General features: G+C 44.1%; 2 protein-coding genes across 5 annotated transcripts in view; one reads left to right on the top strand and one right to left on the bottom strand.

Annotated features, from left to right (window-relative positions):
* Window positions 1-3,231: 3,231 nt before the first annotated feature.
* Window positions 3,232-62,626, bottom strand: TFCP2 (transcription factor CP2). Of its 4 annotated transcripts, none has more exons than XM_075265670.1 (16): window positions 62,450-62,625; window positions 61,961-62,111; window positions 40,672-40,823; window positions 37,984-38,060; window positions 34,198-34,303; window positions 32,214-32,320; window positions 30,673-30,825; window positions 26,393-26,503; window positions 24,605-24,693; window positions 23,066-23,141; window positions 21,187-21,280; window positions 18,008-18,098; window positions 16,286-16,395; window positions 16,031-16,173; window positions 9,772-9,823; window positions 3,232-4,805 (listed from the first exon to the last, which is right to left on the bottom strand). In XM_075265670.1, the coding sequence occupies exons 2-16, from the start codon at window positions 62,080-62,082 to the stop codon at window positions 4,768-4,770; spliced, it is 1,521 nt and encodes a 506-aa protein (XP_075121771.1). In that variant the 5' UTR covers window positions 62,083-62,111; window positions 62,450-62,625; the 3' UTR covers window positions 3,232-4,767. The 4 variants fall into 4 exon arrangements, with proteins under 4 accessions (XP_075121771.1, XP_075121770.1, XP_075121772.1 ...); XM_075265669.1 differs by having other exon boundaries at window positions 61,961-62,107; XM_075265671.1 differs by having other exon boundaries at window positions 23,093-23,141; window positions 61,961-62,626.
* Window positions 62,627-105,303: 42,677 nt separating this feature from the next.
* The window catches only part of LOC142193852 (retinol dehydrogenase 7-like), a 7,869-nt gene continuing 5,100 nt past the window's right edge, over window positions 105,304-108,072 (top strand). The window contains exons 1-2 of the mRNA XM_075262864.1: window positions 105,304-105,627; window positions 107,383-107,641. Coding sequence (XP_075118965.1) covers window positions 105,315-105,627; window positions 107,383-107,641 — 572 coding nt within the window. The 5' untranslated portion in view covers window positions 105,304-105,314. The remainder of the gene's footprint in view (window positions 105,628-107,382; window positions 107,642-108,072) is intronic.

Here is a 108,072-nt window from a genome sequence, read left to right as displayed (position 1 = left end):
GACACAAGGAGAACGAAAAGCTGTTGGCTCCGCTTCATAGTCTATACCCGTGACGGTGAACCTATGGCATAGGTGCCGGAGGGAGCACTCGGAGCCCTCTCTGTGGGCACCCATCTGTGGAGCAAATTGTACTGTGTAGTAGCCACTATGGAGCAGATTGGACAAAGTGGGGGCCCCTTCACTATTTATATCACAAAGTATCTGTTTTATAGCAGAAGTGATATTATCACGATCATAACAACATTGCACAGTCACTATAAAACAGATCTGTGCAATCAGTGGCGTAACTAGGAATGGCGGGCCCCGTGGTGAACTTTTGACATGGGGCCCCCCCCGACACCGAAGATCTCGACCGAGTCCCTCCTACACATTCCTGCGCGCTCTATTATGTCCCATAGTGGCCCCTGCACACAGTATTATGTCCCTTAGTGGCCCCTACAGGACTAAATACTGTCACGTCACCGCTGACCGCTATACTAGGACAAATTGTGGATAAAAAATCTGGTCATGTGCATTACAATTTAGTAACTCCGTGTGCCTCATATTAATAGCAGTTAACCCCATCATCTCCCTCACATTAACCCCTGTGTGCCTCACCATAAGAGTTACTGATATGTGAGAGACATGGAGGTAATAATAAAGTATCTTCATTACTATTACCCCCAAATGTCTCACATATCAGTAACTCTTATGGTGAGGCACACAGGGGTTAATGTGAGGGAGATGATGGGGTTAACTGCTATTAATATGAGGCACATGGAGTTACTAAAACACAAGTAATCCCCCCAAATGCCTGATATTAATAAGTAACCCCTGTATGTACCTGTGTATCTTCAGTTTCATTTTCCTGGAGCAGCTTCTTCCTCTTCTTCTCTTGCAGGAGCTCGGCAGGGATAAGCCCCGCCTCCTCCTCTCATTGGTGGGCAGAGGACAGGCAGAGAAAGGGAGGGGGGAGAGAGGGGGAACGTCCTGCAGCGCTGAGAGGAGCCAGACCTGCAACTCCTGTGTCTCAGCCGTTGCTGCAGCTTCGGGGCCCCCTGTTGGTGGAAAGTATTCCACCAACAGGGGGCCCCGATCATTATACTCGGGGGTCCGAAAAGACCACTGAGAATAATGATAGCAGCGGTAGCAGCTGTCACCGGGCCCCTAATGTCCCGGGCCCTGTGGCAGCTGCTACCGCTGCTATGGTGGTAGTTACACCACTGTGTGCAATGTAAATGGAGTACAAAGTTATTTGTATAATTGAAAGCTCGGTAAAGCCCCATTGTCTGCAATTGTGGATCTACACAGTATTATGGTTACGTTGCCGTGTTGGCACTTTGTGATAAATTAGTTAGGTTTTGGGTCTATACCCTCTCACAGACAGTGTACTAAGATAGTTTATAGAGAAGAAAAAAAGAAAAAAAAAGTAAAACCCAAACAAGACACAAATAAATATAAGGGTAAGCTCTGTATCCACCAGTGAATACAACGAGAAAAGGATTTTATAGCAAGTACAAAAAAATAAATCCAATTTTCTCGCTTATTTCACTGGAGTACATAGAACCATGGGATGTCCTAAAGCACTCCCAGAGGGTGGGAAAACAGAATGCCAGGTGAGCACACTAGCACACAGCCACTTGCAGAACCTTTCATGTCCTCAGGCGCACAGTTTTATATACCGCTAGAAAGCAGACGGTACACTAAATTTAGTGCACTATCCGCTTTCCCATTATGTTTCCCTGATGAAGAGCTATCGGTGCCGTTACTGATAGCTCTTCAGTGTCAGAAGGATGTTCCTGACAGTCTAACTGGGAACGCCCCTCCTGACAGTACTGTGTGTAGTGCTATACTGTGGCGGGGCATATCTTACCGCCCAGTGATGACGCTGAGCGGTTAGGAACACCCCCTCCCCCTCCTGACCATTCTCGTCCATAGATCAGACAAAGTTCCGCCTGTAACAGGAGCTGCGAGCTGAGGCCCTATCTGGGGATTGCCCAGGAGAAAGGGTGGTAGACCATAACCTGTAGGACAACTTTCTAGTCCTCTTGTGGGGACGGCTGCTGAAACGGAATGGGAGGGGTGCCTGGAGGGTTCCCTACCAACCGAGTGACTATCTGGGAAAGTAGCTATCCCATGGTCTCCACCACAGACTGATTAAGACTGGCGAGCTTACCTATGGCCTGGGTAAGGGAGACCGCCCAATCTGAAAAAGGAAAAACCGGAGAAGGGCCAGGTGGCTCCTGGGCTGGCCAATAGGAGTTGACATTCAGGTCTCAATTTGCATTAGTTCCATTGAAGTGCAAAGAAGCGATTTTACATTTCACATATTATAAAAATCTGTGGTGTGCAAATAATTTTGTGCAGATGTTTCCTGTAACAAGTGTATTCACCCCCATTGGCATACATTGGCAGCATAATTATTGGATTAGATGCAGATTTAGGTGTGGAATCAGAAATTTTTTTTTTTTTTTTGCATTTTGATACATGGGTGCCTTAGACTCTCTCCTTAGCGAGTGGCCTGTTTTAGGCCTTGATGACCAAAGAATTTCCTGCTATCACATACATGTTTTTGTATTCCAGTGGAACATTCACAGGAACTATTTGTACCTGTGTGTACGTTCGAGTTGGGCCCAGTTATGGTGTAGCCTTATAGCACAGATTTAAAAATACTGAGCAAATGGCTCTAGACTGTTTTGATGGTGGCCATTCATACTATAGTGGCAGGGGTGCAACTGAAAACTGCCCACATGGAGATCAGCACAGGTTTCAAATGAACTAAACTGTACCCACTTTAAGGCAACAGTGTCTTCTTTGAAAGGTGTTGTACAGGATTAAAAAAACTTGGTTGCTTTCTTCTCAGTAAGTGATCTCACATCACATGGCAATGCTACAACTCTGTCCTGTTAAAATGAATTGTATTGAACTGTAGCATGGTCATGTGATCAATGGATGCGACGTCACTTCCTGAGCATAAGAAAGACCAAATGGGATTTTTGAACTCACCGTAAAATCCCATCGGGGACACAGCACCATAGACCTGGCCACTAGGAGAGACACTAGGGAAAAGAAAGCTGTTGGCTCCAGCTCCGGACTATACCCTGCCACAGCACTGTGCATGAATCAGTATGTACCGTAGCAGTAAGAGTTACTGAAGGGGGTAACACCAAGATAAGGAAAGACACTGAAGTGACAACTATTACAATAATCAGACAATTCTAAACCTTTACATTCCAACAAAATAATCATTGCTTTTAAGACCAGGAAAAGTTTATCGATTTATTATGAAATACAATATATTGTACTTAAAAGGTTAGAAATAAAAGGGCTTTGTTTCCTTCTTGGATATAGATCTGCTGACAGGTGACGGTTCTTTAAATGGACTCGTCAAACCATACACACTGTATTTCCATGCTCGTGGCCAGGATGAGCAAACATTGGACATAACTCACACACACAAAATACAAAGTGGCTTAAAAACTGTTTGAAATAAATGAACACATCGTATCGCTACGCTTTCATTCACACTCAACACCATACTCTCATGGTTTTAGTCCTGATTAAGCTTAGGAGAAAGAAATGACACCTTTTATAACAGCGGGATCCGGGGATTCTTGAAATGCCAGCAGTTTTTTTTATTATTGGAGGTATTCACTGTCCCACAAAACTTGCAGAATGCCACAGATGCCTCCAGAAACAGAGGAGCCAATCTCTTAGAAATTATATGCAATAATGGCAGAAAAAAAAACAACAAAAATAAAAGTTAAAAAAACAAAACAAAACACACAAAGCCCAGAGATCCAATATTAAGAGAAAAGAAGAAACAAGGGGTAAAACATTACACTGACTCTTAGTTCCATTGATTTGTATTGTTTTCCACTTTGCATTGGATTGGTCATTGACCCTCTGCAAGTCTCAGCAATCCCTGCCCTATAAGCCGTAACTAGTACAGGTGGGTAGCATATATATATATATATATATATATATATATATATATATATATATATATATATATATATATATATATATATGAGAAACTGAAAATAAATCATCTGATCAATAACAGGCACAGCACCTGTCCTGCAGTCATTTAACATACTCTCTTGTGGCACACCATAGTGGAAAAGGAGTAAAAATAATAATTAAAAAAAAAAATTATATAAAGACAAGTAAAAATCTGAGGGCCCGACAAGAACAGGGAGAGCTGGCGAAGATGGCTGGTGTTACAAAAAGCATCATACAAAAAGACACATGCTACATAAAAAAATACTAACCCCCTTACCATCCATGTCAGACAGTAGAGTTTGATGGGGTAACCAATAACATACACCAATATGCTTCAAGAATATTATATCTGCCTCTTCCAGCAGCCCATGAGATCAGCTTAAAATGATTTTTTTTTTTTTACCTTTTCTATTTCTTAAATATAAAAATGATGCCAGCCAATACAGTGCTATGGCCGGTGTATACATTATCCAGGTTCATATCATTAAGTAAAGCTGCTCATCCTTGTGCAGACCAAACCGGATCCATAAGAGATGTAAGCAGTTACACCCTCCATCGCTACAATAATCGAATGGATGCGATTCAAGATGGCACAAGCAGGAGCAGTGTGGCTGTCTCGATATGGAAGAAGCGAGGGTCACGTGGTCTGCCAGTAATGGAGCGACACGCTGAAGATTCATTTGTCTCTAGTGCATTCAAGTCTTGTGAGTCTATAGGAGGATGCCGGGAGCCCAGTTCTGTGTCTTCAGTGAGGAGGGGACAAGGTGGATCTCGTGCAGCACCCTATTTCAATATGATGTGGTAGCTATCGTTGGTTTCAGCTGTAACAAGAAAAAAGGAATGATTAATATACCTGATAATGATATATTTTGGCGCACCTCCTGTCATATTCCCTTCCTACCAAGTCACTCCCTCCAGTTAAAGGCACTATGCTACAAAAATAATTTATTTTCTATCCATAGTATGGAGGATTGTGGAGGTTCAACAGCCAAGACCTCCATTGATCCTGGGGGTGTTTTACTCCTACAGAGAACGGATCTCCAAGTGCGTCTCCTCAGTAGCCAAGTGCTGTACACCTCTGACACTTCCACAGAAAGGGTGAATCTGCAGCTACATACCTAATGTGAATAAAATACCTCACATTCTCAGGATCGGTGGGGTGGGGGACAGCAGTCAGACCCCCACAATCAGCAAATTACAGTTCAAGGCACGTGGATTACATTTTACACATCTCATCCACATACTGTCCACTGACACCGCACCAGAGGCCTCTAAACATACTTGTTACACCACCATATGGGAATGTTATACTTGTGTTTTTGTTGACTGTGCGATTTATACTGTTTATTTGCCAGTATGGCTATAATGCTTATAGGTAACTTTGTATAGACCAGTGGCATAACTAACGGGGTCCCATGGTGAACTTTTGACATGGGCCCCCCTTCCCACCCAAGAGGGGTACGTGGGCGTGTAGGCTGTATGTGAACAAGAGGGTAACGTGGGGTGCAGGGTGTGTATGAGCAAGAGGGGAAATGGGGGTGCAAGCTTTGTGTGACAAGAGGGTGATGTACACCACATTCTTTGCTCACCCACAGCCTGCACCACCCATTTCCCCTTCTCACACAGCCTGTGCCACCACGTCACCCTCTTTTCTCACAAACAGCCTGCATGCCCATGTACCCCTCTTGCTCACAGTCTGCACCCCCCATTCTCTCCTCTTGCTCACAGGCAGCCTGCAATCCTTTCCCCCATTGTACGCTGACCTGTACAATCCGGATAGCTCCACCCACACAAGATTGATTCTATCTTAGTAGGTTAAAGGACCTTTGATGACGTCACGACACAGGTCCTGTAACCTACTAGGAAAGGTGCCGGCACAAGGTATCAGGGCTTGGGGACAGTGGGCAGGAGAAATTTCTCCTGCTCGCTGTCACCATACAAGTGCTGGAGACGGGGGGCCCGGACAGTAGGCGCTCCTGCTTGGGTATAGTAGTAAAGCCAGCAATTGCTGGCTTCACTACTGTTAAAAGATGGAGGAGGCAGCTCCTCTCCCCTCCATCTTCAGGCAGCACCTGGTGCTGTACTAAATAGGGCCAGTTACCAGTGGTACTACTAGTGCTAGAGTACTAGCACTATTACAGTGGCAGCGTTGAGAGGAAGGTAAAAACTACAGCAGTCTGACAACGAATTAGTCTTTTTTCCTATACCTTACTACACTCCTATACATTCTAATTTACCTATATTAGCGAGATTGTTCCTGAGATACAAATATACACATGATATGTACATGATATGTATTAAATGGTAAGTTTTATGTACTTGTTTAGTAAAACCTGCTTATTGAAGATCGAGTTGAAAAAATAAGTCACTATAGATAGAGTACTGCTTTAGGTCCGCAGTGCAGTACTGACCCTTAGTAGTTACATTTATGTTATAACTGGTATTAATCTGGAAGGTAGCAATAATACGTATACAACTATGATATAACTGTGTTTCTAATATAAACATTTATATCTAGGTGATGTTTGATTTAGTAGCAGAATGTCCTAGAATGACTCTCAGAATGACATCCCAGTGCCTTCCGTGATGTACTCCACCCCATGGGGGCTTCGGTCCTGTTCCGATGACATTGAGTAGGCTAGGACCTACTCTATATTCATCGGAACGAAGCATCAGATGCCCCCTCGGGAAGAGTCTCTGTCTGCACATAAGGCGTAAAGATGTCTCACATTTATGAATGGTTGTATTTGTTATTTATAATGATGCTATATTAAAATATGCTATAAATTAAAACAAAAAAAAAAAAAAAAAGCGTGAAAAGAATCTTCTACCCGAACTAAGCTGTATTGGTATAAAGCATGAACTGGTAAAATTACAGTAATACAGGGACTGAGGCACAAACCAGAGCAGCATACTAATAAACCACAACAGCATAAGATACAGCACCATGGAGGACTGCTGATGTTCCCAGAATGGCCACTAGAGGTCTATTACTAGAATGACAGTGTCATGCCCAGGCTGCTGCAGCTACTGTATTATACTCAGAATCAATACACGCAGGCTGCAAATGCCAACGCACAAAGGGCATCCATTTGCTGGATAACCTTCTCCTCTTACAATGCTTAAAAGAGTTTTCCTAGGAACTCAACCTATTCCCTAAGCCCTGGGTTCCTAACCTTTATCTCACTGTGAACTACATTAATCTTTGACGGTGGTTGAGGGCCACATTAAAGGAAATGTGCACATTAAAGGAAAAATGAAGCTGAGGCAAGGCAGAGAGGAAAAGCAGACCCAGAGACAGAAGGTCAACCTGCAGAGGGAGAGGTGAAGGAGCACTCCAGAGGCACCAGGGTGGCTGGAACCCCCCAAAAGGCAGAACTCTAAAAACCCGATGAAAAAGAGGAGGGAGGGAAAGGAACACAAGAGCGGCCCGAGGGCCCTGGCCACGAGGCAGGGGACCTGTGACTCAGGAAGGGACAAGAGGACGACATGCTACACCAGGAGCACAGCTGGGGGATGACCAACTTATGAAGTGATTACTTGCCCGGGAAAACTTTCTTCAGCTAGGTTGAGAGAGGCTCCTTGTGTCTCATCGGAGAGAGCGGGAGACAAAGAAAAGCCGCACAGCAACCGGGACACCCTGGAAAGTTCAAGAAAGCTGAGCTCTGACTGGACGCCCTAGGAAGAGAGGGATCCAATGAGATAGGGCTGGGAAGATGGCCCCCAGAGGCACAATTGGAGAAGGCCTCAGCTTCAGACCACAGGCCCTGAGCTGCCAAGGCTCGAAGGACTGCTTCCCCAGAGCAGTCCCCAGAAGACTGGCGATCGAAGGACAATTTGTGAAAGGAGGAGGGAGAAAATGAGCTAAAGAGAGCCTCTAAGGACAAACCCAACATGCCCTGGACTGGCAGGTGGAAGAGAGCGCAAAGGGAACCTCCAAGGGCAAGACACACTGGAACGGGGGACCAGAAACTCTGTTTCCGGGAGGAAAAAAACTTGATGAGGAGTGTATCGGGCATCAATCCCCAGAAGAGCCAGGCGCTGAGAAGCCCTGAGGCAGAACCCTTACCCACTGAAGAGCCAGTGGAAACAGCAAAGGGGCCCAAGGTGATTTGCAAGCTGGTCAGAACGTCCATCTTGGAGGAGGCTAAACCCTGAAAACATCCGGGTACATAATTACATCTCCTCCTCTGCCATGGAGGAAGGTCGGAAGGGACCTTGTCACCTGGAAAAAAAACTGAGGGAGGAGAGCATTGCGGAACACGATACGCAACAGGGAGCCGCCATAATCAAAGGATGTCCCCACCGATTGCAGGTTTGTCCGTTTGTACAGGTTCCACATGTGGCCATGCAGAGTCTCTACAGGTCCAGGGAGAGAAGGAGCTGTCCTTCTTGAAGCAGGAACAATAACGCCTGCCACAGCAGAGTGGAGACGGCCTGAAGAAAAGAATACAAAAAAAACCACCTTTGTTTAGAATGGAGGAAAAATTTGAAAAAGAGTATACCACCTCTCAGACCAGGAGAGGCAAGCGCTGGACTCCATGAAGGAGAGCAACCATGCCCCCACTCAAGAGGGGAAAAAAAGATTGCTCACCATGGTGCTGTGTCCCCCAGTGATATAAGCGAGAAAAATGAAATGGCAAACATTTATACTAGTGGTATTCTATTATCCCATCTAAACTGGCACTACTAAGAGGTTTAGATACATATTCAATATTGCCAGCATCTTTATCACACTGTATCCAGTGCTTATGGCCATAACTGAGGGTTTGTATGGGGAACCACACAGACTGGGCAGGACTATGACAAGAGGTACTGGTTGTGGGACTACAGTGGTAAAAGAAGAAGTGTGTGATTGCTATTAATCCATCCCACACAGGGCATGGGAGCCAAGCTAGGAATGGGCTGTATCTGTGTAGGGAGCCATAAACTACTAAGACAGGGCATCAATATCTGACCTTGAAGAATACCTTTACGATGCAAGAGCAAGTTCTGTCTGTCTCTATTCTACATCCTCTGTACAGTTCAGTGTCATCATAGCGGCACGCACAGACACATGCTAATGTGTGGCATGCGGTGGTTATTAATTCAACCGACCTTATTATAACATAAGCTAATAATCTTACCTAGGGCAACATAGCAGCAATTTGTCACAGCATCGCAACAACTTTTTTTTTTTTTTTTTTTTTTTTTAATGTAGATTGTGAGCCCCATATAGGGCTCACAATGTACATTTTTTCCCTATCAGTATATCTTTGGAGTATGGAGGAAGTTCAAGCAAGCACGGGGAGAACATACAAACTCCTTGCAGATGTTTTGTCCTTGGCAGGATTCAAACCCAGGACCCCAGTGCTGCAAGGGTGCAGTGCAGGCCACTGTGTTACCCTGTCACAACAACTTCTGAACCTACCCAATATATAGTGTGTATTACACACACACACACACACACACAATATCTATAGCCGGAGACTAAACAAAAAACACCCCATGACATAATCGGAAATAACACTGACTACTGTAGAGTCATGCTGAACTACCTGTCCAGTCTTATAATATTACAGTCAGTGTAGTATAGCTACTGCTGGTTAATCTGCTTTCTGGTCATGTGTTCATGGCGGATTAATGCTGGAATTCATAATTAAACAACTGCATAAACCTAAAGAGAGGCCTAGAAGACGAGCTACAATATGGAAGAGTCAGGTAAGTTCCAGCCATAATGCCTAACTCGTATCAAGCCAAACTCAAATACTTGGGTATGCAGAGCTCTCACAGAGAATGGGGTCCTACCTTTCAGTGTATCCAACACAAAGCATGCTTCGTCCTGAAAATTTTGGATCATCTAGAAAAAACAAAAAAAACAAGGTGTTAAATAAAACAACAGGAGCGCCCCCTCCTGGAGGAGGTAGAGATTGTCCATGTACGTATATATAAAGGTTGGCTATGAATACCTCTCTCGTGGCATTTATGTTTAGGGTCTCAGTTACTGATTTTCACTGAGGAGACTCACTAAGTGCATGAGGACCTATAGTCAGACAATACTCCATGGAAAAAGTTTATGCAATTAGTTCATGCCATCCCAACCAGGGACAAATAACTAGCATAGTGGTATCTAGAAAACCTCCTAAATATACTATTAACAAATCGTTTTTTTTTTTTTTTTTTATTCTCCAAGTTCATAGTGGCTAACCAGCTCTTATTTAAACAGATGTCTTAGTGCTACAAATTACAAGAAAAAAAAACAAAAACCATCTCTAGCGCTGTGCTCCAGCCCTCCGTCCCTGTACCGTGTTTACATGGTACAATGATGATGTATGACTGCAATGACGATATTGTGTATACTATCATTGGCCTCAGCACTAAGGCTAGGTTCCCCATCTGCATTGGAGTCTCAGTTTGGAGACTACGTCGCAGGGTCCTGCACAAAGGATTTTTTTTTCTCCGCCACTATCAGTTTAATTTTGATTTGATTGTATGCATGGATTGTAATGCATGCAGTGATATTAACCCCTTCCCGCCGATGGCATTTTTTGATTTTCGTTTTTGACTCCCCTCCTTCTAAACCCCATAACTTTTTTGTTTCTCTGCTCTCAGAGCCATATGAGGTCTTAATCTTTGCGAGACAAATAGTTCTTCATGATGCCACCATACTGTATAATGTACTGGGAAGCTGGAAAAAAATTCAGAATGGGGTGAATTTGAAGAAAAAATGCATTTCTGCGAATTTTTTACGGGCTTCAGTTTTACGGCGTTCACTGTGCAGCCAAAATGACATGTCCCCTGTATTCTGTGTTTCGGTACGATTCCGGGGATACCAAATTTATATGGTTTTATTTACATTTTAACCCCTTTAAAAAAAAAAAAATCCAAAACTGTTAAATTTTTTTTTCTAAAAGTCGCCATATTCTGACAGCCGTAACTTTTTTATACTTCCGTGTACGGGGATGCATAGGGCGTCTTTTTTTGCGGGGCCGGGTGTACTTTTTAGTTCTACCATTTTCGAGAAATGCTATTGCTTTGATTACTTTTTATCCAAATTTTTATCAGAATCAAAACAGTGAAAAAACGGTGGTTTGGCACTTTTCACCATTTTTCCCACTACGGCGTTTACCGTACAGGAAAAATATTTTTATAGATTTGTAAAGCGTGCGATTTTGGATACTGGGATACCTACCGTACATACTCGAGTATAAGCCGAATTTTTAAGCACTGTTTTTGTGCTGAAAAATGCCCCCTCGGCTTATACTCCAGTCAAGCAAAAAAAAATAAAAAATTCGAAGACCAGCCGCAATAGTAATGTATAGAATCTCCCATAAAACAGTGGGGGGGGGGGGGGGGGGGGGGGGAGCTTTAAAAAAAATAAATCTAAATAAATAAACGTTCTAAATCCCTCCTTTCCCTAGAATACACATAAAAGTAGAAAATGACTGTGAAACACATACACATTAGGTATCCTGTGTCTGACAGTGCCCGGTCTACTGAATATAGGGTATCTGCAGTGCTTCTATTCCGTCGGAAAGGGGTTAATAGGAGCACTGCAGATACCCTATATTCAGCCAGACTGAATTCCATGTGGGGGTGGGGAGACAAAAAAAAAAAAAAGTCCTCAAGCTCAGGGAAGGGGCAGACAGACAACCAAAACACCCCCTCCCCTTTCCTAGCACCCAGCAACTACTGCACCCAACAATTTTAATTTTTGAAATCTTCCAGGAGCTGCTACATTTCCCCCCCTAGGCTTATACTCCAGTCAATAAGTTTTCCCACTTTTTTGTGGCAAAATTAGGGGGTCGGCTTATACTCTAGTATATACGGTAACATGTATGTGTTTCACAGTATTTAACTACTTTTATGTGTGTTCTAGGGAAAGGGGGGCGATTTGCATTTTTAATACTTTTTAATAACATTTCATTTTAATTTTTTTTTATTTGCATTTATTAGACCCCCTAGGGGTCTTGAACCCCAGGGGGTCTGATCACTAATGCAATGCATTACAATGCTAATGCATTGTAAAATACCAGCACTTCTATTTCAGAAGCATAGCCTGCAATAGAAGCAATGTAATCACAAGCAGGGGAGCCTTCACAAGGCTCCCAGCTGTCATAGTAATGTGACGTCGGTCCTGGAGCTTACTCTGGGTGTCGGCAATCACCAGGAAAATGGCACCATTGACCGAGGTGTCGGAAGAGTTAATGCCTCCGATCTGAGACATTAGCGCCGGTTGTCTACTGCGTAAAGCAGTAGACACCCGGCGGCTACCCGGCTCCCAGGCAGTCGCCATAATTACACACCCGGCATGCACCGTACTAGTACGGCGGATGTCGGGAAAGGGTTAATATGGAAAAAGTTCATGATCCTGACCAGTGTTATCATTGACCACAGTTTCTGCATGGCTGTCAGTTATAGCTGGACCCACCTGCAGTGATCACATGGGCACAGCTTCTGTGACTTGTGTACCTACAGAGTCTGGCATCAATTGAACAGTACAAAAGTGTAGAGACACACTGACAATGCAGAGAAAATTATGAGGAAAAAATGGTCCAAATACTGGTACTAAAAAAGGTTTTGTTTTTTTTTGTTTTTGTTTTTCTTTAGGAGAGATGATCTGCCTTCTTATAATGCAACACTGGAAGCACTAAAATATGTCTTACCACCTGCTTAAAGGGATTCTATCATTAGAAACCCTTTTTAAACTAAAATACACGTAGGAATAGCATTATTATTATTTATTTATATAGCACCATTAATTCCATGGTGCTTTACATTTGGGGGTTACATACAGTACACAAAATATACAGGTAGATATAATACTAACAGTGACCGACTGGCACAGTGGGGTAGAGGGCCCTGCCCGCGAGGGCTTACAATCTATGGGGGAAGGGGGTAGAGACAGAAGAAGAGGGGGAGACTGTACAGATGGTGGTGTGGTGATAGTGTTATTGGAGGTTGTAGGCCTTCCTGAATAGGTGAGTCTTCAGGGCCTTCTTGAAGCCTGTGATTGTGGGGGTCAGTCTTATGTGTCGTGGTAAGGAGTTCCAGAGTATGGGGGATGCACGGGAGAAATCTTGGAGATGGTTGTGTGAGGAGCGGATGAGAGCAGAGCGGAGTAGGAGGTCATTGGAGGATCTAAGGTTACGTGCGGGCAGGTAGCGGGAGATTAGTTCAGAGATGTATGGAGGGGACAGGTTGTGGATGGCTTTGTATGTTAGCGTTAGTAGCTTGAACTCAATTCGCTGGGCTATGGGTAACCAGTGAAGGGACTGGCAGCGGGGAGCAGCTGATGAAGATCGGGGGGTGAGGTGGATTAAGCGAGCAGTGCAGTTTAAGGTGGAATGGAGGGGGGCGAGGGTGTTAGCTGGGAGCCCATGGAGAAGGGTGTTGCAGTAGTCTAAGCGGGAGATTATGAGGGCCTGGACGAGCATCTTGGTAGTTTCCTGGGTGAGGAAGGGGCGAATTCGGTGGATGTTCTTGAGCTGGAGGCGGCAGGAGGTGTTGAGGGCTTGAATATGTGGCTTGAAGGATAGGTCAGAGTCCAGGGTTACCCCAAGGCATCGGGCCTGTGGGACAGGGGTAATTGTGGTTCCATTAACTTTGATAGATGGATCGGGTGGAGGGGCCATACAGGATGGGCTGAAGATGATAAACTCTGTTTTCTCCATGTTGAGTTTGAGAAAGCGGGAGGAGAGGAAGGAGGCTACGGCCGCTAAACAATCTGGAGCTCTGGCCAGCAGGGAGGTAAATGTCTGGTCCAGAGATGTAGATTTCAGTGTCATCGGCATAGCAGTGGTACTGAAAGCCATGAGATTCAATGAGTTGGCCCAGGCCAAGGGTGTAGATGGAGAACAGGAGGGGTCCTAGGACGGAGCCCTGGGGGACACCTACAGAGAGAGGGCGAGGTGAGGAGGTGGTGTGTGAGTGGGAGACGCTGAATGTGCGGTCAGTGAGGTATGAGCCTTAACAAAGACTTATTTATCTCTTAACCTTATCATTCTGATCCGCACCACCGTTCCTTAGAAATAGCTTTTCTTCTTTATGTAAATGAGTTTTTTCGCAGCACTGGGGTCATCCTCAGTGCTGCTTGAAAACTCTCCAGTGATAGCCTCTGTCTTCACCACCTCCCCCTTCTCCTCTCAATAGCCATCTTCTCTGTGTCCGACTGCGGCTGTCCATTGGCCATTTGCCTGTGACCTCTATTGTTTGGCCACCAAGAAAATGGCCGACTGACATGCAGAGGCAGTGAAGATAGGCCGTCGCTGGAGAATTTTCAAGAAACACTGGGGACGCCCCCAGTGCTGCGAGAAAACTCATTTACATAAAGAAGAAAGGAGATATTTCTAAGGAACGGCGGCGCGGATTAGAATAAGGGTAAGAGAAGAATAACCTTTATTAAGGCTATTCCTACGTGTATTTAGTGTAAAAAGGGTTTCTAATGATAGAATCCCTTTAACATGGAACAGTAACTTTTTTTCTTCAATATAGGTTGTAAAAATCTTTTGCTGCATAAAATACACCTTTAGAACACAAAAAAAAAACCACTAAAAAAAAACAAAAAAAAAAACCACGACTAAAACAAGCCTAGGAAGTGCATTAAATTTTACGGAAACCACTGAGGGATGAACAAGTAGCCTATATATTTCATTGTTCTCATGTACTAAGCTAATAAATCAGAGACATCACAAGGATTTACAGCCATGCCCAGTGACCTTCAGACTAGTTGCTTATTGTATTCTGTCACATCAGCCTCTCGCAGGCTCTAAAGGCATACATGTAATGCTTTATACGCAAGGCTCTAAGTGAGGTTCATGGTCAAGAAGTGTTTACTTTAAAGAGTGCAGGGAAACCGTATAAATTTCTATTTGTTTTGTCTTCTTGTAAATGTGCAAAGATAAGACAACAGCTCAGCTTTATATAAATTGCCTTAGACTAGAAAAGGGGAAAGAACTAATTTGTGGGAAACTGATACATTTATTTACTTCAGGGACACAAAAACGAACAGTGTGTAGGAGCTAAGCAACCAGTGCTTGTGTTCTCTGCAGAGCCACAACAGCGCTTTGATAGGTCAGGAAAGGTTTATTTTTGGAATGCACTGGGATATTATAGTATGTCAGCATACAGTACCTTCATTTGCAATGTGTCTGCCCAGACACTGAACCAAGGAAAATTTCACACAGTTGAGCTTGGGCTGCGAGACTTGGCCCGTGTTTCAATTGGACATGGTGTCCTAAGCACTGCTTAGTTTAGCTGAAATAGTCTAGATACATGGACACAATTTCTCACGCCAAACTCCACCTCAACATAGGCAACATGACAGTATTTTATATTCAGTATTTTAAACTGCGTATTTTAAACTGCGTTCTCAGTTTAGAATACTGAATATAAAATACTGTCGTGTTGCCTATGTAGAGGTATATATCAGGTACCATAATGATTACCTGACAGACCTCTTTACAGCCAGTGGGGTCAGTTATTTAATAGAACTGTTTAAGTCAGAATTTCAACTTTTCTGCTGGAGAACCGCAGCGCAGATGTGAATTTACTCTAAGGCTTATAGCTAAAAGGATTACATCAGGGGTGCTCACACTTTTTCAACATGTGAGCTACTTTATAAACTGACCAAGGCAAAAGATCTACTACCCACTTCTTGTGGGCGGGGCCAGGCAGAGACAGTGGCGTTCTGTGGCCAGCCAGGGATCCCCGGTGTCTGCTTGTTCACAGCGCAGGCTTAGTTATCTCTGGCAGGTAGAGATGACTCAGCCTGCGCTGTGAGCAAGCAGCACCCCAGCTCCCTCCAACCCTAAGAGCAGGGAGCGCGTCATCCCCTGGAGCTGCTGCCGCCCGGCCTGCAAGTGTCCGGAGTGCTTGTTCACAGCGCAGGCTTAGAGTCGACTCTCAGCCTGCTCTGTGAACAAGCAGACACCGGGGATCCCTGGCTACATCCCGCGATCGACCGGTAGATCGCGATCGACGTATTGGGCACCCCTGGATTACATGAACTGCACAAAAGTGATATAAAGTTACTTACAAGCCCCCTATCTCTCGGTCAGTGACTTACCTCATCACTTATAAGAACATGAATGCCTGTGGGCCCCTGCTTGTAAATCTGGTTAATTTGATGAGGAGAAATGTTGAAGAGTTGGGCAAGCTTTTCAGTTAATTCCATAGACGTCAGGCCCTCCAGGTAGATGGCATGATACACTGTTGAGGAGAGGTCAGAAGATAATGTAACTCACATGTACCAAAATGCATTATAAAAATAAGTTACAAATAAGAACAGTCATTGGGTCAGTGCTGCAGAATCATATGTTACCATAAAAAGCGCCATTTCCTTGCTCGCCATTTTCATGTTTCTGCTGCTGATGTTCCCTTAGCTGCTGTGACTCTTGGCAGACATAAATCGTGAGCCTGGGCCGTACCACCCTAGGGAGTAGAAAGAGGACAGGATTTCATGTGCGACAAACCTTAACCTTTACCTGGAAATTAGCCAAATGATTATCCCCCTGAGAAAACAAGCGGCTTCTGCTAATTTAAAGAGGACCTTTCACCACTTGGAGCACATGCGATTTTATATACGGCTAGAAAGCCGACAGTGCGCTGAATTGAGCGCACCATCGGCTTTCATGTTCTGTGCCTCCGGGTGAAGAGCTGTCAGTGCCGGTACCATAGCTCTTCACCATCAGAAGGGAGTGTCTGGCAGTCAGTCAGGAATGCTCCACCTCACAGCAGTGCCTATAGCGCTGTACTGTGAGAGCAGTGAGGAACGACCCCCTCCCCTCCTGCACTGTCGGCTTTCTAACGGTATATAAAACCGCATGTGCCCCAAGTGGTGAAAGGTATAAGGCATTTAGGACTTGGCATTTGATATCTTATTCCTTTATGTTATTGTTGCTATTCCCAAAGATACCCTTTAAAGGAGTAGCTGTCACTTTAGCCAAATTCTTACATATTAGAACTTTCGATTGGGAAACTCCACTTAAGATTTTGAAGAAACAACCCCTTTTAAATATTTAAAATATTGTTTGTGAGGCCTTAAAGGGATTGTACTATTAAAAATCTTTTTTTCTGTGGCTAACACGTCAGAATAGCCTTCAGAAAGGCTATTCGTCTCTTACCTTCAGATGGGATCACCGCCGCGCCATTCCTTAGTAATACCGGTTTTTACTGGTATGTAAATTAGTTCTCTGGCAGCGATGGCGGGCGAGCCCCAGCGCTGAAAATGCGATGAGGACGTCCCCACCGCTGCCTGAGAACAGGATCCTGCGCCGCGCGGCCATAGAAGTGGAACAGGATCCTGTTCTCGGGCAGCGGTGGGGACACCCTCATCGCATTTTCAGTGCTGGGGCCCGCCCCCATCGCTGCCAGAGAACTAATCTACATACCGGTAAAAACCGGTATTACTAAGGAACGGCGCGGCAGAGATCCCATCTAAAGGTAAGAGACGAATAGCCTTTCTAAAGGCTATTCCGACGTGTTAGCCACAGAAAAAAGGTTTTTAATGGTAGAATCCCTTTAAACAAACCATTACCAGTTTCTCCTTGGGCCTTCATTTCCTGTGACGGAAACTGTCTGTATCCACTTCATTGATATCAGTTTTGTGTTCGTGGACCACTGCAGTCAATCACGGGCATCAGCACAGAAATGGCACTTGCTGCTTGTGAAGAGGTCACAGCTTAAGTGACTGCTGAGAACTGTGATTTACCGCAGTGGTCACCTGGCTCAAAGACAAAATGAACGGCCAGCAGCACTATTAAAATGCTTACATTATCAGAGACAGACAGACAATCCCTTTTAACAAGAGGGGCAGAATCCCTTAACCCAGCACTGCCATTTTGGCAGCAGTCAAAGACGTCCTCAATCACTTCTTTAGGCCCATCGTAAACTGCCAAGTAAAGACAATTGGAGCTGAATGGGTCGCAGTTTGAGACATCAGCTGAACAACCACCCTACTGAGGGAGGATAAGCCATTTGTACAAGAGTGATATACAATGGTCAGGTAAAACACGTGACGCTAAAGCCAAGGACATCAGCTCACCTTTCTTTCAGTGCATTGAAGAGCCGGATACCATCAGCAGGGCCACAGATCTGAATGACATCATCCCTAGTTAGCTTTAATAAATCTGCCCCTGAAACAAATGGAAAATGTTACATTGGCTTTGCATCTTTAGCCACTAAATCTAATCCTACCACCTGCTAAAGGTATTGGATCCAGCATCTAAAAAACCTGTATCTATACAAAATGGACTAAATAAAGCTAGAAATAAACTAAGCCAAGCCTGCTGGTCGTTTAAATCATGGACAAACGTGAAACACACTGTCAGCTTAATCAGGGGGCGTTCACACTACCGTCGGTGTCCGACAGCTAGTGTCCGATGCTAACGTCCGTGCAAAATCTTGCACGGACATTAGCATCGGAAACTAGCTGTCGGACAACGACGGTAGTGTGAACGCCCCCTAAGGAGACTGGGAAACAAATGCATATTTTAGGCCATTTTTTATTTTTTTTAATAAGTGTCTTGTTTTACTTCTATGGCTTGTCAATTATAATCAATGCAAACTGCAGCATTGGGAAACAGATGAATGCAAGCGCTGACTGCAGAGCTCCTATTCATACAGTGGATGTGACTGTCCAACTGAGGACTCAAAGCCTGAAAAGCTGAACCCCATCTACCACACGGTTTATAGCTGGTCTAATTGTTACCCCCAGAGGGCCACGGGAGACTCGACGGGACCATCGTTAGATCTAATCTTCACATTTTTTTTTATTACAAGTTTTGGGAGTATGGTAGAAATGTAGCAGCAGGGGGTCCACCGAAAGCAGTAAAATTTTGAAAGTGGTCTACGAGAAAAAAAAAAGTTTGGGAACCTCTGTTTTAAAAGGTACATCCACACAAGACCATGTAGTTAATTTTTAGTCACAGTAAATAAGTATTTCTTGTGGAGAGTCGTTTTTTTGCAGCACCATCCCCTTTACTCTACAAAAGGAAAAAAAATGTGTGACTTAAACCCTCAAAATCAATCGACATGCTATGGGTTGAAAACCTGCAGTACAGGTCAGAGAGCAGGTTTTAGTCGCAGCATGAGGGTGAGATTAGGTAAACTAATCCACTGTACTATGCCAGTACGGTACAAAGCTTAGGGTTAGTCGCTGTGACACTACTGGTGGGTAGCCTGCTGTGTGTAAGTCTTGTGTGGATGGAGCCTGAAAAAATTTGAGAAAAATAATTTCCCATACTGACAATTGAATTTATTTTGTATAGTTTGGCATTGTGAAGCTCTGTCCTGTTTCCTTGTCACCCACTGAGGAAAAAAAAAGAAATCCAAGCACAGATATTTCTCCACTGTTAGGGTGCATGCACACTACGTAAAGCCGGGCGTGTATGAGAGCCGTACACGCCGGCATTACGGCAGACTGCCGAACACTTCCCATTCACTTCAATGGGAGCGCTCGTAACAGCGGCGTTTACGAGCGCTCCCATTGAAGTGAATGGGAAGTGTTCGGCAGCCCTGCTGTAACGCCGGCGTGTACGGCTCTCATACACGCTCCGGCGTTACGTAGTGTGCATGCACCCTTAGAAGGGTGGGCCTTAGAGTCATTGCTGGGCTTTGAGGAACGCTCCCCACATAGTAGAAAGGCTATTGAAGAGTACGGTTACAGGGGGCTTTCCTCACAGCCCGGCAATGGAAACTAGGCTGCAAGGCTCGCCCTTATGACAGTGAAGAGAGAACGGTGCAAAAACTAACACGCAAATATCTCCGGCACTGGGATGTATACCGGCAAAGCTGGTATCTAGTGGTATATAATACCGACCCATCTGTGAGGACAAGAAAGGTCCTCTAACTACTATTATCCCTACAGACAGAACTACAAAGACATGTAGGACACTTCTCCTGGAACCCAAGTAGATGACAATTGCGATATCCCAGTAGCACAAGTAATATTAATTCATCAACTTGTCCAATGAGGGGTTTGCACAAAAATCTAATAAAATTCAAGTGTGGAAGATTGTGAAACTTAACACAGAAATAAAACAAGAGAATATAAAGGCAAGAAGTGGAGAAAGATTTGTTGGATCTGACAAGCAAATGTGTGTTCCACAGCTGGATAGCTCTGTGATTCTGTATACTTCTGAGTAAAAAAAAAGCTGAGCATAAAAAAAAAAAATCAGCCGTCTGGATATTCTTTCGCAGAGGATTTGTCATTGCAGAAGTAATCAAATCGGTATCTACTGGAAGCAGCTCTTCAAGCAGAACTCCAAATAATTTACAAAGGGGATTCTCAAATCTGCTGGATACATACAATGAGCTTATATAAGATCAAAGAGGACATGGACACTCTGCATGTAGTTCAGTGACCACTAGTGTTACTTGTACTAAATACACTTCAAGGGTCCATCTAGACATACACCCCAATAACCAATCTAACTACCCGTACAGAGATGCAATTCTAAAGTTTTATACAGGGGCTCTATTATAATTATTAGGAACTGGCACAATACTCAGAGCATCATACAGTTGCATGGTGAGCTGTACAGCCCAATGTGCAACAGCATCTCTCCATGCCGGATATCAGGTTGGATGAGAAAGCATTGCTAGAGGGACACTTTAAAATGTATTCTTAAAGGAGTTGTCCCATAAGCAACAGGGTTCTCCTTTGCCACAACTGAATAGAGCTACAAATGCAAAAGTCCGCTACTTCTCCATTCAACTATGTATTTTGCTGGGTTTTGGCAGCCACATAGAAAAGTAAGGGGCAGAATCACACGACTGCTGCTCCATACAAACTGGAGGACTTGGGACCCCCACTATTGCTGTCAGTAGGGACCCTCAGTGGTCAGATACCCATGCCTACATCATGCAAGAAATACACCATGACATGCTATTTGAGGAGAGTTCAATTCAGACTGTGGAAATAAATGAGGAGTTCTCATAAAAGCCAGTCAGCGTATTTATAGCAATCCTGACAAGGTCTGGCACAGTGACCAACGACTTGCTAGGATTAACAGGAGCTGCTTCTGCTTTCAGTAAAGAGTTTCTAGAGCATTTGCCTTTCCACCCAGGGTGCAGCATTTTATTTTATGCTCAGACATTTTTCACCCAAGTGGGAGAGAAGTATACACAAGTGTATGGAGCCGGGGAGGGAAAGAGAGCAGGTTGCAGGTTGAGGGAACGTGAAACAGCACTGCATTAACACTTTTCCTCCTAAGGAGTTACCTGAGAAATTTGTGAATAGCCGCGAGAATGCAGCAAATCTATTTCTATGTAGCCACTGTTGTGCCTCCTGAGGGGTTGATGTAGGCAAGAGGTTCTACAAGAGAAATGCATAAAGAGAGCTCCACCAAACTCCATTCTGTACATTATGTAACAAACCAGTGTCTCACTGAGATCGGCATTTCCTCTTTTAGAAGACTTTGTTCAACCTGCAATAAGGTTCAACTCTAAGGCAAAGATTATTTTGTAAAACGTATCTTAAACCAAAGGGGCTTTAAACGGGTTGCACAAGTATAATCTTCTGCCCAACCTGACTTTGGGAGTAGAGAAAGCTGCATACTAGGCAGGTTATCAGACTAGAATGTGTGCAAAATACTAGCTGGGTGTCAGATCATTGAACAATCCTTTTCACGTGATATATCAGGTTTGTAATTCTGCAATAGACAGTACCTATAATGGTATATAGGTGGACAAGCAGGACTGTAATCTCACTCCCATAATATATTAGTCTCCCCGCCATAGGAATGTTAGTGGATGGAGACTACTAAAAACATATCTGAAATTAAAAATCTGTACAAAGATGTTAAAAACAAAGCAAGGGAAGAAAAAAAAAAAAACACGAGTCCCTCCTGCCTGTTATGGTAAAAGCTTGCATTGTCTCTTGTCTTATGAAACAGTAATTCTGGGGCATCATCTCTCCTAACACACATTGTGCTATTTCTGTTATTCCTCCAAGAAATTTATGAATAAGGCTTGGTCTATGTGCCAACATGTGTTTAACAAAAAGTCACACAGATATCACAAGAAGGACTTGACTGTAAAAACACTGTCAAGTCGCAGTCGCATGCAACTTCCAAGTCTATGGCAACAGAAAAAAAAAAAAAAAAAGTTTCAAGTGACTGGCGACCAAAATCAAAACACATTCTGATTTGCTAAGATTGTCACACAGAATGTTACAACGCTGTTATGCAGTCCTGGGCTAGACCGACAGCTTGGGGGGTGTCCCTGTCATCTGACACTACCCAGTCAGACCTTATAGCCCCTTGGCAGGGTGAACAATAACATCCAGTAGTCAGTTTATTCATAGATTTCTAGGAGGAAGAACAAAAACAGTACAACATTGTTATGAGCAAATTGTAAGTTGGTTTCAATCAAAAAGATCCTACTCTCCGCTGAATCCTGGCCAGAGAGGCGAGCAAGCTTCCCAGGGGTTAAATTTTTTTTTTAGCTGTTAGTAATAATGGACATCCATTATGCAAGTTGTAGTATTGTTAAATTTTCTCTCAGACTCCATATAACTACAGAAAGGAAGTCCATCTCTTTGCCAAATCTATGAAACTCACAAGGCCCTAATAGACTTGTATAGAGATGACGGACTTCCCCATGCTCCAAGAACATGTATGAATGGTCAGGCCAGACCTGTACAAAGCACTAGGTAAGCCAAGTAACAGTACTACACTTACATAATGCCCAAGCACATTAATGAAAAAAAAAACACAAAAAAAAACAAAAAAAAGCAGGAGGAGGAGACTGAGGTTTGTGCACCGATCTGACAATGCTTTATGTATTAAAAACATCTTTGCTCGTCTTGTATCTGCTCCAGCCTTCTTTGCAGAAAACTGGGAAACCAAACTTTTGAATGCAACTTTTAGCCTGATTGTAATGGACTCTTCCTCACCATCTAACATTACATGACAATGTCATTTAAAGACTACAAGACCTACACAGCAGTGCTGCTAGATAGTATATACCCCTGTTCTTTAGGCAAAAACATGGCATTATAGGCTTCATATAAAAAAAGTGACTTGCGCCATAAATGCAGTGTAATAGGGTGGCCATGTCCACCATCCACGTCCAAATTATACAGTAATGATATAAGTACCTGAACGGAGGTCATTGCTGAACTTACATCAACGATAGGTGCGGGTGGCTCAGGTTGATGATTCGGAGAACCATTACTGCAAAACAAGAAGGAATTGAACTTATATACCATGTTACATACAGGATCATCATACTGGGTATATAAGTGACACTAGGAATGGGGGAAAAAAAAGGGATGAACATAAAACCTTTTAGCTTACATAGCATGAAATAACGCTAGCCTAATGCTGGGTCCGATTTAATATATCTACTGGATGAGGAGACCCCCCCCCCCAAAAAAAAAAAAAAAAAAAAAAAAAAACAAAAAAAAAACAAACCACGAGAGGGCGAGAGAGAGATATTTTGATTCTAAAAAGTGCCTTCTTATAATTCAAGGTGAGGGGACTCCTGCAATGCCAGACTACTCCGACTTCTCCCACAATGATCAGAAATCGTGCTGATCGTTTTAGCTGATCAGAGCTGTGCGGCTGCCAACAGCAATCGTTCAGATCAGTGCAGGAGAGGAAGCTGCATATTCCATTCAGCATGGAGAACCGTATGAGGACCAAGCCATCCCCAAAATGCCAGGTCCTGCCACCACACAAGAAGCAGCAACAGTAAAATGAGGTGGAAGATCTGAAGAAAATTTGTTAATGTCATTAGCATGTGACAGATCACATGCTTATTACATCATGATAGGCCCTTTAGGCCTTCCATCTTGTTTTGCTGCTTCTTCTGAGGACTTGCATGTTGAAGGGGCTGTTGGAGTAGTTCTAGTTAAAAAAAAAAAAAAAAAACAACCTCTATTATATGTAGCAGGGCATTATATAATGTGTGTACTACAGAGCAGTGTATGCGCCTAATGTCAGAGGAAAAAATATTTAATTATAAATAAATAAATTTAATTTGGTTGAAAGTCAAGTTAACTTTCTGGTAGTGATCGCCTCACCTACCCTAGAATACCAAGAAGGAAGGAAATAGACCAAAGATCATTACATTGATCCCTCCACTTGCTTTGACCACCAAAGAAGTTTTGGTGGTGGGGAGGGGGGTTCTGATGAAGTGACAACCACAGGTCATGTAATCTGAAACAGCATTCCACCCCTTTTCCCCACACGGGTTGCTTCATCCCCTACCTCCTTTTCATATCTATAGTAATGCCAGCCCCATAGTACAGGAATTAACTGAAAATTTGGGGAGGAAGGGGTAGAGCTCTGCTTCAGATTACAGGACCCAGGGATCGTGACCTTGTCAGAACCCCTGGTTCAATAACCAGCAATCCTTGGACCAGCTTGAGAAAGGTCCTGCACTTCTGGGACCGAAACGGTGCTATGGAATAGGTCATCACGGGTTTTTTTTTTGTTTTTTTTTTTTTATTTTTGGAGTGCTGTTCATTTGCTGCATTATCTACATGTGGTCATATAGCTGATCACTTGGAACCTGCACCCACTGACCAGGTCAGGTCTTTTTCTGGTGCTGCTCTGTACAACTATTTTTGAAACAGTTTGAACATTGCTATAATATCTATTTGTAGGGCTCCTGCATAAAAAACACAACTTACCCTTCGCCAATTGTAAAACTATTGTGTGAACTATTAAATCCGGGTGAGGGAGCATTTGGGACATACGTGATCTCTGGCCATGGTGAGCACTGCAAACACAGAATTAATAAAATATATAAGAATATTGTATACCTTCTCATTATAAAAAAGGAAGACATTCTTTGCTAAAACTGTAATAACCCATCATCTCCAGGTCTGCACCTAGTCTTTCTGTTGCCTGAGGCAAAAGGTGAAACGGCACCCCCTCCAATAAAATATTCCCCCTCCCTCGAATAATAGCACATACTGAGAGTTACATCCAACATAGAGAACTAGGGAAGTGGTAATACACATTGTCCATAAACACAAAGTAATAGATACTGCGAATTACATCAAGCATATAACATAAGAGAAGTGGTACAGTGGAGTGTCCATGTATGCAGAATAAGACCAGATACTGGGAATTAAATCCCTCATAGAGAATGAGAAGAGTGGTACTGTGCAATGCCTTTACAAGGCAAGAGAAGTAGTACTGTGCAGTGCCCAGACAGGGCAAGAGAAGTTGTATTGTGTACCATACACAAAATAAGAGCAGAAACAGATCTACCCTCGCAGCATACAGGACTGGTGGTAGTAGTATTGTACAGAGTCTCTATATCCAGGGCACTACAAGTACTACTGCACTGTGCATTGGCTGGAAATACAGAGCAACTGAAAAAGTACTGTGCATTGTACACACATACACTCACTTAGTACACACTTACACCTCTTTCTGTTCAAAGTCCTCTACCTTTGACTCAAGGCCCTTTTTGGTCATGTGACACTATCACATGATGTACACCTCAAAGTGACTACCGGACAGGTGGCTCCTGCACACCACAGTGCACGTGGGGATTTCTATAGATTATAGTTATGTACCGTTTTCCCCACATACACAGATGTGTGCAGGGCAGCAAGCTTAACTTCAGTCCCCTCAGTCCTGGAAAAGTAACGCTTGAGACCAGAGGTTTACAATGTATCAGCAGAGTTCGAGAATAAGCTCACCCTCACCATTAGTAAGTCTGCAGGATTTACCACATCATCCAGTCAAACTCAGGCAGAACTCTTGCAAACAAAGAGGTAATTTCTGTCAGATTTCAACCATTTTCAGTTGTTGGATTTCTTGGGGTATATCCTTAATTCGTTCTATGTTTTTGTTACAACATGAGACAATTATTTCTCCATTTTGTATATTTTCAGGGATCCTTCTTTTAGGCGGTGCTGAGCGGTTGGCCACCACCTTGCACCATTAAGTGACAAAGGCGATCGGATACCCTTCCATGTCAGCAGCTTGCTTTCTATACTTTGCTGAACTTCACGGATATCCCACACTTCAGGATCCTAAATCAAATTCCTCCCTGTGAATGTGACATAACTATTGGAGACATTTCTGTGGAGGATTCTGAAATCTGTGTCTATCAGCACAGAGTCCTGCTTGATCTTGACAAGGTTTCCATGGCTGAATCTTCACAGAAACCATGGCAAAAGGCTTTAATTAGTCCCAATGTATATGACGCTGATCAGCATGGAAGTCTGCAACAGAAAGCTGATTCTAGGCTTCAGATATCCACCATGGGACTGTTTTTGTCGAGGAATTTGAGGTGAAAGACCACCTCAAACTCTTCTACAAATACCTGTTGAAATTGCCCCTAGGAGCTTTGTACTTATAACATATGAGATATATTTGTCAGTTTTACATTTATTGTCCCATGGCAGCTATAAACTGGATAGGTGTAGTATTACTACTGTATGCAGCATGCAACCATTCACCTCTGTTAAAATTGTGGTTTCATAAGAAGGCTGATATTTCTCCTTCTCTTGTGGCGTTCGCTTTTCCATCTTTTCTCGGTCCGTTTTCTGTTTTCGGTCTGCTCCTTTAGGCTGCAAGAGTAATTAAAGAAAAAGAACAGCAATAAAACAAATGTGTTGAATCAGACAAGACAAGGTGGTCACACTGATAGTGGTACAGAAATTAAGATGGTCAATGAAGTTCTGAAGGAATAGAGCCCAACACTTACGATCAACATGGGCATTACAGAAACAGATGAGATACCATGAATTACCTGGGACAGTCACAGCTTTTTAGATGCTTAAAAAGGGTTTTTCAAAGGAAGTAAGCTATCTACAATGCAAAGGATAGAGAATAACTTGTAGATCAGTGGACGCTCGACCACTCTCATCCCCACTGATCAGGAGAATGGAGTGGTGGTCAGGCACTCCCAATGAAATGAATGGAGCGGGGCACGAACTACCTGTTCACACAGCTCCAATCACAAAGGAGATGAAAGCTCATGGTTAGTGGGAATCTGAAGATTTGGACCCTCAATGAATTGTAAATTATCCCCCATCGAATCTATCACATTTGTGCGTGTGTTTGGGGGGGAATCCATTCCTTACACCATAAAAAATAAATAAATATATATATATATATATATATATATATATATATATATATATATATATATATATAATGGATGTTTCAGCAAGAAAGGCCATGTGTTGGATGTACTGAACAGCTCGCTTGGAAATGGACTAAAAATTATTTTTTCTGGGCAGCAAGGCTGCGCTTACACACAAACAGGTATCACTATGCCACTATATAAGTGTTTAGAAAAGATTCTGTAGTGACAGACTCCATTTAAAGGGGTTGTCCCATCACAAGGATCCTATCTATACTGCTTGTTAATGTGGATTTAAGACTTTTCCTAAATACATTGCTTCAGCAAAACTGCTTTGTTTCTCCACTATCTTCCTTTATTCAATTCATTGTTGACACAGCCCTTGACTTATCTGCTCAAAAGTCAAGTGATGTATCTGCTGCTCTCAGGGGGGAGGGAGGAGGGGCTAAGTGCAGGGAGCGAGCCTGTGTTTGTTGCTATTCCTGTGTCTACACCACGTGACCTTCCTGCTATCAGATAGAGGAGAGGAGCTGCTTTCATTTCTTCTGTTCTCCCAGTTATCAGGCTAGCCAATTCATTTGTGTTCATTATGGCAGAGACAGGCAGTCTCTGTATGTAACACAGAATGGAGTTGCTGCTGCCTGTACTTCATAGTCCAATATGGGTTGGAGGCGCTACACGTGAATTTGGGGCGGAGCTAAACTGCAGGTTGCATGTGAAACCCCGCCCACCAAATGATGCACGAAACCAGGAAGAAAGAAGATTTTACAGCAGTGAATACTGGTGAGTATGTGACGTGGGAATACCCCTTTAAGATAGACCTAAGACATCCACAGATTCCATATCGCCTTAAACCTAACTTGAGAATTGGTCAGAATATTGGTTAACCTGCTATTAAATGTAAACCAGCTCAATGGTTAAAACCATTTCCAAAGCGGGTTCACGGTTCAATACAATGTTATGGTTTCTAAAGCAACTAAATTAACACACTCGCTTTACATTAATAACTTCAGGCATGCTTAATGAATTCCTCAAGGAACTGCTAACATTGTCCTTGACCCAAGGTCGCTCAAGCCCTCAGGAACAGAAATATCTAGTTTTTAAGACACACATGAAAGTTCTTAAAGCAACAAGCATTAATGTAAACACTTGGCCTGTCTGGGATGTGGCTATAGGACAACTACCGTTTCATATATCACAATGTAAGTCTGAGTGTGCACAGAGACTAAAAGTGGAGGTTTTTTTGGTTTGTTTTTTTTATGCTCTCTCTTGATGTAGTCATTTGGACTTTAGCCCAGATCTATTCTTTACGCAGAATTGTCTGTCTTGGAGTCTGGCTTTTGTATCAGTTTCCAATCTGTGCTGCATTGGGCGGACCTCGTCTGTTTAGGGCCTTGCAAGGCCTTCTATATCCTTTCTTTGATAGTTTAATAAAGTTTTGTTGATTAAAAAAAAAAAAAAAAAAAAAAGTGGAGTCTCCATGATGTGACAGTCCAGAGACTTCAGTTATTTCCCATACAGAATAAAGCTGCAGGTCTGTACCACCATATGTTGGGTTTGTGATAAGACTGGGGCTCTACGTGACAGTGGCAGAGATGCAACTAAAAAAGGATGCCACCATGGAGAAAAGAATGAAAACCTTCCAGTTTCCATGCTTGATCACTACAGATTTTGAAACTCAGTGTGAATGTGAACCTATCCTTGCCAATAACGGTGTAACAAACCTAAGAGGCCACTGCCACTAATGCAACAGCGTAAAATGAAAGGACGACATGACGAGCTCTTGTTCCAGAACCCTGTACAGCGCCTTTGTTCCTCATAGAAGGTGCATAAGAGTCAGGTTACTACAGCCTAGAGTAGATAAAGGTTCACCAGTGGAGAAATGCCATTTATATTAAAATGAAGAAAATGCACCTGAGGCATAAAAAGCTCAAGTCTGGCATAAAAAGAGTCTGTGTAGCAGAATAGCAGTCAAACCAGTTGTGGCTGTGTGGATGACAAATTCCTAGAATGAGCCATTGTGCGCTTCTGGAATGAACACAGTAACTGAGCCAATAAACGTGATCAGAGATTAAAGGGGCATGCGACTAAGGAAATATCACAGCTTTTCTCTGACTATAGAAGCCCATTGGGAACCTGCTGGGAGCCTACCCTTTATACAGAAGGATGACAAGTCATAGTGGTAAAGGAACTTTCCTGGCCTTCTAATGTTGAGAGAATGTACGGCACAAGAGCTGAACGCAACTCTATACATGACGTGTCTTAGGGCCCTTTCACACGGAGTATATGCTCGCCGATTCTGAACGTGTAATATGTTCCGTATCAGCGGCGTTAAAACAGATCCCATTGCTTTCTATATGAGCCGGCATACGTGCGCTCCCCATAGAAATGAATGGGCTGCTTTTATCTGTATAGCTTTCAATGCGATATGCACGTATCACTTTGAAAGCAATAGGGAAAAGTGGAGAAGTAGAGATAGGTGGACACTGGTGTGAATCTTAAAACTTTTAACTTAAAATAATGGGATTACAATAGAAGATCAGGCCTTGATAGATAAACCCATTACCACCCTCACTACTGACAATACATGAGGTCACAGCATATCTACTCCCCTCTCCTTGTACAGAACGTATCTAGAGCGCTCTCTCATAAACCTCAATGAGTTGGCACCAGTCTACTGGTGCCTATGGCCACGATTAAGCTATAAAACATTTTACTAAATGCTGTTAAAGCAGAAGACAAGCTCAGGCAAGATGGCCGGCTACATAAACATGTACAGAAAATAGAAAAAAAAACAAAAACACTGACTTCAAGATTAATGACTCAAGCCTCTTAAAATTTATCAAATAAGTAATAAGACCTCTTCCTGAGCACAGCATGCCCTAGATAGTTGATATTTCTCATAGATTGTAAGCTCTTGCGAGCAGGGCCCTCAGTCCCATTGTGTGAAATTACTTTCTTTGTTATGTATCTGTATTTGTCTGTATTTGAACCCTACAAATTGTACAGCGCTGCGGAATATGTTGGCGCTATATAAATAAAATGTATTATTATATTTCCATTGGATTTGCTGTAGAACTGTTATAAAAAAATAAAAAAAAACAACTTGAAAACACGTTAATATATTTTTTCAAGGGTATGGGGCTTTTATTAAAAGTCACTTGCCATACATCCAAACCTCACCATCAAGGCCAGTGTTTGGTAGTAACAATTCCAAGAATGATGTACAGGATGTCACTACTGTGGGACCACCGAAGTGGTTTGGGGTATTTAATGGATAAGCCATGGCAATGTATATACACTTCCCATGAGTGTATCTAACCCATCACATAGGATACTCGAGAACTGAGAACTCAAAAAGGAAAAAAAAAAAAGATTATAAAAAGATTTCTGACTTTTCTAGAGGTTTAAAGGTTTACCTGACTTGAATAGCTGAAATATCTACCAAGTATTCTGGACACCCTTACAGACCATCAGCTTTAAGAATGAAGTCCTTAAACACAACAGTGACTCATGACAATGCAAATTACTAGTAAAATGGATACATACAGATGTCACGGTCATTTAAATGTCCTTAAAGCAGCAAACAGGAATTACACCAAAGATGTAAATGTTCTCTCCAGTTGCTGCAGGCTACAAAAACCAACATACCTTGAACACTTTGATCTGACAGCTGGCTGAGTGCAGGTGCTCCGTATACTCGCCATTCTCATTCTCTTTGAAAGTATCAATTTGGATTCGGAAAGGTACACCTTTCTCACCCCCGTGCTTCCTCATTGTAAATTCTGTACTAATGCAATGAACCTAACAATAAAAAATACAGAAGATCTCATATAATGCTACAATTCTCATTAAACTTTTGAATGCATTTTGATTTTCTGGCAGTATGTGTGTCAGTAACAAATTTTGTAATACACCTCTAACAGATTTTGGGTCCTTTCCATATATCCGCTTTGTCCCTTATGCAATCTTTCTCCAGGTTCTCTGACTGCTTCTCATTGGTGTACAGCTCTGGTATAACACAGGGAAGCAGAGTCTGGGGATCATGGCAAACATTTATATCTCAGGCAACATAAAAACATAGAAATGTGGTTACTGTGTCATATTAAAGAGGAGATAATCATCTTTCATATGACAAACAGCACAGATTTCCCTTTAATTCCAGAGATATCATCATTTGGAAACACATTTGGGATTGACATTTCTATGCAGCTGCTCCCAATCGAGGCTGTACGATCAACTGGCGATAACTCCAGAAATAATAAGGGTTAAACTGTGATCTGTGAGTCCTATGACTGAAGAGAATCTCATTTATCATTTACTAGAAGCACAGTTCTAGGTTTTATAACACCTGTATTAAACAGGTTTCAGTGCAGGATATCACAGAAAGGAGCCAAAATGTACCAAAAAAAAAAAAAAAAAAAAAAAAATTAGGGGCAACACGGTGGCTCAGTGGTTAGCACTGAAGCCTTGCAGTGCTGGAGTCCTGAGTTCGAATCCTGCCAGGAACAACATCTGCAAGGAGTTTGTATGTTCTCCCCATGTTTGCATGAATTTCCTCCTATTCTACAAAAAAATATATATATTATTTACGACACGAATATGCACTAAGTTGAATGAAAGTTTAGGTCCACTTACATACAGTAAGTAGTTCTGGGAGGAAAAAAAAAAAAAAAAAAAAGAAGTCAGTAAATTAACGTTACACTTAGCAACAAGCCAAATTGAGAAGCAAGAGGATGTAAAAATTGACATCACAGATGTGACTATTTCACCAGGACTCTTTATGATGTCAAAACTGAACTGCTGGAGTTTTTCGGGACAAATTATCCAAAAACCTCACCTCTGCTCTTGGTTGGCATCTCCTGGGGACCTGTACACTATAGCAGTTGTGTCAGGAAGGTGCAGTATTATTACTATTCAGTTTAATAGAAGAATTGTTTCTGTCCCAGTATACTATATACACCTGGCAACAGCTGATTGACACAGGTCTTGGGGAGGATGTCGTGTGGCACAAGAGATGTCAACCAAGTCCAGAGAGGTTGCTGCCAAGAACTCAAGGAACTTCCTGGATGAAGGAAAACATCTGCATATGGCGCAAATGATTAAAAAGTCACTATCATAATGCTACTAAATTGCCACATCATATGTTATGCATAGTGTTACACATGTGTTATATACTAAAAAACCCTTACCTGTATAAAGACAGATGTCCTCTTGGCAGGGTCCCAGAGAAATTCAACAGTGTTGAGCTGAGTTGGATTCGCTCTTGGGTCAATAATACCCACAGACATGGGAACATCTAAAAACAATAGGTGGAAGATGGAAAAAAAAAGATATATATAAAAGGCTACCTTTAAAAACAGGGATAAAGGAATAGCGGACATGAGGGATACTATACAGGACCTCCCGCATAACTCCTCACAATGAAGGGACTGCGTTGTGATTTCTTATGAATGGATGAATGGAATGCACGGCAAAGATGTGAACAAAGATGTGTTTTGTCTTAGACACTATTTATATTGCGGAATAAATTTCTTGTTATGCTATTTAAGATCTTTTATTAATACCAATAGTCCTCATATTATTGAAAACAATCTTTCTTTCATCACAAGGGTTTTTTTTTTAGTGAAAGATGTGAACAAAGCCTTATGTTAAAGGGGTTTTCTGAGCAAAATTATTAAAAAAAAAAAAAAAAAAAAAAAAAAGGCAGTCAGCACAACCAAATACTCACAGGAGTAGCTTCCAGTTCTTTTATCCAACTACCATGCTAGCTCCCCCTCCCTCTCACACCTCTCCCTGTTTCCCTAACTAGCCTGCCCACTACTAGCCCTTCCCAACTACTAACCCACCCCATCATACTTAAAGGGATTCTACCACTAAATAAGTATTTTTTGTGCTTTAGACGTCGGAATAGCCTTTAGAAAGGCTATTCATCTCTTACCTTTAGACGTGGTTTCCGCGCTGCTGTTCCTTAGAAATACCGGTTTTTACTGGTATGCAAATGAGTTCTCACAGCAATGGGGGCGGGCCCCAGCGCTTAAACGGCGATGGGGGCGTCCCCACTGCTGCCAGAGAACTCTCTCCAGCGACGCCTCCTTCTTCAGCTGCATCCTCCCTGCACATGCCGTTTTTTTTCGAGGCCGCAATTGTGCGCACGCACAGCACGCTCCTCTAAGTCTGTGCCGAACAAAATATGGCCGCCGGCATGCGCAGTCGGCTCTACTAGTGTCTCGCTGGCAGAGCCGACTGCGCAGGCGTCAGAGCTGATGCAGAAGGAAGACGACGAGAGAAGGGGAGAATGCAGCTGAAGAAGGAGGTGTCGCTGGAGGGAGTTCTTGGGCAGCAGTGAGGACGCCCAAGGATCGCCGGTTGAGCGCTGGGGCCTGCCCCCATTGCTGCGAGAGACCATTAGCATACCAATAAAAGCTGGGATTTCTAAGGAACGGCACCGCGGAGACCACGTCTAAAGGTAAGAGATGAATGGCCTTTCTAAAGGCTATTCCGATGTCTAAAGCAGAAAAAAAATAGCTATTTTGTGGTAGAATCCCTTTAACTGTCTTCCTGTCCAGATATTCTGCTCATGGCAAATCACTTCCTTCTGCCTGCACTCCAGCTTTATTGCGCAGGCGTGGGAGGTCAGCAAACGTCAGGAAGGACGAGGAGTCAGCCCCCTCAGAAGGAAGTGATGTTCCGTGCCCAGAAGATCCAGACAGGAAAACAGGTAAGCATGGTGGGGTGGGGTTAGTATTGGTGACGTTTGTCTGAAAAGGTGCCTGGGTGCCTTGTAAACTAAGTTAAAAGTTAGGCGTGAGCAGGTGTTTAGCTCAGTGTAGAAAGATTTTACCCCGGACAACCCTGGAGCAGATTTGCAGTGGAAATTCTGCACCACAAGACCACAGCAATACAATAGAAGCAGCAGAATACATGTGACTGTGGAATAATAAAAACGCTACCCACATGTAGCAGAAATTTTCCTCAGGGAAATATTTTACCCCTTTGATATACAGGTAAAACTCAGCGCAATCCGTATGCAACGCAGAAACTTTGCTGTGGAATAGTCACAGATTTGATGAGTTCTACCACTTGTGGTCTTACTCTTATGAAATTCATCAAAAAAAGTTGGAAGTGTTGCCCATATGAACACCAGGTATTAAGCAGTGTCATTTGTATCATTACCAATATCAAGTATTCTGTCTCCAGGCCTGTTCCACCTCCAGCCTTCCAGTTGCTGGTGCTCCGTGTACTGCAGACGCCGGTCATGAAACACCACTCTAAAGATACTCTGAAAGGGGAGAAACAAGGAAACTATTTGATGTCTACACAATAATAAAGCTGGGTTCATACACACAGATTTCTGACCAACTCCACTGATCTAACAGATACTGAAATGAGTGTGACGTGATCAGTTTGTAAGGATGAGATAGATTCTCTTCTTCCTAATCTGTTAAGACTAGAGATGAGCGAACACTAAAATGTTCGAGGTTCGAAATTCGATTCGAACAGCCGCTCACTGTTCGAGTGTTCGAATGGGTTTCGAACCCCATTATAGTCTATGGGGAACATAAACTCGTTAAGGGGAAACCCAAATTCGTGTCTGGAGGGTCACCAAGTCCACTATGACACCCCAGGAAATGATACCAACACCCTGGAATGACACTGGAACAGCAGGGGAAGCATGTCTGGGGGCATAAAAGTCACTTTATTTCATGGAAATCCCTGTCAGTTTGCGATTTTTGCAAACTAACTTTTCCCCATAGAAATGCATTGGCCAGTGCTGATTGGCCAGAGTACGGAACTCGACCAATCAGCGCTGGCTCTGCTGGAGGAGGCGGAGTCTAAGATCGCTCCACACCAGTCTCCAGTCAGGTCTGACCTTAGACTCCGCCTCCTCCGGCAGAGCCAGCGCTGATTGGCCGAAGGCTGGCCAATGCATTCCTATGCGAATGCAGAGACTTAGCAGTGCTGAGTCAGTTTTGCTCAACTACACATCTGATGCACACTCGGCACTGCTACATCAGATGTAGCAATCTGATGTAGCAGAGCCGAGGGTGCACTAGAACCCCTGTGCAAACTCAGTTCACGCTAATAGAATGCATTGGCCAGCGCTGATTGGCCAATGCATTCTATTAGCCCGATGAAGTAGAGCTGAATGTGTGTGTTAAGCACACTCATTCAGCACTGCTTCATCACGCCAATACAATGCATTAGCCAGTGCTGATTGGCCAGAGTACGGAATTCGGCCAATCAGCGCTGGCTCTGCTGGAGGAGGCGGAGTCTAAGGTCGGACCTGAATGGAGACTGGTGTGGAGCAATCTTAGACTCCGCCTCCTCCAGCAGAGCCAGCGCTGATTGGCCGAATTCCGTACTCTGGCCAATCAGCGCTGGCCAATGCATTCTATTAGCCCGATGAAGTAGAGCTGAATGTGTGTGCTTAGCACACACATTCAGCTCTACTTCATCGGGCTAATAAAATGCATTGGCCAATCAGCGCTGGCCAACGCATTCTATTAGCTTGATGAAGCAGAGTGTGCACAAGGGTTCAAGCGCACCCTCGGCTCTGATGTAGCAGAGCCGAGGGTGCACAAGGGTTCAAGTGCACCCTCGGCTCTCCTACATCAGAGCCGAGGGTGCGCTTGAACCCTTGTGCAGCCTCAGCTCTGCTACATCAGAGCCGAGGGTGCGCTTGAACCCTTGTGCACACTCTGCTTCATCAAGCTAATAGAATGCATTGGCCAGCACTGATTGGCCAGAGTACGGAATTCGGCCAATCAGCGCTGGCCAATGCATCCCTATGGGAAAAAGTTTATCTCACAAAAATCACAATTACACACCCGATAGAGCCCCAAAAAGTTATTTTTAATAACATTCCCCCCTAAATAAAGGTTATCCCTAGCTATCCCTGCCTGTACAGCTATCCCTGTCTCATAGTCACAAAGTTCACATTCTCATATGACCCGGATTTGAAATCCACTATTCGTCTAAAATGGAGGTCACCTGATTTCGGCAGCCAATGACTTTTTCCAATTTTTTTCAATGCCCCCAGTGTCGTAGTTCCTGTCCCACCTCCCCTGCGCTGTTATTGGTGCAAAAAAGGCGCCAGGGAAGGTGGGAGGGGAATCGAATTTTGGCGCACTTTACCACGCGGTGTTCGATTCGATTCGAACATGGCGAACACCCTGATATCCGATCGAACATGTGTTCGATAGAACACTGTTCGCTCATCTCTAGTTAAGACCTTTCTGAGATAAAAGCTTTCCATTCGCTATAACAAAGTTTTCTTTCAGATTGCAATTCCATTCGCATGAACGTAGTCAATCCAGAAAATATAACCCATACACATATGGAGTTTCATGGAAAGAACCAAGGTCATGGGAATGAACCCTTAGGCAAGACAGACCAGTTTTCTGAAAGATTACCCGTCACACAAGTCCATTGTTGGGAATAAGAACATCTCAACAGATGAGCACGATGAGAGTTGTTGTATCCCAGTATACCAATTATCTATAGGATCGGTGTGATTGATCTGAAATCTTGTGTATAAACCCAGATGAACACATTTTTCTTAGACACTCAAGATCCCTCAGTATGTCTACACCTTTCTCATTCTGTCACATGTATAATTCAGTCTAGCATAATACTACAAAAATATAGTCTGCCTTTTGAAAGAATGGCTTTTTTTCTGTTTGTTTTTTAATTTCCCTATGTTTCTATTAACATTAGCAATACAACATCCACTATTATGGAATGTGTTTTAAAAAATGACCTTCCCATGGTGAAAATAAGGCAGTCTACTAGTAATGTGCCCATAATAAGTCTGGGCATCAACATAACCTGCCTTAAAGAGGCTGTTCAAGACCCTGATCTGATCGGTGGAGATCCGACAAACAGCCTTGCATCACTCAGCTGATCCCAGGTGTATATAGTGTACTTAGACAGAAGAAAGTCTTCTCCTATTAAACTGAATGGAGTAGAACTGCAGTCCCCTGACACGACTGCTACAGTGTACAGATCTGTAGCGGCCACGTAAGTGAACTGCAATTGTGTTTCTTTTGACCTGTGAAGGAACAGAACTGCTTCTGTCCAAATACACTGGACAAGCTTCAGGAATCTTAGATCAACTGATCAGAGCGGGATCCAGAAGTCAGACCACCACTGATCAGGTACTGATGACTTATTCTGTGGATAGGTCATCAGTATCCAAAACACATGGGGTCATGGACAACCCCTTTAAAGAGGACCTTTCATTAAATCGGGCCCATGCAGTTGTATATACTGCTGGAAAGCTGACAGTGCGCTGAATTCAGCGCACTGTCGGCTTTCCCGATCCGTGCCCGGTGTAAAGCGCTATCGGTCCCGGTACCGTATCGCTTTAGTGTCAGAAGGGCGTTTCTGACTGTTAGCCAGGAACGTCCTTCTGCCTCGCGGCACCTATCGCGCTGTGCTGTGGAGCGGTGAGGAACTTCCCCCTCCCTCTCCTGATCATACTCGTCTATGGACGAGCTGTGTGAGCAGAGGGAGGGGACGTTCCTCCCCGCTCCACAGTACAGTGCGATAGGTGCCGCGAGGCAGAAGGACGTTCCTGGCTAACAGTCAGAAACGCCCTTCTGACACTAAAGCGCTACGGTCCCGGGACCGATAGCGCTTTACACCGGGCACGGATCGGGAAAGCCGACAGTGCGCTGAATTCAGCGCACTGTCAGCTTTCCAGCAGTATATAACACTGCATGGGCCCGATTTGATGAAAGGTCCTCTTTAAGCTGGCCATACACAGTAGGTTTATATTTGCCAATGATCTGCAGATTAATATCTTGTGTGTGAATAACTATAGTACGCGGCTATATTCCAATTGGAAGCGGAAGAGAACCAAATATACATGTGGAATACAACGCCTTGGGCTAAACTGTGTGTTGCTATTAGTAACTAACTAAGCCTTAACTAGCATTATGCATTTAACACACTTACCTTAACTAGTTTTCCATTTAACTCGGGCAATTCTCCTAGTTTTCTATTGTCTAACATCCTGATTTCATAGGACTGGCCTGTAGGTAGTAAATGGTTTAGGATTAAGTTTTAGCCATACGGTAAAAGGTTTACTGGAAACATTCCCTAAAAGGCTTTAGGCAAAAACAAGAAAGTAAACACCAAGAAAGAGAGGATATTCCAGTTATAGATGTTTATGGCATTGGTAAGGTTCAGGTCCTACCCATCTACTGAACAGCTTTCCTGATCTTTATTCCAACTACAGCAATCTCCATTAATTTCTATGGAGTTATGGAAACAGTAAAGTGTGCTTAAGATATGTTATAAATAGTGTTTTTTTCCCCCATGATGTCAACATACTTCATTTGTTCAGCAGATAGAAGGTCTAACAGGTCTTTTTGTTCTCTGGGAATTAAAGGAGTTTTCCAGTAACCAGAAGTTGTTTACACTGTTGCCTGATGACCTGTCCCCACACAAATCCATTAGAATCTGATCAGTGAGGGTGCAACAATCTGATCTTGCTGCCTTCTGGCGCTGGAAGCTACTGCAGCAAATGGAGCCGGGAGCAGCAATACTGCTATTTAAGCAATAGAAACAGAGCTACAGTACTCCGCCACAACCACATACACTGGATAGCCCAGCAGCAGTGGCCCTATTACTGAATAAGGAACAAAGATGCCTCCAGGGCCTAAAATAAGACGGATCAGCCGATTGGTATGAGGCTCAAAGGTCAAACCCCCATTGATCAGCTCTAGTAGATAGGCCATCAGTATGAAAACATTTGTGGACCCAGATACCCTGAAAGAAATAGAAGGGGATCCATTGTGATTTTGGATTAAACAACATAATGACCCTCTGTTTTGCTTGGAGTAAGAGTGTAATATTTACTTGGATTAGGTGGTATATTTGCTGAAAATCAATCAGGTTTGCACAAGGCTTTGGGCTCAAATATTTACTACAGGCCTGTCTGTAATGATAGAGCACAGGCAACACTACATAGAAGTATGTCAACACTTTAGCCCCACTTCAGATGACTGACAGTGATAACTATGTGCAGAGAAGCAGAGGAGGATGTCTCTGTACTAGGTGAAGGGGAGAAGTAATAATTCATACACAAGAATTCGCATTTACCCATAATGGCTTACAGGCCGCGATCCCCTGGTAGGAAAGAATGTGACAGATCCTGCAACATGACACATGTGCACACAAGGCAGCCCCTGCTTGTCAGTAACTCATTCACCAAGTCATGAGCAACCCAGGGTAAAGGAATCCCTTTAGCGATACATTTAGTTTCTAGACTCCGTCGCTAGAATTGAGGAAAAACTTTAGAGCCCCCAATCCTAATGGGATTCAACCGCCCGTAACAGCTTTCACTAACTCCCCCATAAATATACATACCTATGTCAGGCAAGCACAAATGTATAACATCACAAAAATATATAATAGCAACCCAAACAAGAATGTAACCCCCTCCGACACAGAAGTGCAAGCACACGACCGAGCAATTCAGTCATCAAACCAAACTTTACAGCAGCACATCATACTGACCTCGGACGTGGGAGCGATTTATTACCTGGTCAGTCTTATAGTATGAGTAACATATGGTTGAATACTAAAATTTTTACTTTTCCAGGCCCCCACACATATAACACTAAAGTCTACCGAACCTAATGAGTGCTGCAAAACGTCTCACTGTCTTATGTGCATGGAGCTGTACCGACTCAACACATCAAGCTGTGTCAAAAGAAGGATCAGGCATATGGCTGGGTGATTTTTGCCTTAAACTAAAAATCTAAATTTTTTCAAGATTTTAGGGACAATTCTCAATTTTAATGCTTTTAGAGAATCTGTCACCAAAATAGAAAATGCTATTGAAATACAACAATTCATTCTTGCCGTGCCATCAACATTTTTACAATTGTGGTGAAAATCAGAAACACTAAATTTTTAAATGCCGAATTAGTCAAATTCATTCAATTATTTACACCGGTCTACTCAGGCATATTGAATTTCATCATGCCTGATCCTTTCCAGTAGATAAGCCACTGCCAGAGATGTCTGGAGGAAATGCTTAACTCTCCATTGAGAACACATTTTGTCTTATCAAGCTTATGTGCATGGGGAAGGGGAGGGGAATAGCTGTGGGACAAGCAAGGCTTCGCCAATACACGTTTCAGGTATGTGGGCACCTTTAGGAGAATAGGAGAGCACTTCCTAGTCACATTGTGGTGCAGAAGAAAGACGACAAAAGTGACATCACTGCAAGTAGTACAGTTCATTACTAGAGATGAGCGAACACTGTTTGGAACAGCCGTTCCGAACAGCACGCTCCCATAGAAATGAATGGACGTAGCCGGCACGCGAGGGGTTAAGCAACCGGCCGCCGGCAAAGTGTCCGTGCCAGCTGCTTCCATTCATTTCTATGGGAGCGTGCTGTTCGCAACGGCTGATCCGAACAGTGTTCACTCATCTCTATTCATTACTATATCGTACAAAAAGAAATAGGAGTGTATCAAGCATAACCCAGACTTATTCTCAATAAGGTTGTATCACAGTAGTGGAAATAGGACAACATGCTACAGTGTGACTGAATCCAAAAATAAACCGTAGGCCAACAAGTTCTTCTACGTGCACAGAAAGTGTACAGGCAGGTTAGTCCTGGAAGGTCACCTTGATTGAGATAGGTAAGGGTCTCTTCGTGAAGCTTCACAGCGGGGGAGGTAGCTGTACACAGAACATACTGGAAAGGTAGGATTTTGTCTTCATTTTCTGAAGGCAGACTTGACTCTTCTTGTTTGAAGATAGGCAGGGCAAGCACATCACTAGAACAATACAAACAAGGTTTATTTAGCAAGACAAGCAATGGCACACAAGTCAGGGTAAGGTTTGTAGGGGGTGTGGAGCCGGCGATAGGAACAGTTTTAGGTGGAGTCAAAAAAGGTTAGACTCAAATAAAACGATTCTTAATTACATACAATTATTAATTTGTATAATTCGATGTGTATGGTGTGCTACATATTTCCTTTCATAGGAATAGGTCACTAACTTTTTCATGATTTAGATGATCTTTACTGTTTCTGAACAAACGTGTCAGACACATATGAAGGGGTCGGCGCGTAGACTACACTGCCCTTCTTTCTGTGCCCATCACTAGGGATCCAATCCTATGGTTCAACAGAACTGAAGTTATATCACCATAGGCTAACCCTAGGAGAGGGGGGGAAAACAAAGCACCCATACTACCGCCAGTCAGAAAGTGACCTTCGACACAATACTATAATCTTTGGAAGCCAGGAGCAAATACCATTATTTTTTTTTTTTTTTTTTTTTTTTTTTTTTTTTTTTTTTTAGTATGGCTAAAGACTTCTCTAGATATCAGTATAAGGATCGGCAGCAGTTGTTTTTGTTTTTTTAGGGAAAAAAAAAAGGCCATGTGACTGGAAGGAGAACCTTGTAATGATGCACACAAAACTAAATTATAAAATATCTCTCTCGCTCTCTAAATGTCTGAGTTACAAGACAGAGTCAGCGTTAAAGCTAATAAAATGAAGGCTATTGAAGGCAGATTGAACACCTTCCGTCTACATCAGACATCACCTCTATTTTATATTGTTCCATAATGGATGTTTATTCAACAGAAGATTAAAAGGCATTCTATCATTAAAAAAAACACGTTTTAAACTAAAAACACCCAGGAATAGCCTTCTTCTGCTTCGTCAGCTATTCACCTCCACTTCTTACAGGAGACCACTGCAAAATGCCTGATGAAACCGACAACTGCACGTGCTTGTCAGCCATTTTGTGGTGGTCTTCTGTAAGAAGAGGAGGATAAAGCAGTGCTAGAATGGATAACAACGCTGTGCTCAGAGCAGAGGAAACAAGCCCCCTGTACTTTCTGAGCACAATGAAGAATAATGCAAAACAGCTTCGCAGACTTTTAAGATAAAGGTAAGAGATGAATAGTCTTTTTATAAAGGCTATTCCTATGGGCTTTTATTCCTATGTGTTTTTTAATGATAGAATGCCTTCGAGTCCTACTCTAGGAGTTTATTTCCCCATTAAAAAAAAAAAAAACAGGACGAAGCTTCTGGATACAGACAAAATGCTCTGTCTGTACCTTTCATTCTATTAGTTTTTCAGTGTGAAAGTAGCCCAAGGCTAGGGTCACATCTGCATTGGGCTTCCCGTTGTTCTGGTCCACAGATAGGTGGCAACTATCAGTTTACCTCCCAGCAAGACTCTGATGCACAATGTTTCACCAGCTCTGCCAGACTGTGGCATGTCCAGCTCTTTACATCATATGGTCCTATGCCACTGATTCCAGAACCGTTTTTACTCTAGCCTCAACCATTCCCAGGCAAAGAATCTGATCTCCGTATTATCAGATGGATGATGTCAGGCATGAGGGCAATTCTGAGCTCAGTCATATGATGGCGCGTCCGTCACCAGACTTTGGACTGATTTTCAACCAAAGAAAGTAAACAATGACTCACAGCAATCAAAAATCATAAAGGGATGGTTGCAGAAAGTATATTGGAAAACTGTATAGAAAAAAAATGATATGAACAGCATTTGTGCAATCTGGACAGTCCCTATAAATGGAATATCACCAGAATCTAGCCCTGCAAATTATTTCTGGTGAGCCTAACTTCACAGTATTTTCCCCTTGTACACAGGTGTCCCCTGTTGCAGAGATATCAGTTTGCCACTAGACAAATGAGCTTTCTGGAGCAAGGAAGTATTGCCACTTATGTCTTTGGAGCCCTCACTGCACCACCATAGAGTTCATTTGCACATCGATAAAACCCAGCAATATCCCAGCAACTGAGGCAGCGATCCACTGAAGTAGAACACTATTAGGATAGGTTCACCTGAATCGTCCTGTGGTGCTGGGCTCTGGTGACAGAATCCCTTTAATTCAACTGTATTGTAATTGTTTGACAACTGCCCGCAAACAGGCAATGTGCTATGTCACAGTATGGGAAAAATGACAATATCATGATACCAACTCCATGCAGAGACCGTCACATCACGAGACCCCAGGAGGTGGGAAGCAAAGACCTGATTTGAGATGACAAATTATCAAAGTACATGGCATAAAATCAGAAATGTCATGCTACTCATACTTTGCCCTAGCAAACTGTGCCACTAAAGCTAAACAAAGCATCAATCAGAACAAGCCATGTGTGACTGGCAGCCTACTAATAAAACAGCCCCCTCCAAGATGCAGATCTGCATGCCATCAGCTTGGCGCTTTGAAGATGTAGCTGCAGGCGGATGACAAATGGGCATGGACCAGAAACAAATTGTCCATCTCTAGCACAAAAACACAAATATCCAGCAAAACATCAGAGAAGCAGCTTCACATTGCAGTCATCAGCCAGACTATAGAACCAGTCTCAGGAGGTGTAGAAGGGGGTGCAGTTTATGGAAGCCATTTAGCTGATAAAGCACGCTGGTTCACCTCAGGGACCTTTGCTCTTCAGTCTGTTTTTGCAAGACAGTCTGGACTAAAGCTACTATGGATCAGAGAAAAAAAGCCTTGCATTCCTCAATCTCATGTAGCTTCTCATGAACATCATGTAGTTCAGTTAATTCCTATTGAGAAGAACTCAAGCAAATCAATATGGAATAAGAACCACGTCAGACAGCCAGAGACATCATCCCACCAAATAAAGATGAACCTACACTAGACATGAATGGCCAAACCCCAGCAATGATGTGGCATGCACCTTTTATAGCCTTCAACCAAAATCTCACTCAGCTGACATCTATTCCTCCTGACCGCTCACTTGTGAGCACTTAAGAACATATAGAAGGGAAGGAAGGAACTACTGGACATATCTGCCAGTGCCTTACCTCCAAAGGTAACATAGGTCCAGGCACATAAAAAGGTCTGTTCTATTACAGAGGAGTAGGAGCTATCTAGTCACATTAGATTGTCCTCTGGTAATTGGCTCAACCTTATAAGGTTTTTTTTTTCCAGGATCAAACTTTTGATAGCCTTTTGCTATGATCGACCCATTCAAGAAGACATGAGCAAGCCGTAAAACCCTGTGGAGCTGTTGCTAGACACCTGGAGGTGTAGAGAGCGAGTAAATGGAGGCGACACCTTAATACGACTGACTGGTTGGTGCGCCAAGAGATGGATCACCAAAGTGATATTGATGGCCCATTCCAATTATAGCCCATCAATATGCTGATCTCAGAAAGCCGCTCAGTGAAACGCTGCTTTGGTCCATTTTACTTTTATTGGAAGCATTGTTGCCATCTGTGGACCAAAAATAACTCCATACACATCTCTGTGTAGTGAATGGATTCAATATGCTGAGTGGACTAGCCATATAGCCAAAGCCAAAAAGGTATACCAACTTATTGAAAACTAAGGCCCCATACACACCTGCGTTCGGGAAGTCCGCTTGAGGGCCCCCCAAACGGAAACCTATACACATTAAAAAGCGTTTATGCTAACATCAAAATCCCCCCTCCCGGTCTCTGGGAGTACCCACCTGTGATACATCCTCTGTGTCATATAGTTCTTTCTTTTGCATGTTCATTCATTGCCATTTGCTTCCCGTTTATCTTTAGATTACTGTCTGAATATTAATGATGTGAGATTGTCCCAGTGTTTTTGGTGGTATTCGGTACTGCACTCCACATTTTCTGATGACTACCCATCCCTCATAGCCAACCGGATTGGTATTCGTGGGATTTAAGGTATTATTTTAAATGTTACAGGCCTAAACTCTCCATATAAAAGAGCATTGCTGTGTAAGGAGGCGAGGAATTCCAACTCTGACATTATTTGTCTCCAGGAGACACATATGAACCGGGAGGACGCTCCTCGACTCCACAAGAGTTATCCAGCTCAGGTTTTCTCCCATGCGCTGCATAAGAAATGTGAAGTAGCAATACTTGTTAGAGACACCTTAGCCTTTTCTACTGATCAGAAGATTACAGATGGTGAGGGGAGAAGTCATCTTGGTGTGTCACATTAATAATGTCCAAGTTACACTAGTTTCAGTGTATACCCCTAACAAGAGGCAATTGCAATTTCCCCGCCTTGTTCTGTCTAAGAGGGAAGAGGTGGCCATAGCTCATGTAACGATACGGGGAGATTTTAATAAAATACTATTGCCCTTGATGGATTCCACTGTTCCTCAGACTGTGGCGGAACCTACCCCTATAGTCAATATTCTACAGTCCCACCAACTCTTTGATGTGGGAGATGGAATCAAGGTGCAAGCAGCAGTTTTCTCTCGTTTTGTGTGGAAATCGGGCAGAAACTACGACCCCGTTACAGTCTACGGGGGCCACGTGTTTTCCCAGGTAACCACTTTTTAATGCATATAAGTTTCCGTTTAGGGGTCCCTAAGCGACTCCATAAACACAGATGTAAACCAGGCTTAAAGAATAAGCAGTGGGTTAGAACTTCTACAGACATGACAAAGACTGTGTTCTGACTCAGATCCTTGTATCTCACATCCACCATGATGAGACTGTATGTCCACTACCATATGCTAGGTAAATTCTTATGAAAAGAAAACAGCTAAATCCTACATAATGATCCAGCACCATCTTGATAAGATTAGGAGGTATAGTGAATGAAGGGATTCAATGCTGAAAGGACCAAATACCTCTTGTAAAGGAATATTGCTTGCCCTAGTGTATAGTGTATTGGAGGGAGCTGCTGACTGGGCAAGCACACAGTATTAGAGGGCTAGTGTCTTCTGTACCTGCATCTAATACAACAGGGTGAAATACTGAAGTGGGATAACAACTAAAGTCAAGTTCAGCATACACCCTCCATAACTCCCGGGAACATTACAGAGTGTGAGTGTGTATTTTCTTTGGAGGCATGACATTAGTGTTGTGGTGTGTTGAGTGATCACGGAAATGTTGTGAGTCATTTACTAGTCTTATACTAAATATCAGATTTCAACAGGCTTTTTGCCATCAGATGATCCTTTCACATCAGACACGGTTGATGTGGATTTAATCATTGTACGATGCAATTCTTAGAAATGATAGGAAAATTGTTTTCACCAGATGAGAGATAACTACTCCAACCCCAGGAAAAGAAGCCCACATCACAGATTAAGGCTGCACTCACAAGAACCTCCTGTTCTAAGGGCTAAACAAGGGGGGGGGTGGGCTGAAACCACCACACACCTCTTTCACAACTAACGCTGGGTTCACACCAGCGTCTGGACTCAGTTATCAGGTTTCTGTCTTCTGCATGCGGAAGACGGAAACCTGTCATTCATGCCGAGTCTGGCTGTGAGTGCCGGTCAGCGTTTTATGCTCTCCGCGGCGAAACATTTAAAAAAAAAAAAAAAAAAAAAATTATAATATATATATATATATACACACACACATATATATATATATATATATATATATATATATATACACACACATATACTGTGTTTCCCCGAAAATAAGACAGTGTCTTATATTAAATTGTCACTCTAAGGCACCGGGGGGTGCCTTATTACAGCAGTCATGCCGGCACTTTCTTAGTGGAGCGTCAGCATGACTGCCGGTGGTAGGTAGTGTAGTGTAGTGTGGGGGGGGGGGGGGGGGTTGAGTTATCATACTTATCTTTCCCTTCTTCCTAGCAGCGCTGGTGCTGTTGTTCGTCCTGGAAGTGGTGAGCGGGGCTTAGCGAGGCTTCGGGGGGCGGGGCTTAGCGGAGCTTTGCAAGCTCCACTTCACTGACACAGCAGCCGTGCTCTGTGCGCACAGGAAAGTCGGCTGCTGCCTCTTCTGTATGGCAGCTGCTGCCGCTGCCTCTGGGATGAGCTGGGAGAGCTCATCCTACAACAGCAGAGGCAGCAGCCGGCTTTACTGTGCACACGGAGCTCAGAGCATGGCTGCTGTGTCAGTGAAGTGGAGCTCACTAAGCCTCACCCACGAAAACTCCGCTAAGCCCCATCCCTCGAAACCCCGCACACCACTGCCAGGCATGCCTTTTTTTCGGGGGAAGCCTTATATTAGGCAATTCAACAGAAACCCCCGCATGCCTTACTTTCAGGGGGTGTCATACTTTCGGGGATATATTTATTATATATGGTTTTGCCGTGGAGAGCATAAAACGCTCACCGGCGCTCACGGCTGGACACTTTTCAAACCCATTCAAATGAATGGGTTTGAAAGATGTCGGCAGGTTTCCGTCTCCTGCCCTGTTTTGTGCAGGAAACGGAAACCTGCATAACGAAGTGCCAGGCGCAGATGTGAACAAGCCCTTAGCCTTCAAAAGTAATTAAGAAAATAGCCATCAGTAATTTCATGTGGATGGTGAGCTTAGGGTTAATTCACACAGCAGAAACCTTTTTCGCGGTGTGACTTTTTTACACGGCATCCCACTCCTGATTAGGACTGGATCAATGGGCCGAATCAGGAGGGAATTTTGAGTCACGGAATCTGCAAAAAACTGTGTGAACATACCCTTGTTATTTTCAGACCAAATTTTGAGAGATAAATATTACGAGGTTTTTGCTAGGTGTTTTGGGTGTATTAAAAGTAGCAAGTTTTGTTGCAGTAAAATTTGAGACTTCTTTCAACAGTTTTGGAAGTTTGCATGAAAACTGGGAATGGCTAGGTACAGATTTATATAATGAAAAGTTTTATAATTTTCCAATATACTTTCTGTATCAGTTCCTCACGGTTTTCTAGATCTCTGCTTGCTGTTATTCATTGTGATTACTGCCAGTGGATAAAAAGCACGCCATGGTCATGTGATGGGCACGCCATGGTCATGTGATGGGCACGCCATGGTCATGTGATGGGCACGCCATGGTCATGTGATGGGCACGCCATGGTCATGTGATGGGCACGCCATGGTCATGTGATGGGCACGCCATGGTCATGTGATGGGCACGCCATGGTCATGTGATGGGCACGCCATGGTCATGTGATGGGCACGCCATGGTCATGTGATGGGCACGCCATGGTCATGTGATGGGCACTCAGGTGCACAGCTAGTTATAGTCACAGCACAGTAATCAGACATCTGTACCTCTGAGTCCATCACATGACCATGGCCTGATTTTTATCCACTGGAAGTAAGCGAAGTGAATGAGATTTTACAATCTCAAGTCATTTTATGCTGCCAGTTTCCCCAGTGACCGCCACAAAACTATCTCCATCCTGGCTGGTTTTTACAACTGAGACTTTCAGGAAAACATTTTCCCATTTCAGTCACAGAAATTTTGCAGTGTTCCCAACCCATGTGACTCCAAGCCTTAAAAGACTATCCAAGAGTTTATATTGATGGCCTCTCACATGCCAGACAACTCACATTTTACTCCAGTGTAACTTGGTTAACTATAGTAACCCTTCTGCCTGTACCTAGGCATTCCCAGTTTTCATGCAAAGTTTCAAAACTGTTGAAAGAAGTCTCAAATTTTACTGCAACAAAACTTGCTACTTTAATACACCCAAAAAACCTAGCAAAAACCTTTTAATAAATTGCTGTGATAATTTTTTTGTAATGTAGGAATCTGCCGGCACATGAAGAACTCCCCCCGTTCCCCCTCCTGTTTACAACCTACATTCTGCAGAGGCTGCTGGCATGTGCGTTTGGTTACCTGGCTGATGACATAAAATAGAGACAAATACATTACTGAAGACTTTATGTTAAGTTAGTTAAGCCTCGACTACTTCATTGACATATGTCGGGACACATTAATGAATGAAAGTTCCTTTCTTTGATAAATCTGTCCCAACATACATCACATCTTAGCAATGACTACATGACACCGCTGTTCGAGTTACGCCTATTCCCTTGGTTTTTGTAAATGTTAGCAATATTTCAGGCTAGGTTCCCATCTGCATTGGAGTTTGAAACTTCACAGAACTTTACAAAAATTGGTAGATAGAAAAGCCCTGCATGGAGGACCACGATTTATAATAGGAGTCATGTTTGCCCCATATAAAAATGGAGGCAGGTGACGTGTTCTCTCTGTTCTATATAGTTCCATAGGACTGCCTGGGATAGCCAAACAGTCCAGAAGACGCACACTGAGTGGCAGCGAACAAGTTCTGCTCCATTAATACAGTGTAAACGTCCTCCCTTCTCATGATCGGATCAGGGATAACTTATAGCAACCAAGTAACCCTTTAATAAATTCATCTCACAGTAAAGACACGCATGGTTTTGTTTTTATGTTGTATGCTGTATTTATCTTGTGTCATCTCCACATGGGAGAGTTTCCTACATCTGAGTTATACCCGTTACAGTAAATGGTCAATTACCCTTTATATTAGTGAGGCATCTACAGTCTATTATGCTGTGGTTAGACAAGTTACTCAAGTGCATTCTTGGAAGTGCTTTGTGTTGTTGATAATAGATCCCTGAGGAACTTTGAGGAGGAAACAAGGAGGGCTGGGAGTATTGTTCAGATGGGCAGCGAATAGAACTAATATTCCATTTGATAAATAATTCTGAAATAACACGAATCTGACCACAGTTTGGTCAGATCCGTAAAGATTGATGCTGGCCAGCAAAACCTCTTCGAGACAACCACCCAAAATTGCATGAAAAAGTGGTCTAAAAGAAGGAGGTAGTATGGAAAAATGAAAATCCATCATACAAGCAGTGAGCAAAATTCATCGCTGTAGTCAATAGCTGGGTGGTAGGACGAGAACATTTCATTAATGAAGCTAGGATGGACAAATTGGACACAAACAGGACCTGGCTCAGGTTTTGCACTAGCTCACAGACCTGTGATAATTATATTAATACTTAGTTGGGTGTATGGGGCCACAAGAAAAGAATGGGTGGTCAGTGTGCTAGATGTAAATAGAACACACAGCATACTTGAACTTTGAACTGATGCTGGCATCTTGTAATCTATTGTTGCCTGGAGAGATAATAGTCCCACTACAGCTGATTTGAGCCATCTCCTTTTGGCTGGACACAATGGACACATAGGTGTTGGTGCCAAAGTGGTTAAACATTTCAAAAGAGCTAATACAATAGACCAGGTAATAGACAATTCAAGAGGACATCTCTAAGCAATGGTGGAAAAACCAGCTAGGCTGTCACAAAGCATGAACAGATAAAATTCAATTAACCCCGAGCCCTTCACACACCTAGGGGCTGGGGGTGGATGGAGTTCAGAGCTAAGCCAAAGATTATGCCCATATGTATATACTGTAATACACGCATGGGATTATGAAGATTGAAACTACAAAAACATTCCTGTGAAAAGCAATGTCTGACTAATTTTTTCATTTTTCATAGAATTTTTATTATTACTTTTGTCAGATTCAAGTTATTTCTGTGACTATTGTGGATTTTTCTTTCATTAAACGAGGGGGACCAACAATTTTGTCCACTTCTGTATATCTTTACTGTGTTAGTCAATGTATTCCTATGGAACTCAGAAAATGATATTCAGGAATATATTGATAAAGACTAAGTTCCCCTTCTGTGAGTAACATAGTGACCTATGGCAGGTTAGGGCAGGGGGGTGGGGGTCACTATATCTACAGAAATGCACAAGTAGCAAGTGTAACCCTTAGACCACCAGACTGAAATGCAATATAGAAAAGAGTGTGCCTGGATGGGGTTTCTAAGGCCCTGGGCTGGCTGAACACACAATAGGCAGGTAGGTATAGTGTAGGAGATCGAGGATTTTTCGGACACACCCCTACTCTGGGCATGAATCAGCAAAAAAAATACACAGGCAAAATACTCGGCAGATTTTTATGTTGAGTATTTTAGCTATAAAAAAAAAAAAATTCAGTGTGAAAATAGCTTTAAAGCATTACATATTTAGGAGGTACAGTGATGTTGCAGTTTTTATCGCTACTACCACAAAGATGCTTGAATTTAGAATGCCATGGCATTATTGTTTTGACACATAATTGCGCCACTTCCCATGAAAATGTATATCCATTACAGATGGCCATGTGCTGTGTTTTTCTAGATAGCACACTGACCCATTCCTTTCCTATGGGCCCGAGTACAGTACAGTGTATTCCACGAATCCGTGTGTGGGCTGAGAGCCCACGTCTCAAAACTAAGAGCAGGTCCTATTCTGCTTGGTGTTTGTGGCACAGACTCGCCCATAGAAGCCTACAGGAGAGTAAGGACCATGGATGGCACATGGATTTATTCGGTGTCTCATCCGTATTTGCGGAACTACACACAGAGGTTTAATTTTTTTTATGCATCAGTGTGCCATCCATTTTGCAGATCTGCAAATACAGATGACACACTGAAGCAATATTGTCTGTTTCGCTGGATATATGGCACTGATGCTAAACACAGTCTGCAAAAGCGGAACTCTGAACAGTATTTTGTGGACTATAAAATACACGTGGTTGTCTGTAAGGGTCATAAGATATTTTGCATGGTTTCCTGTATAAATAGCTCCCTCTTAACATTAACTATACCTACATATTTATTTGCATTACTGCAAGTTTTATACTTCTCAGCTTACTTGTATGAATAGCATCATTTCACTTGCTGGGGGTCAATTCACCAGTGCTAGTGAATTTTGTTCATGTATAACTGCAGGACATAATTCACAAACAGAATAAAAGATGACCCGACATACTGATTTATGACAACAGGTAAGAGGTCCCATGAAGTGGTAATGGAACGAAAAGCATTCCTCGCACCAAATCTACCTGTCACCCAAAGGTGCAACCGGAGTAACTACTCTCAGTGTTCTACATGGAAGACACGACATGGAGGGAATATCTGTAGTGTAAACATGAAATTCACATCACGAACCAAAACGACTTCTGATTTCATCATGTTTGTTATGGAAACAACCTATAAAGATATTGGGTAACTACGCAATCCTGAAGACCACAGCCATAGAGTCATAGGACAAAATATAGTTCACGTGCATATTCAGCTCAGACAAATATTCACATGTAACAGAAAAGTCTATCTAATAACACAAGCAAGTACAAAATTAGGCTGGGTTCACACTAGAACTTACTCTCTGATCAGGGTTTCCGTGCCCAAACCCGGTTTTCTTTCTGCATTTTTTTATCACTTTTCAGGTGGAAACTCAGCAGACCCCATTACACTCTATGAGGTCTGCAGGTAAACGAGGTTTCCGTTCATGGGATCCCTAAGTGGACCTCACTAACGGAAACAAAGTGTCAACCTAGTGATATATAAACAAAGCAACAAATAAAGAAAATTTTTAATTTTTTTTTTTTTTTTTTTTTTTTTTTTTTTTTTTTTACACACTACAATTTTCTGTTTAAAGGGATTCTATCATTGAAATCCCTTTTTGAACAAAGAACACATCGCAGGCGTAGGAGATAATCTTTTGCCAGATACTAGTAGGACAATCCAGCCCCTATACAGGGAAAGCTATCTACACTAGTTAAAGAAAACCCATTTACTATCCATGGTCATCTCAAATTTATACACACACAAATAAAATCTTGCTTAATTCCACTGATAGGATAAATGGTCTTGAAAGGATGGGGAACGATTTGCTTTATATTCATATCACAAAACGCAGATCACCAAGCTCCTGGAATTCAGAGATGAGACCCACCCTTATGTAGGACTAGGCGTATACTATACACATACTGGTATGGCAGCCATGATCCTAAATCATTCCAGTTATACCTTCTACAAATAGATCTTTACTATAGCTCACTGCAAAACTGTATAATACTCCCTGCTTTTCAGCATTTCTACTGTCATATACTGTATATAGTTTGGGACAGAAGAGCCACAGAGGCGCAAGGACAGCTAGCATCATAGATCTCTATGATCACATCACATTCAGCCCTGGGAATGCAAACAATATACAGTCTAGAGCAGGGGTCTCAAACTCGCGGCGTGGAATGAAGGGGCTCATGACACTGGGGGCAGACGAAGGGGGGGGGGGGGAGAACGGCATGACACTGGGGCAGAGATGGAGGGACATGAATCTGGGGGCAGAGATGGGGGGGGGGACATGAAACTGGGGGCAGAGATGGGGGGACATGAATCTGGGGGCAGATGAAGGGTGTATATGTAACTGGGGGAAAGATGGAGGGGGGACATATAGTTTACGGGTGACTGTAGGAGGATTATACAGTGTGGGGGCACATGAAAAATGAATGGGCGGAGTCAACATAAAAATGGGTGGAGCTAAATTTGCCACGGTGCGGCCCACCGACTGGCTGGGATCTTGCTCTGCAGCCCACATGCTGAGTTGAGTTTGAGACCCCTGATCTAGAGCCATAGGAGCCCTGTTTTAAAGACAAGTCATGGTCTATGTGATAGGACCAGCCAACATCTACCAGGCATTAAAAGAGTTTTACCCACTGCGCCAAACCACAGCAAAGATGGGTATTACTTCTCATAAGGAGCGGCCAACAGGGTTGGACTTGAGACAGTAAAACAGTGTTGTTCTACGCAGTTTCCGGTAGTCAGGATTTATAAGCAGTTGTTCCTATCTTAGCAGATAATTGCCAAGATGGGAATATCTTGTTAACTGAAACGCTAGATTATTTTTGGCACCAGAAAATCTTATCCACTTGGCTGTTGAAGAAAATATGCTGTATTTACAGCAAGGAAATTCCACACAAATTCTGAAGTATTTTAGTTCTGAGGGAAGATTTGTATATATAGAGAGTATATCAGCTCACAGTTCACCACACAAGCAAAACAGCAGCGGTTTGGCAATGTATAAACTTTCCAGACGTACCTTCTTTTCTCCCAAAGATATGTCATTTTAGTGAAATTTGTGGTTTTATCATTAAGCAAATGGTTTTATTTCTCTACACCACCACATGTCGCCCAGTAACAACCACCACCACCCTCTCTAAAATGAGAAGTCGCTGGGAAAAAAGTAAGGTGTGACTGAAAAGCTTATACAGTGCCCTACACAATGCCATTTTTTCCATATGCTGCACCTTGGAATATGATGGACCCCCTTTATAGTCCATTAAACACACTGTAGTGCCAGCACTGGCATCTTTCTCTGCTTACATCAGAGGTAACAGGATGCAACCTAGTACTGTACATAGACTGACATAGCATCCCATATACACAAAGAGAGCAATAAGCTAGATACAATTTACAAGCAAGCTGAAACAGGGGCATGTCAACTTGTCAATGGCACCAAATCCAAAGCAACAATGACATTCTGCCATTTATATAGGCTTTGATTGATGGTTAGGAACCGGGTAGCTAAACAGTCAGATCTTCTGCACGCTGTCGAAATATAGAAATTTACCTTGCCCACTAATGAATGTCAAGACAAGGGTTGCAAATATTCAAGAGGTTTTCCAGGCTTAATAATTATTGACATATATCCTTAGGATAAGTAACCAACTAAAGATTGGGAGGTCAAACATTTGTTTAGTAACTGTACTTGGTATCACAGCTTGGCCCATTCACTTGATTGGGACTGAGATATAGACATGTTGTGTGACTGATGAACATGACATGTGAAATGGGAGTACAGCTGGTGCTTCAAACAATTAGCCCATGGGGTGCTGGACTCCCCACCCTTCCCCCAGTGTTCTTCAACTAATCCTAAGGATAAGTCAAACGAAAAAAGGCAGCTCCTGCCAGACACCACTGTTGGTAGCTTATAGCTATGAAAGTAAAAGGAGAGACAACTAAGATCCATCCACTTGTTATCTTCCCCGGGAAAAAGTCCGGAGGCCCCCCAATACACACTAGATGGTCAGTTACCGCAAATTCAGCCAGCAATCCTCTAGTGTAGGGATTCTCAAACTGTGAGGCAGGCTCCATGGTGAGGAAGGACGGCTCACTGACAGGTGAAGAATAGGTCCCTGTCAGTGTCAGCTCTGGCACAAAGCAGGAACTGCAACCATGATAATGCAAGTTTTGCATTATCATCGTAAGATTCCAAAAGTTCTTCACCCAGTATCAGTTCAGCCAGAGTCTGCATGCTGAATGCTCTGATCTGGAGGCTGAGGCACTATAGACTGGTACTGGAGGTCAGTACTCTTACCTACTCTTTTGGGTGTGTGCAATGCTCCTGACAGTGTTGAACTGAGGAAATATTTCATGTAAACTTGGAAAACTTTATTTTGGGAGAATAACATTGCCAATGAGCTTGTTTGACTCTCCATGGGAGACTTTATTTTCCCCCCATTGGCCAGGTACTGACATCATAACAGATTGCATATGGCTCACACAAGTACACTAAAGCACCTGGTAAAGATAAGTGAACTTTATGGTGGTCAAGATAAGTTGTCACGCCAAAAATCTGTTAACTTCAACTAAAACCAATTCTGAAAATGATGAATCTACAGAAGACTTTGAGCTGTGTTACACAAGCTGTCAAGATAAGATAATCCTTTAATAGTACCACCATGGGAAAATTCAGTGTGAGAACTACAATTCTCAGCATGCCACAAAAGCCTGCTATAGACAGACACGTACAGCTGACCTAAAATGGTCTTTAGAATGCGGGTCTCCAAAGCAGGAAATCTATATTCTTATTGTCTGCTTCTTAAATAAACTCGAACATATATTCTTGAAGAATGAGCTTTTTTTGCCCATGGCTTTTGAGTTTTATGGTGCTCTTGAAAAATAAAAGCTCTGTGACTGCGTGTTACGGGGGAAAAGACAGTTTTCTTGATGGTCAGTTTCCAAGAATCTCACATTGCTATATCAATGTGGTATTTTTTCAAGATGGCAGATATTCTCCTATATGTGGCAGACAACCTGTTTTAAGATCAAGACTGTAAAGGGCCCCTTCACACGGAGTTTACGCTCCGCTCAGAAACGTATACATGAGCGCTTCAAAAACACATCCCATTCACTTCAATGGGAGCGCGTGTAAAGCCGGCTTTACACATGCTCTCATTGAAGTGAATGGGATGTGTTTTGAAGCACTCGTGTACACATGTCTGAATGAGTGGAGCGTAAACTCTGTGTGAAGGGGCCCTAATGGCTAGTTCACACGGGGCACGTTTAGGCGTATTTTGGTCCTGATTTTGACACAGAAAGCTGCGTCAGAATAGGGCCAAAATGCGCCTGCCACGACTGTAGCGGCTTCCCGCTCTGGAGTAGGCCCAAATTAATGGGCCTAGTCTGGAGGATGCAGCCGTGAGGCGGACGCCGGGGCGGAATCAGCCTGAAGAAAGAGCAGCTCGCTTCTTTTTTCCGTGAGCGTGAACATGCCGCTCATGGAAAAGAGTAAGCTAGCGGTCTACATAGGCCTCTATTGTGAGGGGACGGATTCTGACATGGATTGAGCACCAAAATCCACCCCCTCTTGCCCCGTGTGAATGAGCCCTTAAAACCGTCTGGTTTTGAACTGTAGTAGATACAGCACTGAACAAGCAGGCACACATGATATGTTTACTAAGAAAAAACACAAAATCATGGCACAAAACACAATATGAACATATGAATTTTTAGGAATGTGTGTAACAGCTCTATAAGCATTATTTAAACATGAGTGTGACAAGGTAGGGTGCGCAGGCCACTTCAAAACAGATGACTGGAAATATTTTTCTAGGGCATGAGCGAGCACAGTCATTAATTACAGTCTGATGAGCGCTGCACAGACAGGGGACCGCGGGCAGAATAATGATCATAACCTCCCATAGTAACCAGGACCAAGGTTCAACGTATGGCATGCATATAGGGCCGTGTTCACATACAGTCACATCATTCATTTTGTGCCCCCCACGCAAACATACTGCTGTAGAAAGTGACAAGCACTTCATATTATTGCTTTAACCAAGAAAATGCTGCTAGAAGTCTAAGTTCCCATGGATTAAAACAATCCTGGTCCAGACTGTCAAAGGTTCACAACAGCTAAAGTCTTTACTGTAGGCTTTACTTTACATCGCAGTAAAGAAAACCGATCAGAGTTTGTTTTCATCCTATACATTTCAAAACAATATTTGTTATAGATGACATTAAATATCTGCCAAGTCCCCAGAAAGACTACACCAACATCTTGGCCGGAGTCTCCGCCGCAGTGGCTGCCTGAAGATTAACATTAGGAAAAGTCCTGCACAGAAAACTTATTCCACCCTCGGTTTCAGGTTTGAAATGATGGACCCCTTTATAGTCAATGTGGCCCATCATAATCTATGTGGAACGGTTTTTTCTATTTGAGGTTTGCCTGTGGTTCTAGTCCTGCACGGTTAAGCAATGCAAGTGTGAACCCAGCGTAAGCCACCCTCTTCATTTTCCTGGGTCCTTAAAGGGATTCTACCATTAAAAAACTATTTTTTCTAGGTAACACGTCAGAATAGCCTTTAGAAAGGCTATTCGTCTCCTACCTTTGGAAGTGATCTCCACCGCGCTGTTCGTTCGAAATACCGGTTTGTACCAGTATGCTAATTAGTTCTCTCGCAGCAATGGGGGTGTCCCAATTGCTGCTCGAAAATTGACTGCAGCGCCGCCTCTATGTTCTTCTGTATCCTCCCCTTCCTTCTTCAGCTTGATGTCGGACGCCTGCGCAGTACGCTTTGTTCGGCGAAGACTTCGAGGAACGTACTTCGCATGCACAAAATTGCGGTGTCAGCACTATGGCCACAGGCATGCGCAGTACGTTCGGCAAAGTTCGCCGAACAGAGCGTACTGCGCAGGCGTCCGACATCAAGCTGAAGAAGGAAGGGGAGGATACAGAAGAACAGAGGCGGCGCTGCAGTCGGTTTTTGAGCAGCAATGGGGACGCCCCCATCGCATCTCCTGCGCTTGTGGATGCCCCCATCGCTGCAGAGAACTAATTAGCATACCGGTACAAATCGGTATTTTGAACGAACGGCGTGGTGGAGAGCACTTCCAAAGGTAGGAGACTATTCCGACGTGTTACCTAGAAAAAAATAGTTTAAGAAAAACTAGTTGATGCCAGTGTTTGACCGCAGCAGTGCCCTAAACAGCTTCACCTCACTGGAACAAGGCCTACCAGACACCGTAAAAAAGGACGGGAGCAAGGTTTTCTTTTTTTTTCCCCTTTGTACCCTACTTTCCTGCAAGGATTTTCCAGTTTGCCTGGAACACTCCTTTAAGGAAACACCCTTTTCTACTTCAAACCAGTATAAATATAGTAAAGAATCATGCCAATATCTGCAGCAAACAATTAGCACACGTGTATATAGATGGCAAAATATGCCAGAATACACAATGCCTGAATGTTTCCTCAGTTAACCTTGCAATAAGCACATAAGCTCAAACAAGGAGAGGGCAGCAGGAGCTAATAGAACTAAAACGCATGCACGCATATTGGTGTAAGAGGGAGTAAAATGTTAGGGCTCATTTCAGTGTAATATGGCTTATATACACATAGGATATTAAGTTTTATACATGTTATCAAGTACATATACATACTACCCATGGATCTTTGGCTTAAAGGGATTCTACCATTAAAAATCTTTTTTTTCTAGTTAATACATCGGAATAGCCTTTAGAAAGGCTATTCGTCTCTTACCTTTAGAAGTCGTCTCTGGCCCGCCGTTCGGTAGAAATACCGGTTTTCACCAGTATGCAAACGAGTTCTCTCACAGCACCGGGGGCGGGCCCCAGCACTCAAACAGCATTGGGGGCGTCCCAAATGCTGCCAGAGAACTCTCCAGCGACGCCTCCATCTTCAACAGCAACCGCGTTTTCTTCCGGCTGGGGTCACACGCCGCTCTTGCGCGCTTGCACAGCACGCTCCTGTAGTTCTACGTAGAACTACAGGAGCGTACTGCGCATGTGCCCAAAAGCGGAGTGTGACCCCAGCCGGAAGAAAACGCGGTTGCTGTTGAAGATGGAGGCGTCACTGAGAGAGTTCTCTGGCAGCACTGGGGACGCCTCCAGTGCTGGTTGAGCGTTGGGGTCCGCCCCCAGTGCTGCAAAAGAACTCGTTTACATACCAGTGAAAACCAGTATTTCTACCGAAAGGTGGGTCGGAGACGACTTCTAAAGGTACGAGACAAATAGATTTTTAATGGTAGAATCCCTTTAAACTCCCTTTGACCTATGGGGGTTGTGGGTATTTGATTTGCTGACTTTGTATGCTAATGTTTGATGCTTCTTTTGTTTGGGGATGTTCTTATCCATGTATCTATTTACCATCCTTGGGCTATTGAAGTGTATATTTTTTGGCCCATTAAGGTGCATTTACCTTCATTTGGTACAGTAGACTTGTTTATTAATCTTTGAAGTGTCCCATTGAAATGTCAAGTGAGGTGTTGATTAACCTTCCTTGGGACAATTGGAGTGTATAGTCACCTTTCTTGGCACCAGTGCCTGTTGTCCATTGTGTAGTGAAGGGAGATGACTGGCTCAAACTATTTTTTTTAATATAACTCAATGCAAACTTCTGTGCCTCCATTGACAACTGTCTATAGCAGGTCCATGAAATGAACTTGTTCAACAGATTTATTGTGATGTGAATGCCCCCATAGGCTACGTCTGCTGTCAGGATTAGCGTGAGAATAAGAAAGGTTTCATAATTTTAAGTACATTATGCAAATGACTCTTCTGGGTATTGTGAATTTTTTTCTCTACATCTATTGCACAATGTATAACAAAGCTGGAACATGCTAATGCTTAGGTGCCAATACGCCCTGAAATCTGAGACAGTCTATAACGTTTTGAACTATTTTAGTTTCTTGGCATTGGTACACTAAGGTAGTTTTTCCTGTGACCTACATTGTTTAATTTATTTAGATCCGATACCTCTTTCAGAATATTATTTATTACATGGATACCAGCAGAACCAACAATATATGGATTGGTATTAGGAGCTAAAAGCTGTAGATAGCAGGGAATGAGAGGGCCTGAGGAAGACTATGCAATACAATACACTGCAAAATTAAATGCATGGTTATAAAGTTATTTGATTGTCTGTGCAGTTTACACACACAAATGCAGTACAGACTGCAGACTTCTCCCTATAACCTTTATTCAGTGCATGCTTCCTTTTCTCCATATACCCAGGGAGTTGTGGGAAAGGAGCACCACCTTGACATGATAAACAACTCAACCAAAGGTCAAAGGTTCTGAGCAGAGGTTGTCAGCACATGAAGAAACATAATTAAACAAACAGTGAGGGTTGGTTCACATTAGCGTATGTATTCTGTCCGGGGAGAGTCCACATTGAGACCCCCTGGACGGAATACAATTGTAAGCACTCTGCTGTCGAAGCGCACGGACCCCATAGACTATAATGGGGTCCGTGTGCACGCCGCACACTGCCCGTACGAATTATTCCGTCCGGGGGGGTCTCCATGTGAACTCTAACCAGACGGAACACATACGCTAATGTGAACCAGGGGTAAGCCATCTTATGAATGTCTGGCTATGAGAAACTGACAACTTATACACAGAATAGGTGATATGTGACTGACAGATGGATGTACATATGTTGGGAATCCCCTAATCATGAGAAGTGGGATTCCTTATACCCCCATCTGTATGAAGCAGCAGGCACACAGCAGCTCCACTTATTTCTATGGGACTCGGCCCTGCTTCTCTTCAAACGTCCCAGAGAAGAACAGAGCGGCAGTGCACTTGCATGGCTACTGCTCCATTCACACATGGGTACAAAATCTTTTGATTAGTGGGGGTCCCAGCAGACACATCCAATGACACAATCCAATCCTCTGTCCATAGGTGTCAATAACCCTTCTTTAGCATATCCCACAGGTAGGTTAAAACCACATGGATCAAACAGTGTTTTCCCCTCTGTTGCTGAGTTATGTATCGTGCAAATTAGATCTGTGGAGCAATGAGAGCATTGCCGCTTAAGTTTGCAGCAATAATAATGCCCTCATTGCTACAAAGAGTTCATTTGCACACTGACAAAATCAGCGATCTCAACAACACCGATTTATAAGAGAAAACAGGATGAGTCATGTGACCATAAATGGTCTATCTTTAGGGCTGGGTTGATAGATGCAGGAACAGAATGGGGAAAATAAGAGGACTCCTGAGACTGTTAGTATCAGGCTCCACCTGCTGTGTCCATGTCAAACTAGGCAGGTTAAGGTTGCATATAGGAGAGGTATAGTTAGCCTCTACTCCAACAATGCAACACCTAAAGGTTCTGGGAGTGTTAGCCGCTAAAGTGCTGGTGGGCAGAGCCCGCTAAACTACAAAGCTAAAACTCACACAGCTAAGGTTTGATTAACATCTGTATTCAGGTGTCCATTCCAGGGAGTCCGCTTTGGGCTGCACTTTCCTCTCCGTATTTTTCAGGCGGAGAGGGGAACGGAATCCCCAAACGCAGATGTAAACAGAACCTGAGAAGGCACCACCTGCTGAATCGACAATGCACCTTGCAGAAAAGATGCTTTTTTGTTGCAGTTTTTGCTCTGTTTTGTGAGCCAAAACCAAGAAAGGGAAATATAGATAAAACTTCTCCTGTCTGCGGCTCAAAAACAAAAACCTGCAGAAAAAAATTACAGATTTTCTGAAACTTGTGGAAAATAAGAGTCACAATCTGATCTGTTCGCACAGACAACGCCTTCACTAAAAGGAATATTCCCATCTGAAAGATCAGATTCAGAATTGTTCCTGAAGCGAACTGAAGTGTTTTACCCAATATATTGCTTTATTATTCCAAAGACATGCTCATAGGAAATGTAAATTGTGAGCCTTATAAGGGACAGTGACTGACCATGTCTGTAAAATTCTGCAGAACATGTAGGTGCTATACAAGTAAGCGAAGTAATCTGTTTGCCACATACAATAAATGTTGCGAAATCTTTCCCTTCTGTTTTTGAGCTTTACACAAATCATTTATAGCACTTTAGTAAACACATAGAAACAATATACAAGTATTAGAATCACAATAATAGATTTCATTTATATGGCTGCGTTCCAGGGTAGTGGAGGCCGCACGCAGACGAAACAGAGGCATTTACCTGGTGGCAGCATGTAGGCTAGGATTGGGTGCCATGCGGATACCACTACATAAGAGCACAACCTAAACATTCTCTGATACGACTGGCCACGGGACCATTATCTGCCACGTACAGCTCCCAAACATATATTTACCTCATGCTGTAGGCGCCAGCACCCAGCTCTTGCCCAATCCCAGATAAACTGGCATCAAAATCTTGCACCAATCCAGACTCGATGACTTCATCTGCCAGCGGTAACTTTAATGCCCAGGCCATGCTTGTAGGAGGAGGAGAGGGTCACCTGTCTTGCACCAAAAATGTTACAGTGAAGAGAGTTGTGGTGAGTGGAGACACAAGAGTTCTACTACAACAATGTCCTTATTAACCCCTAAGCCCCGGAGCAGCCCCCAGTGTATGTGACAATATGTCGGCTGCTGGAGGAGGACATGCCAGGGCTGAGTCAGATCACTCCTCAGGATGGCTGGAGCCTTAGTGAGACATACTGAGCGCAGCTTCCTAGGAGATCATGGTGGGCGCTGGAGGAGGCATCACAAGGAAAGCTGCAATGTGCTCCTAAAGCAGCCTCCCCGGTATACTGCGTGCCTAGCACTGGCGGCACAGCTCACGGACATGTAGCAGGTACCTCCGGGCGGGCGGGCGGCTTCCTCTCCGCGGACTCCCTCGGGACACAGGTGACAGCAGCTGGAGCGGCTCAACAAGGCAACATGGAGGAATAAGCGAGACAAGCGGCTGCGGCGGACGACACGACGCACAACGTGACGTCACCAGTGCACGCCTTCTAGTAGGCAGCGATCTACCAATCAGGGACTCGTCACGAACATCCCACAGGACGGGCTGGCAGGCTCTCTGCGCACTCTACCAGCGGGGCGGCAGGGAGGGGGCGGAGCTACCAGGCGGAACTTGTCTGTGAGTGGCAGGCTAGGAGCACGTGCGGCTGTGGAGTACGAGGCGTGACGTAATAACATGTTACACGGGAAGTGGACAGTATGTATGGGGACTTATTACATAAGAGGACACTCCCAGCCGGCCGGCCGGCAGTCTAGACGGAGCTCTACATGTCATGCACGTATTATAGCACCAGTGCTGGGACAGGCAGCGGTGCTGTGGAAGCGAAGTCACTGTAACCTTCGGGAGATACTATTACTACTAGTTTAGTGTTATGGCTGACAGGAAGGAGATATCACTACTAGAGATGAGGGAAGTTTTGGAATATTCAAATAGGCCGCTGCTCCGGATTTCCCAACAATATTCGGTTCTGAGTTAACGTGTGGCGAATAACATTAAAGGGATTCTACCATTAAAATCATTTTTTTCTCACTAAGAAAGGCTATTCGTCTCCTACTTTTAGATGTCTTCTCCGATCCGCCGTTTGGTAGAAATGCTGGTTTTCGTCAGTATGCAAATGAGTTCTCTTGCAACACTGGGGGCGGGCCCCAGCGCTCAAACAGCACAGGGGGCATCCCCAATGCTGCAAGAGAACTCTCCAGCGCCGCCTACATCCTCTTCAGGAATGGCCCCTTCACGCGTCTTCTTCCGGTGCCAGCGGCCAAACTTCTAGGAATCGGGCAGAGCCGACTGCACATGCCCACAGGCCACAAGAAAATGGCCGCTTACTGTTTAAGTGTAAAATTGCATTTTTATGACAGGATCTCTTTAATCTTCTAAACTAAATGTTTAGAATTTAATATATATTTAAAATAGAATGAGAATTAGAATTTCTACATTGCATTAGGTTATCTACGTACATGCTAACTTTTCGTTGGCAAAAATTAGGGCGTTTAACCCTTCTCTTGCCGAGGACATAGCTCTATGTCCTCCCACTTGCCTAGCCGAGGACGTTGCTGCTACATCCTTACTTCTAATGCCCATATCTCTAGATTCGTTTAGACTATGATGATAATAATCTCATCTTTAAAGAAGACCTTTCATTAATTTGGACACAGGCAGTTCTATATACTGCTGGAAAGCCGAATTCAGCGCACTGTCTGCTTTCCCGATCTGTGCCCTGTGTAAAGAGCTAGTGGTGCCAGTACCATAGCACTTTACAGTCACAAGGGCGTTCCTGACAGTCTGTCAGGAACGTCCTTCTCCACAGCAGCGCCTATCGCATTGTACTGTGTGAGTGGGGAGGAACGCCTCATTCCACTCCTGATAATACTTGTCTGTGGACAAGTACTTTGAGAAGAGGGAGGGGGCGTTCCTCCCCGCTATCACTGTACAGCGCTATAGGCGCTGCTGTGGAGAAGGACGTACCTGTCTGACTGTCAGGAACACCCTTCTGACTGTAAAGAGCTACGGTACCGGCACCACTATCTCTTTACCCGGGGCACAGATTGGGAAAGCCAACGGTGCGCTGAATTCAGCGAACTGTCGGCTTTCCAGCAGTATATAGAACTGCCTGTGCCTAAATCAATGAAATGTCCTCTTTAAAATGATATCAAATTCTTAATGTTAACCCTTATTGTGCCAAAGCGATTCACTGTTGAAAACGCTATTGGGGATTGAGATCTCATTAAAGATCACAATTCCCGACAGTGCTTTTAACAGCAATTCACTAAAAATATGTAAGGGCTATTATGAAGATCTTAGTATCATTTTAAAGATGAGATTCTCATCTTTAAAATTAATCTAAAATTATCTTCATAGCCCAAATTAGTCCTGAGATACAGTGTCCTCCCCCTCCTGTCTCGGAAAGCATTAGTGAAACAGGAAGGGGGGGAGGAGGAGCAGCATGCACAGAGACAGAGAAGCATTTTCTCTGTCCCTGTGCACAACCTGTATGTGACCCCAGGAGGGGGGGAGAAGGGATTCAGTCACTTTTTACCCCTCCTGTCAATCAGAGAGCATACTGTACTTTTGCATTTGATTGTCACATATAGGTATAATGTAATTCCCCCTGAGCTTTACTAGTGGGGTATTCTTATGTTATACCCCCTGAACATAATCAGGAAGTTTATTGGCGCTGTGACCCAGGCGTTTACCATTGTCCAGGTCGCAGTGCCAAAAAAAGTCACACCAAACACACAACTCATACACAAAATCATGAATAAAGTTTACATTTCATTCAATCTCTGTTCTGTCTATACCTGAGCTTTCTAGAGTAAAATACATCTCTAGTGATATCCTTTACACGCTAAAATAATAGTAATAATTATTAGAGATGAGCGAACACTAAAATGTTCGAGGTTCGAAATTCGATTCGAACAGCCGCTCAATGTTCGTGTGTTCGAACGGGTTTCGAACCCCATTATAGTCTATGGGGAACAGATACTCGTTAAGGGGGAAACCCAAATCCGTGTCTGGAGGGTCACCAAGTCCACTATGACACCCCAGGAAATGATGCCAACACCTCTGGAATGACACTGGGACAGCAGGGGAAGCATGTCTGGGGGCATGTAACACACCAAAGACCCTCTATTACCCCAACATCACTGCCTAACAACTACACACTTTCCACATTCAAAAAAACCTCTATCAAAGTGGGAAAATACCTGGAAACCTTCTTTACTCCCCAAATGGATGGACACAAACCCCAATTTAAGCTCAACAAACAGTAACAACCACCCCTTTAAATCACGTTCCCCATGACAACCACAAATGGAATAGGCAATGGGAATTCCAAAAGCCCTCACCCTTAACTGTCATTTTGAGTGTGTGTGTGTGTGTGTGTGTGTGTGTGTGTGTGTGTGATGTGGTAAGACCTTCCAAAATTCACTTTTCTAGCCCTTAACATGAGCCCTTCCAAACAAAGTTACATGACCTTAAGCTGAGCTACCAGCAGAGATTGAGGCCCTTGGCATGAGTAGAGCCTTGCACCAGCAGTGTTTTTGGCACTTAGGGTGAGTTGAGCCTTGTACCAGCGTGTGTCCCTTAACATCAGGCGGGCCCTAAGTTCTGCGCTTTGCACAAAAGTTCCACATTAACTAGGCTGAATGGTACAAAGATTAGTAGGCCCGAGAACCAGGAACAGATCTTGCAATGGCTGTCAGATAACGCTTAAAGCACATTGTCCACCAGCCAGTCAGCCTCTACCTCCTCTTACCCAACAGTCTTGTCCTCCTTCCACCCAAAATTCCCAATCTTCCCAGAACAATAACCCCAACTGTCCCTGCTCCCCAGAGCTGTTCTCCCTTCCTTTGACTGTACCGCAACCTGCCCCTCCATTTCGCGATTCCACGGACCTAACAGACGAGTATCTGTGTCCAGATGCTCAAACACTAGAGTCTCCTCCATTCCATCTCCGGTCGATTTGGTGGCGGATGACCAGCAACCCACCCTCATCGACGACGATGAGACGCAGTTGCTGTCAGGGCAGCCAGTTGACATGCGCATTGTGCAGGAGGAGGAGGCGAGACAGGAGTTGGAAGAGGAGGTGGTGGACGACGAGGACACCGACCCCACCTGGACAAGGCAGATGTCAAGCTGGGAAAGTAGTGTGGATGTTGAGGCAGGTGCAGCACCAAAAAGGGTAGCTAGAGGCAGAGACATGTCCAGAGGCAGAGGTCAGCTGCTTTGCCGAAGCCAGGCCAGACCCGGAATGTCCGAAGATGTTCCCTTTTGTACCCAGCCCAGAAAAACTCCCCCATCGAGGGCACGTTTCTTGAAGGTGTAGAGTTTTTTCAAGGAATGCGCCGAGGACAGATATAGTGTCGTCTACACAATTTGCCTCTCGAAATCGAGTAGGGGCCCTGAGAAGAGCAACCTGTCCACCACTTCAATGCACCGTCATTTGGAATCCAAGCAATGGAATCAGTGGCAGGCAGCAACGGCAGGACAAACGTCGCCCGCCGTTCATGCCACTGCCTCTGCTCACAGTGCTGGCGATGCACTCCAGAGGACGAGCCAGGACATCACTTCATCTGCCTCCGCCACTTTGTTGACTTCTCCCTCATCCTCCCCTGTTTCTGTCTTATCTCCTTCTCCTGCACCATCAAAGGCACCATCAGGCGCTTCTTTACAACAACCCACCATCTCTCAGACATTGGAGCGCCGGCAGAAATACACCGCTAACCACCCACCCACGCAAGCCTAGAACGCCAACATCGCTAAACTGCTGGCCCAGGAGAGGTTGGCGTTCCGGCTTGTTGAAACTCCCGCCTTCCCGGACCTGATGGCAACTGTGGCACCTCACTATGCCGTCCCTAGCCGTCTCAACTTCTCCCGGTGTGGCGTCCCCGCCTTGCACCAGCACGTGTCACTCAACATCAGGTGGGCCCTTAGTTCCGCGCTTTGCTGCAAGGTCCACTTGACCACCGACACTTGGACAAGCGCCTGTGGTCAGGGATGCTGCAGTGCTTATCTTTAATGACAGGCAGGGTGAATGTGGTGGAGTCTGTTCCCCGGGTGCAAACTGGGGTGGCCTATCTCCTCTCCCAGGCCAAAATTCATGGCAGGAGTAGACTGAAACCCTACGACGCTGCAACCTCCACCACAGCTACTAGCGGCAAACGCTAAAACACTGGTGTGGGGAGACGTCAGCAGGCGGTGCTGAAGCTCATCAGCTTGGGGGACAGACAGCACAGTGCCTCCGAGGTCAGGGATGCCATCCTGGCTGAGATGGCATTTTTTTTTCCCTGCTACACCTGGGGCCTGGCATTTTTATGCCTGTGATAATGGCTGGAACCTGGTAGCGGCTCTGGAGCTTGCCAGCCTCCAACACGTTCCATGTTTGGCCCACGTCTAACCTAGTGGTGCAAAGTTTTTTAAAAACATACCCAAATGTACCGAAGCTACTGTTGAAAATGCGGCGCTTGTGCGCCCACTTTTGCAAGTGCACAGGAGTCGCTGCTAGCCTAAAAACACTCTAGCAAGGCCTACATCTGTCCAAACACAGGCTGTTGTCCGTCATTCACACACGCTGAAACCCTACAATACCATATCTTGAGCAGGGTGTGTGAGCTGCACAGACCTTTGATGGAGTTCCATCTACAAAACCCAAGGGTTCCTCAAAGTCAGCAACCAAAGTTTCTGCACCATGAGTTTCCAGGGGTGGCAGAGTTATGGCTAGGGGAAGAGGCATGGATAGGGATGATGTCTAGGGGCAAAAGCAGTGTGGATGTGGAGGCAAGCTAAGCAGGAAAAACTGGGGGTACAAGCTAAGGCATGGACTGGGGTGATGTCTAGGGGCAAAAGCAGTGTGGATGTGGAGGCAAGCTAAGCAGGAAAAACTGGGGGTACAAGCTAAGGCATGGACTGGGGTGATGTCTAGGGGCAAAAGCAGTGTGGATGTGGAGGCAAGCAAAGCAGGGAAAATGGTGGCTAGAGGCAAAGGGATGTCCATAGGCAGCAAGGGCAAAGATGCAAAACTCTCCCGTTTCAAGAATTTTCCTGACTTGTTTCCCCACAAAACATTCCTGGGAGGAGGGCTGAAACACCACCCTCCTCCTCCTCCGCTGTTAGATTGACCCCAGCTACGAGCTGAAAACGCTGCAACACTGGTGTGGGGAGACGTCAGCAGGCTGGGCTGAAGCTCATCAGCTTGGGAGACGGACAGCACATTGCCTCTGAGGTCAGGGATGCCATCCTGGATGAGATGGCAATTTGTTTATCCCCGCTGCCCCTGGGCTCAGTGGGTGAGAGCAAGCGCAGGATAATCGTCGTTTGGCCTGGCGGCCACTGCCTCTTCCACTGTTGACAGGGCTGGCGCTGCAGTCCAGACCAGGAGCCAGGACACCTCCACATCTGCCTCTGACACTTTGGGGAGTTCACCCTTATCCTCACCTTTTCCTGCCATTTCTCCTTTTGCCCGCGCCATCATGCGCCTCTTCCCAGCAACTCCCCATCTCCCAAGCCTTTCATTTCATGCTAAAGTACAGCGCAACCCACCCACATGCCCAAGGCTTCAACGGCCTCATCTCAAGAAATCTGGCCCAGGAGATGTTGGAATCCCGGCTGGGGGACACTCTGCCCTTTTTGGGCAGAGTGTCTACTGCGCCACCGCACTGTGCCGTCCACACCAGCACTTTCCCCCAAACATGAGGCGGTCCCTAAATTCAGCGCTTAGCCCTAAAGTTCCATGTGACCAGTTACGAATGGACAAGTGCATGCGGACAGGGACGCTAACTTTCAATTTGGGCACAGTGGTTGAATGTAGTTGAGGTGTGGACCGGGTCGCAAAATGTGGTGGCCTGACTTGTCTCCCCACACAACATTCCTGGGAGGAGGGCTGAAACACCACCCTCCTCCGCTGTTAAATTGACCCCAGCTACGAGCTGGAAACGCTGCAACACTGGTGTGGGGAGACGTCAGCGGGCCGTGCTGAAGCTCATCAGCTTGGGGGCCAGACAGCACACTGCCTACAAAGTGAGTCATGCCATCCTCGATGAGACGGCAATGTGGTTTTTGCCACTGCACCTGGGCCCAGGCATGTTGTCATGTGTGATAATGGCCGTAACCTGGGATTGGCTCTGTAGCTTGGCAGCCTGCAACATATTCCATGCCTGGGCCACGTTTTTAACTCATTGCTGCTAATCTTTTGAAAAAGGTACCCCAATGTTCCTGAGCTACTGGTGAAAGTGTGGTGCTTGTGCGGATAGTTTTTAAAGTGTATAGTTGCCGCTGCTAGCCTCTATGCACTCCTACAACGCCTGTACCTGCTGGAACAACGGCTGTTGTGCGACGTCTCCACACTGCTGGCACTAAACATATCATGTGTTGAGCAGAGTGTGTGAGCAGCACAGACCTTTGATGTAGTTCCAACTCCAAAACCCTCGGGTTCGTCAAAGTCAACTCCCTCAGTTGCTCAACCATGAGTGGCCATGGGTGGCAGACTTATGTGAAATCCCATCCCATCCATTGCACTGGACACGAAACATTAGCATGCGCTCAGCACAACTTCGGATATGGCAGATGCGTTAAGCAGGGTGCAGGGTACAACACAGACCAGGCCCGAGCACCAGGAACAGGTGTTAGAAATACTGCAGCATCTGCCATTTCCTTCCAATTTTGGGGTTTTGGACCCGCCACCGACTTGTCTGGACCTAAGTGGGGATCATGAGACACAGTTGCCATCAAGGCAAGCTGTGGTCATGTGCGGTTTGCAGTAAGGGGGCAGTGCGCAATTGGAAGAGGAGTTGGTGGATGACGAGGCCACCGACCCCACATGGACAGGGGTGATGTCTAGGGGCTAAAGCAGTGTAGATGTAGAGGGAAGCTAAATCAACAAAAAACCTGGGTAGAAGCAAAGGCATAAACTGGGGTGATGTTTAGGGGTGAAAGCAGAGTAGATGTGGAGGGAAGCTAAGCAGCAAAAACAGTGGGTAGAAGCAAAGGCATGCAAAACTCTACCCTGTTGGAAGACTTATTCCTAGGTCTGGAACACGTTAATGGCCCCCCTGGACAAATTACTGCCACTCAGGGGCCTAGTGTCACCAGGAGGGACAAGTATAGGCGCATGTTGTGGGAATACCTGGCCGACACCAGCTCTGTCCTCTCCGATCCCTCTGTGCTCTACAGCCTAAACTTATTTTCTCATCTTTTTTTCTGAACTGCACATCTCTTGCCTGCTTCCTTTGGGATCTTAGAAATGGTGGTCCACTTCCACAGATGGTAACTTCAATAGACAGTGTAACGGGAGTAGCTGAGGGATCGCTGTCTTAACCACTTTTTGGCACAAAATTAACTTCCAAAGCCAAATATGGTGCAAGTATATGATGCAAGGACACCTACACACCTATCTCTGACACATTGGGGAGTTCACCCTCATGCGCCCTTTTGGCCTGCACCATTATGCGCCTCTTCCCAGCCACTCCACATTTCCCAAGCTTTTCATTGCAGGCAGAAGTACAATACAACCCACCCCCATGCCCAAGCCTGTAACAGCCTCATCGATAAACTGCTGGCCCTGGAGATGTTGGTGTTTGTTTATGCTTCTGGAGACCCAGGCCTTCCGTCAGCAGATGGCAGCTGGGGCACCTCCCTATGCTGGGCCTAGCCGTTACTACTTCTCTTGGTGTGCTGTCTCTGCCTTGCGCCTGCATGTGTCCCATAACATCAGTCGGGCCCAGAGCTCTGCGCTTTGCTGCAAGGTCCACTTGACCACCGACACATGGACAAGCGCCTGTGGTCAGGGATGCTGCAGTGCTTATCTTTAATGACAGGCAGGGTGAATGTGGTGGAGTCTGTTCCCCGGGTGCAAACTGGGGTGGCCTATCTCCTCTCCCAGGCCAAAATTCATGGCAGGAGTAGACTGAAACCCTACGAAGCTGCAACCTCCACCCCAGCTACTAGCGGAAAACACTGTAACACTGGCATGGGGAGATGTCAGCAGGCCGTGCTGAAACTGATCAGCTTGGGGGACAGACAGCACAGTGCCTCCGAGGTCAGGGATGCCATCCTGGCTGAGATGGCATTTTTTTTTCCCTGCTACACCTGGGGCCTGGCATTTTTGCGCCTGTGATAATGGCTGGAACCTGGTAGCAGATCTGGAGCTTGCCAGACTCAAACACGGTCCACGCATGGCCCACGTTTTCCAACTTGTTGGTGCCATGTTTCTTTGAAACCTGCACCATTGTGCCTGATATACAGGTCAAAGTGGGGCCATTTTCGTAAGTGAGAACTAGCCTCTGCTAGGCAGAAAACATTCAGAGCACACTCCTCTCATCTTCGCACCGTTGGCTGGCGGAGGAAGACGAGGGGGTTGGAGTGGCATCTGATGTCCCTATCCCACACGAGGCTAGAGGGTGCACTTCAGTGCATCCCATTGCTTCACCACAAATGGTGTGAAGGGGAGTGGAAAATGGAGGAAATGGAGAGTGACCCTTACAGTTGGGGCCAGCAAAGGCATGCCAAGTAACACACTGGCACACATGGCTGACTTCATCTTGGGTTGCTTTTCAACACATATTTCACATCATGAAGAACAAATAATACTGGATTTTTTCAAGCCTCGAACCCCGGTCTAGGTCTAATGTCTGTTCCTTTCTTATATTAGGGGAGAGGGAAAAAAAATTACTTCAGTGATACGTTTAGCGTACATAGACTGACTATTAATGTGTATCCCACTTAGTGTTGTTAGGGTTACACACCGTCACAACCTGGCTAAAGCTTCTATAGCTGTTAATAAAGTCAACATAACTTTACGGTATCCAAAAAGACAGCTGGTACCGACAGAGAGCAAGACAAATGTCACCCAAAGCTGTGAGCTCTGAACACCCACAGTGACTTTGGCGTCATCATCATTATAAGGGAGCGGGTGGTAATAAATAACTTGGCAGTGCCTAAAACCCAAAAAGCTTATACAACTATATTTACATTAAGATACACAAATGAAACTTTTCAGTAGCATGTCATGAGACAAGCTGATAAGCTCTTCCTTTGTGCAGTGCTATTTGAAAGTTAAACGCTGCCTTTATTTTAATTCTGGAGAAGGTGCAGACATTAGATTTAGAACATGTTGTCTTCATTGTCCAAATCCTCTATATAGGTAACGTGTTTTTCGGGCCGAGCTGTCTGGGAACGAGCTGGTGCAGCACTGACAACCTGGGTGAATATGGCAAGAGCCTGAGATGTAGGGTGAATGAATCCCCAAATTATTTGTGGAATTCCCAGTGAGACAATGGCACTGTATACCAGTAGCAAAAATTGTGGGTGCACGTAACCCCCATATATTCTTTGAATTCCCAGTCAGACAATGGCACTGTATACCAGTATTAAAAATTGTGGGTGCACATAACCCCCATATATTCTTTGAATTCCCAGTGAGACAATGGAACTGTATAGCAGTAGCAAAAATTGTGGGTGCACGTAACCCCCATATATTCTTTGAATTCCCAGTCAGACAATGGCACTGTATACCAGTAGTAAAAATTGTGGGTGCACATAACCCCCATATATTCTTTGAATTCCCAGTCAGACAATGGCACTATATACCAGTAGTAAAAATTGTGGGTGCACATAACCCCAATATATTCTTTGAATTCCCAGTCAGACACTGGCACTATATGGCAGTAGCAAGAAATGAGGGTATTTGTATTCCCAATATATTCTTTGAATTCCCAGTCAGACAATGGCACTGTATACCAGTATTAAAAATTGTGGGTGCACATAACCCCCATATATTCTTTGAATTCCCAGTCAGACAATGGCACTATATACCAGTATTAAAAATTGTGGGTGCACATAACCCCCATATATTCTTTGAATTCCCAGTCAGACAATGGCACTGTATACCAGTAGTAAAAATTGTGGGTGCACATAACCCCCATATATTCTTTGAATTCCCAGTCAGACAATGGCACTGTATACCAGTATTAAAAATTGTGGGTGCACATAACCCCCATATATTCTTTGAATTCCCAGTCAGACAATGGAACTGTATAGCAGTAGCAAAAATTGTGGGTGCACGTAACCCCCATATATTCTTTGAATTCCCAGTCAGACAATGGCACTGTATACCAGTATTAAAAATTGTGGGTGCACATAACCCCCATATATTCTTTGAATTCCCAGTCAGACAATGGCACTGTATACCAGTAGTAAAAATTGTGGGTGCACATAACCCCCATATATTCTTTGAATTACCAGTCAGACAATGGCACTGTATACCAGTAGTAAAAATTGTGGGTGCACATAACCCCCATATATTCTTTGAATTCCCAGTCAGACAATGGCACTGTATACCAGTAGTAAAAATTGTGGGTGCACATAACCCCCATATATTCTTTGAATTCCCAGTCAGACAATGGCACTATATACCAGTAGTAAAAATTGTGGGTGCACATAACCCCAATATATTCTTTGAATTCCCAGTCAGACAATGGCACTGTATACCAGTATTAAAAATTGTGGGTGCACATAACCCCCATATATTCTTTGAATTCCCAGTCAGACAATGGAACTGTATAGCAGTAGCAAAAATTGTGGGTGCACGTAACCCCCATATATTCTTTGAATTCCCAGTCAGACAATGGCACTGTATACCAGTATTAAAAATTGTGGGTGCACATAACCCCCATATATTCTTTGAATTCCCAGTGAGACAATGGAACTGTATAGCAGTAGCAAAAATTGTGGGTGCACGTAACCCCCATATATTCTTTGAATTCCCAGTCAGACAATGGCACTGTATACCAGTAGTAAAAATTGTGGGTGCACATAACCCCAATATATTCTTTGAATTCCCAGTCAGACAATGGCACTGTATACCAGTATTAAAAATTGTGGGTGCACATAACCCCCATATATTCTTTGAATTCCCAGTCAGACAATGGCACTATATACCAGTATTAAAAATTGTGGGTGCACATAACCCCCATATATTCTTTGAATTCCCAGTCAGACAATGGCACTGTATACCAGTAGTAAAAATTGTGGGTGCACATAACCCCCATATATTCTTTGAATTCCCAGTCAGACAATGGCACTGTATACCAGTATTAAAAATTGTGGGTGCACATAACCCCCATATATTCTTTGAATTCCCAGTCAGACAATGGAACTGTATAGCAGTAGCAAAAATTGTGGGTGCACGTAACCCCCATATATTCTTTGAATTCCCAATCAGACAATGGCACTGTATACCAGTATTAAAAATTGTGGGTGCACATAACCCCCATATATTCTTTGAATTCCCAGTCAGACAATGGCACTGTATACCAGTATTAAAAATTGTGGGTGCACATAACCCCCATATATTCTTTGAATTCCCAGTCAGACAATGGCACTATATACCAGTAGCAAAAATTGTGGGTGTATATAGCCCCAATTCTATTGCTAGGGGACTTGCAGGGTATTTCTGAGGTGAAGGTGGGGGGGCACACCGTTGGAACGGGGATTTGGGGTGTATATATGGGGTATACGGGAATACACTGTCAGTGTGTTCCATTCAGGATCCTGGGAAAGCTGGGTTGCGGCGATTGAGCCCGTCAGTGCCACGTTACACTGACAAGCTTCTCCCTGGAATTGAAGTTATATGTAAGCCCAATATATTCTTTGAATTCCCAGTGAGACAATGGCACTATATGGCAGTAGCAAAAATAGTGGGTGTATATAGCCCCAATCCTATTGCTAGGGGACTTGCAGGGTATTTCTGGGGTGAAGGTGGGGGGGCACACCGTTGGAACGGGTATCGGGGGTATATATCGGGTATACGGGAATACACTGACAGTGTATTCCATTCAGGATCCTGGGAAAGCTGGGTTGCGGCGATTGAGCCCGTCAGTGCCACGTTACACTGACAAGCTTCTCCCTGGAATTTAGCTCTTATAAGAGCTGTTGGTTGTCTTCTCCTTCCTATCTAGCCTGTCCCTGCCTACCCAGAATCTAACCCCTAGCTAACTGGACGGAAACCTCCGTCCCTGGTGAATTGCAAGCTCAGAATGACGCGAAGCTGGGCGGCGCTGTTCTTTTAAATTAGAGGTCACATGTTTTCGGCAGCCAATGGGTTTTGCCTACTTTTTTCAACGTCACCGGTGTCGTAGTTCCTGTCCCACCTACCCTGCGCTGTTATTGGAGCAAAAAAGGCGCCAGGGAAGGTGGGAGGGGAATCGAGTAATGGCGCACTTTACCACGCGGTGTTCGATTCGATTCGAACATGCCGAACAGCCTAATATCCGATCGAACATGAGTTCGATAGAACACTGTTCGCTCATCTCTAATAATTATCACTAGAGATGAATGTATAGGTTGCTAAAATTTTTATAGAGGGATGGAAAATAATATTTTTGTGTAAAGTCCTATTTAATTTGCATGCACAAAATGGGATGGCACATTTCTGCGATTTTGGCGTTTCTTTAACACCCGCCCCTGTAAATATATACATGTGTGGTATGTATGAACTCCTCATATCTTGCAATTTTTTGGACAGTACATTTTGTTTGCAGAAAGAAATTGCTTGAGTCGCACTTTAGTGCCAAATTTGAATTTTTGTGCAATTTTTGCTAGCAATCTGTTGCATGAAGGTGGTTGTATATATGAAACATTAAGTTGTGTTTTTATATACAGTGTTGGCCAAAAGTATTGGCACCCATGCAATTCTGTCAGATAATACTCGTTGTCTTCCAGAAAATGATTGCAAGCACAAACTCTTTGGTATTAATATCTTCATTTATTTTGCTTGCAATTAAAAAAAACACAAAAGAGAATGAAAAAAAGGTAAAATCATTGATCATTTTACACAAAACTCCAAAAATGGGCCAGACAAAAGTATTGGCACCCTCCGCCTAATACTTGGTAGCACAACCTTTAGACAAAATAACTGCGAACAACGGCTTCCGGTAACCATCAATGAGTTTCTTACAATGCTCTGCTGGAATTTTAGACCATTCTTCTTTGGCAAACTGCTTCAGGTCCCTGAGATTTGAAGGGTGCCTTCTCCAAACTGCCATCAAGAGATCTCTCCACAGGTGTTCTATGGGATTCAGGTCTGGACTCATTGCTGGCCACTTTACAAGTCTCCAGTGCTTTCTCTCAAACCATTTTCTAGTGCTTTTTGAAGTGTGTTTTGGGTCATTGTCCTGCTGGAAGAACCATGACCTCTGATGGAGACCCAGCTTTCTCACACTGGGCCCTACATTATGCTGCAAAATTTGTTGGTAGTCTTCAGACTTCATAATGCCATGCACACGGTCAAGCAGTCCAGTGCCAGAGGCAGCAAAGCAACCCCAAAACATCAGGGAACCTCCACCATGTTTGACTGTAGGGACCGTGTTCTTTTCTTTGAAGGCCTCTTTTTTTCCCCCTGTAAACTCTATGTTGATGCCTTTTCCCAAAAAGCTCTACTTTTGTCTCATCTGACCAGAGAACATTCTTCCAAAACGTTTTTAGCTTTCTCAGGTAAGTTTTGGCAAACTCCAGCCTGGCTTTTTTATGTCTCTGGGTAAGAAGTGGGGTCTTCCTGGGTATCCTACCATTCAGTCCCTTTTCATTCAGACGCCGACGGATAGTACGGGTTGATATTGATGTACCCTCGGACTGCAGGGCAGCTTGAACTTGTTTGGATGTTAGTGAAAGTTCTTTATCCACCATCCGCACAATCTTGCGTTGAAATCTCTCGTCAATTTTTCTTTTCCGTCCATATCTAGGGAGGTTAGCCACAGTGCCATGGGCTTTAAACTTCTTGATGACACTGCGCACGGTAGACACAGGAACATTCAGGTCTTTGGAGATGAACTTGTAGCCTTGAGATTGCTCACAATTTTGCTTCTTAAGTCCTCAGACAGTTCTTTGGTCTTCTTTCTTTTCTCCATGCTCAATGTGGTACACACAAGGACAGAGGTTGAGTCAACTTTAATCCATTTCAACTGGCTGCAAGTGTGATTTAGTTATTGCCACCACCTGTTAGGTGCCTCAGGTAAGTAACAGGTGCTGTTAATTACACAAGCATCACATGATTTTTCAAACAGTGCCAATACTTTTGTCTACCCCCTTTTTATGTTTGGTGTTGTATTATATCCAATTTGGCTTTTTGACAATTCTTTTTGTAGTTTTCCATTGAAGACAAATTAAATGAAGATAATAATACCAAAGAATTTGTGCCAATACTTTTGGCCAACACTGTATGGTATACGGTATGCTGTGTAATCTGGAAAAAGTTAGATTTTGGTATCACAGTCACAGTTTGGTAGGTGCAGTATAGCTTTTTAACATATTAGTGAATAACAGCAAAATCCTCCTTGTCTTCTGTATTAGGGTTTTTTGGAGTCCGAGCTCTTCTTGTAGTTGATGTTTGCAGCACTTATTGTATACATACACATTGTATACACCATAAGCTATTATTTTAAATGTATTTTATATATGAATGTGAGATTGAACATGAGTTTTAGGTGCAAATATGTGTTTTAGTGCATTTTTTAAAAAAAATGTTTTGTGTTTGTCACAAAGTTGTATGAAGGTGGCTATTGATGACCTATTAAGACATATGTAATTTTCAGGTTGTCTAATTTAAAAAATATAGGGTTTAGGAGTTCACTTGCTTTTCACGGTGTATAATCCCTGCATTTTATAGGATGATACTTTTTTAACATTTCCTGCTTCAAAGCAGATTTTTGTTCCTTCCAGTCCTAGCGATTTTTTGAAGACACGTGCATGCGGGTGTAGGCCATAGTGATATGAATGAACTCTGCACATGTTGAACTCTTATTTTTAGGCGGTTTTAGGCATATAATTTATTGTTTGGTTTCCACTTTTAACAACTATTATACTGTACATTTATTTGTGTTTTTTTCATAAAACATTCACTTTAAATTAAAATTGCATGAAGGTGCCTGTTCGTATACAGTACCAAGTGGCATTGAGACAATGCTGCAGGTGTCTACTTTAAGAAAATGTATAGGTATGGGGGGGGGTTGGATGGTTTTTTAATGTTACAATTTAGCTTTGATTTATCAATCTCAAAACTGTGAAAATTGCTCTGGCTACTGGAGGTGCAAAATTTCCAGAGACCCTTGGCAGTGAAATGGTTAAGGACTGTCCCAACCCATCAGGAAACACACACTTTAGGCTGGGGTATGCAGAAATCCTGTCCCTTTTGGGGCTGAGACCAGCTGGATTTGCCAGGATGGTTATTGACTATCTGCAAATTCAGACATGTTGGCAACTATGGATATACTGGATTAATAATGAAGTGCAAGACAAGGCTGAGACTTGGGGTCTTTAGGTATTGCCTATTCGTTCAATATTCAGGGAAGGGCTTCTCAGGCTGCAGACCCCAACCTTCAAAAGGTGCTTTAGTCTTTAGAGCTCAGCAGGGAATTTTAGATCATTTCTTTATCAAAAGCCATTAAAGGGAGTCTATCACTGTCCCCAGCTACTTTAAACCGCTCCTATAGTGCTGTAAATGCTGTTAGCAGTATAAAAACCATACCTTTCTTAAGTTTCACAGCCCCAGGGATGCGGAGAAAAAGCACTTTTACTCTTTATTCTAATGAGGATCTTGGAGCACAGGGAGAGTTTTCTTCTATTACTGAGCACTGCTGCATCATGACTAAATACGCCCACCCTGCATTCAGCTCCTCCCCCTGGGTAGTGTGAGGATCAACTGACACTGGTAGGATCAAATTCCACTGCTCAGGCGGAGGAGCTGATTACAGGATGGGTGTGTTTAGTGATGATGCAGCAGTGCTCAGTAATAGAAGAAAACTCTCCCTGTGCTCCAAGATCCTCATTTGAATAACAAATAAAAGTGCTTTTTCTGTGCATCCCTGGGGCTGTGAAACATAAGAAAGGTAAGGTTTTTACTTTGCTACCAGCCTCTACAGCACTATGGAAGAAGTTTATAGTAGCTGGCGCAGTGATAGACACCCTCTAAGAAAGCTGGTACTTGCCTATTTACAGCAATTGTACTTGTCCTAACTGTAGCTACGAAACACATGAGTAGGGTTATGTGTGGCTTATGGATGTCTGGTTATCTTACATATAAGACCATACACAAGACAGATGTTATATTTTAGTCCTATTCATTTTGAACTACCAAAAACTACCTATACTTATGCACCAAAACAGTCCATTTGACTGAATTCAACCACATCAGTAAAGTAATATATACAGTAATATATAGAATTTTTTGTGCTTTCTTTTTTGGTGGTTTTGCCCCTGGTAATGATAATTCATAGTCCAGCGTTTCAACAAATAAAGGCAACCAAAAATTATTAATACAGATTGGGAAGACGATGTGTATTACATTTACTGTAATAATAAGGCAAATGATTGGGAAATTGTCCCAGAACACTGGTAGAGCAGCAGTGGAACTAGAAGTCCCAGCATTTCCTGGCTCAGTATTTCTAAACTGGTAGATGAAGAACTACCAAGTTAAAAGTTTAAAGCCGGGTTTGGATACAAAAAGATCTCCCAAGCTTTAAACATCCCAGGGAGCACTGTGCAAGAAATCATATTGAAATGGAAGGAGTATCAAATCACTGCAAATCTACCAAGACCCAGCCAGCCCTCTAAACTTTCATCTCAAACAAGGAGAAGACTGATCAGAGATGCAGCCAAGAGGTCCATGATCACTCTGGATGAACTGCAGAGATCTACAGCTCGAGTATGAGACTCTGTCCATAGGACAACAATCAGTCGTACACTGCACAAATTTGGTCTTTATGGAAGAGTGGCAAGAAGAAAGCCATTTCTCAAAGATAACCATAAAAAGTCTTGTTTATAGTTTGCCACAAGCCACCTGGGAGACACACCAAACATGTGGAAGAAGGTGCTCTGGTCAGATGAAACCAAAATCCAACATTTTGGCCACAATGCAAAACGATATGTTTGGCGTAAAAGCAACACAGCTCATCACCCTGAACACACCATCCCCACTGTCAATCATGGTGGTGGTAGCATCATGGTTTGGGCTTGCTTTTCTTCAGCAGGGACAGGGAAGATGGACAGGACCACTCTGGAAGAAAACCTGTTGGAGTCTGCAAAAGACCTGAGACTGGGACGCAGATTTATCTTCCAACAAGACAGTGATCCAAAACATAAAGCAAAATCTACAATGGAATAGTTCACAAATAAATTTATCCAGGTGTTAGAAATGCCAAGTCAAAGTCCAGACCTGAATCCAATTGAGAATCTGTGGAAAGAGCTGAAAACTGCTGTTCACAAACGCTCTCCATCCAACCTCACTGAGCTTGAGCTGTTTTGCAAGGAAGAATGGACAAGAATTTCAGTCTCTCGATGTGCAAAACTGATAGAGACATACACCAAGTGACTTGCAGCTGTAATCGCAGCAAAAGGTGGCGCTACAAAGTATTAACGCAAGGAGACCAAATAATTTTGCACACTCAATTTTGCAGTTGAAAAAGTTTAAAATATCCAATAAATTTCGTTCCACTTCATAATTGTGTCCCACTTATTGCTGATTCTTCCCCCCCAAAATTAAAATTTGATATCATTATGTTTGAAGTCTGAAATGTGGCAAAAGGTTGAAAAGTTCAAGGGGGCCGACTACCTTCGCAAAAGCACTGTAATTGTGTGATTCCACCAGTGAGATCTTTCAGACACTATGGTAGCTCCTATCATTTCATTACTATTTCAGATCTGCTTAGATCAGCTACAGAAGAGTGACCCTAATTCAACAGCAGAGACCTTACTTTCAGTACAAACATAGTGACTACAGATGAGCGAATTGATTCTGCTGAAGTGAAATTCAATCCGAATTTCAGGAAATCTTTGATTTGCCTAGAATCCGGCTTTCTTTACGCTTCGATGCACTAAATCACTTTTTTTATTTTAATAAAATGGTTGCTGCACATGTTAGGACAAAGGGCGGGGAACTCTGGGAACGCTGGATCACCCATAATGCCAACTGTGCAGCTAATCAGCAGCCAACCGCCTTGGTCATGTCACAGCCCTATAAAAACCAGCACACATTTTAGGTATAGTCATTTCACATCGCTCTTACTGCAAGGACAGACATCAGCAGGAGATAGGGACAGTGATAGAAATGAGCTGCCGTTATACGGCAGCTCATTACTCATACCTGTATATTCAAAGTGGAACACAGCAAGCCTTTTACAGCCAAAAACTGCAAATTATCCTGCACTCAGCTGTTCTCACGTCTTTTTAAAGGTGTTTATTAGTGGGGAAAAAAATTAGGAGCTTATTAGCCATTGTGTTCAGAGTATACATTTACAGGCCAGTTTTCAATACAGTCGTGGCAAAAATAAATAATTCTTAGCCACTAATGGTGGTCAATGTAGAGAAACTGTTTTCCCTTAGTCATAACAGCAGCACAATGTGGGGTATTTCTGCCCCTATGTGCTGGTAGGACAGATGGAATATTTTAATCAGCAATTAATTTAAATTTGCATGACTAGGCCCTATAAGAGGGCACAGAGACCTCCCCTCACGTGTTAATACAAGAGTATAAGATGATTAATAAGGAGGGAAGCCTTGTGCTGCTGTTATGACTAAGGGAAAACAGTTTATCTACATAAACCATCATTCACTGTCGTCATACAGCAGTACAATGTGGGGAGATGTCAAGTAATCCCCTTAGGGAGGGTTTCCTCAATTTAACCTACAGAGCTCAAGACAGAACAGCCAAAGGCCGTCGCATCCGAAGCACGTGAGCTCAGACTATAGTGCTTCACGAAGGTGTCATGAGATGACCATGAAGCTGCCGAGCAAATCTGTTCCAGAGGTACTGCCTTCTTCTCCGCCCATGTAGTTGCGACAGCCCTCATGGAGTGAGCTCTTAGATAACCTGGAGGAGAAAGACCTTGGGAGGAGAATGCCAACCTGATGGCCTCTCTGACCCATCGTAACATCGAAAATTTAGAAGCCTTCAAGCCCCTTGATTTCCCTGCTAAATTAATCAGGAGATTTTCAGAACTCCTGAAAGCTTCTCTGCGTACTAGGTAGATGCGCAAGCACCTACTCAAATCAAGTGAATGAAGCCTTACCTCCACAGGCGAGGAGGGAGCAGGAAAAAAGAGTGACAAAGATATAAGCTGATTTAGATTTGCCAATGAAGGGACTTTGGGTCTGAATTCGGGCAAAAACGTAATTGTACCCTGCCCTATATAGGGTTCCTCGGAAGAGAGCGCCTGAAGTTCTCCCACTCTCTTGGCTGAAGTAATTGCAAGCAAGAAGGTCGTCTTGTAGGCCAGGAATTTCAGATCTACCTGATCTAGCGGCAAAGTCGCAAAGACCCGAAAGGACCGTCCCCAGGTCCTACTGCTGAATCGGAGCTGAGACAGCAGTTCTGATCCTCGTTGCGCCCTTTAGAAAATTACCAACTAAAGGGTGTTGAGTTAAACGCCTACCCAAATAGGTGGACAGGGCTGCTACGTGTACCTTTAAGGTAGAGGGGGCTAGTCCTCTGTCCAGGCCGTCCTGTAGAAAGTCCAAAACCGACCCCACCGAGGGGTTAGTAGAAACAATCCTGCATTCAGAGCACCAAGCTTCGAAGATCCTCCAGATCCTGCGATAATTCTTGTTGGTGGAATCCTCTCTTGCATGGGCAAGCGTTCTTAGGACAGCCTCTGACAGTCCACTATTCAGTAATAGGAGCTGGTCAACCTCCAGGCTGTCAGGTTGAATCTCACCAGATCATGGCATCTCTGTACACCTTGAGTGACCAGGTCTGGATGAGGGGGAAACCTCCAGTAAATGCCTTGACTCATCTGTATGAGCTGGGCAAACCAAGTCCTTTTCGGCCAGAATGGAATGATGGCAATCGCCTGGACTTGGTCCTGTCTTATTTTCATCAATACCCTTGGTATGATGGGATCTGGAGGGAATATGTAGACCAGCCTGAACCTCCATGGGATGGACAGGGCATCCACTGCCAAGGGATCGTCCTCCTGATACAGAGAGCAGACCTTGGCGTTGAGTCGGGTTGCCATGAGGTTGACTTCTGGAAGCCCCTACATCTGGACAATACATTGGAACACCTCTAGATAGAGGGACCATTCTCCTGATACGGTAATACCTCAACTCAATCGATCCGCTACTATGTTCAGAGAGACCTTGATGTGAACAGCGGTCAACTGGGTCAGGTTCGTCTCGGCCCAGGCAAATATCAGATTCGTCACTTTCTAGAGAAGCCTGGACCTGGTACCTCCCTGTTTGTTTAGGTACAACACTGACGTCATGTTGTTTGTTCGCACTTACACAAGTGCCAGGTATATCGCCTTGAGTTCCCTCTGATTGGAGGATCCCTCTTTCAGCTGCTCCAATATCCTTGAACAGTCCTCTCATCCAGAAGGGCTCTCCATCCTGTCTGGGATGCATCGGTTGTCAACAGAGTCCAAACTGGTTGGACTAAGGACCTTCCGTCTTTCAGGTGTATTTACCATCTGAGGGAAAGATGGGTACCAGGAGAAAGACAGATCTTTTGTGCAACCCCTGTGGAGACCCGTTCCAGGCGCTCAACACTTCCGTCTGGAGGGGATGCAAATGTCATAAAGCCCAAGGTACTGCTCTGGTCGAGAATGACATTAGACTGAGGCCTCTCCTGGCGGTTCTGACAGATACCCGCCTTGTTTTGTAGAGAAAACGGGCAGCAGCCTGAACTCTCAATCTCCTTGGGATGGAAAGTGAGATCTGCAGAGTCTCTGAGTTCAGAAAAAAACCTAGAAACTTCATCCGGATGGATGGTGTCACCTCTGATTTTTCCCAATTGATTAGCCACCGTAACATCTGCAGGAAGGAGGTGGCTAACAGAAGATGACGTTGGAGGACTGGGAGTGACCTAGCTTTTATAAGCCAGTTGTCCAAACAGGGAACTATGAACAGGCCCTGAAGCCTGAGAGCAGTGATGACTGGAGCCCACACCTTGGTGAAGGTGTGAGGAGCGGATGAAATGCCGAAGGGTAGAGCGGCAAACTGGTAATGCTCCCTGTGACTGGGGATCTGGCTGGAAATCCTGAGGAACCTCCTGTGTGGTTGAACAATGGGTACATGCAAGGTAGAGACCCTTTGGTCTAGTGTGACCCTCACCTTGCCTTGCCCAAAGGAGGGACCTTTTCCAAGACTTCCTTCTGAATATACTCCTGATGGAGTTCTCCAAAATGGACTGTCGAGCGACAGGGAGAGGGCGAGTTGACACGAAGCGGTCTAGAGGTGGCAGAGAAAATATGATGGCGTAACCTCTCTCGATGACTTGAAGTACCCAGGGGTCCTGAATGGAAGTTTGCCACGCAGGGAGAAAGTCGGAGAGTCGGCCTCCCACAGGGATGACGGCCACAGGGAGCGAGCACCCGTCAAAGGTTAGGCTTCTTCCTGGGGTCGTCTCTACCACGACCATGTCCAGAGTCTCTTGCGGAATCTTGAGTGCCTACCTGGCTGTGGTCTGGGACAGGAAGAGCCACGACCTCTACCAGAGGGCTCTCATCTTCCTCTTGCAGCTTGGGGTAACGATTTGCCTTTGGTGTCCGCCAAACCTTCCATCAAATCGTCCAGGGCGTACCCAAAGCCTGCAGGTTCGAATGGAAGGGTACACAAGGCGAACTTTGAGGCTGTGTCCACCCTCCAGGGCATAAGCCAGAGGGGTCTCTGGGTGGCAGTGCCATGCCCCTAGAAGCTACCTTTAACTGTTGACGGGAAGCCATGCCCAGATAATAGGCAGTAGTGAACAGGGAGGACATTGATGAGAGAGAATATCATCCCTAAGGATCCTGGAATCGATACCTCGTTCCAGTTGTTGAAGTCGGGAACGAAGACTGTCGGCCACAACGGTGGAGGATATGGCCACCGAAGTTTGCGCAGAGCAGGCCGAATAACATTTCCTGGGGGTCCCGTCCATGCATCTGTCCAGCAGGTCTTGCAAATTAGAGTCGTCATCCAGAGGTACCACTGTACGGTGGAAGAGCTTCGCCACGGCCATATCCACCTTAGGTGAAGGGCCCCATCGATCCAGCTGGGATGGGGAGATCGGATACAGGGTTCTAAATACTCTGGAGGCTAGATGAGCTCTTTCCGGATGTTTCCATTCCATTTCCATCAACCTGACTAGGGCTGTGTCCACATGGAAGGCCCTCCGCCCCCAGAGGTAGACGAGGAGGCTTCCCCATCAACATCCTGGTCGCCTGCCCAGATGGACTTCAGCAGTTTCCCCCATCTTATCGATGGGGAGTATGGGTCTGCTGGAATTGACATCCTCGTCCGAGGAAACAATTTGGTCGTCCTTGGTTAATCGCACCAGCGATGGCAAGGACAAAGAGCGCCTATCAGTACGCAGTTTCTTGGCGATATGGGAAATAGAATCCCTGATGTCCTTAGAAAAGAGAAAGAAAAAAGATAAGACAATCCTTTAATAGTCCCATAGTGGGGAAATTTCAGTATGTTACAGCAGCATAGTAATACAGGTACAGGATAATACACAGTAATATAATACAGATGTAGACACACATATCCTGAGAAAAGAAGATATACTAGGAGTCCATAGCAGCTAAGGAACGGAAGAGAAAGAAGGAAGACTTCATGGTCATTATCATAATCATTAGTTCTCTGTGCGGAATGTCTTTGCTTGGTTTGATGTAGATTATACAGCCTGGTCGTGGTTGGAAGGAAGGACCTGCGATAGCGCTCCTTCTCACACTTGGGGTGAAGCAGACGGTCACTTACAGTGCTGCCAAGTCCTATCAAGGTCCCATACATGTGGTGGGATTTGTTCTTCTGCATGGAGGTCACTACAGACAGTATCCTTCTGTCACCCACCACCTGTACTGGGTCCAAGGGGCTCCCCAGGACAGAGCTGGCCCTCCTGATCAGCCTGTCAAGTCTATTTCTGTCCCTGGTTGATATACTGCTCCCCCAGCAGGCCACACTGAAAAAGATGGCTGAAGCAACCACAGAGTTGAAGAAGGCCCTAAGAAGTGTCCCCTGGACTCCGAAGGCCCTCAGCCTCCTGAGCAGGTAGAGTCTGCTGTGGCCCTTTCTGTGCAGCGCCTCCAGGTGATCAGCCCAGTCCAGTTTATTATTGAGGAGCACGCCCAGATACTTATAGGTCCTGACTATCTCAATACATGTTCCTTGGATCTTCACCGGGGTCGGAGCACCTCTCCGTTTACTAAAGTCCACCACCATCTCCTTGGTCTTCCCATCATTAATCCTGAGCTGGTTCCGCTGGCACCATTCAACAAAATCCCAGTTTAAGTCTCTGTATTCCCTATCGTCGCCATCAGTGATAAGACCTACTATAGCAGAGTCATTGGAGTACTTCTGTAGGTAACAGCTGGATGAGTTGTGCCTAAAGTCAGCAGTGTACAGTGTGAAGAGAAATGGGGCAAGAACTGTACCTTGTGGTGCCCCCGTGCTACAGATCACAGTGTCAGACACACAGTCCTGGGCTCTCACATACTGAGGGCGGTTAGTCAGGTAGTCTAAGATCCAGTTGGACAGGTGATGGTCCACACCATCAAGGTTCAGTTTTTTCCTCAGTAGCCCTGGCTGAATGGTGTTGAACGCACTGGACAAGTCAAAGAACATTATTCTCACAGTGTTCCCAGGTTTCTCTAGGTGAGAGAAAGCTCTGTGAAGAAGGTGGATGATGGCGTCAAAAAGGGCCGTCCAACGGCTGCACGGTCATGAAAAAGAATAAAACTCACCATGAAGTCTCTTACCCAGACAATAACAACCTCGAGTAGAAATGTTCTCGGGAGGAGGACCTCTGCAAGAACGGCAGCGGGCCCATCATAGCCTGGGCCAAAGGGAAAAGAAAAATATTTATTTTTTATTTTTGGAAGAAAAAACCTACCATCAGGCAGGGGAATTTCGCGTTCAGCGCAGGCCTGATGCCTCCTCTTAGAGGAGATTTCCGTCTCCTATGGTCTTCTGGAGGAGGAGTAGTAGAAGACATACTGGGTTACAAGCCACTCACTCTACGGAAGGCACAAACACGTTAGTGTATGACCATAGAAATAATAGCAAGACCTGCATACGAAGAGGCCACCAAGTGCTGGAATAATTGAGCTGAATAGCACAAGAAGCAAAAAAGCAATGAAGCAACCACTACACAAATACAGGCTAGTGCCAGCAAGCCCGACTAGTAACTAGTAAGGCCCAGAGACTCCAGTGGAGGGATCTCTAATAGGGAAGGGAACGGAAGGGGCGTGGTCACCTGCTGCCAACAGAGCCCTGCACTCCAAAACATAATGAGAACAGAAAAGGGCTCAGAACCTTGAGACCCGGCAAGAAAAGCAGGGATAAAACATAAAGATCTTGCCCCACAAGCAAGGAGCTGGCCGCAGGGGGCGGGGAGATAACCAACACCGCCCAAGGCACACCCCTCACCAGACAGACAGCCTAGCAGCAGGCTGGAAGTGGAGCCAAGCGACTGAAAGTAGGACGCAAGATCCTGCCACTAAGGTAAGCGGCAAGTAAGCCAGACTAGGCTGCAAGCGCGGCCGGAACTAGGCCGCAAGTGCGGCCGGAACAAGCCGCAGCGCGGCCAGACCGTGAGCGCGGCTAAACAAGGCGGCAAGCTTGGTCCAATCAAGTTCGCAAGCGCAGCCCAACCCAGGCCGCAGCGCGGCGAAAAAAGAGCTGCACAAATGCGGTCTAACCACAAGCGGGCGGAGCCTAACCGAACCAGGCCTCACTGCACCTAACTGACCAGATAGGCAGCCCGTAAACTGAACTTTTTTCTCTCATTTCTGCCTTAGGCTGAAAACAAAGAAGATGAACAAAAGAAAAAGACCGGGACCTCATACAAAGGCCGAGGAGAGGTAACAAAACCCCGGTCAAGGAGGACACAAAGTCCTCCCCACCTGTCCTACCGTCCGAAGGACAGAAAAAAACACGTGGGGGGAGGTCTCTGTGCCCTCTTATAGGGACTAGTCATGCATAAAGTCCAAAACTAGAAAAATAGCTACAGCCCTCATCCAAAGTGACATACAATTCAAAAATAGGTAAAAAACCTTGTGCACTCACTCTGTCCGTTTGCTGGTTGCTGTGAATCGTGGAACCTCAAGACCGGTGCCAGGAAATCTCTCTCGGCTGAGATGAGGTCAAATGGAAGCAAATTTGAAGAAAATCCAGCACTGCAGTCAGGTATCCGTATAAAATAAAACTTAACTTTTATTGACCTGAAACGCGTAGGCTTCTGCTACTCCTATTGCTGCACACAGATTTTTTAATGTAGCAACTACAAGTCAATAAAAGTTAAGTTTTATTTTATACGGATACCTGACTGCAGTGCTGGATTTTCTTCAAATTTGCTTCCACTAGTCATGCATATTTAAATTAATTGCTGATTAAAATATTCCATCTGTCCAACCAGCACGCAGGGGCAAAAATAACCCACATTGTGCTGCTGTATGACGACAGGGAATTTCTGCAGTTAGCCACATGATTATTTTAAAGGTGTTTATTAGTGAGGAAACAAATAAGGAGCATATTAAGCATTGTGTTCAGAGTATACAATTACAGGCCATTTTCCAATACATTTGTGGCAAAAACGAATAATTCTTAGCCACTAATCTCCAGTTACCTGTTATTCTCATGCTTATTTTCAAGGTGTTTATTAGTGGGGAAATAAATAAGGGGTATATTAGCCGTTGTGATCAGAGTATACAATTACAGGTCATTTCTCAATATGGTCGTGGCAAAAATCAATAATTCTTAGCCACAAATCTCTGCAGTTAGTGGTTATTCTAACACTTATTTAACCCCTTCCTGACATCCGCCGTAATAGTACGGCGCTGCCAGGGAAGGACTTCCCGCAAACTTCCCGCAGAAACTGTGTGCGCACCATGCCCTGCGGGTGTCAGCCGTAACATACGGCTGACAATGTCCTGTAACATCCGCGGTCGGAACCGGGTCCGATCGCAGGTGTTTCTTGGAAATCTGGAAAATTGCTGTTACACTTGTAAGCCTTGTAACGTCCAAAATAAATTAAAAGACAATCAAAAGATGATGCCGATATAAAGCAGAGATATGGGAGATAATATTTATTCATGTATTTGGGTGGTATGACTATCTGCCTGAAAAGCAGAGGATTTCACATTTTGAAAATTGCTATTTTTTCCAAATTTCCATCAAATTTCCTATTTTTTTATACATAAATGCAAAAATATTGATTAGTGTTTACCACTAACATGAAGTATAATGTGTTACGAAAAAAACACTCTCAAAATCACTTGTGTAAGTTAAAGCGTCTCAAAGTTATTGCCATTTAAAGTGACACATGTCAGTTTTGAAAAAAAGAGGCCTGGTCCTTAACGCACTTTTGGGCTGTGTCTCTAAGGGGTTAATACTAGATCTAAGCAGTCTCTGCTGATGGTTTTCTTACATGTCCTATAGGGGGCAACAATTACTACCACTATAATCTGTGATTTTGTCACATGCAGTCAGAATTGACTAAATCGTAGATGACAAAATGGCCACTCTTGTATCCTTATTAAACGTGTCCCCCCCCCATTGCTCCTAGACTACATCATTTAGGTGCTTCCTCTTCTTGCCAATATCGGACATGTACATGTGCAATAATGAATGGACATTTTTTTTCTTCCAAAACCTTCACCCCATGGACTTCTTTGGGAATGGCTACACCAGGGGTAGGGAACCTTTGGCTCTCCAGCTGCTGTGAAACTACAACTCCCAGCATGCTCCATTCATTTCCATGGGAGTTCCCAGAACAGCAGAGCCAGTATGCATGCTGGGAGTTGTAGTTTTGCAACAGCTGGAGAGCCGTACGTTCCCTACCCCTGGGCTACACCCTTTAGACTTGTTCCACTCCCAATCATAATATCAGTCAGTTTTTTTTAGCCCCTCTTTCTCCGTTCCTTTCCACCACTCCAAATATATAAAATAAAAAAAAAAGATTTAATTCCTAAAACACTGACAGATTTTTTTTTTTTTTTTAGAAATTTGTGCTGATGCATCCAGATTTCCCTTACTCACTGTTCATCCGTGATGGACTCGCAGCAGCTATCACACACATGTACTTCAAACTCAAAGCGCATGAGGGGACTCGTGGACCTCTTGGAGCTTCATTTTCCACAAACTGCTTTTCTACATTTTTTGCAGTGATGCTAAAATAATAAAACAGAAATTTTAATAGCCTCAAGTATCAAAACAGCGTCAAAGAAAAAGTGTCAGTCTTCTGTATAGTTACAGGGGGTTTATAAAATTTGAAAATGTGAACAACAGTGCCACACTTGTCTATTAGCTATGTCTGGTATTGCAGTTTATCCCCATTCATTTTTCCCCAGAAAACCTAAAAATCAATTAATATATTCTAAATTGATACATAAAGAGCACAATGTGATCTTCAGAACCGAACTACTGTATGACGTATAAGTGAGTGATAACATGCGGCTGCAAATTCTCCTTGCCAAGGTTGTGCAGCTGTGTGTGTGGGGGCGGGGGGCAAGTGACTGGGGACTCTATTCTATCTAATGTGAGGATCTCAGCAACAATCTAATATTTATTATCCATCTACTGAACAGATGACAAACTTTTATGGATGGTCTGACCCTTTAACTATTTTTTCTTTCTGATACAGTTTTGATACTGAAGAACCATGTGAAATGAATCAAACTAAATAAAAAAAACAATAGGAAAAAATCATTAATACAGAGAGGAGTCACATTATAGGGAGTCACCTAGTAGGCAGAATACTGGATATAATGTACATTACTGAATGGCACATGGGTTCTCTGGCTCCCTCTCATGGAGAGCTGTGGGTATGACATGCACAAAGTGGGAACTGGAGAGAATTACAAATCAATGTCTATAGATATGATGTAAGATGTAAATAGGATTCTCTGTATAACAACGCATACTATAATAAGTTATTAATATCGGTACAGGAGCCCATTATATATTATTAGTATTATGACCATCATTTCTGTATGGTAAAAATAATTGTGTGAATTTATGAGCAACTTGCTGAAATAGACATGATGCATTCACAACAGTCTAATGTGTACAGGGCCAATCCAACTGTCCTCCAACTTCGCTTTTTGGGGAGGAACAACTCTTTTCATACTTCATTTATCTTTCCGTAAATTCCACCATTGCAGAAAGGGAATATAAAATATAATACGTATAAATGATGCACCTAAACTGCTCTATCTATACAGGAAAGTGTAGAAGAACTACACTTATATACATGACTAAAATAAGAAAAGACACGCTAATGCATACCAGCTAGGGTGTATGCCCAAGGGACACTCGTGGTATAATCTAGGCTCAAGAGGCCTTATGGTTGTTTGTCAGATACGGCAAAAGCCCTTCATATAGACACTCCGAATATAGTTAAATTATAAGCTATGGACCTGGTGTAGATAACCGTAGAATCAGTGGCGTAACTAGGAATGGCGGGGCCCCGTGGCGAACTTTTGACATGGGGCCCCCCCGACACCGAAGATCTCGACCGAGTCCCTCCTACGCATTCCTGCGCGCTCTATTATGTCCCATAGTGGCCCCTGCACACAGTATTATACCCAATAGTGGCCCCTGCACACAGTATTATGTCCCATAGTGGCCCCTGCACACAGTATTATGTCCCATAGTGGCCCCTGCACACAGTATTATACCCAATAGTGGCCCCTGCACACAGTATTATACCCAATAGTGGCCCCTGCACACAGTATTATGTCCCATAGTGGCCCCTGCACACAGTATTATATCCCTTAGTGGCCCCTGCACACAGTATTATGTCCCATAGTGGCCCCTGCACATAGTATTATACCCAATAGTGGCCCCTGCACACAGTATTATACCCCATAGTGGCCCCTGCACACAGTATTATACCCAATAGTGGCCCCTGCACACAGTATTATACCCAATAGTGGCCCCTGCACACAGTATTATGTCCCATAGTGGCCCCTGCACACAGTATTATACCCAATAGTGGCCCCTGCACATAGTATTATACCCAATAGTGGCCCCTGCACACAGTATTATATCCCATAGTGGCCCCTGCACACAGTATTATGTCCCATAGTGGCCCCTGCACACAGTATTATACCCAATAGTGGCCCCTGCACATAGTATTATACCCAATAGTGGCCCCTGCACACAGTATTATATCCCATAGTGGCCCCTGCACACAGTATTATGTCCCATAGTGGCCCCTGCACATAGTATTATACCCAATAGTGGCCCCTGCACACAGTATTATACCCAATAGTGGCCCCTGCACACAGTATTATGTCCCTTAGTGGCCCCTACAGGACTAAATACTGTCACCGCTGACCGCTATACCAGGACAAATTGTGGATAAAAAAAAATCTGGTCATGTGCATTACAATTTAGTAACTCCATGTGCCTCATATTAATAGCAGTTAACCCTATCATGTCCCTCACATTAAGCCTTGTGTACCTCACATAAGAGTTACTGATATGTGAGAGACATGGAGGTAATAATAAAGTATCTTCATTACTATTACCCCCAAATGTCTCACATATCAGTAACTCTTATGGTGAGGCAAACAGGGGTTAATGTGAGGGAGATGATGGGGTTAACTGCTATTTCTATGAGGCACATGGAGTTACTAAAACACAAGTAATCCCCCCAAATGCCTGATAGTAACAAGTAACCCCAGTACGTACCTGTGTATCTTCAGTTTCATTTTCCTGGAGCAGCTTCTTCCTCTTCTCTTCTGTGCTGGACGGCAGGGATAAGCCCCGCCTCCTCCTCTCATTGGTGGGCAGAGGACAGCAGAGAAAGGGAGGGGGGAGAGAGGGAGATCTTCCTGAAGCGCTGACAGGAGCCAGAGCTGCAGCTCCTGTCTCAGCCGTTGCTGCAGCTTCGGGGCCCCCTGTTGGTGGAAAGTATTCCACCAACAGGGGGCCCCGATCATTATACTCGGGGGTCCGAAAAGACCTCCGAGCATAATGATAGCAGCTGTCACCGGGCCCCTAATGTCCCGGGCCCTGTGGCAGCTGCTACCGCTGCGATGGTGGTAGTTACGCCACTGCGTAGAATCACTGACCAGTTTATTATATCCCTGTGCCTATAGAAATAAAATTGTACATATAAAAAATGAAAACAACGGCACTCACCATATTTGATAAAAATCTTGTCCTTTATTGCATCATCCATATAAAAGACTGAGGGACATTAGACATTCCCATAGAACTGTTCCGGACAGCCGATACATAGAGAATGGAGCTGCAAGCAGACAGCATTGTTCTCTGTGTAGTGGTTGAAGTGAGTCACTGCAACTTAGCTCCAATTCAAGTGAATGAGAACATTTGCAGTACCTGGTCTCTCCACTACGCAGAGAACAGCGCTGTCTGCTTCCTGCTCCATTCTCTGTGTATCAGCTGTTCAGAACGAGGGTGACGTGTTGGATCAGGAGACTAGAACGTTGTCAAAAACAGGAAATTCCTAGTAGATGACTTTTCCCCACTTCTTGAGTCGTCTTTTGTAAAGATCTCTGACCACATGGCAGGTGCTTACTCCTATAGACCTCACAATTATTGAGAAATAACCTTAAGAATTCATACACACCTGTTGGAAACCAATCTTTTTGCTGTCCCACCAGGGCTGCACCTCTAATGAGGCGAGGTGAGGTGGCCGCCTCAGGCGGCACTTTCGGAGAGGGCGACAACCACTGGACTTTTATTTATTTATTTTTTACCTAAACTAGTCCAGGACAGGGTCGCTTTGAAAACACACCGAGCGGCTCTATCTTGTGCTAGCTTGGACCTCCACGTCTGAGCACAGGCGGCGTCATCACACTGCCTGTGCTCAGACACAGACACCTTTTGCTGTGTGAAGAGAAGGTGGCGTGGGAGCATCAGCGGCAAGGTAAGTAAATAATTTAGTTTTTTTATTTAACAGTCCCCTACCTGCTGGAGTATCCCCAGCAGGTAGCAGCCTATTAACCTACCTCCCTGGGCCTGCTCATGGCCGTCCCCCGCTTCCTCTTCCGCTATAGGATGCGGGAGGTGGCTATGAGCAGGCCCGGGCCCAGGCCGTGATCCCCAACTACCGCTATTATACTCAGGGGTCTTTTCAGACCCCAGAGTATATATATCAGAGCACCAGGGGAGGTTAAGAAACATAATAAACAGTGTTACTCACTTCGCCTGGATCCGGTGTTACTCCTAGCAGGCTTCAGGCCTGTATGGTAATGTCCCAGACAACGTGACATCTGGGACATTACCATACAGGCTCGAAGCCTGCTAGGAGTAACATCGGATCCTGGAGGGGTAAGTAACCCTGTTTATTATGTTACTTCAACTCCCCTGGGTCTCCGATTATTATACATGGGGGTCTGAAAACCCCCCAGAGTAAAACACTTCAGGGGTGGGCCACTATGTGGCATAATAATGTTGAGTGGCAACTGTGGGGTAGAATAGAGGTTGCATAGGCCACTGTGGCCCCTGCAACCTCTATTATGCCCTACAGCGGCCCACTACAACCTCTATTATGCTCCACAGCCGTTGTGGAGCATAATAGTGGTTGCAGGGGGCCGCTGTGGAACATAATATATATATATATATATATATATATATATATATATATGAGGGTCGGGTGTATATATATATATATATATATATATATATATATATATATATATATGAGGGTCGGGTGAGTGGAAAAGTGAGGAGTCAAAGACCGCCATGGTGTGTATGTATGTGCTTAGTTAAAAATGACTTTTCCCAATGATAGAGCCCCTTTAAGTCTTCCATATCGTATATCAGTTTTAAAAAAACATCCACGTTGGAGTGAAAATCCACCTCTTAATATTCGTGCATCTCAAGAGGCCCATGTACGAACTAAGGGCTGATGTAGATTTCAGCCACTAAGCCCATATTCGCACAAATAAATTTGTTGAGGTGTGAAACAAGTGTGGCACAAATGGGGGGGGGGGGGGGGGAATCACAATCTTAAGCTTTTGCATCAAAACTTACTATTGCCACTTTTTACGTGCTTTGTATGAGTTAACCCTATATTTTTCAATGTATGTACATTAGATATCCGGGATACTTTCTCTTTGACAAAAGTATAACAATCCCAGGTAAAAATGTCTGACTGGCAGACAAAAAAATAATAGGCGTGGTCTGATTATACACTGGATTTTGCTATTAGAGGGTGTAAAAGTGCTTCCCCCCACTTTCAGAGGCCACTTTGTAGTAGTGTGCTTGTTGGTGAGAGCTCATTGACTGCTATATATGCCTCTGATGCACTCAGAAACAAATTGCCTTCTGTCTAGGCTGTTCTTCATATCCTTCACCTGGGACAAAAGACTATTCTAATAAATCTGCCCAATTGAATGTACATTGATGTATATCATTTAAACATCCTCTATGTAGCCTGCAACCACCACTAGGGAGAGCTCAGTGCCTAAAAATTAATAGAGCTACCATTGAATTCAATTACACAGTGCTCCACTATTGGCAGCAGCAAGAAAATGCAGTGAATTTGTGTTGATACAGGTGTATTTTCCAAAGAATGGCTACAAAAAGAATAGGAAATGTCGGAGGCTCTTATACTTCTACCTGCTGTTCCATCCACTCCTGGAACTGGCTCAAAAAAGCGCAGCAAAATCTGCAACAAAAAGAGCTGTGTTTTCATAACGTGGGGCCTCAGCCTAAGACTTATGTTATGTTTTGGCCTTGGTTTATGATACTATCGAAAATCTAAACACATTTATTATAACAGCTACTTTGATAAATCTGGCACATTTTAGTCTGTCTAGGTTGCAGTCATTTCTCCTTGATTAACATCTACCTGGGCCTTACAGCCCCACTGACCGTGCAAGCCTATAGAAGAATATCGGGAATGGGGAGATATCGGTGCCGAAACTAAAGGGGTTGGCCGCTTTCAAACCAATATTGACAAATGTACAATAAAAAGATATACAATGTTCCAATATACTTTACATTCCATTAATTTTGTTCTTATGGCTGAACAGAAAAACAGAAGGAGCTGTGTGAACCTAAGTTATACATTTTGTATAAGAAAGGGTTAAAACAACATTAAATATTAGCTTTTGGTCAAGTCTTTGTGTGACGAGTACAGAACTATATCAGGTGACCACCCCAGGCACACTTTCTGATTTTCTATGGAAAAAAACACTATTTTGTTGCTCAAATTGTCTTCACAATACAACAGAACAAGCTTCATATAAATTAAAGATTTGTGTTATAACATCTTGGAAACTCTAAAGGTGCCCATACACATTAAACATGATTGAAAAAAGGACTATTTCAACTAGTTATTTTAGTCCACCAATGACACACTATTTCTACATTTTGTAGAAAGAAGTAGACTAGGTTTAAAAAATTCAACAGATGAAAAATCTTTCCTAAAAGTTCTCCTGCACATTTAACCTCTTAAGAATCTTCCTGTCTGTAGCCCACATATTTTGAGTTACTACTTGTTAATGCAGAGGTATCATTTTAAAGGGATCCTATCTTTCGAATACATTTTTTTCTGAGTAACACGTCAGAATAGCCTTATGAAAGGCTATCCTTCTCCTACATTTCGTTGTCTTCTCCGCGCCTGTTTTATTTATTTATTTTTTTTTTTGGGGGGGGGGGGGTTTGCTTTTTTTTTTTGTTTTTTTTTTTTTAGATTGTGAGCCCCACATAGGCTGGGCTGAGCGCTGGGGCCTGCCCCCAGTGCTGCAAGAGAACTCATTTGCATACCGTTAAAAAACGGGATTCCTACGGAACGACGGCGCGGAGAAGACAACGAACGGTAGGAGAAGAATAGCCTTTTAGGCTATTCCAACTTGTTACTCAGAAAAAAAAAAAATTATGATAAGATCCCTTTAACAGAAAGACTACAGAGGAAAACTCCGCAAACTTTCTGTTTAAAGTTCTGCGGGAAGAACCGTGATACATTGCTGCAACAGTTTTTTCTGCAGCGCTTTTTGGCTGTGGGTCGTCCCTTGGGGCTTTAGCCTTAAAATGTATTTTCTATAGCACTTTGAGGTCCTATAGAGAAGCCTATGAGAAAAATGTTTGCTCATTCCTCAGGTAGCCACTTGCTTGTGTAATAAGGGCTATCGGTAAACATTGAAAGTCATGTCAGGGGAACAATTGCTTTATAGATTCTCCCTCCTGTTCTGCATCCGCCTGTGTAATAGCTGATACAGAACAAATGCTTATCAGCGCTAGTTGAAAAAAATTGTGGGGGGATATATTTTAAGTCTGTTTATTCTTACACCATCTTCCTTCATATTTATCCAGGGAGTAGGCTTGATGGTCCATTCAGGTTTGTCAGTTCTGTGTGTCACTGGAAAACACCCACCACAATACTGAAGTTAAGGCTTAGACCTGAGAGTGTTGCCTGTGAGAATAGGAGGAATACCTGCTGGCTTATGTGCAGGGGCAGATTGGCTAGGATATCACTAGGAAAATTGCCAGTGGGCTGACTAGAATATGGGCCGACGAGCTACCTGCCACAAGTCCCCTTGCCCTGACTATTGCTGTACTGAGATTATTTGTTGGAAGAACCTCACGAGGTTTGCCCAGTGGTTTCGTTCGGACCGAATAGGCCCATACCAAAACTGCTATTATTCTCTGGGGTCTCTTCAGGACCCAGAGTACAACATGCTGAGGCCCAGGCAAGGTGATTAAACATAATAAACAGTGTTGCTCATATTTCCTGGGCTCCAGCCTCTTCTCATCTTAGAGACGTCATGAATGTCAGAGACATGAGGCATGTGATTGGGTCTCAGTGGTGACGTAGGCATCATGGCACAAAATGATGGTAGCCTGAGTTTCGCCGGCCTCTGCCGAAACTGAAATTCTTGGAACACTCATAATGAAATTGTATGGGCCACTATAGGAAATTATAGTGTATAGAGAGTCCATTATAGTGGGTGGAGGGTCCACTATATGACATTAAACTATGTGGAGGAACCATGATAGGGCATTATAATGTGAGGAGGGGCCACTATAGGTTATGATACTGTGTGTAGGGGCCACAATAGGACATTATACTTTGTGGAGGTGCCACTATGAGACATTATACTGTATGGAGGGACTGCTATGGGACGTTATACTGTGTGCGGGGTCGCTAAGGGATATTATACTGCGTGTAGGAGCCACTACAACAGAACAGAAATGCCTGCTTTACATGGAGTTGGAGACAGCAGTCCTGTGTTAGTTACAGTTTCAATTTGACATGGTAGATGACATAGGACTGCTGCCTCTCCCTCCATGTAAAGCAGTCCTATACAAAATTACATTACACAGGACTGCTTTACATGAAGGAGTTACTTGTGTTGGACCTGCCTACTTGTATTTACTCTGCCTACTTGCACTGAGCCTCACCATACAATGGTCCCAAACTGTCCCTGCTCATGTGAGTGAGACCTGTATGTTGTCCTGACACTGAGCCATATCTTTCATATTTCTACCTCTGCATGAATACTGCAATCCATTAAAGTCCAGTTTCCGTTCCAAAACTTAAGGGCAACTGGTGGGTCCTTGCTTCTGAATAAAAAACACTACACAAAACTACCAATACTGCTAGGGCATAGTATTTAGATAGCCAGACAGCCTGGTGGTGACCCCACAAAGTGACCAAGGATGGAACACATGGCCACAACTCTGCACCAAACAGCTAATTTGCAAATACATACCTCCCAACCGTCCCGATTTCCGCGGGACAGTCCCGATTTGGGTGACAGGTCCCGCGGTCCCGGTTGGAGGGAGGTATGTCCCGATTTCAACTCAGATCTGCGTCCAGAGGACGCAGATCTGAGTTGAACACACATGCGGCTGAAGGAAGGAGCTGACACAGGTCAGCTCCTCGCTTCGCCGCTGCCCGCCTCTCTCCCTGACACACGCGGCTGAAGCTGCTCGCGTGCTCGCTTCGCCGCTGCGTCTCTCTCTCGCTGACACATGCGGCTGAAGCGAGGAGCTGACCTGTGTCAGCTCCTCGCTTCGCTGCTGCCGCTGGCTCCTGGCTTGTAGACGCGATGTACACGAGCACGCGAGCAGCTTCAGCCGCGTGTGTCAGGGAGAGAGGCGGGCAGCGGCGAAGGGAGGAGCTGACCTGTGTCAGCTCCTTCCTTCAGCCGCATGTGTCAGCGAGAGAGGCGGCGAGGGAGCGGAGGAGAAGGTAAGTTTAATGTGGAGGTGGAACGTGAATCTGGGGGCAGATGAAGGAGAGGACGGCATGACATTGGGGCAGAGATGGGGGACATGAATCTGGGGGCAGAGATGGAGAGGACATGAATCTGAGGGCAGAGATGGGGGACATGAATCTGGGGGCAGAGATGGAGAGGACATGAATTTGGGGGCAGAGATGGAGGGACATGAATCTGGGGGCAGAGATGGAGGGACATGAATCTGGGGGCAGAGATGTGGGGACATGAATCTGGGGGCAGAGATGGAGAGGACATGAATCTGGGGGCAGAGATGGAGGGACATGAATCTGGGGGCAGAGATGGGGGACATGAATCTGGGGGCAGAGATGTGGGGACATGAATCTGGGGGCAGAGATGGAGGGGACATGAATCTGGGGGCAGAGATGGAGGGACATGAATCTGGGGGCAGAGATGTGGGACATGAATCTGGGGGCAGAGATGGAGGGGACATGAATCTGGGGGCAGAGATGGAGGGACATGAATCTGGGGGCAGAGCTGGAAGAGGGACATGAAACTGGGGGCAGATGAAGGGTGTATATGAAACTGGGGAGAGATAGAGGGGGGACATATAATTTACGGGTGACTGTAGTAGGATTATACTGTGTGCGGGCACATGAAAAATTAACGAGTGGGCGGAGTCAACACAAAAGTGGGTGGGGCTAACGCGCGCCGCACATTTTGTCCCTCTTTCGCTTCTTCAAAAGTTGGGAGGTATGCAAATATGCTAAAATGTAATCTTGGCCCTGTTGCAGTCTTCGGGTGCATGCACACTACGTAACGCCGGGCGTGTATGAGAGCCGTACACGCCGGCGTTACAGCAGGGCTGCCGAACACTTCCCATTCACTTCAATGGGAGCGCTCGTAAACGCCGCTGTTACGAGCGCTCCCATTGAAGTGAATGGGAAGTGTTCGGCAGCCCTGCTGTAACGCCGGCGTGTACGGCTCTCATACACGCCCGGCGTTACTCAGTGTGCATGCACCCTTCCACTGATCCCCTATCCCTTCCTCCCAGTAGGGCCTGGCAGTAAGTATCCCTTTCAGCATTATGCCACATGCTCTGCTCAGTCTTCTCTTCCTGTGATAGAGCTTCCCACTAGCTCCTGTGTTTTATAGACTCTTCCCTTATAATTTTTTAATGCTATACCATGGTTGGTATGCTCTATGCTATGTTAAACAGTTTTATGCCGGGGCCCCACTTTGTGGAAACGCAGCTTTTTTTTTGTTGCAGATTTTGTTGCATTTTTTTGAGCCAAATCCAGGAGTGGATTGAGCAGAAGGGAGAAGTATAAGAACTTCCTATTCCTTCCCATTCCTTTTGTAGACATTCCTAGCTTTGGCTCAAAAAACCACACCAAAATCTGCAACAAAAAAAAAAAAAAAAAGCTGCATTTCCACAACGTAGGGCCTCAACCTAATGGGTGAACAATTGCTATTTGCTTAACTGGTACCCACATGTCCTTTTTTTGTACTTTGTCTTTATGTATCTGACTTTCTGTCTCATTGCTAGTTATTATTTACATTGACCCACCTAGTATATATAGCTCATTGTATTAAATGCTGTGAAAATTCAATAAAAATTGATATTTTTTTTTTTTTTAAAAAGCACATGACTATGAATTTCAGCATTATGCTAACAGCCATAAAATTTTTTTTTTTTTTTTACAAAAAGTCTGCTTTACTGGAATAGTAACTTGCGCTACTCATAATTGCAAATAAAAACTGCATGCAGCACCATGTAAACACAGCGTAATTAGCAGCGATCCTATATAGCTCCTCAGCCTTTATGATTACATCTGGGTTTGACTTCAATACTGCATTGACAGAACCTGAATGTGTCTCTATCCTGATCCAGGACGTTTCATTCATGACTACACAGCAACGTCTAGAAAAATGACAGCAAGATTTTATACTGAGGGCGTAACAAGAAACCAAAGGGCCCTATAGGAAACCTCGAAAACATGAAGAGGGTTGGATTTTCTGATCTTAACAAATACCTTCAGGGCAAATACCTTGAGCACAGCTTTAAGAAACAACAGCAGATAAAGCCAGACTTTGGTGGCAACGTACGAAGAAAGAAGCTTAAGGAGGTAAGAAGTAGTAATCCTTACTAAGACAAGAAATAACTTTGTGAAAGTAAAGAACGATTTCCCTTACTCCTTCTTCTAGGAATCTTTTATTGTCAAAAATATTGAAAGTGAAAAGACAAACAAACCTAAAGGGGAAATCCATCATCCATTTTCCAAGTATTCTTTATGATGTTTTGTTCGTGTAATGAGTCAGCCTGCGCTGCAGTGCGGGTCTGTACAGCCTCTGTGCACGGCCATACAATTTATCAGACTTCTAAGATATTCTTTACGATGATCTTTCTGTACATATAGGGTCACAGTTACCAAGCTACTTGCACTTTTTTAATGTATATAATGCCTTTTTGTTGTCTTTGCTCTGCCCTTTATTTATGAAGCATTTCCCCCCCTTTCTTTTCCCGATATTATTCCGCCCTCTCCACTCTACTATGCCCCATAGTGGCCCCCTGCACACATTATTATGCCCCACAGTGGCCCCTACACACAGTATTATGCCTCATAGTGGCCCCTGCACACAGTACTATCCCCATAGTGGCCCCTGCACACAGTACTATCCCCATAGTGGCCCCTGCACACAGTAGTATGTACCATAGTGGCCCCTGCACAAAGTATTATGCCCACTGTGGACACCTATGAACAATTATTATACTCTGGGGTCTTTTCAGACCCCAGAGTATAATAATCAGAGACCTGGAGAAGGATACAAACATAAAAACCCACTGTTACTTACCTATCTCCCGCTCCCCTGCAGTCTTCGGTGGTGTCAGCCTTCTTTAATGACGTACTCACGTCACATGACCCGGGATGCAGACAAATAGGCCCGGAGCGTGGAAAGGCAAGTAACACGTTTATTATGTTCCTTTACCTTTCCGGTGCCTCCAATCATTATACTTGGGTAGTGCTTGTGGGGCCCGCAGTGTCACTTACCGATCCCGACCCCTGCCAGGATCCCTAAGTAAATAGGGCCCATTACCGGCTGGCATAACTCCAGCCGGTAACGGCTTATTAAAAAAAAGAAAAAAAAAGGCAGGGGTAGCGGCTGTCGCCAGGCCCCTAATGTCCCGGGCCCTGTGGCAGCCGATACCCCTGCTACCCCGGTAGTTACACCACTGGTTGCGTAAATGTAGCTTTTTTTTTGTTGCAGATTTTGTTGCGTTTTTTTCAGCCAAAGCCAGGTGTGGATTGAGCAGAAGGTAAAGTATAAGGACTTCCTACGGTATGTATTTCCCATTGTTTGTTGTAGCCATTCTTGACTTTGGCTCAAAAAATGCAACGTAATCTGCAACAATAAAAGCTGCATTTGCGCAACGTGGGGTGTTAACCTAAAGAAAGAAGTTTGTCGGAATCAGCTGCAGATTCTGCTGCAATCTCTGCCTCTTATTTAAAACAATGTGAAGAGATTTGGGGTGGAATGTACTGCAGATTCGCAGGCGGAATCCGACCCACAATCCATTGCAAATTCCTACATGTGAACAAACCCTGAGCCTCCATATCATACATGCACCTCTACGGCAACTCCATTACATGAGACACTGTATCATGGCCAATGCAGTATTAGTCTGCATTGTGGCCATGTTAGGCTATATTGACAAAACAGCATTAAATTCAATGACTGGGGCTATTCACATGACCATTATTTTGGCAGTCTGTTGTATGTATGAAGGATCAATAAAAATGGGTGCCCCTTGGGTACAAGATGGCCACTTCTTGCATTTCGTTCACCTGAATGTAGCCTTTTTTCCGGGAGCCGTTTGTTCCGGGTCCTGGAAAAAAGTAGGAACATGCTCATTCATAGATTGTAAGCCCTTGAGGGTAGGGCCCTCTACCCCACTGTGCCAGTCGGTCACTGTTAGTATTATATCTACCTGTATATTTTGTGTATTGTATGTAACCCCCAAATGTAAAGCACCATGGAATTAATGGTGCTATATAAATGAACAATAATAATAATAATAATATTTCTTCAGGCCAATTCGCCTCATGATTCGGCCTGAAGTTACTCCCACCTCCCGACTAGGCCCATTCATTGGGCCTAATTTGGAGCAGAGTGCGCGACTGGATGCAGGTGCAGTTCACCGGCTTTCAGTTGTGGCTACTGTTTTTTTGGTCCCCAACCTGAGGCGGCCTCCGCCTCATGTTCCGGACCAAAAAACTCTGGGTGAATTTACCTTAAAAAACCTAAAATTCCTCTTTCACAGAATAAGCCTCATCACCATCATGGTAGTACTGTAGTGGACTCCTCTGCTAAGAAGACAGTGTTACTGTCACTTTAAGGCTTTGTTCAGACTTAGCATAGCGACAGTTTTTTTGGCATATACTGGGGGCATGAACCAAATATTGGGCTTGCTTGTTCAGAGCTTCCACACCCTTCAATGTATTCAGGCATTTAAAAAACAATTTTTACAAAGAAGTTAATGTTGTTGTCTTCTCTCCTTTCCCCTACTTTTTATGAAGCAGTTCTTGTCTAACAAGACATACTAGTTCCCACAGCTTTGACTGTCACATTGTAGAAATTCCATGTCCACCTTTATTCTCTTGCCTAGTAACATGTTGTGTACAGGTTTCCACAGCCTCTTCTCCTTGTACTGTTCTCTGGCAAACTTGAAAGTTCTATTTTTATTTTAGTCACTTTAAAAAAAAAAAAAAAAAAAAAAAAAACTGAGACCCCATGTTGTGGAAAAGCAGCTTTTTTAGTGATTTTTATTTTTTTTTTTGAGCCAAAGTCAAGAATGGCTACAGAAGAAATAGAAAATATATATAGGTATCTTCTTATACTTCTCCCTTCTGCTCAATCCACTCCTGGCTCTGGCTCAAAAAACTGGAGCAAAATCTGCAACATAAAAAGCTGCTTTTCTGTAATGTGGGGCCTCAGCCTAGCTTTGTCTACCTTTTGATATACACTACAGGGCAAATTTAAAGGGGCTCTATCATTGGGAACTATTGTGATTTTGAACTAATCACATCCTTGCATAGGCTTTAGAACGGCTATTCCACATCTACCTTTTGTATGTAGATTGCCTCAGTGGTTTCTGAATAAGTCCGTCTTTATTCATATGCTAATGACGCTGTGTTCACAACAGCGTTCGGGTCTCCGTTATGAGGTTTCCATCTTCTGCATGCAGAAGACGGAAAGCTGTCAGACCAAGTCCAGCCGTGAGTGCCGGTGAGCGTGTTGTGCTCTCGAAACCGGTGAAACCGTTTGTTTTAAACCGGACTCAAAGTCCTGCATGTCCGACTTTGTGTCCAGTTAAAAAAAACTGTTTTCACAAAACGCTCACCGGCACTCACGGCCGCACAGTTTCCAAACCCATTTTGCCTTTATTCGGCAGGGCCAAAATCCAAATCTCAACCGCAAATTTTGACAAATTCTGGCCCGACGAAAAAGGAATATTTTCCATCTTTCATTCATTTCAGTGTGAGTTCTCAGGCGGAATTCACCTGAAAAAACGAGCAGAATGCTTATTTTTTTCCACTAGCGGGGAAGGCAGATTCCGCCTAAAATTCAGCGTCAAATTCCTACATGTGAAACACCCTCTTAGACAGGAGTAAACGCACGCTCATTTTTGCATAATACATGTGTAAAGAATACACGTGTGAAAATCAGACTCCCATTGACTTCAATGACATTTTTTACACGTGTAAAAAATGTCATTGAAGTGGGAGTCTGGTTGTCACACGTGTATTCTTTACACATGTGTTATGCAAAAATAAGCGTGCGTTTACTCCGTGTGCACAGGCCCTTATAGATACCACATGGTAAGTGGGGCCCCATTACATATTTAGCATTGAGGCCCAGAAGCTACATTTTACGCCTTTGATTCTGAAACTCTGTTCATGGTACTATTGGTTATACTATTGCTATTACAGAATACATAGGTATGGAAGAGATATGGATGTTAACGTTTTATGTCTGTTTTGTCTGTTTCAGTGACATAGTATTATTGGATCCATTATGTGTCTCCTTCTGCTTGTGGTGTTGGGTTTGATATTCCTATACAGACGATACAGACAAGGTCTGATCCTGGAGAACCTCACAGGAAAATACGTCTTCATCACTGGATGTGATTCTGGATTTGGAAATCTACTTGCGAGAAACCTAGACAATCGCGGAATTAATGTTTTGGCTGCTTGTCTGACAGAGAGGGGGGCTGAAAACCTAAAGAAAGAGACATCAAGCAGAGTCCATACAGTGATTTTGGATGTTACCAGCACCCAGAGCGTTTGTGCTGCTGTCAAGTGGGCATCTGCAATTGTTGGAGACAAAGGTTAGACTAAGTAATCTTCTTCAGTACAGTATAATTACTTAAAGGGATTGTCTCCTAAAAGATATTGGTGGCACTGCATATAATGGTTGTCCTTGTGGCCACCCTAAGGCTGAATTCACACTGCGTTTTTTGGTCCTGATTTTTGACGCGGAATCCAGCTCAAAAAAACGCCTCCCATTGATTTCAATGGGTTCCTTTTTCCGCGAACGACCTGCCCCTTCTTGCCATGGAATCAGCCGTGGGCATCCACGGCACGACATTCCCTGCCGACTAGGCCCATCCATTTGGGTCTAATTCGGAGTGGTATGCTGCGACTGAATGCCAGAAAACTCCATGTGCACTGCATCGGCATCCAGACGCAGTTAGCCGCGGGAGAGGATTTTTGGAGCGGATTTTGCGTGTCAAAATCCGCTCAAAAAACCCCCGTGTGAACCCAGCCTAACAAAGGCAAGTAGAGTGCTGGCCTAGCTTTGTTGCCACTTCTTTCTATTGGTGGTGAAATGTCAGAGGTCAAATCCTTCATCACATGGACATTGGTGGTATATCTTAGCACTATTCCTATAATATTAAGAAACTTTAAGACAGTATCTTGCATTTTGCACTGCACATTGCGCTCATATGTTGCTATAAGTATTTCCGTTTGTTGTGCTTCTGTGTCAGTAGCATTGCAAGACTATGATGGGGTTTGTTTTTTTTCTGATGTCTCTCCATTTTTCTCCACTGACTATTCAATATTCAAAATTTCAAAAAATGCCATACAAAATACATGTAAAACAAGCAATTGGAAATAATTTATAATACATGTAATATATTGTACAAAATCCCCAATGCCCTCAGCTATACAAAGGTTAGAAATGTAGTAAGTGAAGTTCTGGAAGTGTTTTTTTAACTGTTAAACATTGCTGCGGCCACACGTTGCAGTAAAGTGTTGCATTTGTTTGCACCTAAGCCAAATGTGGCTTCAAGAGGAATGGAAACCGTACAGGAAGCACCTTTGACCTGATTTCACATAGCACCCTGTGATTTTAGGGAATCTGGATTGTACAACTGATCTTGGGGTCTCCATGAGCAGTATTGATATGGGAAACTGCAATACACAAAGGTTTTCCAAAAATGGCATTTTCTGAAATAAGAGATTGCACTGTAAAATGGGAGAAAAAAGAAATGGGGAATGCAATGGGGAAAATGTGTTAACCCGTCAGTTTTCTGGTGTAGATGGATACAAATGAGGGCTTCTTTGGAATATGGACCTTTTTTTGCTTCCAAAAATGCATCACATTGCTCCTTCTGCTTTTTATGAAATTGGTTGAGACTAGAGATGAGCGAGTACTATTCGAAACAGCAGTTTCGAATAGCACGCACCTATAGCAATGAATGGAGCCGGCCGGCACACAGATGGGGCTGGCGTTCTGCCGCTTAACCCCCTGCGTCCATTCATTCTTATGAGTGCGTGCTATTCGAATATGCCGTTTCGAATAATACTCGCTCATCTCTAGTTGAAACCTGTACCAAGAAAATGGTATTGTTTACATTCCAAGAGCCACGCTGCTCAATCACCTTAGAAACTTTAGTGGCGAATGTCGGTACTGCAGTGCAGTCTTGGGTCTATGCGATAACACTGCTAGATAGGCCATCAATACGAGAAACCAGATAGCGCTTTCAAAAATTCAGGTGCATGGTACGCCATATATGGATTTGATTAAGATGTACAGAACGTATGTATACTGTAGCTAAAATCTTATTTTCTTTCTGCAGGACTCTGGGGCATAGTAAACAATGCAGGAATTAGCCTTCCATGTAGCCCTACCGAATGGATGACAAAAGAGGATTTCTTTAAAACTATAAATGTAAACCTGCTGGGAGTTGTTGATGTGACAATCCACTTCTTACCCTTGATCCGGAAAGCTCGAGGACGAGTGGTTAATGTAGCCAGTATAGCAGGAAGAATGACTATAAGCCCTGGCGGATACTGCTTGTCTAAGTATGGCGTAGAATCCTTTTCAGACTGTCTGAGGTCAGTATGAGTTACAGTGCCATCAAACATCTTAGTATCCTCATATTCCTTTTAATGTTAAAGGACCTTTCCCCAGTTTACATTATTTAATAGGTGTTTCTCCACTGATTCCGGCACAGTAGGTTTTCTTTCTCTAGCCCCTACTGTTCTTGGGCAGGTGGTGTGAGGGTGTGAACCTAGAGGGCGCTGTAGAGTGACCAAAAACAGGGTTAAAAAGGGACCCTGACCACACGCATACCTGAGAAAGGGGCTCAACTCCAGATGGAGTGCACACAGCGGGAGAGCGCTGGTGACCTGCAGGTGTACTGTGGACCAGTTAGAGACACACAGGCGGTCTGTCCCAAGAAGGCTGGATTCCAGAAGGAGCCCAACTCCAGAGAGGGAGTGTTGCTGGTGACCTGCAGGAGCAGGTGGACTGGGCCAGTAGGAGA

This window comes from Leptodactylus fuscus, chromosome 2 (genome assembly GCF_031893055.1).
Source record: "Leptodactylus fuscus isolate aLepFus1 chromosome 2, aLepFus1.hap2, whole genome shotgun sequence".
Lineage (NCBI taxonomy): Eukaryota > Metazoa > Chordata > Amphibia > Anura > Leptodactylidae > Leptodactylus > Leptodactylus fuscus.
Note: the sequence above shows the minus strand (reverse complement) of the source record. Positions and strands in the feature narration are given on the sequence as shown.

Bases quoted from the DNA above. Each gene is read 5' to 3' on its own strand.
- TFCP2 (XM_075265668.1), bottom strand. From the start codon at position 62,082: ATGGCCTGGGCATTAAAGTTACCGCTGGCAGATGAAGTCATCGAGTCT. The intron at 40,824-61,960 runs GTAAATATATGT...GTATTGTTCTAG, and splicing joins GCTGGCGCCTACAGCATGAG to TGATGTGCTTGCCCTGCCTA. The intron at 32,321-34,197 runs GTAATGATACAA...TATTGTTTTTAG, and splicing joins AGACAGAATACTTGATATTG to ATGTTCCCATGTCTGTGGGT.